Consider the following 144,179-nt stretch of genomic DNA (forward strand, 5'->3'; position numbering starts at 1 on the left):
ACTGCTCAGCATTTGGAACAAACAAACACGAGCTCCCGATGCCAGCTCCAGCATTCAGAACATTTTGTTCCAAATGCTGAGCAGCGGAGTGCCCTCTTAAGTGGAAAATGCCTGACAGTTTACACGTAGTTTATTTTTATATATAAAAATATATGCGTGGTATATGTTTGAGGGGTATTTTACATGTAAAAAAGTGCATTTTTTGTTCAGTTTAGTCACTTTTTTTTTTTGGCAGAAGTTCAGAACATTTAAAAATTGTAAAGACTCTATTTTCAAGAAACTTTTACCGTCTACTTGCTGCAAGTTCTAGTATATTACAAGTATCTGTATTACTAAAGGGTTGTTATATGTAATCATTTTATTGGGTTATACTTATGCTGGTGAAGTACATTTACTACAGGTTTTAGTGTTTATATGTGTCCCATATGTATCTAATGGTTTACATTTTTATATCCTTGGTTCTTCTGTATTTTTAGCACAAGTTCAGGGGCTCAGGCCCGGCTTCTGGTCAAGGAGCTCTCCGAGGAAGTAATATTTTTTTTACAGACATTGCACCGAAGAGTAACAGAGTGTTCTTTCATATGCACCTTATGAGCAAATGGTGTGCTGGGAACACAAATTCATCTTCACATGTGTGTTCAGTATGGAGATAAAACATCAATATGGGGGTAAAACATTAGGGCCTATTCTGAAAACCAGGAACGTAGAACATGAGTGTAACATATTGTGACGTACTTCAGAAAGAATTGAAACCAGCAATGTGCTCTAAAAGAATAGGAAATCTGTCAAAAAGAATTGGGTTGTTCTAGAACAATGCCTGCTCCCGCACAGTGGATATCCTCAGACAACTGACATGAGAGGTTATGGAACACCCATCTTATAGTCCAGATTAAAGGACAACTGCAGCGGCATTACACTTATCCCCTATCCACAGGATAGGGGATAAGTGTTTGATCGCGGGGGTTTGACCGCTGGGACCCCCCCCCCCGATCTCCCTAACGGCGCGCCACCATAAGTGCTCATGGTGAGCGCTAAGGCACCTAGCGTCGACCTAGAGGTCGACGGTAACGCCTCGTCTCCTCCCCGTCCCCATACAGTTCTATGGGGGATTCGGGGAGGCACGAATGCTGCCTCCCCGCCTCTCCCATAGAGATGAGGTTTTTTTTGCCTTCCTCTGGATCAACTCGGTAGGGATATAGGTTGAACTTGATGGACTCTGGTCTTTTTTCAACCTCATGAACTATGTTACTATGTTACTATGTATGGAGGAGGCGTGCCGGCCGCAACGTCATGCTGCGGCTGGCACGCCCCCTGCACAGGAGAGCCGCGGCCCCGTACAGGAGATCATCTTAGGGATAGGGGATAAGTGTTTGTAACGCTGCAGATGTCCTTTAAGCTCCATTTGCTTTCCACATTTTTGGACCACTTGAAGAAGCTTTAAGGGGAAGAAGATTTTCATGTGGTGATGATGATTTTTTTGCTGATGGCATTAAAAAGTTCATGTCATGGTACAATGTTGGAAAAATTTGCAAATGAAGGTGACTGAAAAGTGAAAAAAAAAAGTGTGGAAACTTTTTGAATGTCCATTGGTGCATTCAAGGAGTAGTATTGTGACAATGTTCTTCATCCTATTGTGGCTGGGCGGCAAAAAATAAAACAAAAACATTATCTCACCTTCCTCCATTCCCCCGTTGCACGACTATAGGTCTTCGGTCCTCCTGTCCGGTCTTCTTCCTTCTTCAGTGTGCACGGATCGTCACACTGCAGTCAGCGTATTGCCGGCTGTAGCAATGTCCCACCTCAGCTGGTGATAGGCTGAGCACTGAGCCCAGGCAGCAGGGAGAAGGAAGGAGACCGGACTGGAGGACCGAAGAGCTATAGCGGTGCAATGGGGAAATGGAGAAATGTGAGCATGCTGGGAGTTGTAGTTTTGCTAGACCTTGCGGTGATGTGAGAAGTGAAGAGTAGAGAAGTAAGCAGCGGCAGGCGAAGAAGTGTGCGGTGGGTAAATGGAGAAGTGAGCGACGGCGGGTAGAGAAGTGAGCGGTGGTGGGCGTAGAAGTGAGCGGCAGTTGGTGGAGAAGTGAGCGGCAGTGGTCAGATATGTGAGTGACGGAGTGGGGGGGGGGGGGGCTGACATATGTGTGGCATGATCCCGGAGCTCCGCAACAGCCAACATCCTGTGCTCTCCTAGCACTTAAAGTGATGCTATAGATGCGCACTGGGTGAAAACAGCTGATGTCGGCTAATGCGGAGCTCCGGTGTGGTGAAAAATCCTCTGTCCATCACAGCTGACACAATCATGAGGGAAGCAGGAGTTTTCACCACACCGGCAGTACATGTTTTTACTTACTCTGTGCCCGCTCCTGCCCGCTGTGCGCGAGAACAGGCTGGGAAGCGAGAACAGACAGGCCTTGTCCATGCTTCATCAGTTGTCCATGACGCTGCCTCTGGACTCGTTGGCATCCCAGCAGGTATGGGGACGCCTAGTGGCCAGTTTTATAAGCCATGATTTCTATAAAAATTTTATTACATTTTCTTATGAAGTATATTAGAAAAGTTAATGTTTTGCCAAGATCAACAACTTATAAAATGTTTTTGTATCTGACAGTGACCATTAAAGTGATTTCATATAAGGGAGCATTCTACAACATTTCTGCAAATAATAAAACAAAAAAAAAGAAAGATCCCATTGTGGGAGTGAAATGTTGCTTTGTCTGTACCTGATGGATGAATACACCATGTATGTATGTGTGTGTGTGTGTATATATAGATATATATATATATATATATATATATATATATATATTTTTTTTTTATTTTTTTTATTTTTATTTTTTTTGTTTGTTTTTTTTTCAAGAAAAAGGTCATGAATTTCAGTATACCTTTGTCCTTTGAAGATAATGGTAAAGAATGTTCTCAGAATGCCATGCATTTTTATTGTTTACATGCATATGCCCCTGAAGTTTTACGTCACTAAGTTAATAAGTTTGTCGCCCTTAAGCATGTAGATCCGGTCCACTGGTTTTAAAGGAAGGAAGTTATACAGCTGAAAACATGCTACTTGAAATTTGGCGTGAGTATACAAACGCATTATATTAAATGTCAAAATGTTGAAAACATATTGTAGGAAGTGAGGACACAGACGTCTTCCGCAGAGTAGAAGTCACACCCAGCAGGAACACTTCATAACAAACAAACAGTTGGCTACAGACCTTATCAAACATGACTAGTGAGAAACACCGCTGGATGCTACTTAACCCCCTATTGATCCTCCTCTGTTTTTCTTTGAAGGCCGTCTGCCACAATTTCAGGTGGAGGAAGGGTTTTAATAAGCATTGCTCTGGTATTTCACAGAGTAAATATGGAGTTCTTTAGGTTAACTTAAAATATGATATGAATGGATACATTTGAACAATCAAAAAGCCCCCCCCCCCCCCAAAAAAAAAAATCTAACAGCTACTAGCCATGATAAGGATTTCATGCATCAACCTGTTCTATCCCACATTTCAAGTGAATAAAATAAATTAAAAAATCTTTTTTTATTCCCATCATACTGTGGTGAGGGTGTTGGAAGGGCAGATGTTGTTAACCCTTAGGGCAGATTGTATTAACCCTATGTATTTGTGATGCCAGGGCGTGGTTATCCTCTTCACCACCCAAGGTATAGCCGCTGGTTCCTGGGCCAGACGAGGGGCAAATAATCACTCCGATGCAAGATTACAGAACAACGGTACTTTACTGAGGCAGACAGATCTTAAAGTCTTTACAGCTCAATTTAGGCCCAAGGAGATGCTCAGTGAATTTTAGGAAGCTTGAAATTGAGGGTTTTGAAATTGAACTTTTAACTCCCAAGTTTTAGTGTCCCGGGCCCTGGCGTGTGAGTACAAAAGACCAAATCTAACAAGGAGTCACATGGCAGCACAATGACAGAGCCTTGAGGTGGTATCAGTAGAAGGAGACCATTTAGTGGCTGAATGGTACAGCCTGGAGTTGGCTGAAGCATGAGAGGCGACCATATAGTGGCTGAATGAGAAAGCCTGGAGGTGGCATCAGTATCAAGGAGACCATATAGTGGCTGAATGACTGTCTGGAGTTTTTGGCAGCATGCGGAGACCATATAGTGTCTGAATGGCATAGCCTGAAGTTGTCGATAGATGAGGAGACAATAAGGCCTCACAATCTCTAAGAATAAAAGATGCATTTTGAAATTTCCATTGAAGCTGTATGGTATTTAGTGCTACCATAAACATATATAGGTGATGTCCTAGGCCCAGCAGCATCACTAAACCATGTTGCTGAATGACAGAGACTGGAGCTGGCTGAAGCATCAGTAAACCATATATTGGATGAATGGCACAGCCTGGAGGTGGCTGTAGCATGAGGAGACCATACAGTGGCTGAATGACACAGCCTGGAGTTGGCTGAAGCATGAGAAGAGACCATATAGTGGCTGAATGACACAGCTTGGAGGTGGCAGCAGCATCAGGACTCCTGAAAGTGACCTGGTGACAGAGTGGTGGAGTGGGTGGCAATACCAGTACCCTGTGACGAAGGTGGGTGAAAAAAGGTCTGATACGGAGGAATGTTTGTAACTGGGGAGCAGAGCCTTAAATCTGTTTGGCACTATCCATATTTGTGAAGTGTTGGTGTGGCACCATGGTCAATCTACTCTCAAGGCATTGGTGGTTGGAAATCCTGGCTGATCCATCTTCACAAAGGTCAGTCTCTCCACATTTTTCTATGACAGATGAGTCTTCCTATGGCCCCCGCTGCACTAAACACACGCTCTGATGGCACACTACTGGCCAGGCAGGACAGCTTTTCCAGGGCAAACTCTGCTAGTTGAGGCCTCAAATCAAGTTTGGCTGCCCAGAAGTCCAGCGGATCTTCAAGGTGTGTTGGCATGGTCATGTCAAGGTATGCCCCCACCTGCTGGTTCAGGTCCTGCTCCAGGTCTACCTGCTGCTGATGAGTTGCTTCACTATGCGGGAGAAGAAAGCTACTCATCAGCGACTGTAGACTCAGGCTGCTGCTGATAGAGCTGGTACTGCTCATGCCACCCCACCCCAGCAGCCATGGCAGTGGAAGGTGAGGGCACGGGGCCCCCCGATTCCGACCTGCGAGAGGATGGACGATGGCGCCGATAGGTATCGACCAACTGATTACATAGGATGCCTCTGTAGTAGGTAATTTTGTCCTCCCTCTCAGTGGGTGTAAAAAGGCCCCTATTTTGTGGCAGTAGCGAGGGTCCAATAAGGTGGAGAACCAGAAGTCATCCCGCTGCTGAATGGTGACAATTCAGCTGTCACTACGAAAGTAGGTGAGCATGCATCATGCCATTTGTGCAAGTGACTCGGAGGGTCTCCCTGCCTCCATATCCACTGCATACTGCCATGGTGTGTCTGGGTCCTCTGTCATGCCTTCCTAATAACCCTATAGCTCCTCTGGCTGCTCCCCCTTTCCTGTCAGATTACTAGAAAAAGCGCCCATTTGGTGCAACCTAAACTATGCTCCACTGTGCCCCTCCCCCTCCTCCTTGTCCAGTTCAGGAGGGGCCCAGTTTAGGGCTCATGTGGCTGTGAGATGTAGGCACCACGTCTCCAGTGCCCTGACTAGCCATCGTTTCACACACGTGTTGTAAGAAATGAATCAGTGGAATGACATCGTTCATCCAGTAATCCTGGCGACTTACTAATAATGTGGCTTCCTCAAAGGCTGAGGACACGGTGGACGATGAGGAGGCAGAGTCACTCACTGTCACAGGACCAACGGGCTGAGAGCATGGAGGAAGAAGCGGCATGACCTGTCCAAGTAGGGGTTGTGGCTGTGCAGGAACCACATTCACCCAGTGATCCGTAAAGGACATGTATTGTCCCTGAGCATAGTTACAGCTCCAGACGTCGGCGCTGCCGTGCACTTTGGTACACACCGACAGGTTCAAGGACTTGCCCACCTTCTCTTGCACAGAATTGAGCAGGGCTGGTACTGCCTTCTTCGCAAAGAAATGACGGCTTGGCACTCTCCACCACTTGAAAAGGGGGCTCCTACTGTTGTCTCTTGGACATGGCTTTGCGGATCCATTGTTGGCGGAATGGCTGACTAAAAGTAGGAGGAGCAGGAGCATCTGGAGCGACAGAAGGAGGGTATGACACACAGCTCCCTTCAGCTGAGGTGGTGGAGCCTTGAATGGCTGAAAGAGAGAGCGGCATGCCACTGGGTGATGCAGCAGGCTGTCCCACTACATCGGAGCCACGGTTCTCCCAGGCCTCTTTATGATGGCGAAGCATATGTTGATGCAGGGCCGAGGTGCCAACATTGGGATCCTGGCCACGGTTCACCTTCTGCCGACATATTTTGCTTGTGGCTATGTGAACCTCCTCCGGATACTTGATGAAAAACTGCCACACCGCCGAGTAACTGATTTTCCCACAAGAGTTCACACTAATTGACTGCTACTGCCGCCATCTCCAGGAACCCCTGTTCCACTACCTCCCAGGAAGTTAGGCTGCCGCAAAGCATTTGGTCTCCCCCAGGCACGTTTGGCTCCAGAATTTCCACTTCTGCCACCATGCTGACTGCCAACCATACTACCGCCTTGCTGGCTCAGCTGCTGCCTCACGGGCAACCTGCAACCCTCTTCTCCTGATGATGGTGATGATGATGAAGCCCCTTCAGCACCCGGCTCCCAATTGCTATCGGCTTCATCATAATCAACAAGTGTCTGCACGTCACTGATGTCCTCCTCAGGTTCCTCAACAGTGTCTGTTTCAGGACCCTGAACACTGGCAACACCACCTCCCATGTCACTCTTCTCATCACTACTTGCCCGATTAGCGGAGGAAGCGGCGGATGTCTCCTCCACTTCTTGGCTGGGCAGTAGCTGCTGACTGTCCTCTATTAGATCGTCCTCACTAAATAGTGGAGCTGAACCCACAGCATAAGATACTTCTGTATGGGAGGGAACAGCATAGGGCAGAGGCAATGGGAGGACAGGGACTGCTCCCGGGCCATGCCAACTGAGGGTTGTGTCTGAGGAACCCACTAACTGTTGACTGGGGGTGTCAGATGTCACTTGTAATGAAGTGGATGACCATGTTAACCAATCGATGATGGCAGATGGGTGGCTGGTCGAGACACGACCGCTAGCTGATAACGGGGAGCTCAGGCCTCTCGCTGCGACTCCTGCTGCCACTCGCCCCTAGTCTGCTGTCACCTCTGCCTGAAGGATTTAGGCCTCTGCCACTCCTCTGTGCACATCCTGGCACTTCTCTGCCTGACTTAGTGCGTATATGAAGGGAGTACAATACGCTTCACTACGCTTAAAACAGAAAAATTCACTACAGTACACTTAAAAAAGTATCTGAGTACAACACCAGCCAATGAGTGCTTTTGCCTGGACTTTCACAGTATGTAGGCCCTTGACAGATTAACAGGTACAAAATAGTAAACTACTTAGATGTAAGGATGCGGTATGCACTGATGAGGGCAGAAAAATGTGCTACAGTACCCTTAAAAAATATATATTTTTGGAAAATACCAGCAGTACACAACAGTGCTGCAGCCAAAAAAAGCTGTGTACTAAACACAAAATTGCACTCTGTCAAACACTATTAGGAATGGACAGCTGGGTATAATACCGTCCACAGACTAGTACAACCAGTAAATGATTTTTTTGTGGAACAAAGACACTGAATTGCACTGAAAAAATTATTCCTGCCTCCTCTGCTAAGGTTTATGAAGTTGAGGCAGCTTGTTGAAATGTATGAGGCAACACACAGCTATCTGCCCCTCACTGTAATACTATGCTGAAGAAAGTGACTGGGAGGTTAATGCCTTCAGCTGCAGTAAAAATCCTTTTCAGTGAAAAAAACAATGCTCTCCTTCCACGAGAATGCTGATGTGACTAGGAGGATGTTAAATGCTGCTGGAATGCGCTTTTCTCTGCTGTAGCACACACACTTCTCTGAAGTGTATTGTAATGAAGTGAGGAGCCGGAATTATGGCTGCTGATTATACAGGGCTGTGACTGGCTGCTGATAGGCTGCATCCTGCATGTGATTCAGGGTCATCCCTCCTACTTCCCTTCCTGCGTTGCCTTCCCAGCATCCCTTGCCCCATGTACTGACATGTGTATCCGCCATTTTAGATGTCCTGGAGCCTGGAACACTGTAAAAGGGAGTTTAATGAAGCGATTTGCGCGATAGAATCTCGGCGATATTCGCATTCGTTGCAAATCAAATATTCCCTGAAATTCGTAAGAACAAATTTGGGTTCGTCAGCTTCGATTCGCTCATTTCTAGTGACACAGAAGCGGATGGTTCCGTCTTTTTTCTTAACCAGGACAAGTGGCGCCGCCCAGGGACTCTGACTTTCTTGGATGACATCTGCCTCTTTCATGTCGGCCAGCATCTTCTTGACAGTTTGGGCGGTGTCTTTCCTTGATAGGTGGGCTGTCGCCTGTGAGGATTCGGTGTTGGATCATGGATGTATGCCTGAAATCTGTGGGGTGTTTGCCAAAAGCTTCATGGTACCTTTTGGCGACATTGATGACTCCCTTGATTTGGTCCCTTGGGGTAGTGTCGTCTCCAACTTGGAGTTGGGCCCACCAGGGCTCGGGAGGACTCGCACTGGATCCTTCAGCCTCTTGGACTGCACGCTGTTGGGCCACCATACGTTCTGTTAAGAGGTCCTTTGACTCTATGAGATACAACTGGGCTACTGGGGTGTATTTGGGTAACACAGTAGCAGCATCAGACAGGTTGACTATCTGGACTGGAACTTGGTAACAGTGACAAGGCTTCTCGCTGCTCAGACAAGAGGGTGGTCTCCTAGTTGCAGAGGCTCTAGCAGGTCTTTTTTCTTGACTTCGGGATGTGCACAACACCAGATGATAGTCTCTGTGTTGGGTTGCAAGGTCACCGAGCGGATGTCTTGTACTCGAACTCTGCAGATTTCACCTTGCTTGTTGACAAACTTCCGCTCTGCTGGCCTGAAGGGGACATATGGGGAAGAGAGGCATGCAAGGCATCTACTATTTAAAAAAAAAACAGTTTTTCATAATGTTCATGCCCAGAATTAATTCAGCAGACCCCTTATCTTTCACATTAGTTACAATCACTCCCTGCCCGCTAAGTACGTGCTCTCCCAACTGAATGGTTGGCTCCCAGTATCCATGTCTGGGGACTGGTTGCCCATTACCCGCAACTAATCTGAAGTTAACATCCTCTGGTTCACACAATAAACTAACATCCCAATGCTGATAGAAAACATTTTTAGGTATAGTAGACACTTGTGACCCGGTATCTATCAACGCCTCCAACGGTACAACTTCTACAATAATTTTTACATAGGGGCAGGAGGTGACATAAAGTGAGAGTCCTGACTGAGATCATTCGGGGATTGGACCTGATGACTGTTTTCCTGAGGGCTGGTCCTCGACCTCAGGGGAAATCCATTTAAATCCCAACACTGCATTTTCCAATGTCCTGGTTTATTAAAATAGGTATAAAAGTGTCTTTTAGTCCCTGAGGTATATTAGGTGGAGGGTTGCGGGGGTTGAAATTGAGGGGAGCAGGAGCAGAAGCAGGTTTTCTGGGAAGGGTCGATTCACGGTCAGGTGGGGCGGACCGGGTGGCAAACTCCTTCACAGAATTAGTCAGTTGTTCAATGTCCTGCCTAACACTCTATATATCTGAGGCTGCGGTGACTGGCAAAGCAGGTGACACTGGGGCTGGTGATGGTGGTGGTATAGGTCTGGCTACCACCCCTAATGGCTCTTGGACAGGTGGACAAGCTTCCTCTAATTCAGTCCCAGACTCAATCACTTGGATAGCCAGTCTCTTGAAAGCGGGGAATGACAAGTTGGGGTTTTGGACTGCTAACATTCGCAACTGGGCTTTGTCCAACTTATTATGAGCCCCAACAATAAATCGGTCCGTTAACACTTTGTTGCCCTGCTAAGGAATTATACCATCTAAATTTTGAACAATTTCTAGGTCATTCTGTAGGTCTACTGCATATGCTCTCATGGTCTCACTTGGCTTCTGTCACTTTTCATACAGCCGGAGACGTACCTCTGATGGAGAATGGGACTCAAATACCTGGTACAGTCCTTAAAAGATCTGCTCTACAGTTGCCTTCTCGGAGGCTGGACAGGTGCGGACTTCCTCTAACGCTGGTCCCTGTAGTTGTCCTGTGAGCAATTGCACCTGTTGTTTAGGAGGGAAAGAGTAAAAGACAAACAAACTCTGGATCCTTTCTTTGAAATCCCTCAGGGGAATGGGGTCTCCATTGTAGGTCGGGAAGACAGGGTTCCCCATGAATACCGGTGAAAACGCTGGAACACCAGGGTTATTGATGTGGGCTGCAGAGAGGACTGGCAACATGCAGGCTGCTGGGACAGGTGATGATCCCGCTGCTGGAGATAAATGGGGCACTGTTGCCTGGTTGATCTGGAGAGCTGGGTTCTGACATCTTGTTGAATTTTGAGTGTGCTGTCGCTTTAAATAAAATAAGGTGCTTTCCCCTTTAAGATAATTCCTGAAGTATTGCAGCGGCTTAGACTCGGCAAGTGGGAGTACTATAATGAATGCTCCCCCTCTATTTTGCAGGTACCCGTTAGTAATTTGTCTTGCGACCAGACTTGCGTACACTAGTGGGTTAATGCTGATAGTTACCGGCACCGGAGACTTGATACTGGTAATCGTTGGCATTTTCAGAGTCTGCGGGTGCTTGATAGAAGACAACAGAGCCGGCCGCAGCTTTATAGAGGACAGCAGAACCTCCAATATGGCTGTGCCCAGGGAACTTCCTGTTTTGGTCCAGTCGGCAAAGTCTTCCCCTGTGCAACACACGGCAGCTCTTTGGTTCCTCCTCACTGTGCTGGAGAGCCGTCACAGCTGGGGACTGTTGGGGCGGAGCTGCGACCGCTCGCGCACGCTGGAAGCCCCGAACCCATCTAAGCCTTTCAGGTACTGACTCTCTACAACCAACGATGGCAAATAACAGTCTTTTCTTCACCTACTCCTCTGTTTCACAAGCGCCACAAGTAAAACACTTTTCACTTGCAAAGTCCAATACACTGCATGCAGATTTTGCACACAATATTGGACACAGTTCAGACTAGGGGGGAGGACTTGTAACACAAGGCGCACACCCGTATCCTGTTTGTGACGTCAAAAGTTGTGGTGGCGGGGTGTGTGGTGCAGGACAGATGTTGTTACGCTAAGGGAAGATGGCATTAACCCCTTGTATTCATGACGCCATGGCGTGGTTTAGCCTATAACCACCCGAAGGTATATCGCTGGATCCTGGGCTAGGCACGGGGGCAATAAAGACTCCGATGCCAAGTTACGGTAGCTTTGCAGAGGGTAAACAGTTGGTAAAGTCTATACAGTTCAGCCAGGGCCCAAGGAGGTAACCAGTGACACAGAGACCTTAAGGGCTTGCTGGGACTTGTAGTAGGACTGGACAATTGAATGCAGACCATGCTGACTTGACAGATGACAGGAACTTGACTCATAAAGCTTTGACTTTAGCTTACTTGACTTGATGGTGGCTGCGGGACTTAATTTTAAAGTCTCCAACACTCTGGACACGCACACTAGGCATGACTGCACTGGACCTCAGCAGAAGAGCAGAGCTCAAAGAGAGAGAAGCTCCACCCAGGGCTTATATGGGGGAGACTAGCAGGGAGCCCATAGGTCACTCTTGGGATCACCTGGTCACTGGTACCTCCTGGGTAACATTCACATGACATATCACATGATATAACTCCTAAAGCAACATTACATTTTATAACACTTTACATGGTAAAACACATTTACAATGGGGAAACAAGTGCAGGGGCCTGGGGCACACTGAAGGAGGCTGCCTGACAGGACAGCAGGAGCACGGGGTAACACCTCATGTACTGGGCCACCACATTAGCATCTGGCTGGGATTTGCTTCTGTAAAAGTCTTCCTGATAGCAATGTCAGCAATAGAAATAAGGCATACAAGCCTGTCCTCTTAGGGCATGCTCACATTTGATTTGACACACATTTTATGGTATACAACAGGGAGCCAAGAGAACTGGATGCCAATGTATGTATACCACAGTGTATCCTCACAATATCTATTGTTTTTAATAAACTAAACATAGTGATAATAGTATGTTGGGTTTACTTATAAATGTACACTATTTTTTTTTTATTTCAATTTTTTGTTTTTGTGAGACTCAAAAACGTGATTAACTAATGCCAAAAATAACATAACAGTATACAGTTTTCGAATGGATTAGGCGGGGGTACATTAAATTATGTTTGAACCTAACCTTAGTAAGTGTTTTGCTGAATGAGGAAGTGTGGATAAGGAGATGATCATTAGTTTATTTAATTTCTATTTAAATGTATTTTAAAGGTGCTTATAAACAGCCATCAATAGAGCATAGCTGCGCAAAGTCTGTATGGAAGCACATGGAGTTCCTTCATACTCCTTGTACTACCAAGTTGTACATCTGTATGATGGAATATTGTTGCGACCTAGAAAGAGCACCGTAGGGACAGGGTTCATGGGCTATGTCATAAATGACTGGAGTGGCACAATGAACCCCAAGATCCTCTTAAAGCCCCAGCATAGTTGTCAAAGGTGAGGGGCTGCACTAATATGGTGATGGTACACGTTCTCCTGGGGCACATCCTGTGCCTGGCGGGGTGTTAGGTGCCTAAGATTGTGTATGTGCAAATGATACAGACACAGGGGGACAATAAGGAGGTGCAACAGGTCTTAACTGGGAGATTTGAAAAAGTAATACAGTATTTTTTTCAACATCCACTTTCGGTGGTGTAGAAAGAGTTACTCGTGTAAAAGAGATGTTCTGCCGCTGAGAGTATGTGACTGGTCCTTGAAAGTTTTTGGGTGTTGATGTCCTCAGGTGGCATGTAAATGTCCCTGGTTGGCTCACAGGGGTTTTGCATTTTGCCTGATTATAAGGGGTAATTTGAAAGCTACCAGTTCCTAGGACTGACCGTAGGCTTCCATATCAGACCTAGGATATTGGCTATGAAGCCCTTGTTTAGGGATTCTCTCCCCAGACTAAGTTAAGAAATGTAGAAAAGTTCAAGCTTCAGACTCTTTGCAGAAGGCTTAGGCCTTCTACGGTCTTGGACATTACATAACTGCATACCTAAGGTTGCCACCTTTCTTGCAAAAAAAAATATCGGCCATGCTAATTTTCATAATTAATTATATATATGCGTAACAGGGGGATGTTAAGCAGGGAGAAATTTTGTCCTATTCTGACCTCTATAACTTTTTTATTTCACCTTTTACAGGCCTGTATAAGGGCTCCTTTTTTTGTACCCCAGTCTGTAGTTTTTAACACTACCATTTTTGTTTTGATGTGACTTTTTGATCGCTTTTTTTATTCAATTTGGGAGTTGCAGTTAGTTGCTAACTACAACTCCCAGCATGCCCTGATACAGCCTGTTGCTCAGCAGCTGCCCCAAATGAAAACTACAACTCCCAGTATGTTGGACTATATAGTAGTATATAGTATAGGTCAGTGTTTTCCAACCAGGGGTGCCTCCAGCTGTTGCAAAACTACAACTCCCAGCATGTTGGACTATATAGTAGTATATAGTATAGGTCAGTGTTTCCCAACCAGGGGGGCCTCCAGCTGTTACAAAAGTACAACTCCCAGCATGCCCGGACAGCGGTTAGGTCCGTGTTTTCCAACCAGGGGTGCCTCCAGCTGTTGCAAAACTACAACTCCCAGCATGTTGGAATATATAGTATTATAAAGTATAGGTCAGTGTTTCCCAACCAGAGGTGCCTCCAGCTGTTGCAAAACTACAACTCCCAGCATGCCCGGACAGCCGTTGGCTGTCCGGGCATGCGGGTAGTTGTAGTTTTGCAACAGCTGGAGGCGCTCTGGTTGGGAAACACTGGTATGTGCAACATTACAGGAGTTGGAGGATTGATTGGATTAATACCGGCCATTGCATTGCCTGTATTTTTAATATAAAAATACCGGCGAGGTGGCCAAAATATCGATTGTGCCAGTAAAATACCGGCCAGGTGGCAACCCTACTGCATACTAAATATTCAAACAAAAAAGTGAGAGATTATAGACTATGATATCATAGTTATCAGATTTCTGGCGTGGGATATTGATCCAGGGATTTATTTTGCTATATTTTGTATCAGGAAAGAATTTAGGTTGAACTTGATGGACTCTTGTCTTTTTGCAGCCTCATAAGCTATTTATGAATTATTGTATTTTTATTTTGTATTTAGATGTGTATATGTACCCTTCTTGTCTTTTGGTAGTCTCAATAACAGATGTCTTTTAGGAGCAACAGTCACGAAACCATGTTAAGATGTTTGCAACAATAAAGAATTATTAATAAATAATAATTTTGAACATGTTAATGTTTGTCCCATCTTTATTACTTTCTCTTCAGTGTTATAGATGTTTTGTGTTTATTCAGAATGAACTTAGACCTTAGACTTTGATCCCCAAAATAAATTGAAACCCAGAATCCCAAAATAATTTCAGTGTCACTACAAGCCGCACTTTCATTTAAAGCATCTCATCTATACCCTATAAAACAAGTGAAAGTTCTACCTGTTGCTTTAATGGAAATAAAAAATACCCAAAATGCCAGTAATTCCAAATGTACACAATTATTTTCAGACAAAGCATTTCCTTTCCTTTACTACAGTCCAGAAACCCAGGAAAACAGGAAATGTAAATAGTATTTTAAGTGTTTCCTGGATTCAGTCTAAACAGTGACAGTCTAAGCAGTAAAGCCATTCTACTTATGTATCTTGTATCCTGTAATAGGAGACCTTTTCACTAATATTCACTTTAGGATAAAAGGAAAGGAATATCACAGCTGGTTCAGGTCGGCGATTATCACCTTAAAAGGGTTATCCAGGAATAGAAAAACTAAGCTAATTTCTTTCAAAAACAGCTTCAAGTCTGGTGGTATTACAACTTGGCTCCATTCACTTCAATGGAATTGAGCTGCAGAACCATACCCAACCTGAAGACAGACAGGGAGTGGATCTACACTACAGGTTTCTACACAGGTCTTTTCTAGCATTTTTTTATTTTTATTTATTTATTTTTTCAGAAATTCCACTGCAGTTTTTGAGCCAAAGCCAGAAGTGTACTAGAAAGGAAAGGGAAATATAAAGGGAGGACTTATACTTCTCCTTTCTACTGGTTTCACTACTGGCTTTGGCTCAAAAACTGCAGTGGCAGTTTTCCAAAAAAGCCAGAAAAAAAAACCTGTGTGAAAACATAGTGTGGTGTCCCGGGACCGCATCCTATCCGGTACCTGTGTATATAGGTCCCCATAGCCAGAGTCCCTAGAACGTCGGGTCCTTTTTTGTCTGGTCTGCCCCGTGTCACCTCTCATCTAGATAGTCGTTAAGCTAATAGTTTATTCAGGATTTATGTAAATATAATAGTACTAATGTATATAACTAGTTAATTACCTGTCCGGAGCGTAGCAGGACCTGCGGGTCACGTGATCAGGTAAACTCTATGGTTTTTCCTTAAGGACATTTGGAGGTCCCTGTGACGTATTGCACCCACCATGCTTTGTGACGGTGAATGACAGATATTCAGACCAATCAAAACAACCCCGCCCCTGCCCATATAAGGGAGCGGCGGCCATGATTTCTCTCTCTTGTTCATGCGCAGCCAAGCAGTAAGCATCTCTCTTGTTCCTGGGCTGTCAAACGAGCAGGATCTGCGCAGCTATCTTCCGCAGTGAGTTAGGCCCGAGCCTTGCGGCAACGGCTGATCTATTCAGAATCGTGAGTGTATCAATCCCTAAGTACTCTGCAAGATCACCGGACCTTATCTATGCCCTAAATCAGGAAAGATCTTCGCAAATTACCCTAAATTCAGAGACTTGTATTACTATTCAAGGTCCGCAACAACTGTCAGTCACTGAACTATATAGAGACTGTTTGCCTGAGACTGTTATTTGTGCATTGGATGTACCGCAAGCCTTTCAGTAAAGTTTATCCAAGTTCAAGTACCTTGTGGACCTTCAGTCATTTTGTGCATGCACCTATCGTTACTGGGAAAGGCGGCGATAGGCAGGAGAATTACCTCAGCATACTAGCCCTCAGCCTGGCGTCACGAACTATAGGGTTAACCTTAACCCCTCATCTACCTAACAACACCCCAACTACCATACACCCCCCAAGGGCTACCACAATAGTATAAGTATATTTCCTCTTACTGGAGATTTATATACAAATTCAGACAATTTTTAGCGTGCAGAACTTCTCCATAGCTTCTTATGAGGAATCAGAGAATCAGAGCGAAAACCCATATAGAACCCACTAAATATTCCATTTTGCAACCTTAAATGGGTTATCCAGGATTAGAAAAACATAGTTGCTTTCTTACAAAAATGTCATCACACCTTTCCTCAGATAACCACTTAAAGGGGTACTACGGTGAAAACCTTTTTCTTTTAAATCAACTGGTGGAAGAAAGATAAACATATTTGTAAATTACTTCTATTAAAAAATCTTAATCCTTTCTGTACTTATTAGCAGCTGAATACTACAGAGGAAATTATTTTCTTTTTGGAATGCTCTCTGATGAAATCACGAGCACAGTTCTCTCTGCTGATGTTAATATAATAATAATAACACTTTATTTATTGTTGTCCTTAGTGGGATTTGAACCCAAGTCCCCAGCACTGCAAGGCAGCAGTGCTAACCACTGAGAGGGGTGTAGAGGGGTGTACCTGGGTGACAGAGGGGTGTAGAGGAGTGTACATGGGTGACAGAGGGGTGTAGAGGAGTGTATATGGGTCACAGAGGGGTGTACATGGGTGACAGAGGGGTGTAGAGGAGTGTACATGGGTGACAGGGGTGTACATGGGTGACAGAGGGGTGTAGAGGAGTGTACATGGGTGATAGATGGGTGTACATGGGTGACAGAGGGGTGTAGAGGAATGTACATGGGTGACAGAGGGGTGTTGAGGAGTTTGCATGGGTGATAGAGAGGTTTACATGGGTGACAGAGGGGTGTAGAGGAGTGTACATGGGTGACAGGGGTGTACATGGGTGACAGAGGGGTGTGGAGGAGTGTACATGGGTGATAGATGGGTGTACATCAGTGACAGAGGGGTAGAGAGGAATGTACATGGGTTACAGAGGGATATACATGGGTGACAGAGGGGTGTAGAGGAGTGTACATGGGTGACAGGGGTGTACATGGGTGACAGAGGGGTGTGAAGGAGTGTACATGGGTGATAGATGGGTGTACATCAGTGACAGAGGGGTAGAGAGGAATGTACATGGGTTACAGAGGGATATACATGGGTGACAGAGGGGTGTAGAGGAGTGTACATGGGTGACAGGGGTGTACATGGGTGACAGAGTGGTGTAGAGGAGTGTACATGGGTGATAGATGGGTGTACATGGGTGACAGGGGGTGTAGAGGAGTGTACATGGGTGACAGGGGTGTACATGGGTGACAGAGGGGTGTAGAGGAGTGTACATGGGTGACAGGGGTGTACATGGGTGACAGAGGGGTGTAGAGGAGTGTACATGGGTGATAGATGGGTGTACATCAGTGACAGAGGGGTATCGAGGAATGCACATGGGTGACAGAGGGATGTACATGGGCGACAGAGGGGTGTAGAGGAGTGTACATGGGTGACGGGTGTACATGGGTGACAGAGGGGTGTAGAGAAGTGTACAGGGGTGATAGATGGGTGTACATGGGTGACAGAGGGGTGTAGAGGAGTGTACATGGGTGACATTACATGGGTGACAGAGGGGTGTAGAGGAGTGTACACGGGTGACAGGGGTGTGCATGGATGACAGAGGGGTGTAGAGGAGTGTACATGGGTGACAGAGGGGTGTTGAAGAGTGTACATGGGTGACAGAGGGGTGTACATGGGTGACAGGGGGTGTAGAGGAGTGTATATGGGTGATAGATGGATATACATGGGTGACAGTGCCAGTGTGCCGGGGCACCCCGGTTGGAAATCACTGCCCTAAGAGCATCAGGATTTTTAATTTCTGCACTTAATTTTTTTCCTCCAGGCATTATAATAGTCATAAGGCTTTCAATTTTCCACCTACAGACACATATGAGGCTTTTTTTTCCCATCACCAATTATACTTTGCAATGAAACCTTTCATGTTATCACCAAATCAACTGTAAAACAAAAAATATATATATTTGTTAAAAAAAAAAAAAAACATGCCATTTTGCAACTTTTGGATCTTTCTACCCAGTGCACTTTTTGTTTAAAACTACACAATGCATGTATTCTGTTGGTCCAGTGATACTCAATATAAATTGGTTTTGTTATATTTTATACTATATATTTTATACTTTATACTATATTTTATACTTCAAAAAAATAGCTTTTTGTACGAAAATTTGTATGCTTAAAATTGTCCTCCTCTGACCCCTAGCATGTTTCATACAACGGTAGTGGGACTAGGGCATACATTTACAGTTAATGTCCTGAATGGGTAGAGTTTGTGTGCAAAGATTTTCCCTTTATATGAGTATTTCTTAGAGCGCTGTACAGAGGAAAACTGAATGTGTACAGCTCTGCTGAATGGAATTGTATGGGGCAATAGACAAGCCTACATGAATTCAAGGCCTTACTTTAACCCCTTAAGGACTCAGCCCATTTTGGCCTTAAGGACTCAGACAATTAAATTTTTACGTTTTCATTTTTTCCTCCTTGCCTTCTAAAAATCATAACTCTTTTATATTTTCATCCACAGACTAGTATGAGGCCTTGTTTTTTGCGCGACCAGTTGTCCTTTGTAATGACATAACTCATTATATCATAAAATGTATGGCGCAACCAAAAAACACTATTTTTGTGGGGAAATTAAAACGAAAAAAGCAATTTTGCTAATTTTGGAAGGTTTCGTTTTCACGCCGTACAATTTATGGTAAAAATGACGTGTGTTCTTTATTTTGAGGGTCAATACGATTAAAATGATACCCATTATTACATACTTTTATATTATTGTTGCGCTTAAAAAAAATCACAAACTTTTTAACCAAATTAGTACGTTTATAATCCCTTTATTTTGATGACCTATAACTTTTTTATTTTTCCGTATAAGCGGCGGCATGGGGGCTCATTTTTTGCGCCATGATCTGTACTTTTTTTTTGATACCACATTTGCATATAAAAAACTTTTAATACATTTTTTATAATTTTTTTTTAATAAAATGTATTAAAAAAGTAGGAATTTTGGACTTTTTTTTTTTTTCGTTCACGCCGTTAACCATACAGGATCATTAACATTTTATTTTAATAGTTCGGACATTTACGCACGCGGCGATACCAAATATGTCTATAAAAAATTTGTTTAAGCTTTTTGAGGGTAAAATAGGAAAAAACTGACGTTTTACTTTTTTATTGGGGGAGGGGATTTTTCACTTTTTTTTTACTTTTACATTTTTTTACATTTTTTTACACTTGAATAGTCCCCATAGGGGACTATTCATAGCAATACCATGATTGCTAATACTGATCTGTTCTATGTATAGGACATAGAACAGATCAGTGTTTTCGGTCATCTTCTGCTCTGGTCTGCTCGATCACAGACCAGAGCAGGAGACGCCGGGAGCCGCACGGAGGAAGGAGAGGGGACCTCCGTGCGGCGTTATGAATGATCGAATCCCCGCAGCAGCGCTGCGGGCGATCCGATCATTCATTCAAATCGCGCACTGCCGCAGATGCCGGGATCTGTATTGATCCCGACACCTGAGGGGTTAATGGCGGACGCCCGCGAGATCGCGGACATCGGCCATTGCCGGCGGGTCCCTGGCTGCGATCAGCAGCCGGGATCAGCCGCGCATGACACGGGCATCGCTCCGATGCCCGTGGTTATGCTTAGGACGTAAATGTACGTCCTGGTGTGTTAAGTACCACCGCACCAGGACGTACATTTACGTCCTGCGTCCTTAAGGGGTTAATAATTTACCTTCTTGTGATAATCCAGGAATAGATAAACAGCTACCGTATATACTCGAGTATAAGCCGACCCGAGTATAAGCCGAGACCCCTAATTTCAACCCAAAATCCCAGGAAAAGTTATTGACTCGAGTATAAACCTAGGGTGGGAAATACCTCATCCCCCCCTGTCATCATCCAGACCCGTCATTAACATCCTCATCATCATCCCCTTGTCATCATCCCACACATCCCCCCTTCATCATCCCCTTATCATCCCACACATCCCCCTTCATCATCCCCTTGTCATCATCCCACACATCCCCCCTTCATCATCCCCTTATCATCCCGCACATCCCCCCTTCATCATCCCCTTATCATCCCACACATCCCCCCTTCATCATCCCCTTATCATCCCGCACATCCCCCCTTCATCATCCCCTTATCATCCCACACATCCCCCCTTCATCATCCCCTTGTAATCATCCCACACCCCCCCCCCCCCTTCATCATCCCCACCCCCCTTCATCATCCCCACACCCCCCCTTCATCATCCTCTTCTCATCATTCGCCCTCAGTGGTCTTCAACCTGCGGACCTCCAGAGGTTTCAAAACTACAACTCCCAGCAAGCCCGGGCAGCCATCGGCTGTCCGGGCTTGCTGGGAGTTGTAGTTTTGAAACCTCCGGAGGTCCGCAGGTTGAAGACCACTGCGGCCTTCAACATCATCCAGCCCCCTCTCACCCCCTTTAGTTCTGAGTACTCACCTCCGCTCGGCGCTGGTCCGGTCCTGCAGGGCTGTCCGGTGAGGAGGTGGTCCGGTGAGGAGGTGGTCCGGGCTGCTATCTTCACCGGGGGCGCCTCTTCTCCGCGCTTCCGGCCCGGAATAGAGGCGTTGCCTTGACAATGACGCAGAAGTACGTTGGCAATGAACGCACCTCTGCGTCGATGTCACGGCAACGTGACTATTCTGAGGCCGGGCCCGAAGCGCTTAGAAGAGGCCTCCCCGGTGAAGATAGCAGCCCGGAACCACTATCCCACCGGACCACCTCCTCACCGGACAGCCCTGCAGGACCGGACCAGCGCCGAGCGGAGGTGAGTACTCAGAACTAAAGGGGGTGAGAGGGGGCTGGATGATGTTGAAGGCCGCAGTGGTCTTCAACCTGCGGACCTCCGGAGGTTTCAAAACTACAACTCCCAGCAAGCCCGGACAGCCGATGGCTGCCCGGGCTTGCTGGGAGTTGTAGTTTTGAAACCTCTGGAGGTCCGCAGGTTGAAGACCACTGCGGGTGGGGGAGTTCACTCGAGTATAAGCCGAGGGGGGTGTTTTCAGCACGAAAAATCGTGCTGAAAAACTCGGCTTATACTCGAGTATATACGGTAAGTTTGTTTAAAAACAGCCCCACACCTAGCCTCACATACAATTCACTTTCATGGAACTGAGCTGTAAACAGAGCCGTATTGGGACCAAAAACAGGCCCAGGCATTTTGGCCTTTTTTTTTGGGGGGGGGGGGGGGTCTGACTGCTTGAACCCCCACTGATCGCCTAGGTTCAAGTGGCTCTCCAGCTGTTAGAAAGCTACATCTCCCATCATGCCTGGAGAGCTCCAACATTATGGGAGTTGAAGTTTTGTAACAGCTGGATGGCCAAAGATTGGGGTACATTGTCACCAATCATCACTGCAGAAGGTTCAAAAGAGTACAACACTGTTAAGACATAGGAGAATAATCAATGATATCAGTAACGTCTCCTCTATAACCCTGCTAGACAATGTGCCCATGAATATAACCCTGCCATACTTCTCAGTTTGGCTAAGTCCTTCTCCAGACCCCTCTGTCCTCTCCTCTTCCAGACTGCTCTTTCCCCCCAGACCACTAAGTCCTCCTCTAGACCTCTTTCCCCCCCGGACCCCTCTATCCCCTCCTTCTCAAGACCCCTAAGTCCTCTTCTAGACTCCTGAAGCCCACCAAGGCCACCAAGTTCTTTATCAGACTCCTCTGCCACCCTAGACTGTTTTACCCCTCCTCCTTCAGACCCATCTGTCCTCTTCAGACTCCTAAGTCCTTCTCCAGACCCCTCTGTCCCCTAAGACCTGTCTCCTACATTTCCCCCCCCCCCCCCCCCAGACTGTTAATTCTTTCTCCAGGGCCCTCTGTCCCCTCCTTCTCTAGACTCTTCTGTCCCCCCCAGACCCCTCTGCCCCCACCAGACTCCTCTGTCTCCTCCTTTTCCAGACCACTCTGTCTCCTCTTCCAAGACCCCTAAATCTTTCTCTAGACCTCTCAAGCCCACCCATGCCACTAGGTTCTCCATCAGACTCCTCTATCCCCAGACTATTTTGCCCCTTCCTCCTCCAAACCCCTCTGTCCACCTTCAGACCCTTGCATTCTCTTCCAGACTCCTCTGTCCCCCCAGACGTTGAAATCCTCCAGACTGCTCTACTCCCTCCTCTGCCCCTCATTGCATGCCTATCTCTGACACATTTGCACCTTGTAAAGCTGGCATGGTGCACTATGCTGCACTGTGGGTGCAGAGGTCTGCAGACAGGCAGGTACAAGGGGGGATCCATATGGTGTGTTCTCCTCATCGAATCACTGCCCCAAGAAAGCAGCTATGTTTTTCTTATCCTGGATAACCCCTTTAAAAAGCTGAAGTTATTATTAATTTTCTCTTGTCTTTTTTGTATCACAATTATTTTGTTGTATAAGAAATACATAAAAAATTTGTATCAAAATGGAAAAAGTGAAAAGCAATAGTAATAATAGTTTTGTTTACAAGCATAGGAATTGCCCAGAAAAGTTTGTTCATATTTGGCGGGTGAAATGTAATTCTCCACAGACCCATTATCCTCTTGCCTGTATGCAAGATTTACTTTCACAGCACCATGTATCTAAATAATAGCCCAGCTACCTTATAACATTCCACTACATTTGTTGTTTTATTCCTGTTTATGCATGCACTTACATCATGTTTTGTGCCTCTGTGGCACAGATCTGTAAAGAGAAGCCTAAAACTGCCAGCTGACGCATTCGGGTCATTTTTTGACTGGTTCCAACTTTTGGCTTTGACTGAAAAAAATGGTCTGCCACGTTTTTAGGTCCAAGTCGAAAGTTAGATACAGATGGAAAATGACAAAAATGGAGTGCGGATCTGAACACGAATATGTCAGGAGACTGTTTTGGCCTGCGAACTGAACTGTGCCATGTAGGCACAAAATGTACTGCCCCCTTGGCATTTGTTATGTCTTTGTTAATGAGATATTATTTGTATTAAAGGGGTAGTCCAGTGGTGAAAAACCTATCCCCTATCCTAAGGATAGGGGATAAGTTTGTGATTGCGGGGGGTCCAACCGCTGGGGCCCCCTGCGATCTCTCTGTACGGGGGCCAGGCTCTCCGGCCAGATAGCGGGTGTTGACCCCCGCACGAAGCGGCGGCCGACACGCCCCCTCAATACATCTCTATGGCAGAGCCGGAGATTGCCAAAAGCGTTCCGGCTTTGCCATAGAGTTGTATTGAGGGGGCGTGACGGCCGCCGCCTCGTGCAGAGGTCGACACGCCCCCTTCCTGCGGGCTGTCGGGGCTCCGTACAGGAGATTGCAAGGGGCCCCAGCGGTCGGACCCCCCGCGATCTCAAACTTATCCCCTATCCTTAGGATAGGGGATAAGTTGTTCACCACTGGGTCACCTGTGGACTACTCCTTTAATTTCAAGCCAGCAGTGTGCTTAAATGTTTTAACTTACAAAGCTGATATTGTTATAGCATATTTTTCTGATGAAATAAAGATTTCTTATGAAATAATAATTGCATATATAAAAAATATAATAAAAGTAGTAAGAACAACACCACACTGTACTTCCATCTACATTGGAGTAAATGAATAAATACAAGGCGGTCTAGTTGAAAATACAGACAGCAAATGGCTTGTGTACAGGATTAGAGAGTGACTGAAATAGTTTTTACAGAATACACTTTGGCCCTGATTTACTTAGAGTGGAGTGGAGTTTTCTTTGTGTTTTTCCCCACAGTACTTCCTAAGGTTTCCCTACATTTTGCACTTTTCCCTACATTTTGCATTTTTTTTACACATGCTCTGATCTGTCGGGTTTTCCTCAACACAAAACCACAACTTTTTCTGTGGAAACCTCAGCAAATATGTTTGTTTTTTGTGAAAATGTCAGGGACACGCCCTTTTTCAGTAACCACACCCCTTTCCGGAAGGTCACGCCCCTTTTTCAGGTTTTCTCAGTAAAATGATTGATCGGGTTTTGTTAAATTCTGGCGCAAATTCTGGTGCAGACAGGAATAGGATTATGATTCATGTTCAGAGGAGTTGTAGATACAAGTAACTACAGTGATCCCTCAACTTACAATGGCCTCAACATACAAAAGTTTCAACATACAATGGTCTTTTCTGGATACAATGCTATGGAATCTGCGAAACATGTCAATGACTGGAAGAACCGACCAATCAGAATTGACATTCACTGGTAAAACCCCTGTATTCCTAAAGTGCATGCACTGACTGTTGTCTGGTAGCGCCCCCTACAGTACAGGGAGGTATTACATGTTCAGTACTACTTTTAACCTGTGCCACGGTTTGCTGCTCCTTTGGACACCAAGTAAGGGTGGCTCCATTTTACTTTTTTAGGACATTGCGTGTACTGTACAGGACCCTAAAGAAGCTCCTGTCCTCTACATAGACCAGTGTTTCCCAATGAGGGTGCCTCCAGCTGTTGCAAAACTACAACTTCCAGCATGCTGGGAGTTGTAGTTTTGCAACAGCTGGAGCCACCCTGGTTGGGAAACACTGAAATAGACAGTAATTTACAGCTCCCAGCAGATCTTTCTTACTTTTATATGTAAGGATTTGTTTTATCTATATTAGTTATCTACTTATTTATCTTTAATCCTCACTTTTTCCTATTTTTGGATGACATTTTGGAGGCTTCAGAACCAATTACCAGGTTTCCATAGAGTTATGGGGGGAGATTTATCAAAACCTGTGCAGAGGAAAACTTGCCCAGTTGCCCATAGCAACCAATCAGCTTTCTTCTTTCATTTTTCACAGGCCTTCATAAAAATGAAAGAAGCGAGCTGATTGGTTGCTATGGGCAAGTGGGCAAGTTTTCCTCTGCACAGGTTTTGATAAATCTCCCCCATGGTCTCAACATACGATGGTTTTAACATACAATGGTCGTCCTGAAACCAATTAATATTGTAACTTGAGGGACCACTAATACATTTGTGTACTCGGCAGTCGGCACCATTGGATAATATACACATATTTGCTATTTCAATGAAATACATACCCAGCAATTATAAAATATACAAACGCTATCATTTCTACATAGAACTGATAGAAGTATACTATTTGCTTGTGCACAGTGAGGTAACATTCTTGCAAGCTATGCTATATCTATATATGCAGCATACACAATACACTATTTCTCCTAGTATAAATGACTCTTTTTGACATCATGTATGCAGTACCATCAGTAACATACGGGTAACACTATATTTTGCCTTTATTTGCTTATTCATCCATATGGAAAATAGAAAATCCTAGCTATGTAACCCATTAACCTTTCCCCTCACTCTCACTGATAACATGGTCATCTCTCTTGGCTGTGCTGCTTTAAGATAATATCCATGAAATTGGGATTTCACCAGCCATGTAGACCCCCGTCTTCACACTTACATGAATAAACATGACATGAAGTGGCTTCATGTCAAGCTTGTTTTTTCTATAGAAAGAAGAGCCTTAGAGTAACAGAAGTAGACACAAATAACACATTTGGAGCCCTAAAAAGAATATTTGCCCAGTAACAGTCTCTACTTTGATTTTAAGGTTATAACTTTTTTTTTAGAGACCATAACACTAGCAGGAAACCACATTTCCTAGTCTCCTTTTCGAAAAAGATTAGAAGGTTAGATGACTTAAATCAGGATCGGTTCTTCATTTTTGATGGCCCAAAAGAAGATATCCAAACGGTGTATTTATTTATTTAGATCATTTACCAATCTAATGATTGTGATAAAGGATCGAGTACAAACCTGGTTCTACAGTTATTATAATGTTAATACTCAGCACTAATATAAGCATCATAAAGGGACACTCTCTAATAGTAACACCGGAATCCAGAGAATTTACCATTAAATGGATGGTTTATCTATTTTATAACATCTAACTTCTGACAGTTACATAGTATGGTGGATAGCGTAAGAACGACCAGTCATTGTTCATACAGACTAGAGATGAGCGAACTTACAGTAAATTCGATTCGTCACGAACTTCTCGGCTCGCCAGTTGATGACTTATCCTGCATAAATTAGTTCACCTTTCAGGTGCTCCGGTGGGGTGGAAAAGGTGAATATTGTCCTAGGAGAGTCTTTCCTAGGACTGTATCCATCTTTTCCAGCCCACCGAAGCACCTGAAAGGTGAACTCATTTATGCAGGATAAGTCATCAACTGCCGAGCCGAGAAGTTTGTGACGAATCGAATATACTGTAAGTTCGCTCATCTCTAATACAGACCTTTCATTGTTTATGCAATTCTCCAAAAACAATGGAAGAAAAAGCCATATTTCTTTTTTTATGGAGAATCATTGTTAGGTTTTTCACCCTGAAAAATACATGCAAGAAACCATTTTCTCTTGGCTGCGAAGACAACACATGGCAATAAAGGAATGGTCAAATAAACCTAACATGAACAGAAGCCTCAGAGACAATTGTTCATTTATTTTTTTCTCTACTAAACTTTGGTTGAGAAAATTGGGCTTTTTCTTTAGGGCTTATGTATATTTTATGTTTATGGGCAACATTCTATCTCTTTATCAGGGTTTGTATTTTGCAAAATAAGTTTAAAAGTTTGACATGTCACAGAAACATGTCAAAAGTTTAGATTTTTTGGGGTCTCAGTGCTAACACCCCATCTATCATCAGAACGGTAGCAAGCTTAACTCCCCGGTTCCAGCATTCTGCATCCAGCTTCAGTAGGTGGCCCCATTCTAACTGTGGCCGCCCAGTGAAGCAGGAAGATAGATAAGGAACTCAGCACTGAAAAGCTAAAATTTTGACATGTCAAACTTTTTTTTTAATACATCACATAAAGAAAGCAAAGCCGAAAATTGATAGCTCAGCAAAAAATACCAAAATTATACTTTATTATACAAACAACCACATACACTTAAAAACACAGTCCATGAACACTACTGACCACCTTGAGCCATGGAGAGGGACCCCAGAACTAGTCTAGGACTCCCCCCCCCCCTCCAGAACAGGGACACCTGTATAGTCTCAGTAATAAAGTGCAATCTTTTCACTAGGACAACCAGCCCCACAAGAATACTGTACAATATGCAATAAGCAAAAAACAAAAAGCAGCGCCCCTGAGGAAGTCATCCTGAGTGATGAAACGCGTGGGGACCTAGGTTTTTAAAGGGGACACCCGCTCTCCTTATGACAATGTGATGTATATTTATCTGTTCCTTTGACAACATGATGTTCCTTGATGGATTTGACCATTAACAATTGAGCAGCTCTATATATATATATATATATATATATATATATATATACATTGTCTGTGATTTAGGATTTATTTCATGCACAGCTATATATTTCTGTTTTGGTCTTTAAACATTTCATACATGAGGATCTGCTTTTTGTTTTTTGCTTATTGCATATTGTACAGTATTCTTGTGGGGCTGGTTGTCCTAGTGAAAAGATCACCGCTCGTCACCACTGCCCTGGATGTCATTCCATCGCTGTTGCCGCGTCCCCATGGTGTCCCCGACGCTTGGGAGGTCTACTTCCACCGGGATCCACGCTCTCCGTCATCACGTCGCCGCCATCACGTCGCTACGCACGCCGCTCCTATTGGATTACGGGACGGCGTCCACGATGACATGATGACGTCAAAGGAGAGCGTCGGCCATGCAGGGGATCCCGGCACGGAGCAGACACCGAGGAGGCAGGTAAGGTCCCTCCCGGTGTCCTGTAAGCTGTTCGGGACGCCGCGATTTCACCGCGGTGGTCCCGAATAGCCCGACTGAGCAGCTGGGTTAGTGTCACTTTCGCTTCAGACGCGGCGGTCAGCTTTGATTGCCGCGTCTGAAGGGTTAATACAGGCATCACCGCGATCGGTGATGTCCTGTATTAGCCGCGGGTCCTGGCCGTTGATGGCCACAGGGACTGCCGCGATAGGTGTGTATTCGTCGTATAAGACGCACCAACTTTTCCCCCCCAGTTTTGGGGAAGAAAAAGTACTGTAACTACTCAGGGCAGAGGGTACACTGTCTAAATTCCTTGATGCCACAGTGTCAGGCATTTCTGTCTGGGTGCAATGCCACAGTATCAGACAGCACAACTGGCACCCACTGTGTATTGGCTTATCTCCAGTCCATACCCCCGACCCAATATCCTGATGTATATGTGCATCCGATGTCAGGAAGGAATCAAGCTTGTATTGCCTCTATATGATCCATCACATTTGTTGCAATTCTTAAAATATAAAAGCAATTCTAATAAAATATTGAACTCCTTGGATCGATAATTATTATCAGTGTAAACATTTCCATCCACATAAAAAATTTTAAATAAAAAAATTCTTACACACCTTCTGCATAATACAGTAATAAATGATTCCCAAGGCATGTAGAAGACAGAAAGGTAAATTATATGCAAATCCTCTATTTATAAAGATAAACTTACCATGGAGAGGTATTTATTCTGTCATGAAATTGCTACTACGCCTAAGGGATCACTAAAATAAGTAGCAAGTGATCCTGGTTAATGGACCGAGTGTATTCCGGGAGGTGTGCAGCGCTGGTAGTAATTGCTGTGGTAGCCAGTAAAACGTGTTTGAAGATGACCCCAGTTAACACGGAAGTTCCTATTCATTTCAATTGCTGCATCAACATCTCCTATGGCACCCAATAGGGAAGAACTTTACAACAAACTTCAATAAGTGTTTTCTTTATAAGTAAATAAAACAGTGCCAGAAACCATGAAGTTATATGTCCTTTTGGTGTTGTGTTGTTGTTTATCTTAGCATTGGCTACATCTTTTCTAGACAACCATCTCCACATGCACCCCCAGTTACAATTCCAAGAATAGAAAAAGTCAAGTATTGGTCCAGACTATAGCTCAGAGGTGCTCAGCAATAGATGTAATATTCTAGTTTGGCAATAATCACTAACATATGATATTTACAATTTTAAAATAAAAAAGTAATCTCCTACAAGCGTGAAGTTACCCTGTAGGCTTAGGGTTCTATTAACATAGGTCATTTATCTGCCAAACATTCAAGATTGCAAGCATTATAGCACCCTGGTAAGGTCCAAAAGGTTCTGTGATAGTAAAAAGACAGCTGTTTTATCTTTTTTGCATAAACTTATGAGATATTACTACAAGTCATATATATATATATATATATATATATATATATATATATATATACACAAGAAAAAAGAAAGATAGCCGGCACAACAGCCTAATACACGGGTGCACACTGCCATGGCATCAGAGTATACAAAAAAAGAGGATTGCAGCAGCACACATTGGTCAAAAAAATTGAGGCTCTTAGCGCACTTTTTGATCAAAACGTGTCCCCCATCCACCACGGGGAGGTGGCCTCATTTAGGATGGGAACCTAGCACAAATTCTGAGCCTAACACTCAACTATCCACTCACCTCTGCTGGGCATATAGCCTCTGACTGGGTGACATGCTGGATCCATTTAAAACTCCACCTGTGAGAAAGGGGGAGGGGTGCACAGCTAAACAGGGTGCCATTACCCCCTGAATTGTACACACAAGAAAAAAGAAAGATAGCCGGCACAACAGCCTAATACACGGGTGCACACTGCCATGGCATCAGAGTATACAAAAAAAGAGGATTGCAGCAGCACACATTGGTCAAAAAAATTATATATATATAAAACACAGAAGGTAGCAGCACACCGGGTGACATGAAGAGTTGGGTGCAGATCAGCAGGGGACCCACGGTCATAGGGCTCCAAACGGTATAGAAACACAAAGAATACTGCAGCACTCCAGGGTATAGGTGAAAAAACTGTGAAGGTAGTTTATTCCATCAAGGTGCACAGAGCAACGTTTCGGCTGCTGGCATGCAGCCTTTTTCAAGCAGTTTACAAAGTGCAATACATAAATATGGTGGATGCAGTGACATCACTGCTTACGTCATTAATTTGCATGAGTGTCATAACAAACAAAATATATACAAAGATCACATATTCAAGATAATATACAAGTGCCAAAACAATAATGTGTAAGAGGAGGCAGGACATACATACAAGATTATAAGTAGCCTGACACCAAGAGTGTAGTACAGTGTACAAATGAAAACATAATTACTAAACAAACGTCAGCCGCGCTGTCAAAAAAGACGCGCGCGAGCTGGCGTGTGCGGAAGTAAACAGAACACACGAGGAGGCAGTCGGAAATGTCAATCAACGCATGCGCATACAAGACCAGAGCGCCGCACGGACATACTAAGTGTCGGCGCGTGCGCAGAGAGTCCCGATACGCAGCGTGATTGTGATACATCGCAACACACACCTCCAGGGGCGTGTGCGCAGGCGTAAAAGAATGAATGAGTGTGGGCATGGATTAAGGGCAAGAATGTAGGCATGCCTACGAGAATAAGTATGTGAAAGATTTTATTGTTCAAAAAACCATAGTCAAATAAGTGGGCATGCATGCAAAGATATGATAAAAACGGCAACATATAAAGGCATAACCAAGGTGGGTCTCAGATGCTCAATGCTCACATACTCTAAGACACCGCAATCTGGAAAAAGGCTGCATGCCTGCAGTCGAAACGTTGCTCTGTGCACCTTGATGGAATAAACTACCTTCACAGTTTTTTCACCTATACCCTGGAGTGCTGCAGTATTCTTTGTGTTTATATATATATATATATATAAAATAGAATATGGCGAATTCTGACCCCCTGATAGCTATTTACTGATCCCCTGATAGCTATGTACTAGAGGGCTAAAAATGGTGAGCGATCATTGGGTGGAGGCAGGGCAGGTGGATGCACAGTGCCTGTCACTTTCAGAATATGGCAATACAAAAGTAAAATTCATTACCAATCTGGAGGCTTTATTTAGTCATGGTGTTAGGGAGTTATTTAGCAATAGCATGGTTGAATTACACCTATTGGCAAAAAAAAGTATTGCACCCACATAAAAATGTCGGATTGCTGCAAAACTCAGCATTAAGTTAAGTGTCAGGCAGATATGTAAATGATTACAGGAGTGTTCTGATGTGTTGCTGGATCTACAGGGTGGGCCATTTATATGGATACACCTTAATAAAATGGGAATGGTTTGTGATATTAACTTCCTGTTTGTGGCACATTAGTATATGTGAGGGGGGAAACTATTCAAGATGGGTGGTGACCATGGGGGCCATTTTGAAGTCAGACATTTTGAATCCAACTTTTAGTTTTTTCAATAGGAAGAGGGTCATGTGACACATCAAACTTATTGGGAATTTCACAAGAAAAACAATGATGTGCTTGGTTTTAACATAACTTTATTCTTTCATGAGTTATTTACAAGTTTCTGACCACTTAGAAAATGTGTTCAGTGTGCTGCCCATTGTGTTGGATTGTCAATACAACCCTCTTCTCCCACTCTTCACACACTGATAGCAACACCGCAGGAGAAATGCTAGCACAGGCTTCCAGTATCCATAGTTTCGGGTGCCGCAGAATGGGCAAAACAAAAATTGGAACAGGACCCTCAGATTACGCAGAAGATTTTGTTCAGTGATGAGGCAAACTTTTATGTGAATGGTGAAGTTAACAAACAAAACCACCGCTATTGGTCTGACACTAACCCACATTGGATAGATCCCTCCAAGACTGTTGGAACACAAAAATTGATGGCATGGTGTGGTATATGGGGTACAAAGATAGTGGGGCCATTCTTCATCAATGGAAACCTCAAGGCCACTGGATATGAAAAAATTGCTACATGATGATGTGTTTCCCTCTTTATGCACTGAAGCTGGCACGTTCCCTGAGTTTTTCCAGCAAGATGGTGCACCACCACATTATGGGTGTCAGGTCCGAGCATTCCTAGATGAACATTTTCCTGGAAAGTGGATTGGTCATTGTGGGCCAGTTGACTGGCCCCCAAGGTCTCCCGTTCTGACCCCCTTAGACTTTTATCTTTGGGGTCATCTGAAGGCAATTGTCTATGCTGTGAAGATACGAGATGTGCAGCACCTGAAACTACGGATACTGGAAGTCTGTGCTAGCATTTCTCCTGCAGTGTTGCTATCAGTGTGTGAAGAGTGGGAGAAGAGGGTTGCATTGACAATCCAACACAATGGGCAGCACAATGAACACATTTTATAAGTGGTCGGAAACTTGTAAATAACTAATGAAAGAATAAAGTTACGTTAAAACCAAGCACATCATTGTTTTTCTTGTGAAATTCCCAATAAGTTTCATGTGTCACATGAACCTCTTCCTATTGAAAAACAAAAGTAGGATTCAAAATGGCCGACTTCAAAATGGCCACCATGGTCACCACCCATCTTGAAAAGTTTCCCCCCTCACATATAATAATGTGCCACAAACAGGAAGTTAATATCACCAACGATTCCCATTTTATTAAGGTGTATCCATATAAATGGCCCACCCTGTAGGTGTAGTTTGATTTGACATCGGCTCTTTTGGTTAGTGTACCTAATGGTGAGAGATTGTTGGCTGTAGATATGCCTCTATGATGCACTGGAATACATTTTTCCCACTTGACAGACTTGAGAGGTCATGTATGATTGGACTGAGAGATGCAGGATGGTCTTTTGATGAACTGACCCTCATCTATTCTATTCTGATCAAGCTGTTAGGTGTTGGGAGCAGTGGTTATGTGGGGGCATACACACACATGGCAAACAGGCTCTCGATGACCTGATAGACTACCAGTAGTAAGAATCCGCCAAATATCTCCCACATCTATTTTATCCACCATCCAGACACAGGCGACACCTTTATAACATTCCTCTATCTCTGCCCAGACCATTTTCAGACAGTTATGAGAATGAAGTTTGGTGTTATGGCACCATTGACAATGTATCCTGACTAGGGATGAGCGAATGGAATCAGACAAATCCAAATTCGTTATCCGAATTTCAGGAAAAATTTGATTCATAACGATTAATTTGTAATTGATGGGATTCGATCATGAGAGTCACTTCATTAAACTCACTTTAGTGCGGTCCAGGCTCCAGGGGCCGGGCATCTAAAATGGCAGATCCACATGTGAGGACATGGGGCAAAGAATCCTGGGAAGGCAGGAACAATGGTTGGCGGGATGACTCTGAATCACATGCAGCATGCAGCCTATCAGCAGCCAGCCACCCCTGTTATGTCACAGCCCTATATAATCGGTAGCCTCATCAACGTTCTACTAAAGAGAGAGAGAGAGGGACAGACAGCAGTGTGTGTTGCACAGAAAAGCATTTTTAAAGCAGCGATTCACCTCCCAGTCACATCAGCTTTCTATTGCAGAGAAAGAGGGACAGAGAGCAGTGTGTGTTGCACAGAAACGCATTTTTACAGCAGCGATTCACCTCCCAGGGAAGGGAATGAGATTGAGAAAGAAAGTACAATTTTGTGTGTAATACACAGCGACTGTGTGCTGCAGCACTGGTGTGTACAACAACTGAAAAGCTAATAGTAGCCAGCCAGTTAGGGTGAGCAAAGCACTAAAAGCGTATTGTCCTCTATTAAGTGTAACCTGTGCGTACATCGAAGTGGTGTACCATTTTGTTCCTGTTAAAGTTTTAAGGGCCTAGATACTGTGAAATGCCAGGCAAAAGTACACACCTGCTGATGTTATAGACAAATACTGTTTTAAGCGTACTGGAGCGCATTGTCCTCCCCTGATAAGTGCACATCACATACGTACATCTAAGTGGTGTACCATTTTGTTCCTGTTAAAGTCTTAAGGGCCTAGATACTGTGAAAGGCCAGCCAAAAGTACACACCTGCTAGTGTTGTAGACAAATACTGTTTTAAGCATACTGGAGCGCATTGTCCTCCCCTGATAAGTGCACACCACATACGTACATCTAAGTGGTGTACAGTTTGTTCCTGTTAAAGTCTTAAGGGCCTAGATACTGTGAAAGGCCAGCCAAAAGTGAACACCTGCTGGTGTTGTTGACAAATACTGTTTTAAGCATAGTGGAGCGTATATGCACTAAGTATGTCAGGCAGAGAAGTGCCAGAACATGCACAGAGGAGTGGCAGAGGCCTAAATTCATCAGGCAGAGGTCGCAGCAGACTAGGGGTGAGTGGCAGCAGGAGTCGCAGCGAGAGGCCTGAGCTCCACGTAACAGCTAGTGGTTGTGTCTTGACCAGCAACCCGTCTCGCGTCATCGATTGGTTAACACGGTCCTCCACTTCATTACAAGTGACATCTGACACCCCCAGTCAACAGTCGGTGGGTTCCTCAGACACAATCCTCAGTTGGCATTGCCCGGGAGCAGTCCCTGTCCTCTGATTTCCTCTGTCCTATAATGATCCCCTACAGAATTATCTTATACTGTGGGTTCAGATCCACTATTTAGTGAGGACGATCTAATAGAGGAGAATCAGCAGCTACTGCCCAGCCAAGAAGTGGAGGAGACATCTGCCGCTTCCTCCGCTAGGTGGGCAAGAAGTGATGAGGAGAGGGGCGTAGGAGATGGTGTTGTGAGCGTTCAGGCTTCTGGAGTAGACTCTGTTGAGGAACCTGAGGAGGACATTAGTGACATACAGACACAACTCGATGATGATGAAGCCGATCGCACATGGGAGGCGGGTGCAGATGGGGCTTCATCATCACCAGGAGAAGAGGGTTGCAGGTTGCCCGTAAGGCAGCAGCTGAGCCAGCAAGGTGGTAGCATGGTTGGCAGTCTGCATGGTGGCAGAAGTGGAAAGTCTGGAGTCAAACGTGCCGGGGGTAGACCACCTGCTTCACGGCAGCCTACCTTCCCTGAAGGTAATGGAACAGGGGTTCCAGAAGTCGGCAGCAGTAGCAGTCAATCAGTGTGGACTGTTGGTGGGAAAATCAGCTATTCGGCGGTATGGCAGTTTTTCATCAAACATCCGGAGGAGGTTAACATGGCCACATGCAAGATGTGTCAGCAGAAGGTGAAGCGGGGCCAGGGTCCCAATGTTGCTCCCTCTTTCAGCCAGCCAAGGCTCCACCACCTCAGCCGAAGGGAGCTGTGTGTTATACCCATCTTCTTTCGCTCCAGATGCTCCTGCTCCTCCTACTTTGAGTCAGTCATTTCGCCAGCAATCCATCAGCGAAGCCATGTCCAAGAGACAACAGTATGCGCCAACTCATCCAACGACGCAGAAGCTGAATGTGCTCCTGTCTAAGTTGCTGGTGCTGCAGTCCCTCCCATTTAAAAGTGGTGGACTCTGCACCTTTCAGAGAACTGATGGCTTGTGCCGAGCCGAGGTGGAGAGTCTCAAGCCGTCATTTCTTTGCGAAGAAGGCAGTACCAGCCCTGCACAATTTTGTGGAACAGATGGTGGGCCAGTCCCTGAGTCTGTCAGTGTGTACCAAAGTGCACGGTAGCACCGACGTGTGGAGATATAACTACGGTCAGGGACAATACATGTCCTCTATGGCCCACTGGGTGACTGTGGTTCCTGCACAGCCACAACAGCAACTTAGACAGGACACGCCGCTTCCACCTCCACTCTCTCAGGTCGTTCGTCCTTTGACAGTGTGCGACTCCGCCTTCTCATCCTCCACCGTGTCCTCTACCTCTACTGCACAAAGAAGTCTCAGTGCCCCTCCAGCATACCATCTGTGCATGGCACGGCGGTGTCATGCTCTTCTTCATAAGGTTTGCCTTGGCAAATGGAGTTACACAGGGTAGGAACTGCTAAAAGTCATTCTTCAAGAAAACTAATCATGGCTTACTCCATGAAAACTGGCAATGGGAACCATGGTGACCAACAACAGGAAGAACATCTTGTCTGTGCTGCGACAAGAAAGCCTGAGACATGAGCCCTGCATGGCTCATGCGTTCAATCTGGTTGTCAAGCGGTTTCTGAAGTGTCCCCCATCTGCAAAACATACTAACAATGGGAAAGAAACTTTGCATGCACTTCAGCCACTCATACACCGCAAAGCACATCCTCCTTGAGCTGCAGCGTCAGAACGGTAACCCCCAACATAGTCTGATTTGCGATGTTTCCACACATTGGAATTCCACCCTCCATATGTTGGACCAACTATACGTACTGAGAAAAGTCATCACCGATTTCTAACTTCAATGTCAACCAGTGGCAGCTCATACGTGACACCTGCCGTTTGCTCAGGCCCTTTGAGGAAGCCACATTATTACTCAGTCTCCAGGATTACAGGATGAACGACTTCATTCTACTGCTTCATTTACCCAGGGCTGCCATCAGAAATTTTGTGGCCCCTTATACAGCTCAAGGCCTGGCCCCCCCCCCACCTTCTACCACGTGGCCCGCCCCCCGAAACCACCCCCCAGGGCCTGTCCCTAATCTTATTTTATTTTCTAATGATATATTTCTAATTAGATTAAAGCAGAGTGCAGTGCACAGTATTTTACTGCACTACACCCTGCTATATTCTAATACACCCTAATCTATTTACTGTGAAACTTCCCTAAAAATTCAATAATATTGCCACATACTGATCATACAGAGGTCGATACTAGCAAGGGCTCTGCAGCTATTATACGGGATTACAGTTACATTTACTGACTCACAGGCTATGTCTTCTTTGATTAGAGACCATCATGAAGACTCGTATCCAAAGAACCTGACAGACAAACATTTTAGGCGCCTTTCTTCAACACAATGCCCACTTCTGTACAGACTCCTCATGTGTATGGTTGCACACATTAATAGTGTTCACTTTGTGCCTCTCTGTACCCTTGTATATATATATATATGTACACCCCTCTGTGCCCCCCTATATATTTATTGACCCCCCCCCCTCTTGGTGCCCCCATAATATATTTAATGACCCCCTCCCCCCTGTGCCCCCATATACTGCTGTAGGCCCTCCACAGACATACTGTCTCCAGCCATATATAGGATGCGGCTGCAGGCATTATGTCTGTGTACCGGCCAGTTTCCGTGGTCCAATCACTCCTTCTTCTCTAGTCTGGGGTCAGCATCCACTGCTACGGCCTATGGGTCATAGCCAGGGGTGGACTGATAACACTCGGGGCCCCTGGACCAAAAAAAAAGGCAAGGGCCCCTGCTAGGCTCTGCAGCTCGGCAATCTTCTGCCACGTCCCTATTCCACCCAAAACCCACACACAATAAACTAAAATTTATATATATGTAAGAAACACTTAAACATAGGTACATTTCCATGACCAATAATACTGGTATACAAGGAGTAAATATATACCACCACACAATAACTGGATAATACTGCCATACTGTACTGAATAAAACCACTATACACAGACCAGTATACTATAAAGGATCTGTATACAATATAAGTGAATATATACAGGACCATATGGCGGTAGATATCAGCTGTACACAGGATGTGTATACTATATAAGTGATTACAGTTACATTTTGGGACTCACAATTACGTATTTTCTGATCAGCGGCGTCCTCTTTCCTTTTCTTCACCGTCCGGATCAGACCGCCATGTGGATCTCTTAACATCTGCAGGACAAACATGTCAGACTTTACATTTTTCCAGTCCCCTCCCCTCCTCTACACAATCTTTCGATCTATAGGCCCACAAACTGTAATAATGCCCTCCTTGGTGTCCTGCACAGTAAAAGGGCAGGTAGGTAGGTAGCCAGGTAAATAGGTAACTAGGTAGGCAGATCAGGAAGCTGGATATGTAGGTAGGTGACAAGCCAGGTAGGTAGGGGGCTAGCTAGGCAGCCATGTATGAAGGCCAGGTACATAGTTAGATAGTCTGGTATGTAGGTAAGTAGTTAGGCATCCAGGTATAAAGTTAGGTAGCCCCCCCCCCCCCAATAAGTATAGGCAGTTACCCCCCCCCCCCCATTTCCGTATAGGCAGAGTTACTCCCCTTTCCCTATACGTATAGGCAGAGTCACCCCTCTCTTCCCCATAGGTATAGGAAGTTACCCCCCCCCCCCTCTTCCCCATAGGTATAGGCAGTTACCCCCTCCCTCTCTTCCCCATAGGTATAGGAAGTTACCCCCCTCTTTTCCCCATAGGTATAGGCAGTTACCCCCCTCTCTTCCCCATTGGTATAGGAAGTTACCCCCCCCCCCCTCTCTTCCCCATAGGTATAGGCAGTCCCTCCCCCCTCTTCTCTTCCCTTCCCCTCCCCATACGTGTAGGCATAGTTAAAAAAAAAAAAAAGCATGCTCACCTGATGTCCCAAGCAGCGATCTCCTCAGCAGCAGGGGCCTGCGTCTTCTCCCCTCCACAGTACAGGCGCCGGATGAGTGACGTCATCGGCGCCTGTACTGCATGCTGCGTGGGGGCGAAGGTCATGTCTCCTCTGTGTAAGCGGCAGATGCGGCTCACACAGAGGGGACACCTTCTCCTGTATGTGCGTGTATCGCAACTATATGTGAGCAACTATTAAAGGAGTTGTCTGGTAAAAAATAACTTATCCCCTATCCAAGGATAGGGGAAAAGTTATAGATCGCACTGGGGCTCCTTGCTATCTCCTGCATGGGGTCCCAGCAGTTGGCTGGAAGGGGGGCGTGCCTTACCCCGCACGGAGCGCTGGCCAACACGCCCCTCCATGTACCCCATAGAGATACATGGATGGGGTGTGCCAGCAGCGGCTTCATGCGGGGTACAGACTTCAGCTTCCGGCAAACTGCCGGGGCCCCGTGCAGGAGATCGCGGGGGGCCACAGTGCTCGGACCCCCCGTGATCTATAACTTATCCCCTATCCTTGGATAGGGGATAAGTTATTTTTCACCAGACTACTCCTTTAACAGAGGGGCCTACCCAAACTATATTGAAGCAACTATGAACAGAGGGGCCTCCCCAAACTATATAGGTGGCTCCATATAGTTTAAGTAGGCCCCTCTGTTAATAGTTGCCCCCATAGTTGTGGTAGGCCTGGGCCCCTCTCAGAGAGGCCTACAACTATATGGGGGAAAACTATTAGCAAAGAGGGGCCTACAACAAACTATATGGGCACTGCATAGCTTGCCACTAAACATGTTGTACACCCCTTTTTGCTTCTAATTGTTGCCCCCCATATAGTTTATGATTATGCCTCTCATATCTTTTCTCCAGACAGCAGGCCCCCTGGCCAGCTCAACTGCCTCCTGCCACCGGCGCTATATAGTGCTCTCCTCTGCCTCCTGGCTTCCCCAGCCCAAATCACATTCACCACCTCAAATTAGATATATTTTTCTTCACATTTATTGCTCTGCAGACTGCTCTTCTCTAACTCACCGTGACCTAAGTCTAGCTAGCCAGCCAGTGGAACGGAGCTGCGGCGCACTTGACTCCCTCAGTCAGCAGCAGGCAGCAGAGAGACTCTCTGCTCTGCCACAGCGCTACTTGTGGTGGAGGTGGCTGTATCAATGCGCAGTTAAAGAGACAGCCGGCCCCGGGGCATCCCTGCTGCATCACGGAAGCAGCAATGACTGGGGCAGCGGCGGCAACACTGCACAAACTGTAAGTAATCAGTCATGAGTGGTGGCGGTCCCACTCACTGACTGACAACTTGACACAGCAGCACAGCAGCCCAAAATAAAAAAAAATCAGCAAAGACTGTGGCAGCGGCGGCAGCAGCACAAACTATGAGTCTCAGTCAATGAGTGGCGGCTCCGGGCCCATTCACTGACTGACAATTTGCTGGCGGCAGCACAAACTGTTACTGACAACCAAAAAAAAAAGCCAGGGATGGCCGGGCCCCCCTGAAGCTCCGGGCCCCATACAAGTGTATGGTTGTACCCTCCTGATGGCGGCCCTGCACTTACCTCCATGGAGATGGAGGCAGGGAGTCCCTCCAAATCCCTTGCACAAATGGCACGATGCATGCTCACTTGCTTAAATAGTGACCGCCGAATTGTCCCCATTCAGCAGCGAGATGACTTCTGGCTCTCCACTTTATTGGACCTATGCCGGCACAAAATGGGGGCCTTTTTTACACCCACTGAGAGGAAGGAGAAACTGACCTTCTACAGAGACATCCTTTGTAGTCAGTTGGCCGATGCCTATCTGCGTCATTGTCCATCCTCTCGCAGGTCTGATTCGGGGGGGCCCTCTGAGCTCACCTTCCACTGCCATGGCTGCTGGGGAGGGGTGGGGTGGCAGGAGCAGTACCAGCTCCATCAGCAGCAGCCTGAGTCTACAGTCGCTGGTGAGTAGCTTTCTTCCCCCGCATAGTGAAGCAACTCATCAGCAGCAGGTAGACCTGGAGCAGGACCTGAACCAGCAGTTGGTGGCACACCTTGACATGACCATACCAACACACCTTGAAGATCCGCTGGACTTCTGAGCAGCCAAACTGGATTTGTGGCTGCAACTAGCAGAGTTTGCCCTGGAAAAGCTGTTCTGCCCGGCCAGTAGTGTGCCATCAGAGCACACTACTGAACTCGTCTGTCCACCAAAAATGTGGAGGGACTGACCTTTGTGAAGATGAATCAGGCATGAATCAGCCAGGATTTCCACCCACCAATGCCTGATGCATCAGAGTAGATTGACCATGGTGCCACACCAACACTTCACAAATATGGATAGTGCTAAACATATTTAAGGTGCTGCTCCCCAGTTACAGACATTCGTCTGCATCAGAACACAAGTATTGAGGATATGCATTAGCTAGAACTTTTCTTAGGATAAAATATATGTGGGAATTAATAATGCGAGAGTAGGGGAAGAGTAGGGGAAGTTTTTCCCCCACGGCTACAATGAACCATACGTTGTTCTCTTCCACTTTTTAGAGGTCTTTGCATCGCATCAATACTTGGTGGGGTAGGTGGCACATGGCGTTTTTCGCACACCTTTCCTTTTGTTTGATTTAAAAAAAATTTGGGTACATATATTTTATCCTAAGAATATTATTAAAAGTTAAGTTTTGCGTAATGCATATCCTTAATACTTACCATTTTCTTCTGCCTACCTACCTCAGCTACTATTCTGATCCTGCCACCCACCTGATGCCACACATCTGATGCCAAGTTCTCCTTTTTTTCACCCACCTTCATCACGGGTACTGGTATTGCCACCCACTGCCCCACTATGTCAACGGGTCACTTTCAGGACTCCTGATGCTGCTGATGCCACTTTCAGGTTGTTTCATTCTGCCAACATATGTTCTCCTCATGCTGCTGCCAACTCCAGGCTATGTCATTCAGCCACTATATGGTCTTTTCTTTCTGCCGCCAACTACACGCTGTGTCATTCAGCCACTATAAGGTCTCCTTATGCTTCTGCCACCTCCAGGCTGTGTCACTGTACCACCATGTGGTCTCCTCATGCTGCTGGCACATCCAGGCTGTCTCATTCTGAAACTATATGGTCTCTTCATGCTTCCACCACCTCCAGGCTGTGTCATTCAGCAACTATATGGTCTCCTCATGCTGCCGCCAACTCCAGGCTGTGTCATTCAGCCACTATATGGTCTTCTCTTTCTGCCGCCAACTACATGCTGTGTCATTCAGCCACTATAAGGTCTCCTTATGCTTCTGCCACCTCCAGGCTGTGTCACTGTACCACCATGTGGTCTCCTCCTGCTGCTAGCACATTAAATAAAACTTTTAAGGTTCATCTATTCGAAATCTTCAATTTAAATGTTAAAAAATATCTTTAATATTTTCAATTGTTAGGCCCTTTGGTCTCGTCAGGCTGTTGCTACCTCCAGGCCAGGTAATTCAGCCACAATATGGTCTCCTCATGCTGCAGCCACCTCCACGCTGTGTCATTCAGCCACTATATGGTCTCCTCATACTGATGCCACCTCCAGGCTCTGTAATTGTGCCCCTCTGCGACAGTAATTCTAAAAACAATGCTTCTAATCTGCATGTCATACTGAATAACAGTATTATTTCACTAACCCAGCACACACCCAATGCGTGTTACAACAAGGCAAAGTGTTCTATAACACTACTGAGGCTCTCTGTAAGCCAGAAATAGCCATTTTTAATACAGATTTGCTGCAAATAAATTCGGCCGAATCGAATTTTTCAAAAATTCACTCATCTCTAATCCTGACATTGATAGCCAGCCACTGTCCTCTTCATTTGCTGCGGTGAACCTGAAACCTGGATTGCTATGGATTGCTATAGCTAAAACTGTGTAGCCTTTAGTGACTAATCAAGGTTTTGTTTGGGATCTACTGATGGTCAGGTTTGAGTATGGAGGCCTAGTGGCCAGTGCTTCAATCTTGCCTTCGTTGTGGAGCATAGCCCTGCCCCAGCTGCTGATGTGATGATTTGGGGAGTTATCATTTACGATAGTTGGTCACCTCTAGTAGTGAAACAAGGGATACTAACAGCTAAATGATATGTGTAGTACATCCTGTGGCCACACGTGTTCTCTCTCTTGGCAAGGATTTTTATTTTATTTAACATTTGGTGGTTTGTCTTTGGAAATATATCAGAACATCTTATCTTATATCACGGTACGACACTGGTAAGGGGCTAAGTCTCTCTTCCCCCACTGATTGGCTGTTTGAAGAAGTCAAACAAGTAGTACGACCCCTTTATTGTTTACACTGCTTTGTACACCTGCATGCCGTACAGTAAGCAGCAGATCAGCAGGGTATTGCAGATTTGTCCTATTCAATTGAATATTCCCTACAATATGTAAAACTCCTTCATCTATTTCCATAGTCATTTATAAAACGTTCCTTTTTACTTCAGCCTTCTTACTTGACCATACTGTTGATCTAATTATGGTTTCCAAACAATTATCAATCAGAGTTTCCAAGTTTTTGTCTGGTCAATGACGCATGACTAAATATGTGACCTTTGCATCTGATTCTCTAAGCACTGCAAAGGAAATCTGAGCCAGAAGGCAAAGGAAGTAACCTTTGCAGTAGATGACATTAAGAATGTTTTATAGGTCCTGACTTCTTGAGGGTCATCTTTGTAGAAACAGATACAGTGTAATGATAGATGTGCTAAATGTCTGTTCGAAAAACTATTTTTCTGTTCATTGTTGTTCATCGTACTGGTACTTAGAAAAGTTTTTTCAGTGGTTGCCCAGATCAGGCTGTAATACATAGTCAAACTAGTGGCTTATCAGCTTTGGAAGTTAGGGCCCTATTACATGTCCTGAATCAACACAGTAAATGGGTGTCGGTCTCGTAGATTGGTGCCTAGATACGTTGGGCATGGAGGGCTGCATGAACAATCACTAGATCATTGTGCAGCCCTTTGCTGCAAACATCTGTCGTCTGCATATCCCCTATTGCACAGGGAGAAATGTGGCTGATAGTAGATCATTTTTTGGTGGGTGAAATCAACTCGATCAGACAAAAACAGGGCCCTTGTGATAGTGCCCTTAGTCACTTGGAAAATAAGTACTTAACAATGTAACAAATCATCTGTAAAATAAAGAAACACTGCTAACATAGGTATAAAAGTGAAATCTACTTCAGCACATAACTGGCATAAGGCCTCTCTTCATGGAAAAAATTTTGGTAAATAAGCATTCGTAGGAATTCTTGTTCCAGATAATTGGCCCGTGTAAAAGGGCCAGAAATCAACCTATAAATGAGGAAAAGCTCATTCATTAGCTGATGGCATATTGTGTACAGCCAATAAAACTATCCGTTTCAGCCGCACAACGCCCTGTGTAAACATGGGATATACAACAGACAATAATAAAGTTAAAGGGGTACTCCACCCTTAGACATCTTATCCCCTATCCAAAGGATGGGGGATAAGATGTCTGATCGCAGGGGTCCCGCCGCTGGGGACCCCCGCAATATAGCATGGGGCACCCACCTGTTTCTGCTCTGGAAGCGCTGGAGGGTCTGGATCCCGACCACGGGAACAGAAGTTCGTGACGTCACAATTCCGCTCCCGTGTGACGTCACGCCCCGTCCCCTTAATGCAAGTCTATGGGAGGGGGCGTGATGGCCGTCACGCCCCCTCCCATAGACTTGCATTGAGGGGATGGGGCGTGACGTCACACGGGATAAGGGATAGGGGATAAGATGTCTAGGGGTGGAGTACCCCTTTAAATGGCTGCATGAAGGATCCAGCCATCTAGATGCGCAGTATACAAGTGCAGATTAAAGAGATTGAAACTCATTATTAGTATTATTAGTTTGCTCGGCCAATGTAAAAAGGCCTATAGGTATCAAGGTGTGGCGTATGGACACTGAAAGATGCACCAAATATTTGAGGAGGTTTGGGCCTCTTAATAAATTTGAGGCATCTTGCTCCAGTGCATTATTTTTAGACTGGTGTAAAAAATGCCAGTCATAATTAGAGATGAGCGAATTTTTAAAAAAAATTGTCCGATTCGCCAAATTTTCCGAAAAATTTGGTTGGATCCGAACTTATTCGCGGAGAATCGCTATTAAAAATGGCTATTTAGGGGCTAAAAGAGCCTCAAAAGAGGTGTATAACACTTTGCCTTGTTTTAACACGCATATGAAGTGGGCTGGGTTAGTGAAATGATACTGTAATTCAGAATGACATGCAGATTCTTTTGGAAATGTCCTTCATGCCATGAGAATGTAGTGGCGAGTTACCTTCCATTCTGTACTTTTTATCTGGCTTTTATGTATCAAAATTATTTATTTAACCCCTTAAGGACGCAGGACGTAAATGTACGTCCGGGTGAGGTGGTACTTAACGCACCAGGACGTATATTTACGTCTTAAGCATAACCGCGGGCATCGGAGCGATGCCCGTGTCATGCGCGGCTGATCCCGGCTGCTGATCGCAGCCAGGGACCCGCCGGCAATGGCCGACGCCCGCGATCTTGCGGGCGTCCGCCATTAACCCCTCAGGTGCCGGGATCAATACAGATCCCGGCATCTGCGGCAGTTCGCGATTTAAATGAACGATCGGATCGCCCGCAGCGCTGCTGCGGGGATCCGATCGTTCATAATGCCGCACGGAGGTCCCCTCTCCTTCCTCCGTGCGGCTCCCGGCGTCTCCTGCTCTGGTCTGTGATCGAGCAGACCAGAGCAGTAGATGACCGATAATACTGATCTGTTCTATGTCCTATACATAGAACAGATAAGTATTAGCAATCATGGTATTGCTATGAATAGTCCCCTATGGGGACTATTCAAGTGTAAAAAAAAATGTAAAAAAATGTAAAAGTAAAAGTAAAAAAAAAGTGAAAAATCCCCTCCCCCAATAAAAAAGTAAAACGTCGGTTTTTTCCTATTTTACCCCCAAAAAGCGTAAAAAACATTTTTTATAGACATATTTGGTATCGCCGCGTGCGTAAGTGTCCGAACTATTAAAATAAAATGTTAATGATCCCGTACGGTGAACGGCGTGAACGAAAAAAAATAAAAAAAAGTCCAAAATTCCTACTTTTTTAATACATTTTATTAAAAAAAAATTATAAAAAATTTATTAAAAGTTTTTTATATGCAAATGTGGTATCAAAAAAAAGTACAGATCATGGCGCAAAAAATGAGCCCCCATACCGCCGCTTATACGGAAAAATAAAAAAGTCAGAGGTCATCAAAATAAAGGAATTATAAACGTACTAATTTGGTTAAAAAGTTTGTGATTTTTTTTAAGCGCAACAATAATATAAAAGTATATAATAATGGGTATCATTTTAATCGTATTGACCCTCAGAATAAAGAACACACATCATTTTTACCATAAATTGTACGGCGTGAAAACAAAACCTTCCAAAATTAGCAAAATTGCGTTTTTCGTTTTAATTTCCCCACAAAAATAGTGTTTTTTGGTTGCGCCATACATTTTATGATATAATGAGTGATGTCATTACAAAGGACAACTGGTCGCGCAAAAAACAAGCCCACATACTAGTCTGTAGATGAAAATATAAAAGAGTTATGATTTTTAGAAGGCGAGGAGGAAAAAATGAAAACGTAAAAATTTAATTGTCTGAGTCCTTAAGGCCAAAATGGGCTGAGTCCTTAAGGGGTTAAATTATATAAAATTTGATTTAAAAACTTACAAGTCACTTTTCATCAATTATAAAATGTCTTTAACCCATTAAGGACTCATAACTCATATATTTTCATCCACAGACAAGTATGAGGGCTTGTTTTTTGTGCAACCAGTTGTCCTTTGTAATGACATCACTCATTTTACCATAAAATGTATGGCGCAACCAAAAACAATATTATTTGTGTGCGTTAATTGAAAAGAAAACTGCAATTTAGCAAATTTCTGAGGAAACCATGTAGTGGCTGAATGACACAGCATTGAGGTGGCGGCAGCATGAGGAGACCAAATAGTAGCTGAATGACACAGCCTGGAGGTGGCAGAAGCATAAGGAGACCATATAGTGGCTGAATGACACAGCGTGGAGGTGGTGGCAGCATGAGGAGACCATATAGGGGCTGACTGACACAGTGTGGAAATGGCGGAAGCATGAGGAGACTATATAGTGGCTGAATGACACAGCCTGGAGAAGGCGGCAGCAGGAGGAGACCATATGGTGGCTGAATGATGCAGCCTGGAGGTGGCAGAAGCATGAGGAGACCATATAGTGGCTGAATGACACAGTCTGGAGGTGACGGCAGCATGGGGAGACCATATAGTGGCTGAATGACACAGCGTGGAGGTGGCAGCAGCATGAAGAGACCATATAGTGGCAGAAGGACACAACCTGGAGGTGGCATCAGCATGAGGAGAACATATGGAGGCAGAATGACACAGCCTGGAGGGGGCATCAGCATGAGGAGAACATATGGTGGCAGTATGAGATAGCCTGGAGATGGCATCAGCATGAGGAGAACATATGGTGGCAGAATGACACAGCCTGGAGATGGCAACAGCAGCATCAGGAGTCCTGAAAGTGACCCGGTGACAGAGTGGGGCAGTGGGTGGCAATATCAGAACCCATTGATGAAGGTGGGTGAAAAAAGGAGAAGTTGGCATCAGATGCGTGGGTGGCAGGATCAGGCGGGTGGCAGGATCAGAATAGTAGCTGAGGCAGGTAGGCAGAAGAAAACGGTCTCTTTTGTCAAAGTTTTGTTGTGCACAAGTAGGTATTGAGGATATGGGTTACGTAATACTTAACTTTTAATATTGTTCTATTTTTTTTAAATCTAACAAAAGGAAAGGTGTGCAAAAAACACCATGTGCCACCTACACCACCAAGTATGGATGTGATGCAAAGACCTCTAAAAGGTGGAAGAGAACAACGTATGGGCCATTGTAACGGGGGGGGGGGGGGGGTAAAAACTTCCCCTGTAAGGCCCTACTCTCGCATTATTATTTCCCTTCTTGGCAAGTGTTACTCGCCCTAAAAGGGCAGCCCCAGACAGGAACCTCTCGCTATTTCCACATACAACCACTGCCATTTCCCAGGGTTTTTAGTTGGAAATAGGGAGAGGTTCCCGTGTGGGGCCACCCTTTTTAGAACCAGTAACACTTGCCTCCAAAAGGTGGAGGGGAACAACGTATTGTCTTTTGTAGCAGGTGAGGGTAAAAACTTCCCCTGTAAGGCCCTATTCTCACCCTATTAATTCCCTTCTTGGCAAGTTTTATGGTATTACATTATGTTATTAAACAAATATAAAGGACTAGCAGGATGACCTCCTGCTATAGGTCCTGCAAGGATCCCAGGGGTTTGTCAATAAATTTGTTAATTTATTCATATTTTAGGAGAAATAAAAGAAGAATGAGCACAACTTAGGTTACAAGTCAAGATAGTTCAGAAATATTTGTTTTAAAGGGAGTACAAGTATTTACATAGTTAGACATGCTGAAAGAGACAATAGTTCCTCTTTAACCTTTTTATAGGTACTTCACATATTCCTGTGTCAGCTTACATTACATGCAGACATTTACCATATTTACAGTATTGTAAGATCATAGTAGAGCTGTAAGTGTCAGCATAAAACAATAGCAGATTGTGCAGTGAGACAAAAGAAAAACCTAACACAATAGACAAGAAGGTGCTAAACCCAAATATAGATCGGGAGGATCTGATTTTTTATTAGACTTCTGTGTGAACCAAATACTGAGAGTCTCTCGTTTAGCTTAATATCCCAAGTGACCAATGACTTCCTATTTGGCGTTGGAGACCAGCTTTTCATAAACTGACAATAGGAAATTTGGAAGATTAATGGGTTGGAGTTGTTGTTGGAGTCGTTGTTAGTTCAGAGGCGATACAATTGTTTAACATTATTATATAGGTTTAAAAAAAGTGTAGACTTAGTTAGCCATTTCACCAAGACCAATGAATAGTAATAGAGCTGTGCTGTGTATTACTGCAGATCTTGTGCTGTAATAATCTAAGAGTTAAAGAGAATCTGCCAGCTATTTAACCCACACTCAATCCAATATACTGGGTTATAGATCGGGTGAATAGCTGTAAAAAGAGTGCTCACTTACATTTTTGCTGCAGTATTGCCCAAGTTCAACCTGTTACAAACATGGTACCATTGTGCTCCAGAGTGGAATGGAGGTGGGGAGCTGGCTCACACAGCCCCCCCTGCCTCACGCAGTCCCCCTGCCTCATCAATATTCCCCTCCAAGCCCACCTCCAGCAGAACAATCATCAATAACCCAACAAAAAAAACCAAAACACCCCACCCCCACCTTAGGGGGTGGGCGAGGGAGTGAATATTGATGAGGAACTGGAGTGTAGAGTAACGAGATTGTAAATGCTGAAATCGGGCAATACTGCAATAAAAAATTAAAGTGACAGCTCTTTTTACAGCTATTCACCTGCACTATAACCCAGTGTATTGGGTTTAGGTGGCTGAAAAAGCTGTCAGAGTCTCTTTAAATGGCTGAGATCTGAGGTCCCTCCATTCCTGGCTGTGCTTAGGAGGCTGCTCCAAGAAAAGTAGCAGCTAATAATAATTCTTAAAGCTAGGAGACATGAACCCCTCTTTACCAGAGTAATGCTAAATGACCTTGCTGCAGACTTTGGACCAATACCACCAACCATCAGAAGACAGTAAGTGATCATTAAGGGGTTACACCATTTGATGGTCAGTAGCATCTCTTGCTCTGCAGATGTGCTCTACCTTCTTTCTAAACCTGTGCAGTCTGAGTTCATTTGGCAGACAGCAATCCATTTCCTCTTCCTCCCAGGACACAGCAGAGCATTCTTCTCCGCTTCCTGTAGAGCGCCTACCATACATACTTTCTTATTTACTCACCTCCATATTTGTGTTTTCTCACAAATATTTGTTTGAAGTCCTGGTGAATGTATTAACATCTCGGAAATATGCAAAGGATCTCAAGGATGTTTTCTATTTATAGCGTGCCTATTATATTGTAGATAAGTATTCAAGTTTAATGATATTCAGTACAGATGATGCTAGGAAAAAACACTAAGGCTTTTCCTATGGAAGAACTTCAGCAGGAAATATGAGGATGCTAAAATGCATCCATGTTATAACATACCGTATCTCAAAGTGGTCTTAAGATTCAAATTACTGTACGTTGTCTAAGCTGTTATATATGAGTCAGTCAGACAGGAAAAAAGGGCACCAAAGATCTGTCTAAACTTATGGGCAAAGCATAGTTTTTTACTTACTCAGAGCTGAAGCACTAGTAAAGCTTTCAATAGGATCTCCCACTCCATTCACTGTATAGTACTTTTAAAGATAGCCGGGTAAAGCCCTTTCGATTGTATGAATTAACAGAAGGCACCAAAACCGGCACTGCCACAAATTCTCTAGAATACTCTATAGTGAAAGTGTTAATTATTTATCAAATAAAACATAAAATCAAAATCCAATAACACGTTTTGGGAGTTGCACACCTTTCTACACTCAATCTAAGGAAAGGGATGTAGCCCCCAAAATGAATTATTGGATAAAATAAAATTTTATGTTTTATTTGAAAAAAGATAAATAAAACTTTCACTAAAGGGCTAGTCAGGAGAGTTTGTAGCAGTGCCAGTACTAGTACCTTCTCTTTCATATAATGAATTATAAAGAAATTACCAAATAAATTTTTTACCCGGTTGGCACACACAGGCTTGGAAGCCTTCTTTTCTACCGCATTACACAGATGACATGTGCAGGTCATCCCCCACCAGGTGAGAGTCCAATCCTCTAGTAGAGGTACCAAACTGGGCAGGTTCACAATGCTACCTAAGATAATGCGGATGCCACCTTCTTATTTTTTTTTCTACTCTTGCTCAAGTCAAGTGCTTGGTTATCTGGTCTGTAAGTCCCATAGAAAGTAAATGGAAATGAGGCCAAGCTTGTGCTCTGCCTCACCAATAATCAGGGGACAAGAATTGTCGAGGTCCCAGTGGTCGGACCACCACCAATCAGCTAGTTATGACCTACCATGTGGGTTAGTGATCTAATCTTGAGACAACCCTTGTTTAGCAAAAACATAATATGATTAGGTTACTGTTACGCCTAGCGCTCCGGGTCCCCGCTCCTCCCCGGAGCGCTCACGGCGTCTCTCTCCCCGCAGCGCCCCGGTCAGTCCCGCTGACCGGGAGCGCTGCACTGTCATGGCCGTCGGGGATGCGATTCACACAGCGGGACGCGCCCGCTCGCGAATCGCATCCCAGGTCACTTACCCGTCCCGGTCCCCTGCTGTCTTGTGCTGGCGCGCGCGGCTCCGCTCTCTAGGGCGCACGCGCGCCAGCTCTCTGAGACTTAAAGGGCCAGTGCACCAATGATTGGTGCCTGGCCCAATTAGCTTAATTGGCTCCCACCTGCTCCCAGACTATATCTGCTCACTGCCCCTGCACTCCCTTGCCGGATCTTGTTGCCTTAGTGCCTAGTGAAAGCGTTTACTGTGTTTGTCCATACTGTGTACTTGACCTCCTGCTATTGCCATATTGACTACGATTCTTGCTGCCTGCCCCGACCTTCTGCTACGTCCGACCTTGCTCTTGTCTACTCCCTTGTACCGCGCCTATCTTCAGCAGTCAGAGAGGTTGAGCCGTTGCTAGTGGATACGACCTGGTTGCTACCGCCGCTGCAAGACCATCCCGCTTTGCGGCGGGCTCTGGTGAAAACCAGTAGCAGCTTAGAACCGGTCCACTAGCACGGTCCACGCCTATCCCTCTCTGGCACAGAGGATCCACCTCCAGCCTGCCGAATCGTGACAGTAGATCCGGCCATGGATCCCGCTGAGGTTCCCCTGCCAGTTGTCTCTGACCTCACTACGCTGGTCGCCCAGCAAGCTCGACAGATCGCCCAACAAGATCACCAGCTGTCGTACTTGACCACCATGACACAGCAACTTCAGTCGCAGCTACAGCAGCTTCAGTCACAGCTACAGCAATTTCAGTCACAGCTACAGCAGCAACAACCATCTCCTCCGCCGGCTCCTGCACCTCTTCCGCAGCGAGTGGCCGCTCCTAGCCTCCGCTTGTCCCTGCCGGACAAATTTGATGGGGACTCTAAGTTTTGCCGTGGCTTTCTTTCGCAATGTTCCCTGCACTTGGAGATGATGTCGGACCAGTTTCCTACTGAAAGGTCTAAGGTGGCTTTCGTAGTCAGCCTTCTGTCTGGGAAAGCTCTGTCATGGGCCACACCGCTCTGGGACCGCAATGACCCCGTCACTGCCTCTGTACACTCCTTCTTCTCGGAAATTCGAAGTGTCTTTGAGGAACCTGCCCGAGCTTCTTCTGCCGAGACTGCCCTGCTGAACCTGGCCCAGGGTAATTCTTCAGTGGGCGAGTACACCATCCAATTTCGTACTCTTGCTTCCGAATTATCATGGAATAACGAGGCTCTCTGCGCGACCTTTAAAAAAGGCCTATCCAGTCGCATCAAGGATGTGCTGGCCGCACGAGAGATTCCTGCCAACCTGCAAAAACTTATCCATTTGGCCACCCGCATTGACATGCGTTTTTCTGAGAGACATCAAGAGCTCCGCCAGGAAAAAGACTTAGATCTCTGGGCACCTCTCCCACAGTCTCCGTTGCATTCTACGCCTGGGCCTCCCGCCGAGGAGGCCATGCAAGTGGATTGGTCTCGCCTGACCCAGGAAGAGAGGAATCGCCGTAGGGAAGAAAATCTTTGTCTGTACTGTGCCAGTACCGAACATTTCTTGGTGGATTGCCCTATTCGTCCTCCACGTCTGGGAAACGCACGCTCGCACCCAGCTCTCGTGGGTGTGGCGTCTCTTGATTCTAAGTCGGCTTCTCCACGTCTCACGGTGCCCGTGCGGATTTCTCCTTCAGCCAACTCCTCCCTCTCAGCCGTGGCCTGCTTGGACTCTGGTGCCTCTGGGAATTTTATTCTGGAGTCTTTGGTGAATAAATTCCGCATCCCGGTGACCCGTCTCGTCAAGCCGCTCTACATTTCCGCGGTCAACGGAGTCAGGTTGGATTGCACCGTGCGTTACCGCACAGAACCCCTCCTAATGTGCATCGGACCTCATCACGAAAAAATTGAGTTTTTGGTCCTCTCCAATTGCACTTCCGAAATTCTCCTTGGACTACCGTGGCTTCAACACAATTCCCCAACCCTTGATTGGTCCACAGGAGAGATCAAGAACTGGGACTCTGCCTGCCATAGGAAGTGCCTCTCCCCCCCTCCCAGTCCCGTCAGGCAAGCCTCAGTGCCTCCTCATGGCCCCCGTCCTCGTGTCACACTGCCCCGTGCCAGGCTTCGCCCTCTGCCCTCCCTCCCCATTCCCACTCCTGCTGTACTGCCTGCCGTTGAGGAAACCCTCCATTCTTTCCTGGTGTCCTCATCCCAGGGGAGGCAGTTACCGGACAAAGAAAAGGGGAGACCTAAGGGGGGGGGGGTACTGTTACGCCTAGCGCTCCGGGTCCCCGCTCCTCCCCGGAGCGCTCACGGCGTCTCTCTCCCCGCAGCGCCCCGGTCAGTCCCGCTGACCGGGAGCGCTGCACTGTCATTGCCGTCGGGGATGCGATTCGCACAGCGGGATGCGCCCGCTCGCGAATCGCATCCCAGGTCACTTACCCGTCCCGGTCCCCTGCTGTCTTGTGCTGGCGCGCGCGGCTCCGCTCTCTAGGGCGCGCGCGCGCCAGCTCTCTGAGACTTAAAGGGCCAGTGCACCAATGATTGGTGCCTGGCCCAATTAGCTTAATTGGCTCCCACCGGCTCCCAGACTATATCTGCTCACTGCCCCTGCACTCCCTTGCCGGATCTTGTTGCCTTAGTGCCTAGTGAAAGCGTTTACTGTGTTTGTCCATACTGTGTACTTGACCTCCTGCTATTGCCATATTGACTACGATTCTTGCTGCCTGCCCCGACCTTCTGCTACGTCCGACCTTGCTCTTGTCTACTCCCTTGTACCGCGCCTATCTTCAGCAGTCAGAGAGGTTGAGCCGTTGCTAGTGGATACGACCTGGTTGCTACCGCCGCTGCAAGACCATCCCGCTTTGCGGCGGGCTCTGGTGAAAACCAGTAGCAGCTTAGAACCGGTCCACTAGCACGGTCCACGCCTATCCCTCTCTGGCACAGAGGATCCACCTCCAGCCTGCCGAATCGTGACAGTTACAGACACAATAATAATTGTTTCTGTAAATTAAAAAGTTAGGATAGGGGTGCCTACATTTTTTTTATTTGTATTTGTCAGTAAAGAAGCGTCTGCACACTTGAAAAAGCATGTGTGTCCCAATGTTATGCTGCCCTCCGGAAGGACAACATTACATAGGTGAAACTTTAAGAAATACCGTTACATAGGAGTCATGACTCCTTCATGGCAATCATCCCCCTCTCCCCTGCCTTTCTCTGCATAGGTGCTTTCATGTGTGGTATTTATAGGTCCCTCTTCCCTGGGTTCCTGGGTTTGGCACCTTCCTCCCAGCTGCAATTCTCTTGGGTCCTCTTCGTCTTTCTGCCCTAAAGGTGGCTATATATTTTTAATAACTGTTAGCCAAACATTCATTCTGCTGCCTGTTATCTCTCCCTTATACACATGAATCTTTGGCACGGCCAAACATTCACGTTTCTTCTACGGTCGTAATTTTTACAACATCTTTAAAAAAAAAATGTAAACATATGCAGGAGCATACATTTATATGGGCTGTACTTACATGGATACTTATTCTGCTCAGTACTTCCCATCCAGGGTCCCTTATAACCTTGGAGTTCTCTGGACATTAGAGAAGACTTAAATTGGGCATGGATTAATTTAATTTTTCTGAAAGATGCTAGGAAAAACAGTGAGCAAATATGGACCACAATATACCATATACCCAACACCTAGATTTTTAGTAGTAATGAAAGAGTAATGGGAGTAATAAAAAAAAATTGAAGGGTATAAGTTTGGGAATCACTGGCTAAGAGGATAATGTACATTACTTTAAAGGAGTTTTTCGAAAGTGAAAGCCTATACACAGGATAGGGGATAACTATATCGTGGGGGTCCAACCACTGAAATTAACTTCATGCCCACTTGACCATTCAACAAAAAAATGCAGATTGTGAACCAAATAGTAATTTTCCTATATCACAGACAAACTATTAATAACTAGGAAAGGCTGGGTCCATAGCAAATGTTTCCCCCTCCCCATGTTATACTGCTCAGACGCAGTCACACAATACAGACTCACAGGTGACGTCTTCTCTGACTGTAAATGTTCTCTTTTCTTTTTTTTTCTCCATCCAGCCCAAACTAATCTGACAACTTCTCCAGCAGAATGTTGACTATACTAAGACATTTTGGCCCCTAACTTCTGCAACTATCCCCACCCACTATTGCAACTCCCATCCTTTACGCTGTCACCCTGCTGCTACTGCCAATACTGTACCTGCTGCGGCCCAAAATGCCACCAGTACTGTACAAACAGCACTGCCCAATGCTATCACACACTCAGGATATAATAGTGCCTGAGTATGGAGATTAAGATCACAGCAGGGGCAAAACTACAAAAATATTGGCCCCTTGACCAGACTTTAAACTGAATTCAGACCCTAGATTAGACCAAAAGTCACCCTCTCATACAGACTGCCACACATGGCCACATAGACTCACATAGACTGATTATAGTCAACCTCTCTCACATTTACTGCTGCTCAGGCCTCCCACAAACTTGTCTCCATATCCCCCTTCCTCACAAAATTCCTTTGCTACCCTCATTACCTCCTCCTCCTCAGTTGTGCTGTACCTAGAGCCGAAAGGGACATTTAATGACAACATCAAAGGTCCTCAAACTTTTAGCTGCTGGTTTGTAGTTTTGCTCTTTGTAGTTTTGCCACAATATGCCCTAAATTATGGCAGTAGCAAGACAAAAATATGCAAATTCTGCTATAATTATATGCAAATTTACACTTCAAACCTAGGTATATATTGTATGGTCCCTCCTGACCCTGTGAGCCCCAAAGCAGCCGCTATGGTTGCTATGGTGGTAATTCCACCCAAAAAGTGTAGGAAAGGGGATAGTAACAAAATAATAACAGTGGAATCAGGGCACCAGAGGCTGCAAAATGGAATAAAACAATTTTTTTATACGGAACACAGGTCATTTAAATAATATGTAAAGTTGGATTAGCCCCTTATAATGTTTGCAAATGTCACCAAAGTTTTTATGCAGTTTTTTGGCCAAAGCTAGAAATTAAATAAAAAGGGACTAGGGAATATAAAAGAAGGACTTAAAGTGGTTATCCAGTGGAAAACTAATCAGCTGCTGTATGCTACAGAGGAAGTTGTGTAGTTCTTTCCAGTCTGTCCACAGTGCTCCCTGCTGACACCTCCGTCTGTGTCAGGAACAGTCCAAAGTAGAAGCAAATTTCAATAGTAAACCTCTCCTACTCCAGACAGTTCCTGACATGGACAGAGGTGTCAGCAGAGAGCACTGTGGTCAGACTGAAAGGAACTACACAACTTCCTCTGGAGCATACAGCAGCTAAGTACTGGAAGGATTAAAGGGGTAGTCCAGTGGTGAAAAACTTATCCCCTATCCTAAGGATAGGGGATAAGTTTGAGATCGCGGGGGGTCCGACCGCTGGGGCCCCCTGCGATCTCTCTGTACGGGGGCCAGGCTCTCCGGCCAGATAGCGGGTGTCGACCACTGCACGAAGCGGTGGCCGACACGCCCCCTTAACACATCTCTATGGCAGAGCCAGAGATTGACGAAGGCAGCGCTTCGGCTCTGCCATGGAGTTGTATTGAGGGGGCGTGTCGGCCGCCGCTTCGTGCGGAGGTCGACACGCCCCCTTCCTGCGGGCTGTCTGGGCTCCGTACAGGAGATCGCAGGGGGCCACAGCGGTCGGACCCCCCAACGCGATCTCAAACTTATCCCCTATCCTTAGGATAGGGGATAAGTTGTTCACCACTGGGTTCACCACTGGACTACTCCTTTAAGATTTTTAAGTAGAAATAATTAACAAATTTGTTTAACTTCCTGGCACCAGTTGATCAGTTTCCCCCCCACCGGAGTTCCCCTTTAAACTTCTCCTTCCTGCTGGATACACTTATGGCTCAGAGTAACTATATCTGCCCTCAAAGCTCATTTTTAAGCTACCCACATACAATATATATAGTGCTCAAATAGTAATGTTAATTTCATGCCCTAAAAAAAATCTTAACCTGAGAGTGTTTTAATTATCCATGAATGCAAACAATTATTCTCTTTTGTCAGACATTATGCATTTTGAGATTCCCACTCCAAACTCCTATTGTTCTTTCAGATAATTGTAGGTTTTATCACATGTTAGTCATTGTATCACATCTGTATTCATTCAGGAAATCACGTAGAGTGAAACAATAGAGAGTATGATGGTAAAAAAAAAACGTTAATGCTTTAATACTGCTGAAAAAAATATTTCCATTTCTCATGGTATATACAAATAAAACATATTTATAAATATAATATATTACATTTCTTTTATTACATTGAATTATAAATAAGTAAAATGTTGATATTCAGTTGCATTGCAATGTCATGAAAAATGAACTGAATGCAATTGGCCTCGGATATGAAATCTAGTGCAGACAAGGACACACTTGCTTAGTTCTATACATGAGGGCCAATTCATTTTGCATGGGGCTTTTCTGGCAATATACATATAATAGCTGTTGGCCGAACATGTGTTCATCCAACAGCTATTTCTCCCAATCCCCCTATACACTGGTCAGTTTATGTTCATGTGTTCTCAATGGGGAGAGAAGAGAAAACCGCTGCTACAATAGTTTATCCTCCTAAGAATATAAGGATTAGGTAGCTGAAATGTAACCCTTCTCGCCCCCGAATCTGCTGTTGGGGAACAACTGGGAAAACCCAAACACATTATCTGTTAGGCCAGTCTAATTTGGTTGCTTCAGACAAAACTCATAATGTGTATGACAGCTTTAATTTAAAGGGGTATTCCGGGCAAAAACATTTTATCCCCTATCCAAAGGATAGGGGATAAGATGTCTGATCAAGGGGGGCCCGCTGCTGAGACCCCCTCCCGCATTCTCCCTGCAGCACCCGCATTCTATGCGAGTGCTGAATCTCCAGTTTTGGAAACCTCCAGGTTTCCGGTACTGGGGACGTGACCTCCGGGTTTCCGAGACTGAGGACGTGACTTCACGCTACGCCCCCTCCATTCATGTCTATGGGAGGGGGCGTGACGTGTCATGTGATAGACATGAATGGAGGGGTGTGGCGTGACGTCCCCAATCCCGGAAACCCGTAGGTTTCCGAAACTGGAGATTCAGCACCCGCATAGAATGCCAGTACTGCAGGGAGATCGCGGGGGGTCTCAGCAGCGGGCCCCCCCTCGATCAGACATCTTATCCCCTATCCTTTGGACAGGGGATAAAATGTTTTTGCCCTGAATACCCCTTTAATGCTTATATGTAACTTGTGTATCATATGGTCACTAATGTAAAGTAAAGGTGAGCTTTAACGATATGCTGACAATATGGTCAATTGTAGTCAGACACAAAGCTGCATAAAAACTGGCATTGTCTTCATGCAATCTCTTCCCTCACATCTAAAGATATTTTGTATCACTTTCCAAGAATCTAAAACATGTCATAAGGTTGAAATAATGCTGGCTTAAAGGCATTTTACAGTTTAATGTTACTAATACATAAATACTTCAAAATAATACTTATGTTGAGAGACAGCAGTGTAGCTATAGCAAATGCAAACATTGTAGCCCCACCTTGGCCCTGGTGCCCATGGTGGCCCAAAAGCCCCTCTGTCAGATAAGAAGACACATTATAAATTACATAAATAGCATAAGGTAGGTAGGAGGCCTTCTACACATTTACCTTTAAGTCATGCCTAAGTCAGGCATGTCACCCAGGTTAGCTTTATAAAACTGTTAAGATCACATTTTGTCAACCTATAAACTTTAGTAACATTTGAAAGATCTTTTTGAAAGGTATCTGTAGGAGCAGCATTGGTCAGTTCTACCATCTAATAAAATCTTGAGACCGGACTCCATCCATCCCATTTCTGACACCATAAGTAATGTTCAATATACAATTATTATATTGTGATGTCATATGATATGGAATATAGTGTAATCTACTGTACCATTTCCTTTGCTGACCAATGTATATCGCTTAATGTACAAAAAGTAACATTCATAGAAACATGTACCCAGTGTATAAAAGCTGACTCCTGTTCTTGGACCCTCAAAGGAAGTCCTTTAAGATAAGTATATTACACACTCCTATTAGAGAAAGGTTGATGCAGCACTACATCATGTTCTCTAAATAGGACATTCATTTGTTCTTAGTCAGGTACAATCAAAATAGTACATAATACTATTATATACATCACCGTGATGTGTGTGAGTCAGTTTACTTAGTCCATAGTGCAGCCAAAAGGCTGTAAGCCTACCCCCAGTCACTTCATCATTGGAATAAGGGCAAGTACAATGACAACCCATCCAGTGTTCAGAAAACCCAAAGTCAGACACTCGGTGTCCAGATAGGAAGTATAAGTTCCCAAAAAGTCCATACCCTGAATATTCAACAGTATAATGATTCTTGTTAATATGTTTAAGTACATATTCTGCCAAACCATGACGTGGTCTTGGTATTTTCTTCAGAACCATAACACTGGATCAAGGTAAGCTCATGCAGAACCATGGTACTGTCTCTCCTGTAGAACAAAATTCCAGTAAGTCTTCTGTGCTAGTACATTATGAAAGGTAAGTTGTAAGCTCCTACACTTCTGTGGTCAACTGGAGGACAGCCTGGTGGTGTTTTTTTTCCATGTAGCATATTTCCGATGAACTCTCCCTTTGGAGAAGCTGAGTTTTTTCATTGGTGTCAGTAACAATTTCTGTTTCATCCGAGTGGTACCCAGACTGGTAGTCACTGGTTTGGTTGGAAGATCCTGATGTGACGGAATCTTTGCTTTTACTGGATTTTAAACATCTGAAATAATAGGAGAATAAACGTTAGTTAAGCAGCTACAAAAAAGAGCAGTGCTGACAAACAATGAGTGGGTGGCAGATTGAGAGACACCCTTGTTGCAGTCAAAATCCCTTTTATTTCAAATGTATTTCCAAAATTAAAATATACCAGATTTGTACCTTCCTGACAGAATTTAGAAAAGGCTGATGGCAGAAGGGCCTGCAGGATATGCAGGATAGGCATCCAGCCTCATAAGATTTCTTCTACAAAAGTATTGACTAAAGGACCAGCCGATTATAACATTGCATACACTTTTGGAGGGAGCTGGTCTTGAGATAGACTTAAACATCCACAAATACCCGATGTAAGATAGATGCATCACAAGCACTTGAATAAAACATTAAAGTGACATGCATTTTAAAAACAATAAAACCAATAGATAAATGCAGAACTGCAAGGATCTAATAGCTAATCCATTTTAATCTGCATGTAAGCAATATAACCGAAGTCCTGAATTGCCTTTAAATGGGTACTCTGATTAAACATCATTTTTTTATTAAATAGATTATGCCTAAATAAAAATGTTTCTAATATATGTCATTAAAAAAAAAATCTCTCTTTCACTCTTTAATTTAAATTTGAAATCCTGGCCACTAGGTGTCACCCTACATGGTTCAGGAATCATTGCCCCACCCCCCCACCCCCTCATGTCGGGCACGTATGGACCACTGCTGGCCGGGCAGCGTGGTCCAGCGTGGTCCGGAATGCGTGTCCTATGAAACAGGCAGAGAGCGAGCACAGTGTTCGTGCACGCACGGGGCGCGTAATTTAAATATCCATGCCTCTCCCCTTTTCATTCATTGCAGCATGTGAGCATACAGGAAGATGGGCAGAGGCCGGGCAGCCAGGCTTCAGATGACCGGCCGGCCAGGCCACGCTCACTTCCTGCCCTCACACACAGCTCAACACTGAGCTACCGAAGATTCTTTTAAAAAGGTATTTAAATGGGCTTTTACATTAAAATAAATACAGGGATAAAGATAGTTAGTGTCATGGACAGATGGGGAGGGGGATTAGGGAAAGTTTAGTTAATGATAGCTACTCTTTAATATCGCTTGTTAAAGAATACATAATATGATACTTTTAATATAACCAAAAAAGTTGGGCATTTGCAAATGACTTACTGTACCTAAATAACACAGCTTCATCTTGTGTGTTCTCCAGTGTTTTCAGCTCTTCTGATGCCAGAATCATCCCACTATCTGTTTGGTTGTCCTACAATATGATCAAGAGTTTTAATGCTTAGATACTAAGTGAAGAAATGGAACAAAGATGGAAAATAAAAGTTCTTTCCTACCTCCATGGACACTTTCACTGTGACTTCTATTGGAATATCCTCAAATGTCTTGACACTAACAGGCCGGCTATTTCTTCTTGTGTTTTGGACATGCCTAAAGACAATGAGTGCAGGTTACCACAATTGAATATGTTTTATTTATATTTAACTTTTTTATTTGTTTTCCTTTTTAACCAATGGTTCTACAGGTAAAATGCTGTATTAATACTTTCACATTGATGTTCATGGGAAACAGTTCTATTTTATCCTGTATCACTGAATTTAACCACGTCAAGTCGACCATAGATGTCCTACTTTCTTTACTACTGTCAGAGATACTGTCAGTAACTTACATTATACGTAACAAACTAAAGCCTTTAAGGGGCATTCAAGAGAAAAAAGGGGATAAAGTTTCAGATGGTGGGGGGTCCGACCGCAGGGGCCCCCCGCGATCTTCTGTACGGGGCCCTGGCAGCCCGTGGGAAGGGGGCATGTTGACCACTGCACGAAGTGGCGGCCGACACACACCCTCAATACAGCGCTATGGCAGAGCCGGAGATTACCGAAGGCAGCAATCCGGCTCTGCCATAGAGTTGTATTGAGGGGGCATGTCAGCCACTGCTTTGTGCGGTGGTCAACACGCCCCCTTCCCACGGGCTACCGAGGCCTCATACAGGAGATTGCGGGGAGCCCCAGTGGTCAGACCCCCTGCGATCTGAAACTTATCCCCTGTCCTTAGGATAGGGGATACGTTTTTCAGGACTGGACTACTCCTTTAAGCTGTTGTATACCCTGAAGAGTCAGAGACAAGTGTGCATATGAATGAACGTATGACCAGGAAAGATAGCTGTTCAGCTGACAGCTATCTAATCTGACCGATAAGACTAGTATGACCTAGTATGACAAGCTTTGTGATGCTCATATTGTACCCTAACATTTAGTACATACACAGGCAAAATCTCCCAACATTATGCACATAGTTCCAATGACTACAACTGTATGCAATAGATTTGCCCATTAACAATAGACTACCAATCTAAAAACAATAGCATGGTATATGTTTAAAGATATTGAAGGAACACCCAACAATAGCATATACAGGCATATAAATAACTATTTGTCTATTTAGTTCATCACATTTTAGAAAATCTTTATATGATAATAAGTTGCCTTCATAAATTTACTATTAAAATGCATTGTGCAGTAATACGTGCAGTCATTGTAGAGTATAATGCCTATAAATAGGTCAGTACCGTATTCCAGCTGCGTTATCATAATGGAATTTTCCATCACATATTTCCTCTCCTTCCACACAGGAAACAGGTGAAGTCGGCATAGAAAGTCCAGAATCCTCTTCAATGTTCAGAGTCACAGTAAGGGGAATGTAGTCTTTTCCATCCTAAATAATAGAGGAAATAAACTTTATCAATATAGAAACTTTATCACACAATATCCCCAGTTTTATGCTATTTTATCCAGTTATCACTTACCATTTGGACATTAGCTTGTAAGACATTTCCTAGATGTTCCACCAGTTCAGAAAATGTGGGTCTTTGAAGGGCGTCTCCATGCCAGCAGTCAAGCATTGTCTGATATCTGATAAGACAAACCCATGTCAGTAAATAGTGACACACCGTATTACAGTAGCAAAAATTTCGCCAATGTGAATGATATTTTCCATTTGCTGTGCCAATAACTTACATTTCCACTGTTGCATAATCCGGAGCTCTCATCCTTGTTCCATCTTTTAATCTCCTACAAAAGTCTTCATCAATCTGCACTCCAGGATACGGAGATCCCCCTGTAATAAACAAGTCCGTCATATGTTTTAGGTACAATCTACTATGTTTGCTATATATTGTTTATAACTATTCATTGCATTCGATTCATTTAGTAGAGAAAACTGAATATGGAATTTGAGCTAAATAATTTAATATATATTAATTCAAGATCTCACACCATGCAGCCGACCAACAGTAAGAAGTAGCACAGAACCTCTCAGGCTAATGCCCTGCTACTTATTACAGTGTTTTTAATGCTACACAATAAAGGTTAAGCTTTATTTCATTTGTTGCTGGATGGGAAAGCTACTTGTTATGCTGTATAGGCAACAACTGCTCGTTCAGGATCAGGAGGATCAAAAGCAATAGATACTGATGTGATGGCTTTCATCTCTTTCTTTATTGACATCTGACCAACTCTACATTGGATCATTCACAAATCATCCACATGCCAGATTGTCAATAGTTTAATAATACATACATCTACACACATATTTTCAGACCTTTACTCACTGAAAAAAGACAACATAAGCGACACCCTTTTCAGCAGATAATGGCCAGTTATTGGTCATACTGAATGATCATTCATTAAAATAATATTAAAAATAAACAATTATTGACCAAAACGTTCCAAATCGAATCTTTAATTTCATGTGTAAGACACAGAGGTTGCCATAAGTACCAGGTGTCTTGACTTTCAGAAACACAGCCATCGTTCAGATACCATGACTTAGTGTTCCTGGAAATGATTAAAAAATTTTGTCAACCAGGTGACATGGAAATAAACAAATCTGACTCACCTAATGAGAATATTTCCCAGAGCAGGACCCCGAATGACCACACATCACTCTGTGTTGTGTAGACTCTATCAAAGATAGTCTCTGGTGCCATCCATTTCAGAGGAAGCCGAGCCTTGGAAGGAAAAATAGATGAATAATTCTTAAAATCTAAGAACATTAACTAAATAAACCAAATTCATGATCAGTCTTGGATGGTATTTAACTTACATCGCCTTTCCGAACATAATCTGGATCTTTATACACATCGCGTGCCAAACCGAAGTCACAGATCTTGACCACATTGTTGTCAGCAAGAAGTATATTACGAGCTGCCAGGTCCCGGTGGATGCACTGAAGATAAAAGAGCGTGACATTGAATTGTCTGCTATTTAGCTCCTGATTGCCTATATTATTCAGGATAATGATCTTCTAGTATATGTAAATGAAGTATACCTTCCGGGAAGCCATGTATTCCATGCCCCGTGCCACCTGGAAGCTGTATGAGATAAGGTCTTCCATAGAAAGCTGACTCTTGCAAATCTCTTCAACTATACAAGATTTCATAATGTTAGTTATATGGTTGATGCAATAGTAAAACATAATGATCTGACCACAAAAACTATTAATTATCAATACAGTTATATAACTAAAATGTATTCTGTCAGATGGAATTTTATTCCATTGGCAGTATTTGATGCAAATTTTGTTTGTCTGTTGACCGTCTGCCTATCTATCTACCTACCTACCTATCCATTGTGCATATGTGTCTCTAAAGTATTTATCATTCTTATATTTATCTTCAGTATTTCTCATCTGTTTATCTACAGAATTTATCTTTCTTATGTCTAGTTATATAATATATCAATCTATCTATCTATCCAAAGAAAAAGGCTTCTGACCTGGGCCTTTATTAGCTGCATGCACCAACATTTGAACAATTTTCTGAAGCACTACTTCACCCTCTGTTTGCTAACTATCAATCTATCATCTACTTTGCTTGTCTATCCCTAAAACTACAAATTAACCAAATGGCACATAAATACCATTAGATAATATGTACACACACCAGTCTTACCTTCTTCTTCCTCTACATCACTAAGAGATTTCTCTTCGGCAAATCCTGAACTTGCAGAGCTCTGACTGCTCGCAATGCTGTCTAGTCGCTTCTTCAGATCCCTAGGAGTTTCAACGTAATGATGCTTGGCCTGTCTGTACCGCACAGATTTAGTCTGCAAAAAAAATATTTTTTATATATAAATATGTAGAATTGGGTGATAATCCAATTTTCCCCACTGCATGAAAGCCATCTGTATAAACATGATGTTATTTTTCAATTATTCATAATAGATAGGTGATAAAGACTGTTCTCTGCATCCATTTACATGCAGGTCAGGTAACTATATTATGACATATTCATAAATACAACCTGATGTACAGGAGGCTCCTTGTATCGCCTGTATGTTTTATACAAATGAGTTTAATTAAAGAGGTATTCAGCCCCTAGACTTCTTATCCCCTATCCAAAGGATAGGGGATAAGATGTCAGATCGCTGGGGACCCCCGACATCTCGGCTGCAGCACCCACCTGTTGCGGCTTCCGGCTCCCGAACACGGTGACAGGGGGATCATGATGTCACGACTCCGCCCCTGTGTGACATCACGTCCCGCCCCTCAATGCATGTCTATGGGAGAGGGCGTGACAGCCATCATGTCCCCTCCCATAGACTTGCATTGAGGGGGCGGGACATGACATCACATGGGGGCGGAGTCCTGACGTCACGATCTCCCATCACCGTGGTCGTGAGGCGTTAGGATGAGAGACTCCAGCGCTGCCAAAAGCCGCCACAGGTGGGTGCTTTAGCCGAGATCCCGGGGGTCCCCAGCGACGGGACCCCCCACGATCTGACATCTTATCCCCTATCCTTTCGATAGGGGATAAGATGTCTAGGGGCAGAGTACCCCTTTAACTGTTTTACTTTTTCATATCAATCTGTTAAAATGGCCATAAGACTCATTTCTATACTTGCAAGATGTGTCTGTATCTGTTGTTTTTTTTAACCTCACAATCCTATTTTTGTACAGTTTACAGGAAGGGTGAGGATCTGAACATAACAATGGAAGAAGTGTATGAGGAATAAGATTTGGCAGCATTTTCAAGGATCAGACATAGAGTGAGGAGGTCACAGTGTAACTCATGCTTAATGTACTATGCAAAACTAAACTACATTTTATATTACAAAAAAAATTACTAGAAGCTTGGAGAATATAGTGACAGAGGTGTTTCCTATTTTCAGGGAGTCGATTTGATGTACGGTAAGTTCATAAAGTTAGAGAAACATACATGTGTACACGGGACAAGTTATAAATAAATAACCAGATTGAGCTGCGGTGTAGGATATCATTTAACTGATGCAAGAAGTGAAGGGCTTGGTCTTAAAGACACAACATGTAGGACTTTAAATAACAGATTTGTCCCTTACAATATGCTCATTCCCAGACAGTACAGTACTCAATGTCAAAAATACCCTGGTGTTAAACTAAAATAGTTGCATCATTGGTGCATGAAGCTATGGAGAATGAATACGCATCATGTATAGCATAGTCAAAGATTCTGAACAGAGAGGGGCACCGGAGAGTTGACGGTGATCTATAAATGTTATTCTGAACCTTACTACTGTGACTGCTACACACTGCGTAAAGCAATTTCATTCTTACGTATCAGAACAGACAGTGGAGACAGGAAAGATGTGCAGAGGCATTTCATTTAGAAAAAGGCAGGACAAAGTGTTTAAAGGGGTAGTCCGGTGGAAAACTCTTTTTTTTTTTTTTTTAAATCAACTGGTGCCAGAAAGTTAAACAGATTTGTAAATTACTTCTATTAAAAAAATCTTAATCCTTCCAGTACTTATTAGCTGCGGAATACTACAAAGGAAATGGTTTTCTTTTTGGAACACAGAGCTCTCTGCTGACATCATGACCATAGTGCTCTCTGCTGACATCTCTGTCCATTTTAAGAACTGTCCAGAGTAGGAGAAAATCCCCATAGCAAACATATACTGCTCTGGACAGTTCCTAAAATGGACAGATATGTCAGCAGAGAGCACTGTGGTCATGATGTCAGCAGAGAGCTCTGTGTTCCAAAAAGAAAACAATTTCCTCTGTAGTATAAAGACCCTAAAAAGAACTGGAAAGATTAAGATTTCTTAATAGAAGTAATTTACAAATCTGTTTTACTTTCTGCCACCAGTTGATTAAAAAAAAAAAAAAAAAAAAAAGTTTTCCACCGGAGTACCCCTTTAAGACTCTCAGAAATGTCAACAGGACTTGAATCAGGCAATCACGCAATGTCTGCAATGTCTGCCGAGCATACGTACGCATACCTTGTACAAAACGAAGTCATTCCTTTTACTCCTTAAATACGTTGATAGATTTCCAAATCTACAGTATTCAACAATCACCATCAAAGGACCTAGAACAAAAACATTGAAGATAATATCTGAACCAACTGGAATTCTCCCTTGCAACATTTCTTTTTACAGTTAAAGATACAGTTTCAATTCAGGGCTGGGTGGGGGTGGTGTGGGAGGGGGGACGGCCATTAAAAAAGTAATGCTAAAACACAAAGCTTTACAAAAAAAAAAAATATATGAAATTACATTTACTTATTCTATACATTCTACATTGTAAACATTGTACTTTGTAAACCCAAAGTAGGCTCCCTAAGATTCTGAAAATTAGATGGCTGAAAAGCTATTTCTTTATAAGAAACCTCATCGTTCAACTAGGTAATCATTGAGATTTCTGGTCAAAAGAAGGACTTGAAGCCCTGAACCCAATGTCTCACCTCCTGGCTTAGTACAGGCTCCGAGCAAATTCACTACATTCAAGTGATGGCCAATATGACTAAGAATTTTCAGCTCTGACATCAATGCCCTATATTCACTGTCAGTGGCTCCCTCTGTAAAAGAAAAAAAGGGAATAAATAAATATTTAAACAATAGAATTAAATATTAAGTAGTTGCCTATTATTTCTTGTGACCTAGTGTTCTGTATGAGCTTACCTTTCAACATTTTCACTGCCACTGTTTTGCAAACGCAGGTTGAGTCAATTCCAAAGGCATCTGCTTCTACAACTTGTCCAAAAGCTCCTCGACCAAGAGGATTCCCTGTACCACGGAATATATAAAAGATACTTTATATAGTTAACATTTTGACGATCACCTCACGAAACTTGAAAGATGGAAGCTTAGTCTATAGTCAATAAGGTGTTGCAGTGGTGAAAACACAGGAGGTACCTAGTTTAAGCCGTTCTCTTGGAAACTCCCATTTCATGTCGTCATAGAGGAGTCTTTCACATTGCTCATCGAGGGGAACTTCACCAGGATCCATAATGATTGACAAGTATCCAGCCTTGAGTTCTCCTTCATTGGGCTGGAAAAAAATTGACAATACTTATGGGCAACTCTTCATAACATTTTTGTAAAAATAAATAAATAAATAACAAAAATAAAAACATGCCCATGTGTACTCCAATATAAGATCCGAGAGCTGCCAGTCCACTGCAGTTCAGATCTCCAGTCCTAAAGACTGTTCACATGGATCACAATTAATTTCTGTGCCCATAACAAGCAAAGAATGCCCCAGAATGTTGTCCTTTACGGGCAATTGCAATTAAAATCGAATTAATACATACTTAGTAAACCATGCAAGAGTTTTATGGTACTGAAAGCAAAAATGTGTCTGTTGACATTAGTACAATGGGAAGAAAGTGTAACAAAAGGCCCCCAGTCAGTTTTCATTTGTCATGCCATGCAAATACAAATGGGACAGTAGAGAAACTTGATTCATTACCCTCTTTACGGTCCGAAGGATGATTACAAGAAGCAACCAAAAGAACAGGGCAATCACACCGGTGCCAACCAGAATAATGAGTTCCAGATTTGTTTTCTCTTCGGAGTCTGGAAGGAAACAATTGGACATTTGACAGTTCATGTCAGCTCACTGTTTTAGGGTAGCTGTAAAGTCATCAAACACAGTCCATTAATCCCAAGCAAGCAGGATTACTGAGAAAAATTAGGCCTGCTGCGTTGTTGGTTCAATAGGACATTTATTCTGTAGGTGAAAAACAATTGACTGCCGTACTGAGAAAGGGCTACTGGGGCCCCAGGGGGGGGTTGAAAAAAAGTCCCAAGGTATTTGTACAACTACTAAAACCAACACTAGATTTTCCCACTTTTACTGTATATACATTCTTTTGTTTGCAATCATCATCCAGCAAATCTCCATTATTATACAGACTACGTGGAGATACTATTGAGTATGAAACCGCACCCTTGGATAGTCATAGCCGATCATTGTTGTTCTTTTAGAGCCCCCCAAAAATTAACTCATATATGTATCTTAAATGGGTTTCCCACCACAGAAAGTGAAGGCATATTACAGAAAGTGGTTCGTCAGATATGAGACCACACAGCAATTCTAAGAAAAGGTTGCAGCGCCTTTACAGTTTTTCCCTACACAGTGCTCGATTTTGCACTCTTTATTATTAGCATTCATAGAGTCCCGGTAGTCACACTCCAATAAATCAAAAACTGATGATATATGCCACACCATTTCGTGATGGTAAAATCTATTATAGTAGACTTGAAAGGGAACCTGTCATCACATTCATGCTACCTGAGCCAAATGTCATGGGGGTGTTCTTCCCCATTATCTTGATAAATCTCTCCCTATATTCAATCAAAAAGGGGTGATCTTTCATTCAAGGCTGGCGGGGTGAGAAGAAGCTGCAGGGGACTTCCTCGATGACTAGTAGTTCAGGCAGCATAAAGGTGATGATAGGGTCCCTTTTGAATGGTAAATACATTTAAAAAATATTCGGAATAACCATCAGACTCTTGCTTCCATATTCAAACCATAATATGGAAAATTACTGAATGTGTTTATGGAAAAATATCCAGTAAACCCTGCTATTTGCTACTGGAGCTTTGCAATTATAAAAACAATAGGTGCAACCTTCACAGGACAATGGCCAAGATGAATGCGTAAGAAAGTAATATATGTGCTGACTGCTTGGCTAAAAAGCTGTATTATAATTGTTTGATCAAGTAGCATCATACTATTTTGTCACCCGATTGCTCCTATTGGATTTTTTGAGCAGGCAATTGGTCAGCCCCTAGTGGTCAATAGCCAAACATGCTGCTTCTTCACTGGTGAGTTGCATTGGGTAGAACCCCTCTGATCACATGTTGATAGAATTAGCGACAATTAAATAAAATACAGACAGAAATAGCATTTGCATTAATAGACCATCTCATGGATGAAATATACATGGTCTTAATTATTAATCATTATTTCCTGCTGCTCATTAAGAATAGTTACCATTTACTGTGAAGTACATCTCAGCTTCTGCACAACCCAACTCATTGCAAGCTCGGCAGGAATAGAATCCTTCATCTTGTTTCCTAACACGTTGTATGGTCAATGTTCTGTTCTGATCCTTTAAGATAATGCCTGTGAATAAAAAGATACAATGATGTGTAATGAACTGAAAAACGCATTGCACAATCCAAAAAACATAATGGTATAGCATTACCGTGACATTTCTCCTTAAAGGGGTACTCCGTTCCCTTGCTTTCAGAGCTCCGCTCCCCAGCATCCGGAAGTTATTGTTCCAAACGTTGTGTGTGCGGGCTTCCGTGTTCAGGGCCGCCCCTCGTGACATCACGCCCGCCCCCTCAATGAAAGTCTATGGGAAGGGGGGCGTGACGTCACAAGGGGGCGGACGTGACGTCACGAGGGGCGGCCCTGAACACGGAAGCCCGCACACACATCATTCGGAACAATAACTTCCAGATGCTGGGGAGCAGAGCTCCGAAAGCAAGGGAACGGAGTACCCCTTTAACATATAGGCCCTCATTTACTAAGAGTGTTGGGTTTTTACTAGTGTGAAATGTTGTTTCAAACTTGAAGGATTCCTCTCTATTTACTATGGTGATTCATGGTTTTACAAGTAGGGAAGATTTTCTGACTAGCTTTTTCCAGGTGGAAATTTCCAGCCATTTATTCACAGGATTTTCTGTGAACTCAATAGTAAATAGGTTGGGTTGCGAAACCACGCCCCCTTCGTGACAGACCACACCTCTTTTCAGCTTTTCACAATGCAATGTCGGGTTTATCAGATTTTCCTGGTGCACACTGGCGCAGACACTATGCCCCAAAATAACCCGACAAAAATGAATCTGTTTTAGCTTTGTACATGAGGGCCATACTGTATGCTTGTATTTGTGCACAGGGACTAATGAGATTGGATATACATCTATCTACAATGCTACAAAATATGTAGCATCACAGAAATAACAATAAATAAGAAATAGTGAAAACAAAAAAGAAAAAAAATCATTACCTGAGTCTCCCACCAAAGCATCAGAATTTTTAAACCAAAGGATTTGTGGATCTGGGGATCCAGTGACCGAGCAGTGCACCTCCAAAGTCTCACTGACATTGGTTGTCTGGTTCTTCAGTTCACGATGAATAACTGGACGTTTTTGAGCTGTGTATTAGATGCAATATTATGAATTAAAAAAATCAAATGAATAAAATCAAATTCTAAAATCAAATGACTACACAATATAGTGAAAACATAGTGAAAAGTGTATTTAGTGCATGTGCATGCCTAGCGCTGTGTATGTGTATACATTTTTGTGAGTGTGTAAGCATCTGCCCTGCCATTTGTGATATTCTGCAATAATTGGAATGTTTTCCATACCATGGATAGTTAATTCAGTGGGGAAACAGTGCTTCCGACGGGTTTTCTTCTCCAGAGCTTCGCAGTCATAGTGCCCTTGGTCCTCCACAGAGACGTTATACAGAATCAGTTCCAAGGTCAAGTATTCTCCAATGATTGTAGGTTTATTCATTTTAATGAGGTTGGCTGGATCTCCACAAGATCTTGCTTCTGAAGACTTCCGCTTGTACCATTCTATGTGTCCATAGGTCAACTTATCAGCGAAACATTTCAATGTTACATTGGCTCGCTCAGTGATCCGGCCTCTAGGATGCATACTGACATTAAGGCCTCCTAAAAATACAATGTGATTTATCATTAAGTTTACATATGTCAATCAATATACTTCCAACCAGCTATTGGTCAATAAGTCTGATACCATTTTGTAGATGCCCAGCACATGGGCATGGCTATTCATCCAACAACCAAATTCCCATTCCCACACACACACCTCTTCTTTAAAATCCATTATAAGGAACCATCTAAGGCCTCATGCACACAGAGTTGTTTCTGCATTATTCCTCCATAGAAGCAATGCCCTATGTCTGATAAAGCATGCCACATTTTTCTTTCCCAAAACACCCCCACATGAAATAGTGGCATATGACGGTTAAGTACCCACAGTATTATTTTATGGCTTTGTACAACGCTGAGGATGCATAAAGTCTGTAATACACGTGTGCGCATGAGTCCTAAGAAATTGGAAGCTTTTTTTAAGTGTTACACATGGTATTGCAAGATGAATAAGCAAATTACTTGGATTTCCATCAATGGTTTGTGTTTGCATTACAGTGGTCCCTCAAGTTACAATATTAATTGGTTCCAGGACAACCATTGTATGTTGAAACCATTGTATGTTGAGACCAGAACTCTATGGAAACCTGGTAATTGGTGCTAAAGGCTAAAGGCACCAAAATGTCCTCCAAAAATAGGAAAAAGTGATTATTAAAGAAAAATAAGTAGATAACTAATAAAGATATAGCAAGAGCGTACATATAAATGTAAGAAAGATCTGCTGGGAGCTGTAAATCACTGTCTATGTCAGTGTTTCCCAAGCAAGGAGCCTCCAGCTGTTGCAAAACTACAAATCCCAGCATGCCCGGACAGCCAAAGGCTGTCCGGGCATGCTGGGAGTTGTAGTTTTGCAACAGCTGGGGGCACCCTGCTTGGGAAACGCTGGTCTATGTAGAGGACAGGAGCTTCTTCAGGATCCTGTACAGTACATGCAATGTCCTAAAAAAGTAACATGGAGCCGCCCTCACCTGGTGTCCAAAGGAGCAGGTAATCCTGGTACAGGTAAAGAGTACAGAACATGTAATACCTTCCTGTACTGTAGGGGGCGCTGCCAGACAACAGTCAGTGCATACACTTCAGTAATACAGGGGATTTACCAGTGAATGCCCATTCTGATTGGTCATTTCTTCCAGCCATTGACACGTTTCACAGATCCGTACTGTCTGTAGCATTGTATGTTGAGTCTGGTTTCAACTTACGATGGTCCAGAAAAGAGCATTGTATGTTGAAACTATTGTATGTTGAGGCCAGTGTAAGTTGAGGGATCACTGTATATGGTCACAGTGTTGACTGTGTCCCAGGAGAATTTTAGAAGCAGTCATGACTATATAGACAAAGTAAAAAAAAAAAAAACACAAACTACCCCATAAGCAAATTAATTTGATCCAGTATTTACAGTAGAGAACTAAGAAAGCTATGTATAAGTTTATTTAACTTACGTGTTACATGGAAAGGAATGATGTGCTCATCTTCTCCTGCCTGGTTAGTGGCTGTGCACTTGTAGACAACAGATACTTTCGCTGCTGAGATAAGTAGCTTGCTCACAGTCTGAGGCATAAAAAAGAAGAATTTTTACCATATGTTATATAGAGAGTTTAACTAGGTAGGGCAAAGGGAAACGGTCATATTATAGCATCAATTTGAAAGTAGCTATAATAAGGCACCCAGAGGTACATAGGGCCTATACTATGCTATCATATGCTTCTGTATATAATTGGTAGCATGCAAAGGTACTATGAAGGCCCTCCTGTTTGGATTCAGAAGGTATTCTCTCTTCTAGAAACATTACACATTACTTGTAAGGGATAGGAGTACCCAATGGAACATAATGCGGGAAATTTATAATTCACTGCAAAAGCGTATAGTGTAAAAATTGCACAATATTTTGTGAAAAGCACAGTCTTTGCACAAAAAAAGTTATGCAAACTCCCACTTTGTGCAAAAAATGTTCTGCAAACTGGTGCTGGCACAAAAAATTTGCATAATTTTGCGCTGGTGCGGGAAGTATAAATTTCAGTGCTGCAGCACAGTATACTTCCATATTGAAGTCTGTATGCCACCGCACAGCCTTCAAAACTTGTTCATGAAGCCATAAAAGGGTACTCCGCTGGTCAGCATTTGGAACAAACTGTTCCAAATGCTGGAGCCAGCGCCGAAGCTTGTGATGTCATAGCCAGCCCCCCTCATGACGTCAGGCCTTGCCCCCTCAATGCAAGTCTATGGGAGGGGGCGTGACGGCGCCTGCTTCAGCATTCGGAAGTTTGTTCCACACGCTGAGCAGCAGAGTAACCCTTTAAAGGTCAACTATCACTTTGAAAAACTTAAGACATCTCATAGCAACATGTCAAAATTTTTGATCAATGGGGAATGAAGGCTGAGACCACCAACATTTGCCCAAATAAGCAACAGCACACAGCTCTGTGCCTGTACTTTTCTGGCCAACACCACGCAGCTCTAGTCAGTAAGTTGCATTAGTGGTGCCTGGATTTAAAGAGGACCAGTGACCGTCCCTTCAAAAATTAAGATTTTATAGTCATTAAATAGTTAAGGGTTCCATGATCACACACCTCTTTACAGGTTGTTGATAGTATTTCCTTTTCCTGAGATATCAGGGTCTATAATTTGTCTGACAATTCAAGGAATCAGTCAGATGGGCGTGAACTTAATTTTAAAAATGGGAATGAATATTGGGTGATGGGTGGGGTTATACAGTCAGGGGAGTGTAAATGTTGTACATTAAGGGGCGTTTATGCCTAATACACATCCCCTGACTGTATAATCCAACCTATTACCTGATATTCACTCACATTATAAAGCTCACGCCCATCTGACTAAGTCCCTAAATTGTCAAACTATAAACCCTCATATCTCAGGAACGGGAGGGTGTATCAAGAAACAGAAAAAAGGTGTGTGATCAGGACATCCTAAGCTATTTAATAATAATGTAATGTAATTTTTTTGGGGTTAGCCACATGTCCTCTTTAAGCAAAGCTTATAAACTGGGGCCCCCAAGAATCTTGAGAATGGGGATCCTGAATGGAGCTGTGGTAATACATATACTCCACCTCAGTATTCATTGTCTATGAGACTGATGAAGATAGCCAAGTATAGCGCTAACTGGGAATGCCCTTAGATTTAGTGTTGCCGTCCTTTTTATTTTAGAATGAATGAATAAATAAATAAACACACTTTTAGTTTTCCTTCAATGATGTCACTAGGAATATCTTGCACTTCATTAACATTCCCTCCATCCTGGTCCTTAATGTCCCTCCACTTTGAACAGCTATAGGGATTTTTCCCTGCATGATAAGGTCTGAAAGGAGAAAAAAACAAACAAACCTAGATGTTAATAAAATACATGCCAATATCCATAAATAAAATGACCCTTTAAACAATGCGTTTGTATTCAAATTCAACAGAGACAGAAGATCAATGATCGGTAAATAAATACGCGTGTCCGGTTGAAGGGGTGACTTCCCTACATTTTTTTCAAAGTAAGTTCTAATATTAAGGTGGGAGGATGCGGAGGAGGGGGGGGGGGGGGGTTAAAAGAAAAAAAAAAAAAGTTCATTCATAATTTCTTAATTCTAAGTGGATCTGGATGTGAGGAAGCAGCATGGTCACAAAACCAAGGCATTGACTTAGTGTTGTTCTAGATGATAGGAAGCACTATGGCTCCAGAGGAAGAAGTTAAAGGAAGTCATCTGGACAACAACAACAGGAAAGCAGAATATACTAGTCTCTGATGCAGGAAGCCGAAGCCTGTGCAGAGGTCTGATAAGAGAATCCATGTGGTCCCAGCACGGGATCCCTGTCTATCACCCTGTACATCAATCAGCACACTTCCTCTTCAATGGCTTTTCACAAGGATAATCTGAAAAATCTTATGGTAGACTTCATTCTGCCCAAGAACTACTGTACAGAAGAAGACATGATAGAGCAGTGGTCACAAACTGTGGCCCTCCAGATGTTGCAAAACTTCAACTCCCAGCATGAAGTTTTGCAACATCTGGAGGGCCACAGTTTAAGGGTATGTTCACACTTTTTGGAGAGGAATTTCCGTGAGTAATTCTGCTCGCTTATTCCTCTCCAATTCATTCAGCAGTGAAAAACCCCCATAGTATGTAATTAAATTTCGGCTCCTCAGTTCACACTGAGGAATTTCCGCTAGCCGAATTCTGTCACTGAATTCCGTTCCGCATTAAGAATGAACATGTTCTTTCTTCATGTGGAATTTGCGTGCTAACCCGATAGAACTCAATGTAAATTTATTTTCAGTCCGCCACACTTTCGTGCAGAATTCATGCAGAAATTGCGCAGATTTAAAAAAAAAAATAAATGTCTCCTATGCCACGCTGAATTTCGCACTGATTTCTGTGTGGAATGGCGTGCGGAATTCTATGCACATTCCACGTAGATTCCACGTGGAAATAAAAACGGTCATTTCTGAGCTGTTTTTTTGTCGAAAATTCCACGCAAATATTCATCAGTGTTGACATACCCTAAGCCTACTGGTCTAGAGAAATACATAGACTTATTTAAGTGGTAATACAAAGATATCTTCTGAATTGGTACTAAAAGGCATCATGAACTTAGTCTTAGAGAAGAAGAAAGGCAGCAAAAATATGTGTCTTGTACCAATATGTTACCGCCACAACACATCTGATTCCCAAGAACACTTGCTAGAAGTGTGGACAAGCAGACATGACTAGTGTTGGGCGCAAATATTTGCATATAGAATTTTTATCGCGAATATTGCAAATATGTTTGCTATATATTCAAAATTACGAATATTCACTTTTTTCCACATATGCGTATATTCGCATATGTGAATATTCGCATATGCGCATATTGGCATATGTGAATATTCGCATATTCGTTCTTTTCACTTGTGGGCCAACTAAAATGATGCAAATACACTTGTCAGAGGTTATCAACAACATCCCTAGCAACCAATAGTAAAGTTGCCCACCCCCTCACTGTTTTCTTCTTCGAATGTGCGAATATGCGAATATAACGAATACGCGAAATTCGCGAATATAGGATGAATATTCTTCTATATATTCGCCAAATATCACAAATTCGTATATGGCCAATGCCGCTCATCACTAGACATGACCAATGTCCATAGGCACATTCCATTTAATCATAAAGAAGAAACAAGGCTCAATTTGATCATTAGATGGGTTAGAATTGTTTCCTAAAAGATTTTTTGGCATAAAAAAAAAAAAAAGTGACTGAGATGCTAAACAAGCATGGGAATTCCATGGCCAGATTGGGGATGGTGGCTGCCAGACATTTCTGGCACTGTTAATCTTCAGGAAAACAATGGAAATATACAGGAAAAGTCCAACTTTTCACTCCAGTTTGAAGTCTTTTGCAGCCCGGTAGACATGACATTATCAACATGATCAAATATTTAGGACCAGCATAAAATGAATGTGCATTTATAAAACTGGAGAAAAAATAGCTGCTTTCTGGAATAGAGCAATACATAATATGGGGATAAAAATGACATTGTATAGTAAGAAATCAGCCATGGTTTTCTAATCCTGGGCAACCCCTTAAAAATTCCTCATGATATGTCTGATGTTTTGTGAAGAAGTATTAGCAGCCACAAGGTATAGAAATAATTGTAGACTTTAGGTAGATTGTCATTACAATACAAGCATATGTTAATGTAGATCAAGTTTCCTTGCTTGATGGAGAGAGATCCATCAATCAAGGCCGGAGGGAAGAACCTGCCGGGGACCAACCAGTTGACTCATGGTTCAGGCAGCATGACAGTGGTGACAGGTTCCCATTAAAAGGTACTCCGCCCTAGAATCATAGAATGTGTCGGCAGATAAGAACCATTTGGCCCATCTAGTCTGCCTTTTGGAAAGGGTATAAGTTGTCTCATCGAGGGGGTCTGGCCACTGGGATCCCCGCGATCTCCAGGCCATAGCTGCGCCGTTCTGAACATTTATGTCAGGGGCAGAGTACCCCTTTAAGGGATAGAGGCAATTTTAGTATTTTTACGCATCCATTAACCATAACAGTCTATTGAACACACATCTATGTTTTAAGCCATTATCACTGTACAATTACAAGGACTCACTGTGGTAAGTATGTGCACTCTTCTTCCAGCTGCCATGACCACTGGATGTTCACAGGGGTTGGTATCCCATATGCAGTGCATGTGAGAGAGGATGGTTTGCCATACTTGTATAATTCCACTGTAGAAGACACAGCCTTTTCACCTATTCGCGGTGGTACTGCAGAACAACAAATGCATGTATTTCTGTCAACTCGGCACTATGACTAATAACTTGTATACTGCAGACAAGACAATAGACTGGAACTCACCATGCACGAAGACTTGAAATGTGTGACTCTCATAATCTTTAGTTATTGGGTTAGTAAGAATGACAGTATAATTCCCACTATCCTCTTCACCACAGCGATTGATTAACAGGTATGGGAATAGGTGGCCAATGGGAATTCCATTTTTTATCCTTGAAGAAAAAAAATTCATAGTAACACCTCTTACGTTGTATCAAAGGGATAACTAGAATAGATCTTTTATTGCTGGACATACCATTTCACGTCAGGAGTAGGATATGCTGTAAATTTCACCGGTACCTTGATGCGGTCTCCAGCCTTACACACAATCACCTTTTCCATTTCTTCATCTATTACTATAAATGGCTTCTCTGCAAGTATAAATTGTAAAAAAGTTACACTTATGTATGAGTTAAACTGAAGAGTGTTTATCCGTTATTGTAAAACCCGTTCATGTAGACACTGTACCTAAAGGAAACACATGCAAAGATGTTTATACAGCAAACTAAAAATCTGCTAGTTTTGGGTAAGGCCTTAACTTACCATGTACAATGACCCTGGTGATAGTAGTCATATTCATGCCCCCGGTGTCTGCTGTGCAGCTATAGTACCCGTCATCTTTTAAAGTTGCTTTTTCTATTAGCAGCTCTCCTGTGTACTCCAAAACATTTGGCTTTTTGATGAATTTTTGTATTGTTTTATGATCCTATCATACAAAAATAATATTATTAGTAACAATAGCATAAGATCTCAAGGAATGGATTTCCATTGGGTTTATGTATGTGAAATAACTGAAGTAGGGAAGTAACTATTTTTACTATGTATTACCGTATTTTTCGCCATATAAGATGCTCCGGCATATAAGATGCACCCAATTTTAAAGGATGAAAATCTAGAAAAAAGATTCTGAACCTTCAACCTGCGGACCTCCAGATGTTGCAAAACTACAACTCCCAGCATGCCCGGACAGCCATGCCAGGAGTTGTAGTTTTGCAACATCTGCAGATCCGCAGGTTGAAGACCACTGGTAGAGGAGGTAATTCTCCCGTGTCCCCGCCGCTCCGGACCCGTCACCGCTCGTCACCGCTACCCTGGATGTCGCCCTCCATCGCTGTCGCCGCATCCCTGGGGTGTCCCTGTCACTCCGGAACGTCTCTGCTGCCCAGTATCCTCTCTCTCCATTGCCGCCATCACGTCGCTACGCATGCCGCTCCTATTGGATGACGGGACGGCGTGCGCGACGTCGTGATGACGACGAAGGAGAGCGCCGGCCAAGCAGGGGATCCCAACATGGAGCAGACACGAGGAGGCAGGTAAGGTCCCTCCCGGTGTCCTGTAAGCTGTTCGGGACGCCGCAATTTCACCGCGGCGGTCCCGAATAGCCCGACTGAGCAGCCGGGTTAGTGTCACTTTCGCTTCAGACACGGCAGTCAGCTTTGATCACACGTCTGAAGGGTTAATTCATGGCATCCACCAAAAAGAGCACAGGATCTCTACTATTGTACTCAGCAGGGTCCCAGTGGTTGGACTCCCACCCATCAGCCATGATCCTGTGGATCGGTAATGGGCTTTGATTGTGGGGAAAAACACTTTAAATACACATTGAATAAAACATGGCTCACCTCCACTGCAGGAGAATCCCATTTAAATTGGACTCTGACATTGAACGGTGTATATGCTATACAAGATATAAGCAGTGTCTCTCCAACAGCCACCTGGACCTGAGGATGAGGGTTCATGGACAGACTGAAAATTTTAAATTCTAAAAGAAAAGAGAAAAAAAACAACAATAATTATTTCAACATGAAACATGGCAGCTCAACACTGTATTGTATTTTATTAGAAGGTTTTAATTACTGAATAGTGACATCTGACTCTTACCAATAACTACAATAATGTAGTCTGAGGATCTGTATGTTTGACCATTGAGTGTTGTCTCACAGTAGACCATGTCGTAAACTCTCAGCAGCTCGCTCGAGATGATGATGCCTTTTTTGTAGTCCCACTGTATACTTTGTCCATTGGGAAAAAATGTGTTCTCTGCATATTTCTACAGGGAAATAGAAAGATTTGGGATCAACCTACAATACCAAAAGGTATTAAAAAAAAACCTATTGTATACAAATATCACGGGTGTCAACAAGTTATTTGGGCAGATCATTCAACCAATGTAATGAATGATGAGCTGCCGGGTCAGATCCAGGTTTATAAGGCTACAGTTTTACAATGTCTACCCCAAACCAATGATCCTTTTCTGCTTCTTTTGCTCTGCCCTTTTACATCTTTTTAACTACATTTGGCTCTGCCTGTGCAGCTAAATGTCAGCTATTGATGGGGGGATTACTGCCTCTCCCTCAAGTGCAGTAACCCAAGGATTTGTGCAGCTTTTCTTCAATAATCTGAGCAACTGTGGTAACAAAATAATTGTTTTTCTGCTTGTAATTATCCATTCCTCTCCTACACAGAAAATTTATTGTTTTAGAGAGATATTAGAACAATTGTTTTATCATTAAAGTAAATCGATCTTTAACAAAACCTTTTTTTGACATATCATACAGACATGTAAAAGGTTTTGATTGGTTAGGGTCTCAGTGCTGAGACCACCACCAGTCAGTAGAGCAAAAAGTGCTATAAAGAGTTAATTGCCAGTCGGGAAGTGAAGTGCTTAAACGGGTACTCCGCTGCTCAGCGTTTGGAACAAACTGTTCCGAAAGCTGGAGCCGGCGCCGGGAGCTTGTAACTTCATAGCCCCGCCCCCTCACGACGGCACGTCACGTCCCCCTCAATGCAAGCCTATGGAAGGGGGCGTGAGGGTGTTTTTTTTTCCAAATGCTGAGCAGCGGAGTACCCCTTTAAGAGTGCACTTCTCACTGCTCTTTCTCCTGATTGGTTCGGGTCTCAGCTTTGAGATCTTGGCCAATCTAAAGTTTTTACATATCTCTGTAATATGTCTAAAGTGTTTTAGTTTTTTTATGAAAGTTTTTTAAATAAACATTTGGTTAATTGAATCATCATATAAAACAATACAGTGCACAAAATGTAATAAATGCAGGGAGCTTTGTGTCTATCTCATTCATATAATTTTGAGTAAAGATTTCAATAGACACAGAGATCCAGACAATGACAACTTTACATTCCAATTTACAATCTTAATTTCCCTGTTGAGTTGAAATTCAGTAAAATCTCTGACAAATCCCAAATGTGTTTTTTTTTCAATGTGTGAATATGATTTTAAAACCTTCAACTCAAAAAGTTAAAATAAGTAAATGATGCTGACTCAAGGGTTAATGATAGCTGGCCAAAGTTACACAAAATGTTGATATCCCTTACTGTGCGCAGCGTCACGTTGAGATCCTCTCTGGATGTAAAGCATGGAACAACCACCGTCTTGTTTCCTGCAGTAGCACCACCAGGAATATACACGCCTATGGGTTTGTCACTTGGAAATGACGTAAATGGAGAGCTCTGATCTAAAAATGAAATGAATATTAAAGATATACATATTGTACTAGACATACAACCATTATATGAAAAAAAGATCGGGCCAGAGGGCTCAGTGGGTTCAATGCAAAATATAAATATTTTAAAGGGGTACTCCACTGCCCCAGTGTGCGGAACATTTAGTTCTGAATGCTGGGTACGGGCTGCGGGGGTCGTGACGTCACATCGCGCCCCCTCAATGCAAGTCTATGGGAGGGGGCGTGACGGACGTCACGCCCCCTCCCATAGACTTGCATTGAGGAGGTGTGACGTCATGAGGGGTGTGGCCACGTCATGACCCCCGCACCCAGTGATCTGAACTATACGTTCTGGATGCTGGGGCAGTGGAGTACCCCTTTAACATAAAGACAAGGTAATAGTTAAATGGGCACTCTCATTAAAACTAATTTTTGCTATTGCACTCCTTATGGTAAATTAAAAATATTTCTAATATACTTTGTTTAAAAAAAAATGAAGTTTTCTATGTTTTCTTTGTGCTTAAAGGAGTAGTCCAGTGGTGACCCAGTGGTAAACAACTTATCCCCTATCTTAAGGATAGGGGATAAGTTGCAGATCGCGGGGGTCCGACCGCTGGGGCCCCCTGCGAACTCCTGTACGGAGCCACGAGAGCCCGCGGGAAGGGGGCGTGTTGACCTCCGCACGAAGTGGCGGCCGACACGCCCCCTCAATACAACTCTATGGCAGAGCCGAAGCGCTGCCTTCGGCAATCTCCGGCTCTGTCATAGAGATGTATTGAGGGGGCGTGTCGGGCGCCGCTTCGTGCGGGGGTCGACACTCGCTATCTGGCCGGAGAGCCAGGGCCCTGTACAGAGAGATCGCAGGGGGCCCCAGCGGTCGGACCCCCCGCGATCTCAAACTTATCCCCTATCCTTAGGATAGGGGATACGTTTTTCACCACTGGACTACCCCTTTAAAGAAGCTCAAGAGCACATTTTCCCCCAACTCATACACAGACTTTGGACCAAAGTCCAAACACAGGAAGTGCAGCCTGAAGTGCTGAGGGGGGGGGGGGGTGTCCAGCCTCATCCAATCATAGCTCCTCTCACACATTACTGCCATATGCTGTTGGTTGGACACCCCCCACCCCTCAGCACTCCAGGCGGCACTTCCTGTGTTTGGACTTTGGTCCAAAGTCTGTGTATGAGATGGGGGAAAATGTGCTCTTGAGCTTTTTTAAGCACAAATAAAACATAGAAAACTTCATTTTTTTAAAACAATGTATATTAGAAATATTTTTCATTTACCATAAGGAGTGCAATAGCAAAAATTAGTTTTAATGAGAGTGCCCATTTAATGAAATAATTTTAGTGCAAAAGAAGAATTTATCTTTTACCAAGCAATACCTCTTCTTGGGGCATATATAGAGAGAAGACCCCCTTTCCAACGCTCGATTTCCAACAAATTCCCCCACCCACCCTGCTCCCTTTTGATCCCAGGACAGGAAGATCAGCATTTTTCTTCCTTTGCTTTCCATTCTGTCACAGAGAAGTACGGCCTTGGGTTGTTTCCAGTCCTTCTTGGCTAACATTGTGCTGGCTATGCTGGAACAGCTATACAGCTTAAAGTACCATCTGTGTGGTACTACTACAATAAATCCCTCAAATGTAAATCAAATGGAGACAAGATAGACTTTAGGTCTATGGACCCATTCGTCCATGTAAAGAAGACGTTTTCTGCACCACAAATCTCTGTTACATGCAGATTTTGTTTCAGATTTGCTATGAATTTTTATAGTTGGAAAATTCACAGCTTTTTCTATTCCCATGTAAAGAAATCTCTACAATATCTGTAAAATCTCATCCACTTTCCCCCTATGCTGCGGATCCACTTACCAATAATGGACACGTGAACACTGGAGGCCCCTTGGCTATTATTTTGGTAGGAGCACTTGTATGTTCCATTGTCATTTACTGTGAGCTGGGATACGACAAGTATCTGACAATAGACACTTTCATTGCACACACTGAGTGACACGCGGTTATCCACAGGATCGGGCCATGACCAAACCACTGGTTGCTCCCCCCTAAAAATAAAGAAGATAGATTTAATTAATATCTTCCTCTTCAGACCATAACTTTCCAGAAGAACAATTTGTATAATGACACATTATATCATTTTGGAATATGCCACATTATAACAATACACACAGAACACTACAATACATTTTTGTAATTTAAGATCACACTAAAAATGTCTTTTTTTTAAAATGATATTCTGTATGAAGGCTTGTTAAGATGATTAAAGGAATCCCTGGATAGGACGGGGCCGCCTGAATCAGCTAAATGTAAGGGCTCTGTCAAGCACCACATCTACTGGAAGTTTGTTCAAAGCATCTACTACTTTTTCAGTATAATAATATTTTCTTACTTTGTTTCTTTCTTACAATTGACCTCAGATTTTGCCCCCTTGTTCCTGTGTTAAGTTTATTTTTAAAACAAAATCCCCCCCCCCCAACCCTTTTTTTTTTGTTGTGATCCCCCTTCCCTTTTTTCCTCAGGACTATACAGATTTATCTTTTTTTTTAAGTATTTCCTGTTAAGTTTTATGCTTAAGGCCTTTCTCCATTTTTGCAGCACATCTTTGGACCCGTTCTATTTCAACAATATCTTTTTCCATATGTTGCATCACATGAGCTCTATACAGTAGAATCTCAATCTTCAACCTATATTGAAAGCTATGTATATACTTTTAAACAGTACAATAAAAAAAAAAAAAACGCAATAAATCAACTGGTGCCAGAACATAACAGATCTGTAAATTACTTCTATTTACAAATTTTTATCCTTCCAGCACTTATCAGCTGCTGTATACTACAGAGGAAGTTGCGTAGTTCTTTCCAGTCTGACCACAGACTCTGCTGATACCTCTGTCCATGTCATGAACTGTCCAGAGCAAGAACCAATCCCCACAGCAAACCTCTAATGCTTCAGACGGTTCCTGACACAGACAGAGGTGGCAGCAGAGAGCACTATGGCCAGACATAAAATAAATACACAACTTCCTCTGTAGTATACAGCAGCTGATAAGTACTGGAATGCTTACGATTTTTATATAGAAGTGATTTACAAATCTGTTTAACTTTCTGGCACCAGTTGATTTGAAAAAATTTTTTGCCTTCGGGGTACCCCTTTAGGTTCTAATAACTGGTACACACACACAAAAAAAAAAATAGGATAACACATTTCTCATAACATTTTCATAGGCACAATGTGTCATACCATACCTGCAAGTGATATTTAATGTATGGTTTAAAGCTATGGACAGATTGGCATTCTTAGTACTTAAGGTGGGGGGATCTGAAAAGAATAATAAATACATAAATACATAAATAAATAAATAAATAGCAAAATGTAATTAAAAAAAAATAATAATTGTATGGATCATTCTATAGAAAATCTTATCGTATCATTTATATGGCACTGTCATAACAGGAAGGCTGTGCAGATGGTCCAGAGGTAAAATGCTAGCAAATCAATTCATAACCTTGGGTGGAGTTCCTGTTTTCCTGCCAGGCTGGTTTCAAGGTCTTTATAAAAGGATGTGGGACATTGAAACGCGGGCGTCCTCATCTGATGATCTCACCCCTCCCCTGGATCAGTGCTGGGATACCATAATATCTCATTTTTTCCACTGTTTGGAAACTTGTTCCCAGGCACTAATAGATCTTGTGTTAATGACATGGCGTATGGTGTTGTCTGTCCCCGCGCATTGTTCCCCGGCGCGCTTCCTCTGTACCATCATTACAGCTTATTCCCGTAAAGTTGCATAATACATCGGCATGGGTGCGGTGGTACAATGCATGAGACATCATTCATCATCACTGACCAAAAACTCCAAAAACAAATATTCAAAAACAGTGCAGAAAAAGCGGTACTTGATATACATGTGCATAACAATAGTCTGTCATTTTTTAATGGTCTCCTCCCTTTCAGAAATGGTCAAACGCTACAAGCCATAGGCAGGGTTGTAGTTATAGAATGCTGGGCATTGTAGTGACACAGTAACTGAAGAGCCACAAGTTGCAGTCCAGAGATTAAGGACATTCGTTTTATCAACTATACGTTTTCACTATAAACTATATGTAAAGCATATGGGCCATTTAAGTATAGAATAGAATAAAATAAAAAAAAATAAAAAATGTGGATTCTAAGGGAACTCCTGCAGCTACATCATACTGTATATAAATGTGCTCAATGTTCCTACTAGAGATGAGCGAACTTACAGTAAATTCGATTCGTCACGAACTTCTCGGCTCGGCAGTTGATGACTTTTCCTGCATAAATGAGTTCAGCTTTCAGGTGCTCCCTTGGGCTGGAAAAGGTGGATACAGTCCTAGGAGACTCTTTCCTAGGACTGTATCCACCTTTTCCAGCCCACCGGAGCACCGGAAAGCTGAACTAATTTATGCTGGAAAAGTCAGCAACCGACGAGATGAGAAGTTCGTGACGAATCGAATTTACTGTAAGTTCGCTCATCTCTAGTTCCTACATTAGTTTGATGTACTGTTACCATTATCAAATGTAAAGTGCCCTGGAGCAAGGGTGCTATATAAATAAAAAAAATAAACAAATAAATACATAAATTAAATAATAATAATAATAATTAATAATAATTGAAAAAATTATAATATAATAATAATTTTAAAAAAATAAAAAATAATAATAATAGTACAGAGAAATGTCGCAATTCTGTCCTTAAAAAGTTGCAGTATGCCTGCACCACATGCATAAAAAGCTATGTATACGTCTATATAAAACTTGGAGGCATCCTGTAGAGGTCCTTGATAATACAAAAGTGTATATGAGCCCTTGTAGTAATTTCTATATATCAGTGATTCCCAACCAGAGTACCTCCAGCTGTTGCAACACTACAACTCCCAGCATGCCCGGACAGCCGAAGGCTGTCCGGGCATGCTGGGAGTTGTAGTGTTGCAACCCTGGTTGGGAAACACTTCTGTATATGATTAAAAATTATTAATTTGTGTACAACATGTATAACATTGTTTGTACTATTTTAAAACATTTCGGGAATACAATGCAAATATCTAATGTAAGAGGTGGAAGGTGTAATGTATATTCCCTATACACTAAGGTATTTCAATGTATATACTGTTCAGCGCATTTTTCACGGGACAACCAATCTAATAAGAAAGTTACATAGTCCATTAAGTTATAGGTATGATTTTCTCTACATTACCCCCTTTTGGATCAGAATCAATTTAATTTAATAAATAATGTAGCTCCAGGTCCCTAATCCCGAAATACACCACCAAAGTTTACAACATCTACATACAAACAGCGTGTGACTATGATAAAAACAAACTCCTACTAAAATGATACTACAGCTGATGCTGTCTGCTAAACTTTTCAATACAAGCCCTATATACTTATCATAATCATAGGATTCATAGGAAAGAATAAAAGCACACTGCATATAATGGAATAAAAAAAAATAGTTTGCAATGTTATAATTCATGTTTATGGTAACTTGCAACAATTACGTTCTGGGCATTTATTATTGACAAACATTAACAAAGTAAGTAACAAAGTCAAGTAATAACACATACCAGAGCATCAAATCAAAATGGATGTTTTATTGCAAAAAAGTTGGCTACATAATCCTTACCTGAAGCTGCGAGGACCCACACCATGCAGCAGATCACAAGGACAGTCAGCATCATCTTATGCCTCATTTTCTTCTTTGGGCCAGTAAGAAGTTTGGAGGGAATCAGAGGAGATCTGCTGCCAGACACATGGGCAGTGATCATGTACAAGGTCCCACAATAGCTGGAGGGATGTGTATAGTCCCAGGCTGCACTCAGTGCTCAGGATGCTCACAAGTAGATCACACACCATGCATAGAGCTGACCTGCACTCCACTGACACCAGTGCACAGCCAGCACTCAGCCTCTACTCCTAAACCACGCCCTCCAGTAAACCCCGCCCTGATTTCATTCACAAGACTGGCAGTGTCACACAGTAGCCCCGCCCATAAATCCAGTTCTGGTGCTCACTGTTCTTCTTTGTTATTATTTTCAGAGATATCTGTGGTAGATATATATATATATATATATATATATATATATATATATATATATATATAATTATATATATATATATATATATATATATATATATATATATATATATTATATATTATTATTATTAGTTTACAATTTTGTATCTATATCTTAATATCTTATAGATAGATGGATAGAAAGTTGTAAAAAAAAATTATGAACTTTTCATCTGCATTACAATAAATTTTAGTAAATACAATGAATATAAAAAATAGGGATATTTGAGGAAATTCATGAAAAGTGGAGTAGGTGATCATCTTTTTACCGCATTCATTTGGGTGGTGGAAACTGTGTACCTCCACCATGGTGCAGGGCACGTGATAAAATGGTGCAGGGCACGTGATAAAATGTTCAACTTTTGGATAATGCTGTCCGCTGCCAGTTTTGTAAGTCAGGTAGTCAGATCTGGTGCAGATTTGCGCCTCAGTTAGCGCAACTGTGCCAAAAGATGCGCAAAACTGAAAAGTAGCACATCATAAATTCCTGCCCGCTGCATGATATCAACTGAAATCACTACTTGGTATGTTCTTTTACAAAAACTGTCTAAAATGAAAAGTCACAAAACTCGCAAAAGAGCTACAACTCCATTCTGCACAGCAACACCTGTAGGAACGAGTCTGGTACTGCAGTAACTGTCCTTTTATCTGAATGGGAAAAGTTGCAAATGAGAGTTTGATGATAAACATTTTCAATCTTTTGTGTGATATTTTAGGCAAAAAATATGTCGTCGCTGTTGTGACTACATTAATGTGAATGGTAGTTATGCAAACTGCATAAAAGGACTGGCTGTAGAACTGTTTGCTGCTGTTGCCTACTTTTGCGTGGCAATAACTGTCTTACCTCTTCCATCGTACCGATGTTTATTAAGGTGCCATGTTACTCCAATGTCTCGGATGTGTTTATAAGCTATTAAAAATGAAATAAAACAATAACCAGGCCAGAGGGGGGGGGGGGGCTTAGGGGGAACCCAGAAGTGAAACATACATCTATCAGACATTTCTGGCATATACTGTGGCTATGCCAAAAATGTCCCAACTGAGAATACCCCGGTAATGTGCACTACAATTAGAGTTGGCCTATTAAAGGGGTATTCCAGGGAAGTATATATATGTTCCCTATAAACCATCCTGCCTGATATGCATGGCTCCAGTGGCCCCTGTTGTCTTCTCTGGCTGCTTGATATTCTTTGCCAACATTCCCTCACCTTGCCTACATCTGCCAACTATCATTGCAGCCCTGCTCTGCCAGCCATCTAACTCTCTGAGAGCAGCCCCCACCCACTCTGAGGTTCAGTGTCTGATTGGCTAAGGCTGCGCACACCTCCCAGTTTTCAGCACTGAAGAGAGCATGACTCATCAGTGTAGGGCAGAAACCACATGGTCTGTGTCTCCCTGGAGAGTGGGGGCTGCTTTTAGAGAGGGATTTGGACAGAGACAGAGTGGATGGCTGGACAGTGTCATTCCCTCACTTCATGCATGTAAGTGACAACCAAATAGGGGAAACTGCTCTATATAGACAATGAACAATAGTTAGACAAATAAATAGTTTGATGAGAGGGAAAGGATGGAATATGGGTTTAGCCCCCCAGTTTACCCCTTAAAGCTTTTGAGTCCCCCAAAATACTAGTGTACAATAAAGGATAGAACAAATGTTTTGTCCCCTGAACTTAATGGGCCCAGCTTGGGTATGCAATATATACAACAGCATACCTTTCTGCTAGTATGTTGACACATACCTTGAACATACAGCACTTTAAGGGGTACTCCAGTGGAAAACATTTTTTTTTTTTTTAAATCAACTGGTGCCAGAAAGTTAAACATATTTGTAAATTACTTCTGTTTAAAAATCTTAATTCTTCCAGTACTTATCAGTTGCTGGAAGTTCTTTTGTTATTAAATTTCTTTTCCATCTGACCACAGTGCTCTCTGCTGACACGTCTGTCCATGTCAGGAACTGTCTGGAGCAGGAGAAAATCCCCATAGCAAACATATGCTGCTCTGGATAGTTCCTGACATGGACAGAGGTGTCAGCAGAGAGCACTGTGGTCAGACAGAAAAAGAAAAGAACTTCCTCTGGAGCATACAGCAACTGATAAGTACTGGAAGGATTAAGATTTTTAAATAGAAATAATTTACAAATCTGTTTAACTTTCTGGCACCAGTTGATTAAAAAAAAAAATTAAATTCCACCGGAGTGCCCCTTTAACAGTTTAACCCCTTAAGGACGCAGGACGTAAATGTACGTCCTGGTGCGGTGGTACTTAACGCACCAGGACGTACATTTACGTCCTAAGCATAACCGCGGGCATCGGAGCGATGCCCGTGTCATGCGCGGCTGATCCCGGCTGCTGATCGCAGCCAGGGACCCGCCGGCAATGGCCGACGCTCGCGATCTCGCGGACGTCCGCCATTAACCCCTCAGGTGCCGGGATCAATACAGATCCCGGCATCTGCGGGAGTGCGCGATTTGAATGAATGATCGGATCGCCCGCAGCGCTGCTGCGGGGATCCGATCATTCATAACGCCGCACGGAGGTCCCCTCTCCTTCCTCCGTGTGGCTCCCGGCGTCTCCTGCTCTGGTCTGTGATCGAGCAGACCAGAGCAGGAGATGACCGATAATACTGATCTGTTCTATGTCCTATACATAGAACAGATCAGTATTAGCAATCATGGTATTGCTATGAATAGTCCCCTATGGGGACTATTCAAGTGTAAAAAAAAATGTAAAAAAATGTAAAAGTAAAAGTAAAAAAAAAGTGAAAAATCCCCTCCCCCAATAAAAAAGTAAAACGTCCGTTTTTTCCTATTTTACCCCCAAAAAGCGTAAAATTTTTTTTTATAGACATATTTGGTATCGCCGCGTGCGTAAATGTCCGAACTATTAAAATAAAATGTTAATGATCCCGTACGGTTAACGGCGTGAACAAAAAAAAAAGTCCAAAATTCCTACTTTTTTAATACATTTTATTAAAAAATTTTTTATAAAAAATGTATTAAAAGTTTTTTATATGCAAATGTGGTATCAAAAAAAAGTACAGATCATGGCGCAAAAAATGAGCCCCCATACCGCCGCTTATACGGAAAAATAAAAAAGTTAGGGGTCATCAAAATAAAGTGATTATAAACGTACTAATTTGGTTAAAAAGTTTGTGATTTTTTTTAAGCGCAACAATAATATAAAAGTATGTAATAATGGGTATCATTTTAATCGTATTGACCCTCAGAATAAAGAACACACGTCATTTTTACCATAAATTGTACGGCGTGAAAACGAAACCTTCCAAAATTAGCAAAATTGCGTTTTTCGTTTTAATTTCCCCACAAAAATAGTGTTTTTTGGTTGCGCCATACATTTTATGATATAATGAGTTATGTCATTACAAAGGACAACTGGTCGCGCAAAAAACAAGCCCTCATACTAGTCTGTGGATGAAAATATAAAAGAGTTATGATTTTTAGAAGGCGAGGAGGAAAAAATGAAAACGTAAAAATTTAATTGTCTGAGTCCTTAAGGCCAAAATGGGCTGAGTCCTTAAGGGGTTAAACTTAGCCTAGCTTGATCTGCATATAAAAAAGGTATGTTTATATGTAATTCATTTGACGCAGGGTGTATATTGTATTCTTACATTTCCATAAACACCTAATTTCCACATCATAAAACAGTTCTTCCATTTCAAAAGTCAAAGTAAGCAAAATGATACAGTTGACCCAAGAATGTTCCAGAGAAAACATACCTGGTATGGGTGTGAGGGCAGACAGAGGGTATTAGAGTATGTTACACAAATGCAACAAAGATGTAACATCCAGTTCCATACTGCGATCATATCAAGTTCCCCTATCTTTCTGCACTCAATACCCCATAGTGACTACGTAAAAACAGAATGTTAGAAAACTGCTAATTTATTAAAAAGGGCAAACTAAAAATATAGCATTGACCTAAGTATTCAGACCCTTTAGTTGAAGCCCCTTTAGCAGTGATTACGGCCTCCAGTCTTCTCGGGTATGACGCCACAAGATTTGCTCATTCTTTGGTAATTTTCTGGTTATTTTGGTTTCTTCTCTGCAGATCCTCTCAAGCTCTGTCAGGTTTGGGGACCTTCGGTGGAAGCCATTTTCAGGTCTTTCCAGTAATGTTTGATTGGGTTCAAGTCACGACTCTGTCTGGACCATTTCAGGACATTCACATAGTTGTCCCTAAGCCACTCCTGTGTTGTCTTGGCTGTGTGCTTATGGTTACTGGGGAGATTTATCAAAACCAGTGGAGAGGGAGAGTGGTGCAGTTGCCCATTGCAACCAAATTGCTTTTATTTAAAGAAAAAAGAAAAGAAGCAATCTGATTGGTTGCTTTGGGCAACCAGCCATTTTTTCCTCTACACAGGATTTGATAACTCTCCCCCTTTGTGTTTTCGGAAGGGGAACCTTTAGCCTGGTCTGAGATCCAGAGCACTCTGGATCAGGTTTTCATTAAGAATATATCTGTATACCATTCAGTTTACCTTAACCCTTCCTGTCCCAGCTGCTAAAAAAAAAACATCCCCACAGCATGATGCTGCCACCACCATGCTTCACTTAGGGATGGTATTAGGTAGGTGATGGGCAGGACCTGGTTTCCTCCAGATGTTGGTTTCATTAGACCAGCGAATCTTAAATCTTAAGTCCTTTAAGTGCTTTTTTGCAAACTCCATGTAGGTAGGTGGAGTACTGTTGTGATCTCCCATCTGTACACATGATCTTTGCAGCTAAGCCAGAGTGACCATTGGGTTCTTGATTACCTCTTCTACCAAGGCCCTTTCCTCCCGATTCCTTGGTTTGGTGGGGACGTTAATTCTAGAAGGGTCCTGTTGTTCCAAACTTCTTTTATTTAAGAATTATGGAGGACACTGCGCTCTTAGGAACTTTCAGTGCAACAGAAATCTTTTTATAACCTTCACCAGATCTGTGCCACCACACAATCCTGTCTCTGAGCTCTACAGGCAGTTCTTTCCATCTCATCGCTTGGTTATTGCCCTGATATACATTGTCAGCTGTGAGATCTTATATAGACAGGGCGGTGTCTTTTAAAATCCCGTCCAATCAGCTGAATTTACCAAGGTGTAGAAACATCTTAGAGGGGATCAAGAGAAATAGGAGGAGCCAGAGCTAATTTTTAAAGGGTCTGATACTTATGCCAATGCTAAATTTCAGTTTTTCATTTATAATAATTTAGCGGGAAAAAAATAAAATTCTGTTTTCACTTTTCACTAAGGCCGCAAAATAACAAAAAGTGAAAGGGTCTAAATACTTTCTGAATCCATTGTACAGTGGTCCCTCAACATACGATGGTAATCCGTTCCAAATGGACCATCGTTTGTTGTAACCATCGCATGTTGAGGGATCCGTGCAATGTAAAGTATAGGACAGTGGTCTGCAACCTGCGGACCTCCAGATGTTGCAAAACTACAACACCCAGCATGCCCGGACAGCCGTTGGCTGTCCGGGCATGCTGGGTGATGTAGTTTTGCAACATCTGGAGGTCCGCAGGTTGTAGACCACTGTTAGAGGAAGTTGTACTCACCTGTCCCCGCCGCTCCGGACTGTCACCGCTGCCCTGGATGTCGCCGTCCATCGCTGTCGCCGCGTCCCCGAGGTGTCCCCCAACGCTCCGGCAAGGCCTCTGCTACCCCGGCATCCGCGCTCTCCATCGCCGCCATCACGTCGCTACGCACGCCGCTCCTATTGGATGATGGGACGGCGTGCGCAGCGATGTGATGACGACGATGGAGAGCGTCGGCGATGCAGGGGATCCTGAAGAGGATGCGCCGGAGCCCCGAGGACAGGTAAGTGATCGTCAGCGCACCATTCGGAGCACCGTAAACGGCTATCCGGCGGCAGCTGAAGCAGTCTGCTCTGACGGATAGCCATTTATGCGATGGCCCCGACATACAAAAGCATTGTATGTTGATGCTGCCTTGAACATCTGAGAGGCCATCGCATGTTGAAATTATCGTATGTCGGGGCCATCGTAGGTCGGGGGGGTCACTGTATATATGTACAGTAGCAGCATCAGTTTACAGTAGTTATCTGCACTTGGCTTCTCTGAGCTGCTGTATGCGCATTCACAAAAATCCAGCTTCATGGCTCTTCAGACCAACATGCTCAGGTGAACTGTCATCATACCTGTCACCAGTAGAGGGCCTATAGATCCTTACATTTGTATCTATGTAAAAGTAGATCAATTAATTGATACTGGAATTTAGTCTTCTAGAATACTTTCATTACCAGTTCTGTATGACGTTGTAATAGGAATGTGACTGTGTTCCTTTAAGCCAGATTTAACAGATAATGTTGTCTGCAATTTTCCAAGTAATACTGAATAATTTTGTGCCTTTAAAATTTATTTTTAAGGGTTTTCTAGTAGAATTCACAGATTTATTGATGGTCTGATCTGAATTGGGTTTATAAAAACCGCATAAACATGCTACAGAAACAAAGCTGTATGTAAGAAATGCTTTTTCGGTCACTGACATTTCCGCAACAAATTTGACACCTATGAATATTCTTTAAAGTGGTTTAGTAAAAAGGGGAAAATCTGCAACAAAAACAAAACAAAACTTTAAAACCTTCTCCCTGCCACAGATTAGTATTGAGTGCACTAGTTTGTTGTCATTCTGTTTTCATCCTACAATAGCCAAGGCTAGCTTGTGACTATATACCTCCAGCATAGAAGTAACATAATATTAAAACAGTAAAAAAAAAAAATGGTATTCCAAATATTCTTGTTTTATAATTTACCGCATATACTCGAGTATAAGCCGAGTTTTTCAGCACGATTTTTCGTGCTGAAAACGCCCCCCTCGGCTTATACTCGAGTGAACTCTCCGCCTGTCAATCCCATCTCAGTGGTCTTCAACCTGCGGACCTCCAGATGTTGCAAAACTACAACTCCCAATGGCTGTCCGGGCATGCTGGGAGTTGTAGTTTTGAAACCTCTGGAGGTCCGCAGGTTGAAGACCACTGCGGCCTTCGTCATCATCTAGACCCCCCCCCCCCCCCCTTTCGTTTTCTACTCACCTCCCCTTGGTGGGAAAGAAAGGGTAAGCCAGTCCGGGCCATCTATGCTGCAGGGACCGTCCGGTGGGGAGGGTTAGTCGTTCCAGGCTGTCCTTTTTCACCAGGGGGCCCTCTTCTCTGCTCCAGGCCCGGCCCCGGACTGGTAATGTTGCCTTGACAACGACGCACAGGGACGTTAATGCGCTGCCTCTCTGCGCATGAATGTCCCTATGCGTCGTCGTCAAGGCAACGTCATTAGTCCGGGGCCGAAAGAGTAGAAAACTAAAGGGGGGGGGGGGTCTGGATGATGACGAAGGCCGCAGTGGTCTTCAACCTGCGGACCTCCAGAGGTTTCAAAACTACAACTCCCAGCATGTCCGGGCATGCTGGGAGTTGTAGTTTTGCAACATCTGGAGGTCCTCAGGTTGAAGACCACTGATGAAGGGATTGACAGGCGGTGATGATGAAAGGGGGGGGATGATGACGGGGGTCTGGATGATGATGAGGGTCTAGATGATGACATGGGGGGATGATGTACTTATAGTCGAGTCAATAACTTTTCCTGGGTTTTTGGGGTGAAATTAGGGGCCTCAGTTTATATTCGGGTCGGCTTATACTCAAGATATTCGGTATGCATGACTCTAACCATGTTAAAATGTATCTTAGTGCAGGATAAAATCAGTTTGCCGCCTATTTAGTAAATGTCTTCTTGGAACTCCTGACCCGGTTTCATGGGGGAAGATTTATTAAACCTGTCCAGAGGAAAAGTTGCTGAGTTGCCCATAGCAACCAATCAGATCGCTTCTTTCATTTTGCAGAGGCCTTTTCAGAAATGAAAGAAGCAATCTGATTGGTTGCTATGGGCAACTCAGCAATTTTTCATCTGGACAGGTTTTGAGTTGGAAACATTTATACAGTTGCTAATGTCTAATATGTGTTATATAATTATATTACAATGAAGCTTTATTAAAACAACAACCCAAAATTGCGTTATAAGTTGAAATTCTACAGCGGTGGCCTTTCTAAAGAAGATATCCAGCATGCAAAATGTATGGTGAAACTCATAAGCTGTAATATGAAATATGTTCTAGGTAAGGGGGTGGTCTTCTTAAAGAGGTGGTCTTCTGGAGATATTTCACTGTGTATATCATGAAGTTTTTTTAAGCAGATCTGTCACAAATACACATTTACAAAACATGTTTTATGCAGATTGTGTTGCATATTCCCCATAGATCAGAAAGTAGTGAAACTAATCACAGCACAATGATAATGCTGCCGCTGCAATTCTGCAGGTAATCTCTGCAGCAGTTCTGACCTATGTGGATTAAACTACAGATGGGATACATCAAAAGTTTTTATAATTTTTTTACTCACTTCATTGCTGCCCTCCTCAACACTGCTGCCCTAGGCACAGGCCCAGGTGCCTAATGGAAAATACAGCCCTGATGATTTCAGGAATTGTACAGTATAGATAGGCTATATTGTGGAGAGATCTTTTAATACTGTTCTACAGTTAGACAGGCTAGAATTGTATCCGCTAGGCAGAAACTGCACCACATGGGGAGAAGGTGTCAAGGAGGCGGAGCAGAGCTTCTCAGGTACCACAGCCTGGCACAGCTCCAGGTTAGCTCTCATTTCCCAGCCCCTGCTAGATTTTAACTAAGACCTGTGCATCAGTCAAAAGGGCTGGGAAGTGAGGGAAAGCAAAGAAGAGTTCCAGGCTGTGGCACATTAGCAACTCGGCTCCACCTTCTTGACACTTTATAAGAAATTAAAAAAGGTGATTTTATACATTAAGCAACCTCCTTCCAGTTTGCTTTTATACTCTAACAGCTATCCAATAGTCTCATCAGCTACTAGCAGAAAATACAACTGACAGATTCCCGTTAAAGAGTACCTGTCACCAAATAAAACTTTTAATATAGTGTTGCTTATGTAATTAGCAGACACTTTCCCATTCACTTGCTTTTAAAATGATCAAAATAAATATGTTTAAAATGTAATATAAAAAATGGCCACTAGGTGGCTCTGTTCTGTTCCTGCCACAATTAATACAGTGAGTTTGGTCTCCTCCCGGCCTGGCAGGAGACCAAACTCAGGAAGTGCTTCTCTATGGACAGAGCTTGATTGACAGCTGCACAGAGCCTTACTAAAAGCTGCAAAGAGCCTCATTGAAAGCTGCAAAGAGCCTCACTGAAAGTTGCAAAGAGCCTCACTGAAAGCTGCAAAGAGCCTCACTGAAACATGCATAGAGCCTCACTGAAACATGCACAGAGCCTGAGCTCTTCTATTCATCAAAGGGCTGCAACGATGTGAGGGCGGAAGTGGTCCCCAAGCAGGCTTCAGTAATGTCACGCCTGCTGGGAAAAAAAACACTTTCTCCTGCTGGGAGATTTCACAATGTGAGCAAGAATAAAGGTATGATACAAAGATTTTAAAGCTCTGAATTTTTTTTAAGGGTGGGAGTAGTTAGTTTAGAAAAGTTTATTTGGTGACAAGTACTTTGTAAGTCACCTACAGCCTACATTACACGAGAATTTAGTGCCAAAAGGGCGGCTCGTGCTGTTATTTTAAAAGTTCATCTCCCTTTTCTATATAGTCTTGAAAACTGTCTAGTAAGGTATAAAAGGGTCTAAAAAAACATAATAAATAAATTAAACAGCAGAAGCGTATGCCATTTTTTGGGTGAAGTTTGCTTTGTAAATCTCTCCCTTAGCTATAGAGATCCCCATTCAATTAGACAGTAAGTTACCTTCACAGCCAGCAAACAGCACACCGTCCATATCCCTTCTTTCCCTAATCTTATCTTCCCTACACGAAGATTAAAGGCAGTTGTCTGTGAACACCTATGGTCTTTACTTGACTCTTTTGATTTGTTATGTGCTTTGCTTAGCTGAGAAGGCACAACAACTAGTTACTAGACCAGTGTTCCCCAACCAGGCCACCTCCAGCTGTTGCAAAACCACAACTCCCAGCATGCCCGGACAGCCAACGGCTGTCCGGGCATGCTGGGAGTTGTAGTTTTGCAACAGCTGGAGGCACAACCCCAAAGAAGTACAGCCCCCAATAATTTTTCTATTTAAATGTAAAGGCAATGCAAAGAGAATGGCTCAACTAACACCAATATAATGTAGAATGATTTTATGAAATCCAAATAATAGAGACAAACGATAACTTGTTTATTATGTTTGGTAGTTTATTTTTCACATGGACAAAACATAGTGACATTTTAACAAATTGTAAAACCTATACACTAAAAATACTAAAAGCAGTGAAATGAGTAGGGCTGTAGTGAGGGCCCAGAAGATTTTACTGACAAAGGTGCTACCAACAAATGACTTTTAATGGGTCCTAGGGGGATTAACCGATACTTAGGTCAGACCTTAGGGCGATCATGTGGGTATACTAATAACTCTTGTGCAATGACTACAAAATCAAAGACTAAATAGAGAGAAGAAACAGGGACCTATTAGTCAAATGCAACCGGGAACCACTTCATGTGAACAAGTTCCAAAATAATCAGTGAATAGAATATATTTATTGTATAATAAAATAACAAAACAGTTAGACAATATGAATACCTTGTGTATAAACCCCTTATAGGGGTACTCCGGTGGAAAACAATTTTTTTCATATCAACTGGCTCCAGAAAGGTAAACAGATTTGTAAATTATTTCTATTTAAAAACCGTAATTTTTCCAGTACTTATCGACTGCTATATACTACAGAGGAAGTTGAGTGGTTCTTTTCTGTCTCACCACAGTGCTCTCTGCTGCCACCTCTGTTCATGTCAGGAACTGTCCAGAGTAAGAGCAAATCCCCATAGCAAACCTCTCCTTCTCCGGACAGTTCCTTATACGGACAGATGTGTCGGCAAAGAGCACTGTGGTCAGACTGAAAAGAACAACTCAACTTCCACTGTAGTATACAGCAGCTGATAAGTACTGGAAGAAAAAAAATTATAATAAATTGTGGGACGAAGCTGAATCATAAATTAGCAATTTTGCTACTTTTTAGGGTGTTCATTCCTTTGCAGTGCACTTTCAGTTAAAATGACACATTATATTTATTCTGTAGGTCAATACAATTGCAATAATTTTTTTTATTTTACTACTTTTAAAAAATTAGAACTTTTTGTAAGAAAATTTATTTGCTTAAAATTGTCCTCTTCTGACCCCTATAACGCTTCTATTTTTTCCCATATACAGAGCTGTTTGAAGGACTATTGTGTGCACAGTGATCTGTAGTTTTTATTTGTACCATTTTTGTTTTAATGGGACTTTTTGATCACTTTTTATTCTTTTTTCTGGTATAGGAAGTGACCAAAAATAAGCAATTCTACCATTTTTGTACATTTACGCTATTCGCCGTGCAACTTCATCAATGCTATTGTTTAATAGTTCCACATGTGGCGATACAAAATGTTTATTTTTGTTTTACATTATTTTATTTGAAACTTTTATTCACATTTTGAAAAAGTATTTTGTTAACTAGTTTTTTTTTTTTTACGCTTTTTTAAAATTATTGTATTAACTATTTTATTAGTTCCTATATGGGACTATTACCTGTAATATTTTGATTGCAAACACTGTTCAATGTTTTGCCATAACATAGCATTGATCAGTGTTACCGGCACTCGGCTTCTTCAGCCTGACGAGACAGCCTAGATAGTCAGAGTGCTGATCTGACAGCATGGAGGAAGGTAAGGGACTTCATCCTATCCATCAACTCAGTTGATTTAGACCCCTCGATTCTCCCAAGAAGGTCCTGATCAGCCCCCCTGAACCAATGGCAGTTTTTTTTTTCGACATATTTACATGCTGTGATTGACTTTGATCTCGGCATCTAAAGTGTTAATGCCAGACATTGGTAACTCTATAAATAGGCTGTATATTTAGTAATTTACATCCCAGTAGATGTGATCATCTGAAACACTGGATAATATGTCTTTTAGGGTCACACATCCTTTATAGACAAAGAAACGAGGTTGCTGCGATGGGACAGGACATCAGGCGGTAATAGTAAGCCTCCATGGTGTGTTTATTGGCAGTCATTTATGTTTATGGGCTTTGGAATTTTTTACTATTTGTGTGAATATAAAAATTCTCAGTGACACATTTAAAGTAGGAAATAGTTTGATATAAGTTTGTTTATATAAGGCCTTCACCTTCCTTACCCCATGTAGAAAAGTGACAGGACGGATGAATGTTTCCATTCCCAGATGTTCATGTTTCCTGCCGTATACCTTTCCACCGGAGACGTTTGCCAAGACCAAACAACAATTCCAGCATATTCCTTAACTGCCCTTCTCTTGAGGGTAGTGTATGGTTGTCATAGGTTTTAGTAAAAAATTATGAAGGTTTATATGTTCCTTAGAGCAGGAAAGACTGTATTAAATAAAAGTCTATGTGGCGCTAAAAAAAGGAATTTATTGGAGTGTATTATGTAAAGATATTAGCACATATGCGCTGCCAAATACATTGTTAGCAATGGGTGCCTATCGTTTGGACTTGGTGCACGGCTCCAAGGTCCATGTCCTTTCACTTTCTATTGGACTCTGTCAATTCCATATACTGCTTACTTTAGCTGACCATAGAGGAAGTAAAAGGACACAGATCTTGGAGCCGTATACCTTATCCAAATGGTAGGTACCCTTTAAGAATAAACGTAACAATATATAAAAAATAAAATATGAAGAAAATAAAGGAAATTTGGGTCACAACTAATATTGAGACCATTAGAAATGGGTTACTTATAATACAGTAGAATGCAAATTTGCCCAACTCCTTCAGAAAGAGATGCAACTATTGAAAGGTAGAAAATAATTTTACACAAATAAAAAATTTTAATAAGGTAATTCATTATTATTATTAATAATAATATTTAAAACATTTTTACAGAATAGTGTTAAAAATGTTTAGTTAGTGTCTCATATTGCTTTAAAATGTTTCTGCATATTTAAATTCTCTATTAACCCATGACTGCTTTTTAAGATCACATATTCTTTAATACCTCCACAACTCAAAAATGACAGTTCTTTAAGGCATCCATCTTAAAGCAAATTTACCACATAAAGTAAAAAAAAAAAAAAAAAATTTTAAGTAAAAACTAAAACAAAAATATTTAAACAAATATATTAAATATTTAAATATATATATTAAAATGTAACAATATTAAAAATATTAATGGTCTAAAAATAAATGAATTGGAAAAAGCAACAACAGTGGAAAAAAATTAAGCAGAAAAAATTAAGCAGCAACTGGACCACTTTTCCTCTGCACAGTTTTTGATAAATCTCCCCCATAGTATATAATACTGTTCTGTTTGGGCAAATATCAAAGGGATTATCTGGGGAGCCCTTTCTTTATTTCCCCACTGCTTCCACCCTCTGGGAGCACCAGTTCTAATGCACAGTGCTTCTGGGTATAGGGTTGGCACGTGGATGTGCTTGCTCAGCCAATCAGTGGTTGTGGTGCCAATCCTGAACCTGGAAGTGTTAAGCAGATTATCTGCGGAGGAGAGCGGGAAAGGTAAGTACAGGTTATTTTAACCATTACCAACTGTAAAATCCTGAAATAAAAGTGATCGCCTAGATAAACATTGTTTAGTTCGAATTTCCTTTGATAAGCCCCTATTTTTATCTGGCTTGAAATTAATATGCGATGATCTAGATAATACAATAAAATACTATTATCTCCCGATATATTTTTAGGCATTACCTTTTTCCTTTTTCTGTGTACTAACCCTTTGTACATGATTTATTATGAATAAGAACACTATGGATGGGTTCCCTCACCTTAGACCACCTATGTTTGTCCAAGTGGAGAGATACTAATAAAAATCAGATCTTGCTGTAAGCCCCAATGGGTATGGACCCACCGTACCACCTACCATTTTGACTTTGGGCCAAACTTGGGAGAAGAGTCTAAGTATTCCCCTGGTTTTTTACCCTTTTCCCACTCCAGGATGCAGAAACTGGACTTCAGCTGCAGGGGGATACAAGGTTGCTACTGGCTAAGAGGCCCCAGTCAGGTGGCAGCTGACTGAGTCCTGGCAGGCCGGAATGTCCCGCAGCCAAGCACCAGGGATATGGGTAGGAGGGACGAGCTATGCTGTAGGTGATAGTAGTATAACAAAGCAGGATTATGTAGCAGAGCTAAGTTGGTGTTATAGCAGAGCTGAGTTTATTGAAAAGCTCAGGTGCAGCCAGGAGGTGCCAGCTTGATGAATGCACAGATGTAGTTTACAGTCCTGGTCATATACTGAATAAGCAGCAAGGTACAGGATTAGACAGATATCAGGCATAGGTCAGGTATAGGAACGCATAGGTCAGGTATAGGAATGCCGATCAGACACCTTTGCTTGTAGAAATGACAATATTGGTCAGACACCAGAAGGATGGGTGAAGCAACCACACATAGGAGGTGCCTAGAACAAAATAGAAGAGCACTCCATAGAGTAAAATCACCAATAGGTAATCCACACAATAAGTGAGGAAATCTTACCATAGATGGTTGTGTGGACTCACACACAACAATGGTCAGCATAAATGAGTGGTAAGCTCGGTCTGAAGCCTCCCAGACAGAAAGATCAATATTGAGCAATGACTTAGTGGGATGGAGTGGGGTTCAGTGGCGCTGAATGGAGCAGGCACCTCAAGTAAGGTAAGAAGGGTTTATTATGTAAAAACGCAATGCGTTTAACCGCACTTGCGCGGTTTCATCAGGCATCTCAAAACACGCTGGGGAGGAATATATATAAAAGGTAAAATTAACCCTTTCACAGGTACTTAACTCTTTGTTCTAAAGTTGCTGGCTTGGACAGAGACGATTCTACTACTAACAATACTTTACTTTATCTGGACAGATACCAACACAAACATGACATGGTCATAAATATAAACTTCTCGACATATATATATATATATATATATATATATATATATATATATATATATATATGAATATATTCAATGCAAAAGTGGGAATGCAAGTGTGTATATGAACCAATAAAACCAAGGGAACTAGCAAACGTAATTGAATGATGTCATGTTATAATGATGTTCTGTTGTGTGTGAATACCCGTGTATGCAACGATTTTAATACAAAAAAAAGTTTAAGGAAAAATGCATACACATACATGCACCTCTATAGGTTCTAATGTATATGTATAAAGTAACGCACAATTCCTATATATCACAATACTGTGATTTTCTGGTATTTTTGTGATTTTCTGTGATCTTCTGGTATTTTTTCAAGGATGGTTAAACGCAAGGAGTCAATATCATTTTTATGTGTACTAGAAAAATGTTGTGATACACTATGTAGTAAGAAATTATTTTTTATATTTGATCGTTTTTTTCACATGCGGGAACGCACCGTCTGCACGGTGCGTCCCACATATTGTAAATGACAACTACAGGATAAGAGATAGATTGCGTACCGTGTACCGCAATCCACTCTGTCTGTGATTAAAATTCTTTTTTTAGTTTGGAAAGATTCACACTCCTTGATCGGGGTCCCTTACCACATGGGGCGCAACCTGGTGGATCAGTTGAGATCACAGTACGCAATCTATCTCTTATCCTGCAGTTGTCATTTACAATACGTGGGACACACCGTGCAGACGGTGCGTTCCCGCATGTGTAAACACCGATCAAATATAAAAAATTATTTCTTACTACATAGTGTATCATGACACTTTTCTAGTAAACATAAAAATGATATTGACTCCTTGCGTTTAACCATCCTTGAAAAAATTCCAGAAGATCATCCGAATCGATTTCAGCCATGAATCCTTCTGGATTCACAAACTGCCCACATTAGTCCCTCAAGAACTTAATGAGACAATTGAAAATGTACGATAAATAAGATCCTGATCCTGGTCTCTTTGTACATGCCACAGTATTGTGAGATATAGGAATTGTGCGTTACTTTATACATATACGTTAGAACCTATAGAGGTACATGTATGTGTATGCATCTTTCCTTTAGATGTTTTTAGGTGAGATGCATGTGGATATATGCCTCTTTTTCTCCTGTTTTATAATGATCAAATTTTTTTTTTTTTACTTTTTTCGGTGCATACACGGGTAACTTATGTTATCCTGTATGTACATACTGTATTGTCACACAACAGAACATCATTATAAGATTACATCATTCAATTAGGTTTGCTGGTTCCTTTGGTTTTATTGGTTCATATACACACATGCATTCCCACTATTGCATTGAACATGTTCTATATATATATATATATATATATATATATATATATATATATATATATATATGAGGTTCTATTGTTGAAAAAAGGTTCTCTTGTTGAGACAACCTCTTAAAATAAATTGCAGAAAAAGATTAAAGTAAATTGTAATGACCCGTGGAGATGGACAGGCCTAAGTGACATTGCCCTACATTTTGATCAGATAATCAAATATCAAATATTTTAACTATAAAAATATTACTATTTTTTAATATTACAGTTTTTTTCACACTTTATTTTATTAAAGGTTTTTAGCTTTCTAGTGTAGTAAGTCTGAGATTATTTTTAAATATATTTTTTCTACTTTTTGGACTAGTTGATGATACTATAAACACCAACAATAACTGGTGATCTGAAATGACATCTTTCTCATAGATATAGTATACAATTTTGTTCCGGAACCTTTACAAACTCACATTTCCAGATAAGCCCATCTACAAATACTTAATCATATTACTTAAAGTCTCCGGTCCAAAGGCATTGTTCAGACACATTTTATCTAGTTTAATGATCATACGCAGCAAGAATCTTGTTGTTGTCAACTCACACATCAGCCGCCCATCCTCCATCAATCATAACTACCGGTGATTAGACGCTTCAGTAGAATAAGGATGGTCGAGCCATGAAGGAAACAGAGCACATTATGTTCCTGCTAGATGGACAACCTCAGCAACTTTTTGGAACCAACAAAAGAAAATCTCTTCAAGGAAATATCCCATCTGTGAAACTGGCTGTAAAACTTTAAAACATTAGCACTCATTATCCTGTGCTGTATGGTGCACTTTGACCAAGCTTATTTAGTACACTGTGTTCTAACCACAAAAAAGGGTGAAGTCACAAAAAGCTAGTGTTTATCTCAATACCTACTAATGATGACACTTATTGGGTATGTCTAATTCAGCAACAAGTATCATATACTGCTTTTCATCTACATTTCAAATGGTCATTCATGGTTGCTACTTATTTGTTGATCAAATCTTGTTTATTGTTCATTACCGTATCATAGGATTTTTTTTATATACATAATTATAAATCTCCTGGGGAAATCAGAGCAGACAATGGTGTTTTTACAGTCAGGCTAGGTTATTTGGCCATAAGGCGCAGTAATATGCAGCATTATTGATAAAAAAAATTTTTTTGCCCCCAGTAATTGCTTTATATAAAAGGCTCTACAAATGATGATCGTTGGCTGATCACATCTTTTCTAATGGAATAAAATCTTTGTTTGTCAACAGCACTGTTACGCCGAGCGCTCCGGGTCCCCGCTCCTCCCCGGAGCGCTCGCTTCACTCTCTCCGCTGCAGCGCTCCGGTCACGTCCTCTGACCCGGGGCGCTGCGATCCCGCTGCCAGCCGGGATGCGATTCGCGATGCGGGTAGCGCCCGCTCGCGATGCGCACCCCGGCTCCCCTACCTGACTCGCTCCCCGTCTGTTCTGTCCCGGCGCGCGCGGCCCCGCTCCCTAGGGCGCGCGCGCGCCGGGTCTCTGCGATTTAAAGGGCCACTGCGCCGCTGATTGGCGCAGTGGTTCCAATTAGGGTAATCACCTGTGCACTTCCCTATATTACCTCACTTCCCTTGCACTCCCTTGCCGGATCTTGTTGCCTTAGTGCCAGTGAAAGCGTTCCTTGTGTGTTCCTTGCCTGTGTTTCCAGACCTTCTGCCGTTGCCCCTGACTACGATCCTTGCTGCCTGCCCCGACCTTCTGCTACGTCCGACCTTGCTTCTGCCTACTCCCTTGTACCGCGCCTATCTTCAGCAGCCAGAGAGGTGAGCCGTTGCTAGTGGATACGACCTGGTCACTACCGCCGCAGCAAGACCATCCCGCTTTGCGGCGGGCTCTGGTGAAAACCAGTAGTGGCTTAGAACCGGTCCACTAGCACGGTCCACGCCAATCCCTCTCTGGCACAGAGGATCCACTACCTGCCAGCCGGCATCGTGACAGTAGATCCGGCCATGGATCCCGCTGAAGTTCCTCTGCCAGTTGTCGCTGACCTCACCACGGTGGTCGCCCAGCAGACACAACAGATAGCGCAACAAGGCCAACAGCTGTCTCAACTGACCGTTATGCTACAACAGTTACTACCACAGCTTCAGCAGTCATCTCCTCCGCCAGCTCCTGCACCTCCTCCGCAGCGAGTGGCCGCTCCTGGGATACGCTTATCCTTGCCGGATAAATTTGATGGGGACTCTAAGTTTTGCCGTGGCTTTCTTTCCCAATGTTCCCTGCATCTGGAGATGATGTCGGACCTGTTTCCCACTGAAAGGTCTAAGGTGGCTTTCGTAGTCAGTCTTCTGTCCGGAAAAGCCCTGTCATGGGCCACACCGCTCTGGGACCGCAATGACCCCGTCACTGCCTCTGTACACTCCTTCTTCTCGGAAATCCGAAGTGTCTTTGAGGAACCTGCCCGAGCCTCTTCTGCTGAGACTGCCCTGTTGAACCTGGTCCAGGGTAATTCTTCCGTTGGCGAGTATGCCGTACAATTCCGTACACTTGCTTCAGAATTGTCCTGGAATAATGAGGCCCTCTGCGCGACCTTCAAAAAAGGCCTATCCAGCAACATTAAAGATGTTCTGGCCGCACGAGAAATCCCTGCTAATCTACATGAACTCATTCACCTAGCCACTCGCATTGACATGCGTTTTTCTGAAAGGCGCCAGGAACTCCGCCAAGATATGGACTCTGTTCGCACGAGGCGTTTCGTCTCCTCGGCTCCTCTCTCCTCTGGTCCCCTGCAATCTGTTCCTGTGCCTCCCGCCGTGGAAGCTATGCAGGTCGACCGGTCTCGCCTGACACCTCAAGAGAGGACACGACGCCGTATGGAGAACCTCTGCCTGTACTGTGCTAGTACCGAACACTTCCTGAGGGATTGTCCTATCCGTCCTCCCCGCCTGGAAAGACGTACGCTGACTCCGCACAAAAGTGAGACAGTCCTTGATGTCTACTCTGCTTCTCCACGTCTTACTGTGCCTGTGCGGATGTCTGCCTCTGCCTTCTCCTTCCCTGCTGTGGCCTTCTTGGACTCTGGATCTGCAGGAAATTTTATTTTGGCCTCTCTCGTCAACAGGTTCAACATCCCGGTGACCAGTCTCGCCAGACCCCTCTACATCAATTGTGTAAATAATGAAAGATTGGACTGTACCATACGTTTCCGCACGGAGCCCCTTCTTATGAGCATCGGATCTCATCATGAGAGGATTGAACTTTTGGTCCTCCCCAATTGCACCTCGGAAATTCTCCTTGGACTTCCCTGGCTTCAACTTCATTCCCCTACCCTGGATTGGTCCACTGGGGAGATCAAGAGTTGGGGGTCCTCTTGTTCCAAGAACTGTCTAAAACCGGTTCCCAGTAACCCTTGCCGTAACTCTGTGGTTCCTCCAGTAACCGGTCTCCCTAAGGCCTATATGGACTTCGCGGATGTTTTCTGCAAAAAACAAGCTGAGACACTACCTCCTCACAGGCCTTATGATTGCCCTATCGACCTCCTCCCGGGCACTACTCCACCCCGGGGCAGAATTTATCCTCTCTCTGCCCCAGAGACTCTTGCCATGTCCGAATACGTCCAGGAGAATCTAAAGAAGGGCTTTATCCGTAAATCCTCCTCTCCTGCCGGAGCCGGATTTTTCTTTGTGTCCAAAAAAGATGGCTCCCTACGTCCTTGTATTGACTACCGCGGTCTTAATAAAATCACGGTTAAGAACCGCTACCCCTTACCCCTCATCTCTGAACTCTTTGATCGCCTCCAAGGTGCCCACATCTTCACTAAATTGGACTTAAGAGGCGCCTATAACCTCATCCGCATCAGAGAGGGGGACGAGTGGAAAACGGCATTTAACACCAGAGATGGACACTTTGAGTATCTGGTCATGCCCTTTGGACTGTGCAACGCCCCTGCCGTCTTCCAAGACTTTGTCAATGAAATTTTTCGTGATCTGTTATACTCCTGTGTTGTTGTATATCTGGACGATATCCTAATTTTTTCTGCCAATCTAGAAGAACACCGCCAGCATGTCCGTATGGTTCTTCAGAGACTTCGTGACAACCAACTCTATGCCAAAATTGAGAAATGTCTGTTTGAATGCCAATCTCTTCCTTTTCTAGGATATTTGGTCTCTGGCCAGGGACTACAGATGGATCCAGACAAACTCTCTGCCGTCTTAGATTGGCCACGCCCCTCCGGACTCCGTGCTATCCAACGCTTTTTGGGGTTCGCCAATTATTACAGGCAATTTATTCCACATTTTTCTACCATTGTGGCTCCTATCGTGGCTTTAACCAAAAAAAGTGCTGATCCCAAGTCCTGGCCTCCTCAAGCAGAAGACGCCTTTAAACGACTCAAGTCTGCCTTTTCTTCGGCTCCCGTCCTCTCCAGACCTGACCCTTCCAAACCCTTCCTATTGGAGGTTGATGCCTCCTCAGTGGGAGCTGGAGCTGTTCTTCTTAGATCCTGGGAACCTGAGGACAACATCCTTGACAAAAGTCTGCTCCTCAGGTTCTCAGGCTCCAAGAAGAGGGGGAGACCCAAGGGGGGGGGTACTGTTACGCCGAGCGCTCCGGGTCCCCGCTCCTCCCCGGAGCGCTCGCTTCACTCTCTCCGCTGCAGCGCTCCGGTCACGTCCTCTGACCCGGGGCGCTGCGATCCCGCTGCCAGCCGGGATGCGATTCGCGATGCGGGTAGCGCCCGCTCGCGATGCGCACCCCGGCTCCCCTACCTGACTCGCTCCCCGTCTGTTCTGTCCCGGCGCGCGCGGCCCCGCTCCCTCGGGCGCGCGCGCGCCGGGTCTCTGCGATTTAAAGGGCCACTGCGCCGCTGATTGGCGCAGTGGTTCCAATTAGGGTAATCACCTGTGCACTTCCCTATATTACCTCACTTCCCTTGCACTCCCTTGCCGGATCTTGTTGCCTTAGTGCCAGTGAAAGCGTTCCTTGTGTGTTCCTTGCCTGTGTTTCCAGACCTTCTGCCGTTGCCCCTGACTACGATCCTTGCTGCCTGCCCCGACCTTCTGCTACGTCCGACCTTGCTTCTGCCTACTCCCTTGTACCGCGCCTATCTTCAGCAGCCAGAGAGGTGAGCCGTTGCTAGTGGATACGACCTGGTCACTACCGCCGCAGCAAGACCATCCCGCTTTGCGGCGGGCTCTGGTGAAAACCAGTAGTGGCTTAGAACCGGTCCACTAGCACGGTCCACGCCAATCCCTCTCTGGCACAGAGGATCCACTACCTGCCAGCCGGCATCGTGACAAGCACAACTTCTTGTCTTCTTGTCTACGCCCTCCAAGTTTTATAAAGTAGATCAGCACTTATGATGGTCAATATTCTGCCTGTGTAAGGCTGGGTTCACACCACGTTTTTGCAATACAGTTTTTTTTCAGGTTTTTGATAAGAAACCGGATTCCTCAAAACCTGACTAAACTGTATCAAAACGTGTGTACAAAGTTTTATCTGTGTACGGTTGAAAACCGTATACGGTTTGAAAAGGAATGTCCGGTTGCATCCGTTTTTTAAGAAAAAAAAAACGCATACGTTTTGAACTTTTCACTCCATTATGAATAAAGTTTCACTTGTTTGGTTGAAATTCCAAGAAAAAAAACTGTGCAAAGTCAAAAACCGTATGGTAAAAACTGGATGGAACTGTACACACATACAGTTCTGTACGGTTCCCATTGACTCCCATGTTAAAAAAAAACGTATACGGGTCTATACGGTTTTTCACCTGGACCAAAAACCGTGGTAGGCCACGGTTTTCTGTCCAGAAAAAAAAAAGTAAAAAACCGAGTGGTGTGAAAAACGGAGACAACCGTATGCAATATGGTGCATACGGTTTTGAATGGAAAGTCTATGGGCACGGTTTTCTGTACAGTTGCAAATGTTTTTTTTTTTTTTTTAAACCGTATCCAAAAACTGTATAGAAAATCGTGGTGTGAACCCACCCTAACAGGACCCTAACACTCGTGAACCCTGTATGGATTAAATCTGTAAATAAACCTGTATCTCAGAGCAACAAAGTGACTTAAGACTAATAATAGGAATGGGAGTGACACAAAATATTTCCAAACTAAAAGGGATATTCCAGGAAAAAAAATTCTTTTTATATATCAACTGGTTCCAGAAAGTTAAACAGGTTTGTAAATTACTTCTATTAAAAAATCTTAATCCTTCTAATAATTATCAGCTTCTGAAGTTGAGTTGTTCTTTTCTGTCTGACAACAGTGCTCTCTGCTGACATCTCTGCTTGTCTCGGGAACTGCACAGAATAGAAGAGGTTTGCTATGGGGATTTGCTTCTACTCTGGACAGTTCCCGAGACACGTGTCATCAGAGAGCACTTAGACAGAAAAAAAAACTCAACTTCAGCAGCTCATAAGTACTGAAAGGATTAAGATTTTTTAATAGAAGTAATTTACAAATCTGTTTAACTTTCTGGAGCCAGTTGATATATGTAAAAAAATATATTTTCCTGGATGACCCCTTTAATTTACAGGGAAGTAATCGCTGAGGTTCTTTATGACTCGGTGTAACATAGGTATGGATTTAATACATAATATCTATAACCAATGTAAATAAAGGGGTCAAGGAAAGTTAAAAAAGTGGCTTTGCTAAAAAGCTCCAGTTGTAAATACCATTAGCAAACATATTTTCTTACTTGCAAATCTCATATTTTCCAGACTATGGGTGCTATGTGTTATATAATTCAAGTCTTTACAGATGTTTTATTTGTCTTTATAGATTTAGAGCACAACAAAATCTAGTATGGGTGACATAGATGTTCCACTACTTGGTTGCTAGTATTTCACTTCAATGTATCTAACAATATTAATAAATAAAGAATTCATGATAAATTATAAATTAAAATAAATTAAGTCATTTACTTGTTTATTTATTGCTGGTACTTTTGAATGTGTTTTTATTCTATAATACACACTCCATTTGTGCTCTACACATGTTGCTATTTTATTCCACACATTGAAGGACGTGTGAGCATACAAATGTACTGCTACAAAAAAGTAACATAGCTCAGATACCCTAACCAAGTTTATTATACGGTGGTTTAACATGGGTATCATGAGTAGAAATTAGCTATTTTCTGAAAAATTTGATTTGGCCAAATTTGTTCGCGACAAATCGCTCAATAGGGGTGTAGAACACTTTGCTTTGTCCTAACAAAGATAGGGAGAGTGTTGTGTTAGCGAAATAATACTGTTATTCAGTAGGACATGCAGATTACAGGCATCACTATTAGAATCACTGCCACAGAGCGTCTGGATGTGGGAGATTTTTTATGTAATTTTTATTTTATTTTATTATAATTTATTTCATTTTTTGATTACCCGTTCTGGTGAGCATCGAGCTGGGGTCCTCTGCCAGGCAAGATACCGCCTGTCCATCCCCTTCCTCTCAGCACCCCCCTGGCCGTGAAAGTGCGAATGTTTCATTTAATCAGTTATGGTTCATTGTTGTCACTCCAAGATGTTTAATTGGTTTCTTGTGATAATTCCACAGGTAATATGATGTTGACGACCATAGGGCCTCAGTCTTGAAAAGATTACATCAATTTTTTTAAATTAAAATTTAAGAATTATATTAGAATCCCAAGTTTAATTTCCTGGCATTTACTTTGAACTAATACCGTATGACCACAAAACCCAATCTAACAAGGAGTCACATGGCGGCACAATGACAGAGGCTAGAAGTTGCCGCAGTATGAGGAGACCATAATCTGGCAGAATGACAAAGCCTGGAATTGGCGGCAGCAAGAGGAGACCATATAGTGGCTGAATGACACAGCCTGGAGTTGGCTGCAGCATGAGGAGACAATAGGGCTTCACAATCAATAAGATTAAAAGATGAATTTTCAAATTTAAATTGAAGATTTATGGTAGCCTGTGCTACCATAACAGTTTTTAGGTAATGTCCCAGGCCCAGCAGCATGAGTAAACCATATAGTGGCTGAATGACACAGCCTGGAGGTGGTGGAAGCATGAGGAGACAATATAGTGGCTGAATGGCACAGCCTGGAGTTGGTGGCAGCAAGAGGAGACCATATAAAAGGCTGAATGACACAGCCTGAAGGTGGCGGCAGCATGAGGAGAACATATAGTGGCTGAATGGCACAGCCTAGAGTTTGCGTCAGCAAGAGGAGACCACATAGTGCCTGAATGACACAGCCTGGAGGTGGCGGAAGTATGAGGAGACCATATAGTGGCTGGATGGCACAGCCTGTAGTTGGCGGCAGCATGAGGAGAACATATAGTGGCGGAATGGCACAGCCTGGAGTTGGCCGCAGCATGAGGAGAACATATAGTGGCTGAATGACAGAGCGTGGAGGTGGCGGCAGCATGAGGAGAACATATAGTGGCTGAATGGCACAGCCTGGAGTTGGTGGCAGCATCAGGAGAACATATAGTGGCTGAATGACACAGCCTGGCAATTGTGGCAGCATGAGGAGACCATATAGTGGCTGAATGACACAGCCTGGAGGTGGAGGCAGCATGAGGAGACCATATAGTGGCATATAGAGAGTAGGGCCTTACAGGATCAGTTTTTACCCCCACCTGTTAAAATGGACCATACTTTGTTCCCTTCCACCTTTTATAGGTTTTTGCATCACATCAATACTTGGTGGTGTAGGTGGCACATGGTGTTTTGTGCAGTTTTCCTTTTGTTTGATTTAAAAAAAAAATTTGTCTCCATATATTTTATCCTAAGAATATTATTAAAACTTAAAGGGGTACTCCGGTGAAAACCTTTTTTCTTTTAAATCAACTGGTGGCAGAAAGTTAAACATATTTGTAAATTACTTCCATTAAAAAATCTTAATCCTTCCAGTACTTATTAGCTGCTGAATGCTACTTTCTTTTTGGAACACTGATGACATCACGAGCACAGTGCTCTCTGCTGACATCTCTGTCCATTTTAACAACCATGCATAGCAGATGTATGCTAAGGGCAGCATGGTGGCTCAGTGGTTAGCACTGCTGCCTTGCAGTGCTGGGGACTTGGGTTCAAATCCCACTAAGGACAACAGTAAATAAAGCATTATTATTATTATAATAACATCAGCAGAGAGAACGGTGCTCTTGATGTCATCAGAGAGCATTCCAAAAAGAAAATAATTTCCTCTGTAGTATTCAGCAGCTAATAAGTACAGGAAGGATTAAGATTTTTTAATAGAAGTAATTTACAAATCTGTTTAACTTTCTGCCACCAGTTGATTTAAAAGAAAAAAGGTTTTCACCAGAGTACCCCTTTAAGTTTTAGCTAATGCATATCCTCAATACTTACTTGTGGTCTGATGCAGAGGAATTTCTGTAACTGGGGAGCCACACCTTAAATATTTTTTGCAGTATCCATATTTGTGAAGTGTTGGTGTGGCACCATGGTTGATCTACTCTGATGCATCAGGCATTGGTTGATCCAAGCCTGATTCATCTTCACAAAGGTCAGTCTCTCTGCATTTTTGGTGGACGGAAGAGTTCTCCTTGGGGTTACTATGGCCCCGCCACACTAAACACCTGCTCTGATGGCACACTACTGGCCTGGGCAGGGCAGCTTTTCCAGGGCAAACTCTGCTAGTTAAGGCCACAAATCCAGTTTGGCTGCCCAGAAGTCCAGCAGATCTTTAATGTGGGTTGGCAGGGTCATGTAAAGGTATGCCACCAAATGCATGTCCAGATCCTGCTCAAGGTCTACCTGCTGCAGATGAGTTGTTTCACTATGCGGGTGAAGAAAGCTACTCATCAGTGACTCATCAGCTGCTGCTGATAAGGATGGTACCCCTCCCCAGTAGCCAAGGCAGTGGAACGTGAGCGCAGAGGTCCCCCGAGTCATGGACGATGGCGCAGAAAGGCATAGGCCAACTGACTACATAGGATGTCTTTGTAGTAGGTCAGTTTGTCCTCCTTCTCAGTGGGTGTAAAAAAGCCCCCATTTTGTGCCGGTAGTGAGGGTCCAATGAGGTGGAGAGCCAGAAGTCATCCCGCTGCCGAATGGTGAAAATTCGGCGGTCACTACGCAAGCAAGTGAGCATGTATCGTGTCCTTTGTGCAAGTGAATTGGAAGGACTCTCTGCCTCCGTGTCCACTGCATACTGCCACGGTGTGTATGGGTCCTCTGTCTCGTCTTTCTCATCACCCTGTAGCTCCTCAGGCTGCTCCTGCTCCTCCTCTCCTGTCAGATGACTAGAAAAAGCACCCATTTTGTTACACATTGCCTGTGCTCCACTGTCCCCCTCCTCCTCCTCTTCCAGTTCAGCCCCCACAGGGCTCACATCTCCAGTGCCCTGACCAGCCATCGTTTCCACCATCAGTTGTAGAAAATGAAGCAGTGGAATGATGTCGTTCATCCTGTAATCCAGGCGACTTACTAATAATGTGGCTTTCTCAAAGGGCCTGAGCAAACGGCAGGTGTCACGTATAAGCTGCCACTGGTTGACATTGAAGTTACACAGGGGAGTCCCCCTATCCACCTGGATCATCAAGAAATCGTTGATGGCCTTTCTCTGTTCATATAGGCAGTCCAACATATGGAAGGTGGAATTCCCACGGGGGGAAAAGTTGCATATCAGACTATGTTGGGGGATGCCGTTCTGACTCTGCAGCAAAGTTTCCTTCCCATTTTTAGGATGTCTTGCAGATGGGGGGAACACTTCAGGAACCGTTTGACAACCAGATCGAACACGTGTGCCATGCAGGGTGCATGCCTCAGACTTCCTTAACGCGGCACAGACAAGATGTTCTTCCCGTTGTCGGTCACCATGGTTCCCATTTCCAGTTTTCGTGGAATTCTTGACTAATTGACTAAAAACTGCCACACCGCCCAGTAGCTGATTTTCCCAACAGTCCGCACTGACTGACTGCTACTGCCACTGACTCCAGGTACCCCAGTTTCACTACCTCCCGGGCAGGTAGGCTGCTGCAAAGCAGGTGGTCTACCCCGGGCACGTTTGGCTCCAGACTTCCCATTGCTGCTTCACGGGCAACCTGCAACCCTCTTCTCCTGATGATGAAGCTCCTTCTGCACCCACCTCCCAAGTGCGATCAGCTTCGAGTTGTGTCTGCACGTCACTGATGTCCTCCTCAGTGTCCCTATTTATTGGGACAGGTAGGGACACTTAGGGACAGGTTCCGGTGTGGGGCCACCCTTTTAAGGGCGAGCACCACTTGTCAAGAAGGGTGAGAGAGGGGAAGAATTAGGGATAGAATATCACCCCCATACTCCTTCTTACATGTGGATAAATAATGCTATTATCTGAGATTGTTTAGCCCTGCTTGTGTTTATCACTATATTCACCAGCACTGCACTAATTGGATATACACATTTATATTTTTGTTCTGTGTATTTTTGTCTGATATTATTAACCACTTGGGGATAGAGGGTTTTTCCGTTTTTGCACCTGCGTTTTTTCCTCCTTATCTTTTAAAAATCATAACCCTTTCAATTTTTCTCCTAAAAATCCATATGTGGGTTTATTTTTTGTTCCACCAATTCTACTATGTAATGACATCAGTAATTTTACCTAAAATTCTACGGCAAAACGGAAAAAAAATCATTGTGCGACAAAATTTAAGAAAAAACGCCATTTTGTAATTTTTTGGGTAAAAATGGCACCTTATCTTTATTCTGTAGGTCCATATGATTAAAATAATACCCTACTTATATAGGTTTGATTCTGTCGTACTACATGCAGGAAAATGTATACGTTTAAAATTGCCATATTCTGACCCCTATAACTTTTTTATTTTTCCGCATACGGGGTGTTATGAGGGCTAATTTTTTGCGCTGTGATCTGAAGTTTTTAGTGCTACCATTTTTGCATTGATCAGACTTTTTGATCACTTTTAATTCATTTATTTATGATATAAAAAGTTACCAAAATACGCTATTTTGGACTTTGGAATTTTTATGCACGTACGCCTTTGACTGTGCGGTTTAATTAACGATATATTTTTCTAATTCGGACATTTCCGCATGCGGCGATATCACATGTTTATTTTTATTTACACAGTTTTTTTTTTAAATGGGAAAAGGGGGGGTGATTCAAACTTTTATTAGTGAAGGGGTTAAATGATCTTTATTCACTTTTTTTTTGCAGTGTTATAGCTATAACACTGCACACACTGACATTTTACATTGATCAATGTTTTCTCATAGGAAACCATTGATCAGTGATTCTGCTGCTTGACTGCTCATGCCTGGATCTCCGGCACTGAGCAGTCATTCGGCAATCGGACAGCGTGGAGGAAGGTAGGGACCCTCCCAACCCGCTATGATGTGGCCCCACGACGTGGCCCCGCATTATAAAAAGGGATTGGGCGGAAGGCGTACAGGTCTGCCCTCCTTCCCCAACAGGTTAAAAGCTAAGTTTTATTAGGCAGTTCCTCTTGAGAGTATGTATTGATAAATGCTGAGGAGACATTCTACAATTTGGGTCACGGCATCCTAATACGAATGCGGTATTGATATTTTTCCTCCTCAGGTTCCTCAACTGTGCTTGTTTGCGGAGCATGAATGCTTGTAACACCACCTCCCACGCCACTCTCCTCATCACTACTTACCCGTCTAGCAGAGGAAGCGGCGGATGTCTCCTCCAATTCTTGGCTGGGCAGTAGCTGCTGAATGTCCTCTTTAGATCGTCCTCACTAAATGGTGGAGCTGAGCCCACACCATATGATACTTCTGTGGGGGAGGAAACAACAAAAGACAGAGGCAATTGGAGGACAGGGATTGCTACCAGGCCATGCCAACTGAGGGTTGTGTCTAAGGAACCCACCGACTATTGACTGGTGGTGTCAGATGTCACTTGTGATGAAGTGGATGACTGTGTTAACCAATCAATAACGGCAGATGGGTTGCTGGTCAAGAAATGACAGCTAGCTGATACCGGGAGCTCAGGCCTCTCGCTGCGACTCCTGCTGCCATGCGCCCCTAGTCTGCTGCGACCTCTGCCTGCGCCTGATGAATTTAGGCCTCTGCCACTTCTCTGTGCACATCCTGGCACTTCTCTGCCTGACATACGTAGACACCAGCTGAGTGTGTATATGTTACACTTATGATAGGACAATAGGCTCCATTACACTTACAACTGTATTAGGCTACAAAACTAGGTTTGTAGGTTTGGCTGTGCTTTCGGAGTATCTGGCCCAAATGAATTTAACAGGGAAAAAAATCGTACACCACCTATGTATGTACAGGTTACACTTATGAGAGGAGGACAATACGCTACACTACGCTTACAACTGTATTAGGCTACAAAACTACTGGAGGTTTGTAGGTTTGGCTGGCCTTTCAGAGTAACTCGCCAAATGAGTTTAACAAGAAAAAAAAATCGTACACCACCTATGTATGTACAGGTTACACTTATGAGAGGAGGACAATACGTTACACTACGCTTAAAACTGTATAAGGCTATAAAAGCATGTGTGTAGGTATGGCTGGCCTTTCAGAGTAACTGGCCCAAATGAGTTTAACAGGGGAAAAAATCGTACACCACCTATGTACGTACAGGTTACACTTATGAAAGGAGGACAATACTCTCCACTACGCTTACAACCTGTATTAGGCACTAAAAGCAGGTGACTATGGCTTTTAGTGCTCACCCTAACCGGCCCCTATTAGCTTTAGGGTGGTAGTACACCCCAGTGCACCAGTACAGAGTTGCTGTGTAGTACAGCCCAGTACAGTATTGTTAGGCACTAAAAGCTGGTGACTATGGTTTTTAGTGCTCACCCTAACTGGCCCCTATTAGCTTTAGAGTTGTAGTACACCCCAGTGCACCAGTACAGAGTTGCTGTGTAGTACACCCAAAAGTGTACTCTCTGTCTCTTTCTCTCTCTCTCTCTCTCTCTCTCTCTCTCTCCCCTGTCACTGCTTTTCTGCAGTGATTTGGGCTTGTGGTTTTTTTTTTCTGTGGCACACACACACTGCTCTCTCACTGCAATAAAAAGCTGAAACGCCTGGCTGCAGCAATGGCTCCCGATTATATAGAGCTGTGACATCACACGGGCTGGCTGGCTGCTGATAGGCTACATGCCACCATGTGATTCAGGGTCATCCGTCCGTCCCACCTTCCCAGGATTCCTTGCCCATGTCCTAACATGTGGATCCCTCATTTTAGCCCCCCAGCCAGCAGATAATGGAGTCCATGTAGCGATACGTTAAAACAAATTGTGGTGATATTCGGATTCGTTACAAATCAAATTTTGTGTATTGTGTGTTTATTATTAGTGTTGAGCGCGAATATAAAAAATGCGAATTTTTACAGTGAATATCGGCACTTCGCGATTTCGCGAATATATAGAATATAGATATATATTTGTAATGATGAATACTCATGTTTTTTTTGTGCATTTATGCAAATATTTATGCAAATATCGGCACTTCCAGACTGGACACTGATCCCTCCCTTCTTTTAGGTGAAAGATATAATTGTGCATGTGCATGATGCGAATTTCATTACGAATTTTCGCATGGAAAAAAAAGAGAGAATGAACATAGCGAATATGCAAATTTTGCGGACATAGGATGAATATTTGACCATATATTTGCGAAATATCGCAAATTCGAATATGGCCCCTACCGCTCATCACTATTTATTATTACTTGTTATCTGTAGTCACAGCTTTCAGCTCTTGTGACCTAATGTCTTTTGAAGTGAGAAGGAGTTACTCAGGAAATGAGCCCATGCATTAGGTTCTGTACGTGGAAATTTTCTTATAATACATTAGAGAATGTTTTTTTTCTCTTCTCCAGGGCATGTTGTTTGCCAACACAAATGAGTTTCTAGGAGAAAGATAATGAGGGTCGGATTTTTATTTTGCTTTGAACTTGGCACTAACAAGTACCCAAGGTTTCCCTGACTTATTAGTCTATAACTTCCTGAATAAGACCCCAATCATCAGTCCTTCAGACACTACAGAAATATTTTATGGGAGCATCCCTTCATTATTATGTGCTTATCTCGTAAAGAAAGACCGACATACAACAGAAAGAATCTGAAGTTAATCACGGGTGTGAAAATAGCAGACTATACTGTATCAAACCGTTAGTAGGACATCATACATAGAGCTGTGGATGAACAGAAGTGAAGCAAAGTGAACAATGACATCTATAAGGCAGTTTATACAGTATGGGAATTAATTGCTAATTTTTTTATACCAACATTATATGTGTATTTGTAAATTGGTTAACCCCTTAACGACCGGCTCCCATTACGTGAAGCGTGCTCAGAGCTGAGCGCGCTTCGTACCTGCTGGGTTCTGGTTGCTATCAGCAACCAGGACCTGCAGCTAATACCAGACATCGCCGATTGGGCTGATGTCCGGTATTAACTCTTTAGTTGCCACAATCAAAGTTGATTGCAGCGTCAAAACCGGGAGAAAACACTGCCGGTTAGCTCAGCAGAGCTGTTCGGGACCGCCGTGGTGAACAAACAGCTGAGAGGATAGCAGGAGGCGCCTTACCTTGCTCCTCGCTGTTTGATTGTCGCTCCATTGCTCCAAACCTTAGATCCAGGCTGGAGCAATCGAGCACAGATTACACTGATCAATGCTATGCTATAGCATAGCATTGTTCAGTGTATGCAATCCAAAAATTGCATGTAATAGTCCCCCGGGGGGGGGGGGGGGGGCAAAAAAAAAAGTGTTACAAAATTTAGAAAAAAGTTAATAAATGTGATTTAACCCCTTCCTGAATGAAAGTTTGAATGACCCCCCCTTTTCCCATAAAAAATATGTAAACAAAAATAAAAATAAACATATGTGGTATCGCCGCATGCTTAAATGTCTGAACTATAAAAATATATTGTTAATTAAACTACACGGTCAATGGCGTACACAAGAGATGAGCGAATTTTTGAAAAATTTGATTCAGCCGATTCGCCGAATTAAAAAAAAAATCGATTCGATCCGAATAAATTATCAGCAAATTCTTATTAGTAATGTATTGTGATAATGTGTTTAATAAAGTGTGTGTGTTTCACTTTTTATTTCTCTATTTTTTAAAATTTTTTAGGTAGTACTACTACTCCCAGCATGGAAAAGGCTGTTCCATGATGGGAGTAGTAGTACCTGTGCTAATAGACAGATCGCCCCGGATGTAACTCCTGACACCGGCTGCGATCGTCCTGTATAATGTATCGATGCAGGCGGCTTTCTTGCATCTAGATAGGACGATCGCAGTGGGTGTCAGGGGTGACACCTGCTGTGATCTGTCCTCAACTGCAGGTACTACTGCTACCAACATGGAGCACACTCTGCTCCATGTTGGGAGCTGTAGTACCTGCATTAACAGACAGATCGCAGCGGGTGTCACTTCTGACTCCCGATGCGATCGTCCTGTATATTGTATAGATGCGGGCGGCCGACCGCTCTTCTCTGGTCCCACTGTAGTATGAGTATATGCCGTATATATACTTATTATTCATATTTCCCACAGAATGCTGTGATTGGCTGGAACCATCTGGTCAATCACAGCTCTCTGCGTGAAATATGAATAAGTGATGTGAATTCTTTTCACATCACTGGGCGGCCGGAGTATAGTGCAGAGATGCGAGCACTGTATAGAGCCGCTCAATCTTTGCAATAGAAAGGACAATCGCATAGGGTGTCAAGAGTGACACCTGCTGTGATCTGTCTATTAGTACAGGTACTACAGCTCCCATCATGCAACAGTCTATTCCATGGTGGGAGTAGTAGTACTACCTAAAAAAAATTAAAAATTGAGAAAAAAAAGTGAAACATACATAGACACACCTTATTAAACACAATATTAAAATACATTACTAATAAAAAAATTAATCATAAAAATATATAATTTTTACACTTAAATTCCCTTTTTCTGCATTTTTATTACTGTCGGCTACATTTTTAGGTCCCTCCCCGCACACATACATTGACCCTGTTAAAAAATTTACATTAACATATTTTTTATTTTTTTTATATAATTTTATATAATTTTCTCAAGAATGGAGTCTACATTTTATTCTATTCTGCCAGAGCAGAGAAAATCATTAACTTCAAAGGTCACAGGTTAAATATGTGGTTAACCAAAATTAATTTGCATAAAAAGTATATCAATATAATGTGCTCTTGTGGTTTACCACATATTAACCCTGTGACCTTTGTAGCTACTGTTTATTGATAGTGATTTTTTTCTGCGCTGAAAATAAAAAAAATGTCTGCTATGTGGATTTCAATAATTTCCTTATGTATCACAAGAATAAAGAAATAAAAGATGGAAAACTGATAATGTGGCCATGCCTGAATTTTTAGGCAACACAATTTAATTGTTTTAAAACAAAATAATTTTTTATTAATAAGCAGTAAATAATTTTTGTGAGCGAGGTAGGGAACTTGGAGCCCCAGCCAGCCGATATTAAAGGGGTACTCTGGCGCTTAGATATCTTATCCCCCAGTTAAAATCAGCCCCCGGAGCATGTTCGCTCCGGGTCTGATTACCGATGACCACAGGGCCGGCGGCGTGTCACGCTCCGCCCCTCAATGCAAGCCTATGGGAGGGGAGCTGTCACACCCCCTTCCATAGGCTTGCATTGAGGGGCGGAGTGTGACGTCACACGGGGGCGGAGGTGTGACGTCACACGCCGCCGGCCCTGTGGTCGCCGGTAATCAGATTTTAACTCGGGTGCTGCGTGCTAGATCACGGGGGTCCCCAGCGGCCGCACCCCCGCGATCAGGCATCTAAGCGCCGGAGTACCCCTTTAACATGCAAAGCAGCCTGTGAAAATGAATAGAAATTGTAATATAGTATTAGAGTAAAGGTTAGAATAGACAAATAATATTCTTAGACTGGTGCTTTATATATATATATATATATATATATATATATATATATATATATATATAGCATTCAATATTTCAAGCTGTGATGTTCTGCAGAAATAGTTTACACTGCTGTGTGCAGAAGATTGAATTAGCCTGTTGTACAGTTCTGCCGGGATGTATTTATTTTGATAGCATTTTTTAATAATGGGGTATAGTGACTTAAAGTGCCACTTTTAAATATACTAGGGTTATATACAAAATACACCGGTACGGCATAACGAAAGGTGCTCCGGGCGCAATGGTACATCTGCTTTACGGGTGTATTTTGTATATAAACCTAGTATATTTATTAGTGGTACTTTTAGTCACTATACCCCCTTATTAAAAAATGTCAGCAAAATAAATGCATCCCGGCAGAACTGTACAACAGGCTGATTCAATCTTCTGCACAAGGCAGTGTAAACTATTTCTGCAGAACATCACAGCTATAAATATTGAATGTTACATATATATATATATATATATATATATAAAGCACCAGTCTAAGAATATTATTTGTCTATTATAACCTTTACTGTAATACTATATTACGATATTCTATTCATTTTCACAAGCTGCTTTGCTGCTGGCCGGGGCTCTCAGTTCCCTACCCGCTCACAAAACTGTTCACTGCTTTTTAATAAAAAATTATGTTGTTTTAAAACATCTAAATTGTGTTGCCTACAAATTCAGGCATGGCCACAGTATCAGTTTTACATCTTTTCTTTATTTTTGTGATACATAAGGAATTTATTGAAATCCACATAGCAGACTTTTTTTTATTTTCAGCGCAGAGCTGAAATAATCATTATCAATAAACTACAAAGGTCACAGGTTAAATATGTGGTAAACACCAAGAGCACAGTCAATTCACCTATTTATTATGCAAATTAAGTGTGGTTAACCACATATTTAACCTGTGACCTTTGCAGTTAATGATTTTCTCTGCTCTGGCAGAATAAAATAAAATGCAGACCCCATTCTTGGGTGTATAAAAAATTATAAAGCCATGAAAAAAAAATGTTTACGTTAATTTTTAAACAGGGATCAATGTAGCCGACAATAATAAAAATGTAGAAAGGGGCAATTTAAATGTAAAATGTAATTTTTTAAATATTTTAATATTGTGTTTAATAAAGTGTTTTAAATTCTTTAGGATTAACTACTACTCCCAGCATTGAACAGACTGTTCCATGATGGGAGCTGTAGTACTTGTACTAATAGACAGATCACAGCAGGTGTCACTTCTGACACCCGATGCAATTGTCCTTTCTTTTGCAAAGATGGAGCAGCTCTATACAGAGCTTGCATCTCTGCACTATACTCCGGCTGGCCAGTGATGTGAATAGAATTCACATCACTTATTCATATTTCCTGCAGAGAGCTGTGATTGGCCAGATGGTTCCAGCCAATCCCAGCTCTCTGCGGGAAATATGAATAATCTATACATATATAAAAAGAGAAGGCCTCACTCACTGACTCATCAACGCCCAGCCTAAACCCTTGGACCTAGAAAGCTTAATTTTTCACCGGTGTTGTTTTTAAGACATAGACGAGGAATAAGAAAGGATTTTTCGATAGATTTGACCTGTTATTGTGGACTGTTTTGTTACTTTAGTGTTTTTCTGAAGGAAACCAGCAGACTCTGTACCCTTCTTCCGCTTCTAGCTTATATTGTATTGTGTTAAAATTCAATAAATCTTTGCTTTGAAAAAAGAAAATACAATAAACACTTAATTTTGAAAAAAAAAAGAAAGGATTTTTCGAAATTCAACCCTTAAGGGGATGAAAAGGGGATTGAAAGTTTGTATGGAAGTCTGTCATTTTTAAGCGAGAAGCATGAAACTTTGTTTTTAGGCTAACAATTAGAGACACAGAAACACGTGTTTTAACGTTTTCTAAAATTCCACCCCTGAAGGGATGAAACGGAGGTTCAAAGTTTGTATGCATTAACCCCTTACCGCAGAACGCCGGGTATACCCGGCTCTGCGGCACGAGAGGGATATGAAGCGAGCTCAGGACCTGAGCTTGCATCCTACCCGCACGGTCCCGGCTGCTATCAGCAGCCGTGACCCGTGGCTAATGCCAGACATCACCGTTCCAGCAGATGATTGGCATTAACTCTTTAGATGTGGCGATAAAAGTTGAAAGAATTCGGGTTGTTTGGATGCCCATAGACCCAGAGTGGCCTCATTACTATAGGATCGTAAAAAGTAGATCTATGTTACCCCGAATTTAACGCAAGCAAAGCCGTGGTCAAAAGCTAGTGGGTATATATACGGCATATACTCATACTACAGTGGGACCAGAGAAGAGCAGCCGGCCGCCCGCATCTATACATTATACAGGACGATCGCATCGGATGTCAGAAGTGACACCCGCTGTGATCTGTTTATTAATGCAGGTACTACAGATCCCAGCATGGAGCAGAGTGTGCTCCATGTTGGTAGCAGTAGTACCTGCAGTTAAGGACAGATCACAGCAGGTGTCACTCCTGACAACTGCTGCGATCGTCCAATCTATTGCAGAGATATGCAGGATAAAGCCGCTCGCATCTGTAGATTATACAGGAAGATCGCAGGGGTGTTGCTAATGAAGAAATTTGTTATTTCGAATCGAGTCGAAGTTCGGATTCGGTCCGAATCAAATTTTTCTTGAAATTCGGAATGAATTCGACTTCGTCAGATTTAATTCGCTCATCTCTAGCGTACACGTAAAAAATTCCAAAGTTGCGTATTTTTGGTCACTTTGTATACCCTAAAAAAAATATTTAAAAAAAGCGATCACAAAGTCCCATCAAAACAATTATGGTAGCGATAAAAACTTCAGGTAACGGCGCAAAAATGAGCCTTGATACCTCCCCGAATACCGAAAAATAAAAAAAGTTATAGGGGTCAGAAGATGACTATTTTAAACATACTAATTTTGGTGCATGTAGTTAGAGTTTTTTTTAAAGTAGAAAAATAGGTAAAAATTTGTATTAATGTGCATAAAGAAGCCAAGGAAAGACGGAAAAATCTCCAAAAGGCATCAAATTACAGATTAGACATTCTTATAATATGTCAACAAAAGATAGATATTATTTCAATCATTTACACTTTCAAAATTACAGAAAACAAAAAAAATTGCGTCTGCAAAAGTTTGGGTACCCTACAGAATTTATAGCATGCACTGCCCCCTTTGCAAAGCTGAGACGTGCCAGTGTCATGGATTGTTCTCAATCATCATCTGGGAAGACCAGGTGATGTCAATCTCAAAGGTGTTAAATGCCCAGACTCATCTGACCTTGCCCCATCAATCAGCACCATGGGTTCTTCTAAGCAGTTGTCTAGAAATCTGAAACTGAAAATAGTTGATGCTCACAAAGCTGGAGAAGGCTATAAGAAGATAGCAAAACGTTTTCAGATGTCAATATCCTCTGTTCGGAATGTAATTAAGAAATGGCAGACATCAGGAACAGTGGAAGTTAAAGCAAGATCTGGAAGACCAAGAAAATATCAGACAGAACAGCTTGCAGGATTGTGAGAAAAACTATTCAAAACCCACGTTTGACTGCACAATCCCTCCAGAAAGATCTGGCAGACACTGGAGTTGTGGTACACTATTCCACTATAAAGAGCTACTTCTACAAATTTGGTCTTCATGGAAGAGTCATCAGAAGAAAACCTCTTCTACGTCTTCACCACAAAAATCAGCGTTTGAACTTTGCAAATTAACATATAGACAAGCCTGATGCATTTTGGAAACAAGTTCTGTGGACCGATAAGGTTAAAATTCTACTTTTTGTCTGGAATGAGCAAAGGTACGTTTGGAGAAAAAGGGAACAGAATTTAATGAAAAGAACCTCTGCCCAACTGTTAAGCATGGGGGTGGATCAATCATGCTTTGGGGTTGTATTGCAGCCAGTGGCACAGGGAACATTTCACGAGTAGAAGGAAAAATGGATTCAATAAAATTTCAGCAAATTTTGGATGCTAACTTGATGCCATCTGTGAAAAAGCTGAAGTTAAAGAGAGGATGGCTTCTACAAATGAATAATGATCCTAAACACACCTCGAAATCCACGAAAGCATTTACAAGCTGTGATACTTGCCAAAGAGGGCAGTGCAAGATATTTGCTCTGCAGGGTGCCAAAACTTTTGATCCCCACTGTATATAAATTGGGTATCATTGTAACCATATGGACCTACAGAATAAATACATGGTGTCATTTTTACTGAGAAGTGATCTGAGTAGAATCGAAAGCTTCTGATTCTGTACACAAGCAGGGCTCTGTACACTGAGGACAAGCAGGGCTCTGTACACTGAGGAAAAGCAGGGCTCTGTACACTGAGGACAAGCAGGGCTCTGTACACTGAGGACAAGCAGGGCTCTGTACACTGAGGACAAGCAGGGCTCTGTACACTGAGGACAAGCAGGGCTCTGTACACTGAGGACAAGCAGGGCTCTGTACACTGAGGACAAGAAGGGCTCTGTACACTGAGGACAAGCAGGGCTCTGTACACTGAGGACAAGCAGGGCTCTGTGCACTGAGGACAAGCAGGGCTTGTTATTAAGCTACATAAAGATCCCGTCACAATCCCATAGTCAATGACAAAAAAAAAAGCTAAATTACTCAGCAGTATAACTCTGATTCTATTCACAGAGCATATTACAGCCCCATCAAATATGCCAAACAGACAAAATAAGCCCAAGAGAGATCCCAAGATTGAAGGTCATGGCAAGGCTGGAATAGAAAAATAAACATACCAGTCAGAAAAACAAGTCCACCTAATGAACCACAGATAAAGATGTAGCAACATAATGGGAAATTGTTGCCAACCTCAATAAACGATAGGCAGCGATATTGTTTTCAGAGACGAATAGTGTGCCCCCACAATGTTCCACTAAGACAACGAACAAACAATAATAGTCCTTCATACTGAATCATATTAAAATTGCTTGGAAATTAGCTCAGTTTTGGAGGTAAATAGCCAACAGTCCTCAGTGTCTTACCCAAGAAAATAGAGTGTGTGATGGACATGTGGTTCAATATGTTTTAATACAACCATATAGTAATTACATAGAATAGCAATAAAAATGTATATACAATAATACAAAATATATAAAAAATATTCTGCAGGGCCCTTGCGATAAAAGTGGTATCCGGATGAATTAGCAGCCTGCAATACTCTCAAAATAAAGCAAAATTTAGCAACAATGAAATCCAATTGTATTGATAAAAATTCACACAAGCTATCGAAAATCCAATAATACAGTAACTTAATGCCGACAATGCATTAGAAATCGTTGACCACCTGTACTGAAAAAAAATATATATATATAGTTCCACCAAATAAGGCCAATGTATTGCCAATGTCCTCTAGTGTCTCTTAGAAAATCATAGAGTCCACCTATGTTAGGGGATTGTTCACACAATGCTGTGGATGAAATTGATCCAATTTGCCGGTAATAACTAGTATCCACCTATAGAAAAAAGATGTGTATATACAGTTCCACCTTAAAGGTTGGTAGCCCCCTGTAGGAAGGAATATACAGTTCCACCTTATCGATATATCGTGGATTGCCTGCGGGAGATAAGATTTGTTTGGCACTAAGTGCCACTCACCGCTCCGCGTCAGGGCTTCTGTCCACGCTCCAGTGCTCAAGCCAGCGGCAATAGATCTTGCTGTGGCCGTGTGCCAGCAGCATCTGTGATGTTCCTTGCGGCTTCGCGCTGGCGAGTGGTACAAGTAGGGGTTCAGATATCTCTCAGAATACTCCGAAACGCGTTTGGTGATTTTTTTGAGACTTTTGTGAGCATCCGGATGAACAAACGCTAATCCCTTTTCACACTAAGCTTTTTTGGTGAATGTAGCTCAAGTGCGTTTCTTGCTGACATCTGTGAAAAACCTGCTGGACCAGAAAGGGTTAACCACCGCCACCTCATTCACCCCTGCTACCTCAAATCCATTTGCATCCACTCATATCCAACATACTCTGAACATCTAATTTGGATCAATTTCATCCACAGCATTGTGTGAACAATCCCCTAACATACGTGGACTCTATGATTTTCTAAGAGACACTAGAGGACATTAGCAATACATTGGCCTTATTTGGTGGAACTATATATATATATATTATTTTTTCACTACAGGTGGTCAACGATTTCTAATGCATTGTCGGCATTAAGTTACTGTATTATTGGATTTTCTACAGCTTGTGTGAATTTTTATCAATACAATTGGATTTCATTGTTGCTAAATTTTGCTCTATTTTGAGAGTATTGCAGGCTGCTAATTCATCCGGATACCACTTTTACCGCAAGGGCCCTGCGGAATATTTTTTATATATTTTGTATCATTGTATATAAATTTTTATTGGTATTCTATGTAATTACTATATGGTTATATTAAAACATATTGAACCACATGTCCATCACACTGTTACGCCGAGCGCTCCGGGTCCCCGCTCCTCCCCGGAGCGCTCGCTTCACTCCCTCCGCTGCAGCGCTCCGGTCACGTCCTCTGACCCGGGGCGCTGCGATCCCGCTGCCAGCCGGGATGCGATTCGCGATGCGGGTAGCGCCCGCTCGCGATGCGCACCCCGGCTCCCCTACCTGACTCGCTCCCCGTCTGTTCTGTCCCGGCGCGCGCGGCCCCGCTCCCTAGGGCGCGCGCGCGCCGGGTCTCTGCGATTTAAAGGGCCACTGCGCCGCTGATTGGCGCAGTGGTTCCAATTAGGGTTTTCACCTGTGCACTTCCCTATATTACCTCACTTCCCTTGCACTCCCTTGCCGGATCTTGTTGCCTTAGTGCCAGTGAAAGCGTTCCTTGTGTGTTCCTTGCCTGTGTTTCCAGACCTTCTGCCGTTGCCCCTGACTACGATCCTTGCTGCCTGCCCCGACCTTCTGCTACGTCCGACCTTGCTTCTGCCTACTCCCTTGTACCGCGCCTATCTTCAGCAGCCAGAGAGGTGAGCCGTTGCTAGTGGATACGACCTGGTCACTACCGCCGCAGCAAGACCATCCCGCTTTGCGGCGGGCTCTGGTGAAAACCAGTAGTGGCTTAGAACCGGTCCACTAGCACGGTCCACGCCAATCCCTCTCTGGCACAGAGGGTCCACTACCTGCCAGCCGGCATCGTGACAGTAGATCCGGCCATGGATCCCGCTGAAGTTCCTCTGCCAGTTGTCGCTGACCTCACCACGGTGGTCGCCCAGCAGTCACAACAGATAGCGCAACAAGGCCAACAGCTGTCTCAACTGACCGTTATGCTACAACAGTTGCTACCACAGCTTCAGCAGTCATCTCCTCCGCCAGCTCCTGCACCTCCTCCGCAGCGAGTGGCCGCTCCTGGGATACGCTTATCCTTGCCGGATAAATTTGATGGGGACTCTAAGTTTTGCCGTGGCTTTCTTTCCCAATGTTCCCTGCATCTGGAGATGATGTCGGACCTGTTTCCCACTGAAAGGTCTAAGGTGGCTTTCGTAGTCAGTCTTCTGTCCGGAAAAGCCCTGTCATGGGCCACACCGCTCTGGGACCGCAATGACCCCGTCACTGCCTCTGTACACTCCTTCTTCTCGGAAATCCGAAGTGTCTTTGAGGAACCTGCCCGAGCCTCTTCTGCTGAGACTGCCCTGTTGAACCTGGTCCAGGGTAATTCTTCCGTTGGCGAGTATGCCGTACAATTCCGTACACTTGCTTCAGAATTGTCCTGGAATAATGAGGCCCTCTGCGCGACCTTCAAAAAAGGCCTATCCAGCAACATTAAAGATGTTCTGGCCGCACGAGAAATTCCTGCTAATCTACATGAACTTATTCACCTAGCCACTCGCATTGACATGCGTTTTTCTGAAAGGCGTCAGGAACTCCGCCAAGATATGGACTCTGTTCGCACGAGGCGTTTCGTCTCCTCGGCTCCTCTCTCCTCTGGTCCCCTGCAATCTGTTCCTGTGCCTCCCGCCGTGGAGGCTATGCAGGTCGACCGGTCTCGCCTGACACCTCAAGAGAGGACACGACGCCGTATGGAGAACCTCTGCCTGTACTGTGCTAGTACCGAACACTTCCTGAGGGATTGTCCTATCCGTCCTCCCCGCCTGGAAAGACGTACGCTGACTCCGCACAAAGGTGAGACAGTCCTTGATGTCTACTCTGCTTCTCCACGTCTTACTGTGCCTGTGCGGATGTCTGCCTCTGCCTTCTCCTTCTCTACAGTGGCCTTCTTGGACTCTGGATCTGCAGGAAATTTTATTTTGGCCTCTCTCGTCAACAGGTTCAACATCCCGGTGACCAGTCTCGCCAGACCCCTCTACATCAATTGTGTAAATAATGAAAGATTGGACTGTACCATACGTTTCCGCACGGAGCCCCTTCTTATGAGCATCGGATCTCATCATGAGAGGATTGAACTTTTGGTCCTCCCCAATTGCACCTCGGAGATTCTCCTTGGACTTCCCTGGCTTCAACTTCATTCCCCAACCCTGGATTGGTCCACTGGGGAGATCAAGAGTTGGGGGTCCTCTTGTTCCAAGAACTGTCTAAAACCGGTTCCCAGTAACCCTTGCCGTAACTCTGTGGTTCCTCCAGTAACCGGTCTCCCTAAGGCCTATATGGACTTCGCGGATGTTTTCTGCAAAAAACAAGCTGAGACTCTACCTCCTCACAGGCCTTATGATTGCCCTATCGACCTCCTCCCGGGTACTACTCCACCCCGGGGCAGAATTTATCCTCTCTCTGCCCCAGAGACTCTTGCCATGTCCGAATACGTCCAGGAGAATCTAAAAAAGGGCTTTATCCGTAAATCCTCCTCTCCTGCCGGAGCCGGATTTTTCTTTGTGTCCAAAAAAGATGGCTCCCTACGTCCTTGCATTGACTACCGCGGTCTTAATAAAATCACGGTTAAGAACCGCTACCCCTTACCCCTCATCTCTGAACTCTTTGATCGCCTCCAAGGTGCCCACATCTTCACTAAATTGGACTTAAGAGGCGCCTATAACCTCATCCGCATCAGAGAGGGGGACGAGTGGAAAACGGCATTTAACACCAGAGATGGACACTTTGAGTATCTGGTCATGCCCTTTGGACTGTGCAATGCCCCTGCCGTCTTCCAAGACTTTGTCAATGAAATTTTTCGTGATCTGTTATACTCCTGTGTTGTTGTATATCTGGACGATATCCTAATTTTTTCTGCCAATCTAGAAGAACACCGTCAGCATGTCCGTATGGTTCTTCAGAGACTTCGTGACAACCAACTCTATGCCAAAATTGAGAAATGTCTGTTTGAATGCCAATCTCTTCCTTTTCTAGGATATTTGGTCTCTGGCCAGGGACTACAGATGGATCCAGACAAACTCTCTGCCGTCTTAGATTGGCCACGCCCCTCCGGACTCCGTGCTATCCAACGCTTTTTGGGGTTCGCCAATTATTACAGGCAATTTATTCCACATTTTTCTACCATTGTGGCTCCTATCGTGGCTTTAACCAAAAAAAATGCTGATCCCAAGTCCTGGCCTCCTCAAGCAGAAGACTCCTTTAAACGACTCAAGTCTGCCTTTTCTTCGGCTCCCGTGCTCTCCAGACCTGACCCTTCCAAACCCTTCCTATTGGAGGTTGATGCCTCCTCAGTGGGAGCTGGAGCTGTTCTTCTACAAAAAAATTCTTCCGGGCATGCTGTCACTTGTGGTTTTTTCTCTAGGACCTTCTCTCCAGCGGAGAGGAACTACTCCATCGGGGATCGAGAGCTTCTAGCCATTAAATTAGCACTTGAGGAATGGAGGCATCTGCTGGAGGGATCAAGATTTCCTGTTATTATCTACACCGACCACAAGAACCTCTCCTACCTCCAGTCTGCCCAACGGCTGAATCCTCGCCAGGCCCGGTGGTCTCTGTTCTTTGCCCGATTTAATTTTGAGATTCACTTTCGTCCTGCCGATAAGAACATTAGGGCCGATGCTCTCTCTCGTTCCTCGGATGCCTCAGAAGTTGATCTCCCTCCGCAACACATCATTCCACCTGACTGCCTGATCTCCACTTCTCCTGCCTCCATCAGGCAGACTCCTCCAGGAAAGACCTTTGTTTCTCCACGCCAACGCCTCGGAATCCTCAAATGGGGTCACTCCTCCCATCTCGCAGGTCATGCGGGCATCAAGAAATCTGTGCAACTCATCTCCCGCTTCTATTGGTGGCCGACTCTGGAGACGGATGTTGGGGACTTTGTGCGAGCCTGCACTATCTGTGCCCGGGATAAGACTCCTCGCCAGAAGCCCGCTGGTTTTCTTCATCCTCTGCCTGTCCCCGAACAGCCTTGGTCTCTGATTGGTATGGATTTTATTACTGATTTACCCCCTTCCCGTGGCAACACCGTTATTTGGGTGCTCGTTGATCGATTCTCCAAAATGGCACATTTCATCCCTCTTCCTGGTCTTCCTTCTGCGCCTCAGTTGGCTAAACAATTTTTTGTACACATTTTTCGTCTTCACGGGTTGCCTACGCAGATTGTCTCGGATAGAGGGGTCCAATTCGTGTCTAAATTCTGGAGGGCTCTCTGTAAACAACTCAAGATTAAATTAAATTTTTCCTCTGCATATCATCCCCAGTCCAATGGACAAGTAGAAAGAATTAACCAGATCCTGGGTGATTATTTGCGACATTTTGTTTCCTCCCGCCAGGATGACTGGGCAGATCTCCTTCCATGGGCCGAATTCTCGTATAACTTCAGGGTCTCTGAATCTTCCTCCAAATCCCCATTTTTCGTGGTGTACGGCCGTCACCCTCTTCCCCCCCTCCCTACCCCCTTGCCCTCTGGTCTGCCCGCTGTGGATGAAATTTCTCGTGACCTTTCCATTATATGGAGAGAGACCCAAAATTCTCTCTTACAGGCTTCTTCACGCATGAAGAGGTTCGCGGATAAGAAAAGAAGAGCTCCCCCCGTTTTTTCCCCTGGAGACAAGGTATGGCTCTCCGCTAAATATGTCCGCTTCCGTGTCCCTAGCTACAAGTTGGGACCACGCTATCTTGGTCCTTTCAAAATTTTGTGTCAAATTAATCCTGTCTCTTATAAACTTCTTCTTCCTCCTTCTCTTCGTATCCCTAATGCCTTTCACGTCTCTCTTCTCAAACCACTCATCCTCAACCGTTTTTCTCCCAAATCTGTTCCTCCCACTCCTGTTTCCGGCTCCTCGGACGTCTTCTCGGTCAAGGAAATTTTGGCTGCCAAAAAGGTCAGAGGGAAAAATTTTTTTTTAGTAGACTGGGAGGGTTGTGGTCCTGAAGAGAGATCCTGGGAACCTGAGGACAACATCCTTGACAAAAGTCTGCTCCTCAGGTTCTCAGGCTCCAAGAAGAGGGGGAGACCCAAGGGGGGGGGTACTGTTACGCCGAGCGCTCCGGGTCCCCGCTCCTCCCCGGAGCGCTCGCTTCACTCCCTCCGCTGCAGCGCTCCGGTCACGTCCTCTGACCCGGGGCGCTGCGATCCCGCTGCCAGCCGGGATGCGATTCGCGATGCGGGTAGCGCCCGCTCGCGATGCGCACCCCGGCTCCCCTACCTGACTCGCTCCCCGTCTGTTCTGTCCCGGCGCGCGCGGCCCCGCTCCCTAGGGCGCGCGCGCGCCGGGTCTCTGCGATTTAAAGGGCCACTGCGCCGCTGATTGGCGCAGTGGTTCCAATTAGGGTTTTCACCTGTGCACTTCCCTATATTACCTCACTTCCCTTGCACTCCCTTGCCGGATCTTGTTGCCTTAGTGCCAGTGAAAGCGTTCCTTGTGTGTTCCTTGCCTGTGTTTCCAGACCTTCTGCCGTTGCCCCTGACTACGATCCTTGCTGCCTGCCCCGACCTTCTGCTACGTCCGACCTTGCTTCTGCCTACTCCCTTGTACCGCGCCTATCTTCAGCAGCCAGAGAGGTGAGCCGTTGCTAGTGGATACGACCTGGTCACTACCGCCGCAGCAAGACCATCCCGCTTTGCGGCGGGCTCTGGTGAAAACCAGTAGTGGCTTAGAACCGGTCCACTAGCACGGTCCACGCCAATCCCTCTCTGGCACAGAGGGTCCACTACCTGCCAGCCGGCATCGTGACACACACACTCTATTTTCTTGGGTAAGACACGGAGGACTGTTGGCTATTTACCTTTTGTTACAAATCTATTCCTCTATGGGTGAAAGGGTTGCAGTTAACCTTGTGTTCTTTTGTTGTGAGCTCCACATCCTTTTATATTTATTTCAGTTTTGGAGGTGTCAGTCCCCCTTGACCCCCTTGTTTATCTCCTGCATTTGTCCCAAAGGACCTTGTCCAAGAAACCATTTGAACATTTTAGGCATATTGTCCTGGCTGCCAAAACGTTGATTGCTGGAAGCGAACACTCCCACCTTCGGAAAGAGATCTTTTGGCCTGTGTCCGTGAGATCCAATCCCTTGAGTCCCTGACTGCCTCTCTGAATAATAACATACCGTTATTTTTGTCTGTCTGAGATCCATGGGATCGCTTTACTGATCGCCAACCTCCTTGAGCTGCCTCCCCTCCTTTTCTCCTGGTGTTTTTCCTTCTTTTTTGTCCCCTCTTGTGTGTCTGTTTGATGTTGTGTGCTCTTTTTTGTTATTTTTGTGTTTTTTGCATGTACTCTCTATACTTTTTTTTGGTTTTCATTTGTGGTATTGGACGGTTTTGTTTATTTTTTTTTGGAGGCTGGATATTGTATACATTAAGTGCTTTATTTTCTGGGGATTACCGGCCTGTACTATTTCGCATTTGGTGCAAACTTGCATTGTTTCTTATTATATTTTCTTTGTTTGAACATTTCTTTAATAAAAATTACAGTTTAAAAAAAAGAAATTGCTTGGAAAAAGGAAAAATATGGGCAGCTTACAAAGCCGGCACAGACAAATCATAAATAATCATCATTATGGATATGATCCACATGGGATAAAATTGCCCTAGGAAAAGAATAGATGCCATATTGCAGTGTCAGATAGGAAGAAAAATTATATATATCTTACCTAATATCCAATTTGGGCTGGATACATAACCACATGTAACGGAGGGGGATAATGCCCCACTGAAGTAACTAAAGGGAACATACAAAAGAGCCAGCTCAATAATGGTACGAAGCCAGAAAAAAACACTGTGCCAGTAGTTATATAAAGTGACCACAAAGGAGACGCTGATAACAGTTGCCAACCAAGGTTGACGTGCGGACGCTAAGCATCCAAGATAAGAGTGCCGAGAGACAGAACCAGAAGTAATGTACAGCATCCGTGCAATGGATCGCTGTTGCGTTCCATATTGCGGAATTGGCATTCATTGGCATTGTAAAAAGAGATGCATGTGTCTCAAGAACCGGAAGTGGCTAGGGTTGGTTTAGATACTTGGGATTGTTAGAAGTACTAAAAGTAGCCAAATATAAACAAAAAAAAAAGGGTCATACAGCAAAGACAAATAAATGGAGAAACCACATTGATAATAAACATAAAAATGGCAATAAAAACCTTATTGAAAAGAAAATGAGAGGACCTAACTAAAGGGACAATAATAATAAAGCAGAGGGGCAAAATTGATATTTTAGGCTTGCATATATGTGTTTGTCGCAAGACAAGTATATGATAGACAATCAAGACTAAATATGAATCGGATGATACAGGTTCAAGGTAAATGGAATAACATAGACAAGGGATCACCTTACAGGACAGAGATTCCACTTTGGCACCACACAAAGATGACCCAGATTAGTACTGTAGCACAAAATGGCAGGCTTTTACAATGAACAGATGTTAGGTGTAATATTATAGAATATAATACAGTATATAGAATATATGATTAATCCTCCAAACAAAGGGAACATAAGCTAATAGGCAAAAGCAAAACCATACATTTTTATATAGGTCTTCGATAATCGACCCCCATATGACTCTAGAAGTAAAAGAGACTGCGATAAAAAGAACCCTGGTATTAAGTCAATAATTATAGTGCAAAGAATATATTAAATGGTCAATAATATACCTGGCTGCAAAGGTGTGCCACTACAATTGTAGGAGGGTCAAAGGTGTAGTTAGTGAGTCAAGTAAATGATGTAAAGGACAAAGTGTCATTAAGGCCTCTTGGATTTTTAAACAATATATTTAATGTGCTTCTTTCTGAAGAAGCTTCTGATCAATATTTCCTCCACGTAGGTTTCTCTTTAGGACTTCTATCACTTTAAAATTTAGATCCACAGGATTTTCTGGATGATGATATAGAAACATAGGATGTGTCGGCAGATAAGAGCCATTTGGACCATTTAGTCTGCCCAATATTCTGAATACTTATGAATAGTCCTTGCTACATACCTATCTCTATCTTATATAAAGGATAGCCTTATGCCTATTCCATGCATGCTTAATGGGGCGCGCCGCTGCTCAGAGTTTGGAACAAACTGTTCCGAACACTGGAGCGGGTATCTGGAGCTCGTGATGTCATAGCCCCGCCCCCTCAATGCAAGTCTTTGAGGCTTAAGAACAATTATTTGGCTCAAAAACATATGTTGGTCCGTGCAGTTTACACGGTTATGATCACTATGGGGGAGATTTATCAAAACCTGTGCAGAGGAAAACTTGCCCAGTTGCCCATAGCAACCAATCAGATTGCTTCTTTCATTTTTCACAGGCCTTCATAAAAATGAAAGCAGCGAGCTGATTGGTTGCTATGGGCAACTGGTTTTCCACTGCACAGGTTTTGATAAATCTTCCCCAATATCACTATATCACTATAACCTGCATCTTTTAAATTTACCCCTATTACACCTAAATCTATTGATTTATTTTGTTTCTTCTGCTATGACTATTTTTCTTTTTTTTTTAATTAGTGTATCATGACTACCTGAGAAATTATTCTTGATATTTACCTAAAAAAAAGAAAAATAAATATATATATATATATATATATATATATATATATATGGACGAAGGTCAGCGGAACACGCATAGGGGTGGTGGCATCCTGGGACTTCTAGTACCTCCATCTGCACTTTGGTATGTACTCATTCATCATTTACTGCTATATGTTCTTACCCAAAGTCACTATTATATTGTACTTGCACTTTTTTTCTGGCTCTGGCCTTGTAGATATCAGCTTGAGCCCGCAGCTGCTTTATGATTTAGCAGACTGTTAAATACCATTATTTCCAATTTTTTTGTACACATTCCATGTTTGCTTTGATTTACGATTGTCCCAGGTATGCCGCCTGTCTGTGTAGTTTTCCTCCTTTTAAATAAAAAAAAAAAAAATTTGACCTCATGTGAAAGAAAGATATATTTTTATTGATCACCATTTGAGTAGCTCCTTTTCTTTGGTTATTCACTTCATTGGGATTAGTCTAATAATCAGGTAGCATGGAGCATATAAGTCGATCCGTATGGAATTAAAATCCGGTTGTGTTATAGCTAAAGAAAAGCTGAGTTTCACTGCATCTGCTGTTGATATATATCAACCTCCAGCCCAGGATATCACAGTGGTACATATTCAATGATTCCTGCCGCAGCCCCAAGACACAATTTTAGCCAAGATGGAATGTGGGTCACCATGTTGTATCTGAGGTCACAAACCTATACCCAAGCTTATCAGTTGTTATACAGTGGGGATCAAAAGTTCGGGCACCCCAGGTAAAAATTTGCATTACTGTGCATAAAGAAGCCAAGGAAAGATGGAAAAATCTCCAAAAGGCATCAAATTAAAGATTAGACATTCTAATACTATGTCAACAAAAGTTAGATTTTATTTACATCATTTACACTTTCAAAATAACAGAAAACAAAAAAATGGTGTCTGCAAAAGTTTGGGCACCCTGCAGAATTTATAGCATGCACTGCCCCCTTTGCAAAGCTGAGACCTGCCAGTGTCATGGATTGTTCTCAATCATCATCTGGGAAGACCAGGTGATGTCAATCTCAAAGGTTTTAAATGCCCAGACTCATCTGACCTTGCCCCAACAATCAGCACCATGGGTTCTTCTATGCAGTTGTCTATAAATCTGAAACTGAAAATAGTTGATGCTCACAAAGTTGAAGAAGGCTATAAGAAGATAGAAAAACATTTTCAGATGTCAATATCCTCTGTTCGGAATGTAATTAAGAAATGGCAGTCATCAGGAACAGTGGAAGTTAAAGCAAGATCTGGAAGACCAAGAAAAATATCAGACAGAACAGCTCTCAGGATTGTGAGGAAAAACTATTCAAAACCCACGTTTCACTGCACAATCCCTCCAGAAAGATCTGGCAGACACTGGAGTTGTGGTACACTATTCCACTATAAAGAGATTCTTGTGCAAATATGGTCTTCATGGAAGAGTCATCAGAATAAAACCTCTTCTACGTCCTCACCACAAAAATCAGCGTTTGAACTTTGCAAATGAACATATAGACAAGCCTGATGCATTTTGGAAACATGTTCTGTGGACTGATGAGGTTAAAATTGAACTTTTTGGCCGGAATGAGCAAAGGTACATTTGGAGAAGAAGGGGAACAGAATTTAATGAAAAGAACCTCTGTCCAACTGTTAAGCATGGGGGTGGATCAATCATGCTTTGGGGTTGTATTGCAGTCAGTGGCACAGAGAACATCTCACGAGTTAAAGGAAAAAGGGATTCTATAAAATTTCAGTAAATTTTGGATGCTAACTTGATGCCATCTGTGAAAAAGCTGAAGTTAAAGAAAGGATGGCTTCTACAAATGGATAATGTTCCTAAACACACCTCGAAATCCCCGGGAGATTACATCAAGAGGCGTAAACTGAAGGTTTTGCCATGGCCTTCACAATCTCCTGACCTCAACATAATTGAAAATCTATGGATAGACCTTAAAAGAGCAGTGTGTGACAGACAGCCCAGAAATCTCAAAGAACTGGAAGACTTTTGTAAGGAAGAATGGGAAAAGATACCTCAAACAATAATTGAAAGACTCTTGGCTGGCTACAAAAAGTGTTTACAAGCTGTGATACTTGCCAAAGGGGGCAGTACAAGATATTAACTCTGCAGGGTGCCCAAACTTTTGCAGATGCCATTTTTTTGTTTTCTGTTATTTTGAAAGTGTAAATGATGGAAATAAAATCTAACTTTTGTTGACATATTATAAGAATGTCTAATCTGTAATTTGATGCCTTTTGGAGATTTTTCCATCTTTCCTTGGCTTCTTTATGCACATTAATACAAATTTTTACCTGAAGTGCCCAAACTTTTGATCCCCACTGTAGGTTTTTAATGACTAGTAGCAATTTAAATAGGTAATAGTAAAAGTTAAATGGGCGCTGTCAGAACTAAAAAAAGAAAATGTATATGTTGTAAATCTGGCGAAACATTAACATTTCTATGTTATCGTCTTCTTAAAGAAATCATGGCTTATAAAAAAAGACCACTAGGGGACTCCATACCATCCAGAACAAAATCCTATCCGGCTGCATTATCCTATTTGTATAAGCTGAAGCACAGCCTAGGACAAATCCAGGAAGTGAGGGCGGGAATAACACTCCTCTGTGCTCACTCCTCTCCTTTTAGACTGCAGCATGAACACAGAGAGGAAGGGGTTAAAGAGCAGCCTGCAGTGATTGGATGAAGAGAACCAGCACAGCACAGCAGACTCAGGGAGAAAGTAAATGAATAGTGAGTAAGTGCGGGCTCAGACACACCCCTTCATGAGCAGTGGTTGTCAGAATGAGTGAGCAGCAGAGGGATTTGTGAGCCAAATACAGAGGCTAGACATATAAAAAAGACATGTCAAGTTTCTAAATGACTTACTGAGTATTATATATAAGCATTTTTTTCTGTGATATGACAGGCACGCTGTAAGTCTTAGAAGGATTTATTTTGATTTGTATCACCTCTTTTTGTAGACAGCAGATCAGACAGGAATAATACTGTATAATACTGTATATCCTTCTGCATATCAGTACAGACTGTACAGCACATAGTATTTAGAGCAAAAATAAAGTATGCACGTTATATGGATGGTCCTAGTCCAGTGATTAATATTAAAGGGGTACTCCGGTGAAAACCTTTTTTCTTTTAAATCAACTGGTGGCAGAAAGTTAAACATATTTGTAAATTACTTCTATTAAAAATTCTTATTCCTTCCTGTACTTATTAGCTGCTGAATACTACAGAGGAAATTCTTTTCTTTTTGGAATGCTCTCTGATGACATCACGAACACAGTTCTCTCTGCTGACGTTATTATAATAATAATAATGCTTTATTTATTGTTGGCCTTAGTGGGATTTGAACCCAAGTCCCCAGAACTGCAAGGCAGCAGTGCTAACCACTGAGCCACCATGCTGCCCTTAGCATACACCTGCTCTGCATGGTTGCTAAAATGGACAGAGATGTCAGCAGAGAGCACTGTGCTCGTGATGTCATCAGTGTTCCAAAAAGAAAGGAATTTCATCTGTAGCATTCAGCAGCTAATAAGTACTGGAAGGATTAAGATTTTTTAATAGAAGTAATTTACAAATATGTTTAACTTTCTGCCACCAGTTGATTTAAAAGAAAAAAGGTTTTCACTGGAGTACCCCTTTAAATGGTGACCTTATGTATTGTTACAGCCATGAGCGGACAAGACCACAACCGGCCAATCGCCAAAGCGGCAACATGTGGGTGCACCCTAGAATGCTCCTAGGGGGTACTATCACATGTTTGGTATAACTAATGTTTTTTCCCTCTTCTTCCTTTGCCTCATTAAGATATCAGTGGAAGACGTTCAGCCTGGTGTTTTGATCTCCAGCACCACATTACTTTGCCTGCCACATTATCATCTATACTCCTCGGTGTTGCTTATTCTCTGGCAGTGTTATCAGTGAGGAGGAGAAAGGAGTGATACCAAGCAATTGTTTCCACAGTCAAACTACTACTCCCACAACTTATGCAGAGTACGATAACAGCTCAGGAAGCCGGAGGCCCGAGAACTCATGCATCATGTGTATTGTTAGATGGATGTTTAATGCACTCGGGAAGCAAGCTAATGCTATAAATCACAACCCCAATGTGCGCAGAGATACACACATTCTACATAGTGCCTCTCATACACAAACACAGTCACTTTCACCAAGTCCTGTAGAAAGGAATTTAAAGGGGTACTCCGCTGCTCAGCGTTTGGAGAAAACTGTTCTGAACGCTTGAGCTGGCGTGGGGAGCTCGTGACATCATAGCCCCGCCCCTCATGACGTCACACCCCGCCGCCCCCTCAATGCAAGTCTATGGGAGGGGGCGTGACAGCCGTCACGCCCCCTCCCATAGACTTGCATTGAGGGGGCGTGGCGTAATGTCATGAGGGGGCAGGGCTATGATGGCGAGAGCTGCCGGCCTAAGCGTTCGGAACAGTTTGTTCCAAGCGCTGAGCAGCAGAGTACCCCTTTAAATATGGCAGAAGATTGAACATGTTAAATATTCTGTCGGAATTTGGTGGAATCAGACTGAGAAGTCCCTTTGTCAATAAGACAGCAATTATGTACATAAGCGTATTCACATAAGCGCTGAATCCAGATCATTTCTGCTCCATGTAGAATATCATGGATCCAAAGAGGACATTTTTCCTGCTGAACATATTGAGGGATCAGGAATCTCAGAAACGTAAAGTTCTCTGGTGGAAAGCAATTTTTTTTTTTTTTAAATCAACTGGTGCCAGAAAGTTAAACAGATTGTAAATTACTTCTATTTCTATCAGCTGCTGTGTGCTACAGAGAGAGTTGTATAGTTCTTTTCTGCCAGACCACAGTGCTCTCTGCTGACACCTCTGTCCATGTCAGGAACTGTGCTGAGCTGGAGAGGTTTGCTTTCTCTGCAGCATACAGCAGCTGATAAGTACTGGAAGGATTACGATTTTTATATAAAAGTAATTTACAAATCTGTTTAACTTTCTGGCACCAGTTGATTTGCACCGGAGTACCCCTTTAACTATTGTTTCTCTTTACTAATCAGTGTTTTTTTCCCCTAAACTCTCCCCTCTCCAGCCTATCCTAAATGCAGCGGCCAGACTCATCGTCCTCTCCAGCCATTACACCGATTGTTACACCTTTTGAAAGACTTTACACCGTTTGCCCATTCAGTTCTCCACAGTGCTGCACCTGCCTACATTGCCTCCCTTATCTCCCTGCCTGAATTTACATTCTGAGGGTACATTCCCACACGGCGTATTTGCTGCGTATTTGCTGCTGTGTATTTAATTTTCTCTGTTGAAGTCAATGGGTAGGAAAATACGCAGCACCAAATACGCAGCAAATACGCAGCAAAATACGCCATGTGGGAACGTACCCTGAAGATATATTTTATAATCTGAACCCTCTCACTTTTGTCTTAAAATTTTTTCTTGTGCTACACCACTTCTTTAGAATGCAGTACCTTGGACAGACTCCTAAAGTCCACAGTTTTAAAGGGGTACTCCGCTGCCCTGCTTCCGGAGCTCCACTCCCCAGCGCCCGAAAGTTTATTGTTCCGAACGCTGTGTGCGGGCTTCCGTGTTAAGGGCCACCCCTCGTGACATGACGTTGCGCCCCCTTCCCGTAGACTTTCGTTGAGGGGGCGGACGTGACGTCACGAGGGGCGGCCCTGAACACGGAAGCCCGCACACAGCGTTCGGAACAATAAACCTCTGGACACTGGGGAGCGGGGCTTCGGAAGCAGGGCAGCGAAGTACCCCTTTAAAGGGGTACTCTGCTTGAAAACATTTTTTTTTAAATCAACCGATGCCAGAAGAAGTTCTTTTCTTTTTGAATTTCCTTTTTGTCTGACCACAGTGCTCTCTGCTGACACCTCTGTCCGTGTTAGGAACTGGCCAGTGCAGGAGAGGTTTGCTGTGGGGATTTGCTCCTACTCTGGACAGTTCCTAAAATGGACAGAGGTGTCAGCAGAGAGCACTGTAGTCAGACAGAAAGGAAATGAATAAAAAATAACTTCCTGTGGAGCATACAGCAGCTGATAAGTACTGGAAGGATTAACATTTTTAAATAGAAGTACCCCTTTAAGCATGCCCTAAAAACACAACTTTTCAGGTAGGTCTATAACATTTCCTAATCAGCTTTCCCTACTATTAAAGGGGTACTCCGGTGGAAACCTTTTTTATTTTTATTTTTTTATCAACTGGTGCCAGAAAGTTAAACAGATTTGTAAATTACTTCAATTAACAAATCTTAATCCTTCCAGTACTTATTAGCTGCTGAATACTACAATTCTTTTTCTTTTTGGAACACAGTGCTCTCTGCTGACATCATGACCACAGTGCTCTTTGCTGACACCTCTGTCCATTTTAAGAACTGTCCGGAGTAGGAGAAAATCCCGAAAAAATATACTGCTTTGGACAGTTCCTAAAATGGACAGATATGTCAGCAGAGAGCACTGTGGTCATGATGTCAGCAGAGAGCACTGTGTTCCAAAAAGAAAAGAATTTCCTCTATAATATTCAGCAGCTAATAATTACTGGAAGGATTAAGATTTTTTTAATAGAAGTCATTTACAAATCTGTTTAACTTTCTGGCATCGGTTCCTAAAATGGACACTAGAGGTCAGCAGAGAGCACTGTGGTCATGACAAAAGAGAAATCCAAAAAGAAAAGCATTTCCTCTGTAGTATACAGCCCCTTAAAACTACTGGAAGGATTAAGATTTTTTAATAGAAGTAAATTACAAATCTGTTTAACTTTCTGGCACCAGCTGATTTAAAAAAAAAAAGTTTTCCACCGCAGTACCCCTTTAAAGCCCCTTACACACACTGCTACCCAGCGGTGTCCTCCTATGCTTCTTGCACTTTTACCTTCTGCCTTATGTTAACCTATTCCTCATTAGATTGTAAGCTCTTGCGAGCAGCACCTTCGCTCCTCTTGTTTAAATTTGATAATGACTGTGTAATGTTTTAATATTGTCTTGATATGTACCAGCAAAATTGTAAAGTGCTGCAGAATATGTTGGTGCTATACTAATAAATATAATTATTCTAAGTCCATTGCAATTCCTCTACAGCCCACTGATGGTAATCATAGTGCCATATTCTTCACCTTCCCCCAACTCCCTGCTGTCATAGCAAAAGGCTTTATGTAGGACCTACTATGGGGGAAGGGAGTTGAAACGGCACCCCCACAATAAGGAACAGGGTGCATGGGGTAGCCTATATTCTAACGACTGTATGTAGTTTGTCAGGGTGGCGTGGCATCTATTAAACACTATGTACATATGTAAAGATAGGGCTGACATTCAGTAGGTTAAAAAGTCTATCAAGACACTGAGGTACAATAACAACATTGAAGGACATTTATCAATCTTTGCTTATGTTTTCCTTTTTTTAGCACTTTTTTTTGCTTATGTGTGACTTATTTATCAACTGGTTTCAGCCTGTTGCTAAATTACTTCCACATAAGCAATTTTTTCTTTTTTACTTTGGTAGTAGCTTTTTCTGCTCCATGTTTGAGCTGGAGCTGTTTTTCTTTACTTTTTTTTTTTTGCGCAGTTGCGACTGTTGCAGTTAATAAATACCAGACTACCTGTAGTCCATTAAAAAATTATTACTACGCCCCCTCCCATAGACTTGCATTGAGGGTCAGGCGTGACTTCACACGGGGCGGAGTCGTGACGTTACGATCTCACGTCACCGTGGTCGGGCGCCGAAGCCTCCAGCGTTCCCGGAAGCTGCAACAGGTGGGTGCTGCAGCCGAGATCCAGGGGGTCCCAAGCGGCGGAAACCCCGCGATCTGACATCTTACCCCCTATCCTTTGGATAGGGGACAAGATGTCTAGGGGCGGAGTACCTCTTTAATAACTGATGCGAATGAAAAACATGCATTCAGTAATATAGTAGTAGTATAGTAATATCAAAGTCATCTGGCTTATTTTTCTATTTATACTGATGATATAATATTGCGCAAAAAAA

General features: G+C 43.1%; 1 protein-coding gene across 1 annotated transcript; it reads right to left on the reverse strand.

The window, feature by feature from the left end:
- Window positions 1–57,442: 57,442 nt before the first annotated feature.
- Window positions 57,443–94,930, reverse strand: KDR (kinase insert domain receptor). Its single transcript, XM_056558203.1, has 31 exons — window positions 94,902–94,930; window positions 86,773–87,191; window positions 84,371–84,443; window positions 82,980–83,170; window positions 80,977–81,116; window positions 79,528–79,696; window positions 79,269–79,408; window positions 78,190–78,352; window positions 77,903–78,017; window positions 77,671–77,819; window positions 77,423–77,579; window positions 74,512–74,635; window positions 72,762–72,870; window positions 71,011–71,322; window positions 70,648–70,794; window positions 69,624–69,755; window positions 68,094–68,200; window positions 67,538–67,673; window positions 67,304–67,408; window positions 67,087–67,200; window positions 66,623–66,711; window positions 64,318–64,471; window positions 63,696–63,790; window positions 63,471–63,593; window positions 63,264–63,375; window positions 62,384–62,483; window positions 62,173–62,278; window positions 61,936–62,081; window positions 60,704–60,797; window positions 60,536–60,621; window positions 57,443–59,367 (listed from the first exon to the last, which is right to left on the reverse strand). Exons 2-31 carry the CDS (start codon window positions 86,912–86,914, stop codon window positions 59,154–59,156), a joined length of 4,044 nt encoding a protein of 1,347 aa, XP_056414178.1. The 5' UTR covers window positions 86,915–87,191; window positions 94,902–94,930; the 3' UTR covers window positions 57,443–59,153.
- Window positions 94,931–144,179: the final 49,249 nt, after the last annotated feature.

Source organism: Hyla sarda, chromosome 1 (assembly GCF_029499605.1).
Source record: "Hyla sarda isolate aHylSar1 chromosome 1, aHylSar1.hap1, whole genome shotgun sequence".
Taxonomy (NCBI): domain Eukaryota; kingdom Metazoa; phylum Chordata; class Amphibia; order Anura; family Hylidae; genus Hyla; species Hyla sarda.

What these genes read in the sequence shown, in the direction of transcription:
- KDR (XM_056558203.1), bottom strand. Translation starts at nt 86,914, where the DNA reads ATGATCACTGCCCATGTGTCTGGCAGCAGATCTCCTCTGATTCCCTCC. An exon ending in GAGTGCACATACTTACCACA is followed by an intron (nt 74,636 to 77,422) that starts GTGAGTCCTTGT and finishes TTCTCCTTTCAG; the next exon opens with ACCTTATCATGCAGGGAAAA. An exon ending in CAGTGAAAGTGTCCATGGAG is followed by an intron (nt 60,622 to 60,703) that starts GTAGGAAAGAAC and finishes ATCATATTGTAG; the next exon opens with GACAACCAAACAGATAGTGG.